This window comes from Dermacentor variabilis, unplaced genomic scaffold (genome assembly GCF_050947875.1).
Source record: "Dermacentor variabilis isolate Ectoservices unplaced genomic scaffold, ASM5094787v1 scaffold_21, whole genome shotgun sequence".
Taxonomy (NCBI): domain Eukaryota; kingdom Metazoa; phylum Arthropoda; class Arachnida; order Ixodida; family Ixodidae; genus Dermacentor; species Dermacentor variabilis.
Window position 1 is genome coordinate 2,099,838 of NW_027460379.1, and position 144,179 is coordinate 2,244,016.

General features: G+C 45.8%; 1 long non-coding RNA gene across 1 annotated transcript; it reads right to left on the reverse strand.

The window, feature by feature from the left end:
• Positions 1-14,283: 14,283 nt before the first annotated feature.
• Positions 14,284-91,625, reverse strand: LOC142568573 (uncharacterized). The gene is made up of 5 exons (XR_012825464.1): positions 91,518-91,625; positions 28,123-28,192; positions 17,219-17,320; positions 15,681-15,718; positions 14,284-15,580 (listed from the first exon to the last, which is right to left on the reverse strand). It is a non-coding gene; the product is annotated as an uncharacterized LOC142568573 (long non-coding RNA).
• Positions 91,626-144,179: the final 52,554 nt, after the last annotated feature.

Below are 144,179 nucleotides of genomic sequence, written 5' to 3' on the forward strand. Positions count from 1 at the left end.
TGATAACATGTTGGTAAGGGTTCGATTCGTCCGCTCCGTGAGGCCATTGGTTTGCCGGTGGTAAGGAGTGGAATGCCGATATGCACAACCACAAAGCCGTAAAAGTTCTTCAACGACGTCGGCGGTGAATTGCCGTCCACGGTCACTGATCACAACCCGGGGAGCGCCGTGAGAAAGTATGACGTGATGCAACAAAAATGAAGAGACATCGGCTGCAGTGGCGGATGGAAGTGCCGCCGCTTCCGTGTAGCGAGTAAGATAATCTACGCACACTATAATCCAGCGGTAGCCAGCTGACGTCTTTGGGAGCGGGCCAAGCAAGTCGACGCCGACTTTTTCAAAGGGTTGCGTCGGTGGCCTAACTGGTTGTAAATAGCCTTCTGGGGCCGTCGTCGTTTGCTTGTGGCGCTGGCAAACAGTACAGCTGGCGACATACTGTTTCGTTGTTTTCCAGAGCTTGGGCCAGAAGAATCTCTGTCTAAGTCGGTGTAGTGTGCGTGCAACGCCAAGGTGCCCGGACGTGATATCGTCATGCATGGAACGAAGGACAGCATGGCGCAGCTTTTTGGGCACAACTAGAAGCAATGGGGGACCATCCTCCGAGTAATTTTTTTGTACAGCAAACCATTACGAAAAGTAAACAGTGTTGTTCCTACTGGCTCACGTGCAGCTTCCCGTAGGGATTTCAAGGTAGGGTCGCAACGTTGCTCGCTCTCGATGGTACGCAGGTCTGGAAAGTCGGAAGAGATGGAAACTAGGTAGTCATCGAAGTCATCATCCTCAGCTTTAGTGTGAGGAGAAGGGAGATGGGATAGGCAATCAGCATCCGTGTGACAGCGCCCGCTCTTGTAGTTCACGGAAAAGCTGTACTCTTGAAGGCGCAAAGCCAAGCGGGCCAGCCGACCAGACGGGTCACGCAGCCCAACCAGCCAACAGAGTGAATGATGGCCAGTCACTATCGTGAATGCGCGGCCATGTAGATACGGACGGAACTTCTGAATGGTGAATACGACTGCTAGGCACTCGAGTTCAGTAACGGTGTAGTTTGGCTCCGCTTTTGTAAGTGTCCGACTAGCGTAGGCAATTACATGCTCACGGCCATCGCAGAGTTGAACAAGCACAGCGCCAACAACCGCACCGCTGGCGTCAGTGTGCAGCTCAGTTGACGCCTCCTGATCAAAATGCCGCAGTACCGGTCCAGAAGTCAACAAAAATTTCAGCTATTGATAGGCCGACTCGCCGTCAGCAGTCCACGAGTATGGGGTGTCTTTGTGAAGGAGAGACACGGAGGGGAGAGGGAAGCTGTGCGAAATTCTTGATAAAGCGCCGGAAATATGAGCAAAGGCCCAAAAAGCTTCGCAGATCTTTCACCGTTTGTGGCTGTTGGAAGTCGCGAACCACTGCTATCTTTTCAGGGTCTGGTCGTATGCCGTCTTTGTCGACCAGAAAGCCTAGTACGAGGGCTTGACGCTCACCGAAATGACATTTCTTTGAGTTTAAAATAAGGCCAGCTTGCTGGATACAGTCAAGAACGATCGACAGGCGCTGATTGTGGTCGGGAAATGTCCGGCCGTAGATAATGACGTCGTCTAAGTAGCACATGCAAATTTCTCATTTGAGTCCGCGGAGCACAGTATCCATAAATCGCTCGAATGTCGCTGGAGCGTTGCATAAGCCAAAGGGCATAACGTTGAACTCAAAGAGACCGTCAGGAATCACGAAGGCTGTGTTCTCCTTGTCTGAGGGGTGCATGGGGATTAGCCAATATCCTGACCGTAAATCAACAGAAGAGAAATACGACGCGGAGTGGAGGCAGTCGACGGCGTCATCTATTCGTGGTAGGGGGTACACGTCTTTCTTTGTGACGGTGTTTAGGCGGCGATAGTCCACACAGAATCTCCATGAGTTGTCTTTTTTTCTTCACTAGCATCACAGGAGCAGCCCAAGGGCTACATGATTCCTGGATCACTCCTTTCTGTAACATTTCATCGACCTGCTCGGCGATGACTTTTCTCTCTGAAGGTGAAACGCGGTAGGGCTTCTGACGAATTGGCGTTGCTTGCCCTGTATGGATGCGGTGTTGCATACGAGACGCCGGTCGTGTATGGGACGCTCGTTGGCCTTGAGCAAAATCAAACACTGTGGCGTAGCGAGCGAGCACAGCTTCCAGCAGACATTGCTCACTAGAAGACAGCGACTTCTTAATCATGCGCTTAAAGTCAGCAGAATTATCATGGTTGGAATTGGGGTTGAATTTCTTTTCGGCAGTTGACAATTCGACCGTTCCGACGCTGACAATGGCTTGTTCATCAAAACTTGCCAGTTTAAGTCCTAGCGGCAATGTTATGGATTGGGTTGAAACGTTCACTGTCCACAAACGAGTACAACCATCAGTGGTGGCAACGAGGGAGCGAGGGACTATCGCATTTTTCTTGAGCGCATTTTTATAGTCGGGCTCGGCTAAACCACAGCAAGAACCTGTACGAGGGCATATAGTATTCACAGGTACAAACATTGCAATCTGAGGGGGTAAAGTCACATCTTGTGACACGGAGAGAACGTCCGCGGCATCACTGGTGCTATCTGTCATTGAAGTTCGTGCGTCGCGGCGAAGAGAAATCGCGTCACTTCCACAATCCAAAGTTGCCCTCCACTCACGCAAGAAATCAGTTCCTAAAATAATGTCATGCGTTGTACGTTCAAGCACAGTAAATTCACTTCGAAATGTCTGGTCCCCTATCCCAACTGAAACAGAACAGACACCAAGTGGGCGTGACATTTCCCCACCAACTCCACGAAAGGTAGCGTTCCGGTCCCAAGAAAACATGTTTTTGTCCAAGACGATTTTTGAAGGACAGGCTCATAACAGAAACTGCATGCCCGGTGTCAACTAAACCAAAGGTACTCCCATTGTCAGCTAAAACGCATACTTTTTTTAAACAATTTTACACAAGGGGGTCTTTATGAAGATGAACATATTGCGGCCTCACCCCCGTCGGTCGCACCAGATAGTTTCCCAGAGGCGGCGGTGATAACGAGCGACGACGAGGTGATGGAGAGCGTCGTTGTCGTGTCGGTGGTGGTGTCAGGCTGCGATCGGAAACGGGGGAGTCACTGCGGTTCGCGCGTCCCTGCTGCAGCCGCTGGAAGGAACTGGGATACGGCCAGGGGTCGCCAGTGGGCACGCGGGGTGTGTAAGAATTAAACCGTGGAGCACGCTGCTGGTGGCGGTGGCAATACCTAGCAATGTGTCCAGGCACACCGCAGCTGTAGCAAATGCGGGAGTCGCGGCTTGTCGCGGGTGACACCGGTGACATGGGTGTCATGGGTGGAAACGTACTCTCAGGCTGGTTGTAGGAGGGACGAGCCCGCGGAACAAATCGTTGTGGTGCATCTTGTAGGCGTCCCAGACTTGTCGGTTGCGGTTGCAAGTTGCTGCTCTCCGTACGATCAGCATAGCTACTGCGAGGTTCTCGGTAACTCTGAGGTGCCCAGGTGGCCGGTGGCACACGAGAGCGATGATCAAACGCACACTGATGGCACACATGAGCGTGGTCAACAACTTTAAGGCGTTCAAGCTCTTCTTTAACCCCTTGCCGAATCACCGAGGAGTTGTCGTCGTGGGTTGGGACGGACACACTTGCAATAGTAGTAACGTTGTCCAAGCGTCCAAACTTCGGCCCAATCCTTCTCATTTTCAGCGCTTCAAACGCCCGGCAGTGTTTCCTCAGATCAGACGGAGTACTAAGATCTTCCTTCGTTATAAGAAAATTATAAAGATCTTCAGCGATTCCTTTAAGCAGGTGTCCTACTTTGTCTTCGTCTGTCATGGTAGCGCTGACGATTCCGCATAATTTCAGAACAGCCTCTATGTACGTTGTACACGTTTCGCCAGGTAATTGAGCTCGTCGGGAAAGCGTCTGCTCAGCCTTCTTTTTCTTAGAGATCGGGTCCCCGAAGCACTTGGTGAATTCTTCTACAAAATTGTCCCAGCTGGTCAGAACGGTCTCGTGGTTCTCAAACCAGAGGAGCGCGGTTACAGCGAGAAAAAAAAACGACGTTATCGAGCTGCTTCGTAGTGCTCCAGTGGATGTGGCGACTCACTCTGTTGTAGTGTTTAAGCCAGTCGTCGACGTCTTCGTTCGCCTTCCCCGAAAAGGTGGGTGGCTCTCGCAGCGGTGTCCAGCAGCCAGCCTGACCTGCGTGGTTGCTTTGTCCCAAGCATGCTCATAGTGTAATAATTATTAGCTGTGTATAAGTATATGGGTGTAATTGTCATGTATATTTTGTTGCAGTGAAACCTTCCCTTCACAGATGAGACCGTAGCATGGAAGGTAGGTTCTTCCATTTACCAATCAAGTTGAAAGACTAAAGCCTGCATTCCTTATCAGATATACACTCTAAATATTTTAACGCGTAGTAAGCTTGAAACGCACTCCTCGGCGTGGCAATCTTCATTTTTAGCACCACGTGACTCAAAATACGTGTTGTTTTCTGCACCCAAGCATGACGCGGGCCGAGAAAGCCGTCCTGAGCTGCATTGAGATGAACGGGCCGGAATCCTTTCAGAATACCGCAGGAATTTCTCTGGATAACTTCATAGCACTCTTGGAGTTCTATTTGTGCTCAACAGATGTGTGTTTTCAAGGCGCGTTTTATGTGCAAAAGAAAGGAATTTGTATCGGCTCCTGCGTGGCTCCCGTACTTTGCAGCATTTTCCTTGCGGGCATCGACAGAGCGCTATCGGAGGTGTTTGACGGAGGCAAAGTGCTCGAGGTTTTTAGGTATATTGGACGATTCTTTAATTTTACTGACGGAACGATCTCGCCTGACTTACTCACATACTGTGCAGGGCATTTTATCTGACCTTAAACAGTAAGGAAAAGGCTGAGATATTTCTTTTGAATTAGCCAAGCATAACAGCTTGCAGTTGTTAGATCTTGACATAACCCATACTGACGAAGGTTCCTGCTGGATGTACCGACCCCGTGCCCGCAAGGAATTGTTGCCCTATGAGTCCACAAACTCCAAGACTGTTAAACGAGCAATTGCCACTATGTGCCTGGAATCCACCCTGAAAAAATCGTGCTGTCATAAGGCACAAGCAAGCTTTGACGACCAGATTATGAAGTTGAGGAAGGCTGGCTTGCCTTGCTTAGTTTTCAGCGCAGTTTCGGAGGCGGTATTGAAAAAGCTGAAAAAAGAAAGAAAAAAAAGTGAAGAAGGTCAAACAGTCGAAAAGAAAGCTAAAGCGGGTGGCGATACCGTATTCTCATAAAGTGGCGCATAATCTTAAACACGTCGCCGTGGAATACGAAATTCCTGTGGTTTTTTCCGCGCCGCGAAACTCGCTACTTTGTGCCGCCTGATTGGCCCGGATGACTGTAAAAAATAGGGTGTTTCATTAAACATGCGAACCCTTTTGTTAAGTGTGAAGAAGGAGTCGTATACCGCATACCACTGAAGTGTGGAAAAAAGTATATCGGCCAAACTGGCCGATGTATTAATGAACGCCTGAACGCCTATATATATATGAACGCCTATATATAATGAACGCCTATATATATATATATATATATATATATATATATACACACATATATATATCTTCAGTGTTCTCGCACGTGCGCATTCACATATTCAGTGTCCCTCTTTTTTTGTTCCCCTCTCCTTATGGCTATATAATCAGCCACCTGTGACTTCAATAAACAGTTACAAATAGCGCCTTGTCCTGTCTGTATTTCTTCTTGTGTGCCGTCACTATTGGCGCTTCACCTATTGAAACTTTCAAAGACTGTCGAAGATAATGTAAAACGCCCCAGGAGAATTTTACCGGCAGCGGCGACACTGCCATCCCTACTAGAGCCACCATACACAGGCGTCGACTTGTACTTGCTGCCAAGGATCGCAAAAGGCACCCTAATTTCAGCGCTGAGTAAAATATTTTGTCACAACCGATGTTTCAGAGGCAACAAAAAATGCCTTCAGTCTGCTAACACTACTGTGTATAGATAATGCCGTGTATAAATAATGAAGCTTTACCGCTGCATTCGCAATGTGAGGCATGTCGATAAAATAATTTTGAGGAATTTGTAGTTTTTCAGGCAGTGAAACTTGTCAGTGGTTCATTCCGTCATGTTCCAGTTTATTTTGATAATTTTATCTTTGCCAGGTTCCACGCGCGGACATCGTCGGCCCGTGCATTGTATGTGGCGACGTGAAGCAGCTGGTATGCGGCAAAGAACCCAGAGAAATCATGAAACTGCAACCGGACAAATAACTGGAAATAGGCTTGGTGCCTTGTTTGTGTGCGTATTAAGGGAAGGACTTTATGTATCCGGCTGCTTTCGGGCAGTTGCTAGGCTTTGTTCAAGCAGCCGTGAGATGTGCCGGCATCGACGAAATTCTATGGGCGCTAAAAGGGCTACGCAATTTGTTGACGAAGCTACTCTTCGTTTGAGTGAAATACACAGCAAAGTTTGCGTTCCGCTTCAAAGCGACATCAAGCGTTCTTCTGGAGGCTATTTTATAGTGTCTTTTCTTGTATAGTTCTTCTATATAAGGAAGTGTGGGATGTCGTGTCTGCCGAAGGACGAATCCCAACATAAAAACGTAACGCTTTTTTATTCGACTAACGATGGCAACGGACGGGCATACCGACGCTACGTTCGTCCCAGTAGCGGAAGGCAGAAGGCGGACTTTCTCAGCCAGGCAGCCTGTTTTTATAGCCACCGTCGGTGACGCATACCTCGGGTGACGTGGCGGTGGCGCTATGTATTATCGACCATGCAGTCCAGCGTGCAGCTGTGTTATGCCGGGCCAGATGATAAGAAGACGGAGGGTGCGCAGAAGTATGCGCGGAGTGTGTCGCCACAGAAGCATTTTTTGTACGTTATTGTGAATAAAGTATGTATCACGCAATTTAAAATTCGTTTATATTCCTCGTTCTATTTTGCTCACCAGCTTTGATTCAAAATGTAAAGCCTCACGGGAATCCTCACAAAATTCCTCACTTAATTTTCTTGACAAAAGTGTAGGTGATGGCGCCGAAAGAATGCACATCACAGGCTTGATTATAAGATTCGCTAGGTGCACTTGTGCAAGATCCTTCGCGAAAGATTGTCTTGCACTGCTTTCAACGGCGCTTGGGCTTGTCATAACCGAAGTTTCAGAGGTAATTTGAAACGCCTTCATTCCGTTAACACTACTCAGTTTTGAGCCCTGTATAACGAAGCTTTAACGCCATAATCCCAATGTGAGTCTTGTTGATCCGTGAGTGGCGACCTTCCTAACCCTAAGTGAAGGTTAAAGATAGGATTTTTACTTATTTGATGCGGCATTCTCCTCCTCTGTAAAGTACCTTTCTGACCATCAGAAATCATTTAAAAACAAAGGTGAAAGAAGATAATAGTAGTTGTGCCGCAATTATGGGTGTGGCGGCTGCTTTGAGAGTATATTGATGCCCTGCATTAAATAGGTAATTACAAAAGTGGACTTTCAATTTTCACTTTGCACATGTGCAAACTAGAATACTGCACTGCGACAGCATAACATGAACTTGCTAGCTGTACTATAAATATGGAATGTGGTACAGGTATTAAGCAAGAAATAAGAGACAAGCTTTCATTAATTCACTGGCTAATCTCCATGTTGTACCTAACCACACATATTGCGTGCTTACGCACAGTTCAAGATCGGCAATGAGTCATTAGACAATTTTAGTGCGCCTGCTATTTCGGCAAGCCCGGGGGGTTTGCCGGTTGAGCAGGGGCGTGAGCGGCCAGAGCGCCGTCTGGTGGTGCAAAAATCAACCACATAAACACAGAGCGTATGTTCTTAGCTGCTGGTGTAAATATTCGACAGCGATGTAATCGTGTTCACAATTACGCAGCTGCCGAAAATTTGCACCATCAGGGAAGAAGCATATAGTGGGTTACTGCAATTTTAACTGTGTGTTTGTCTGGTTGAACTGTTCGCCCTCAGGCGGCTGCACCGCTCCGGCCGCTTACGTTTACGGCCCCGCAAATCTGGCAATCAGCCCCCGTTTGCCGGAATAGCGGACATGTTAAAGCCTCTATTGTACCTATGGACTTAACGGAATCAGTGGTCTCCTAAACTCCTAAACGATGTTAAAGTGAGTTGATCATCTCTACCACTGTTTTTGTTACGTAGGTAGTGCATATATGACGTTAATGTGAAATTGCAACGTTTTAACGAAAACAAATGAATAACTTTTTATTACAACCTTCGAGCCCATGCTAAGATTGTAAAGGCGAGAACAATCGAAAAGCATAGAAAGGCCACTTTTTCAGCTTTTGCAAACCTACTTGTTCTTCAACCCACGCGAGAAAACATATTCTTGTGAAGGGATGGTCGCTCCTGGCAAGATACCATACAATGACGCAATGACGCTTGATATGTGCGTAAGCACGCAATATGTGCCGTTAGGTACAACATGCAGAGAGTAGCCATGAATTAATTAATGCGTGTCTATTATTTTATACTTACTACCTGTACTATAAACTGGATTCCGCATTTATAGTGCAGCTAGCAAGCTCATGTTATGCTGTGACAGTGCAGTGGTTTTACACATGTGCAAGAGGAGAATTGAAAGTTTGAATTGAATTGATTTTTCTATTAGCTATTTCATGGTGGGCATCAGTTCACTCCCCAAGCAGCCGCCACGACCATAAATGCGGCACAGCAAATATTATCTTCTTTCAGTTTTCTTTTGAGATGATTTCCGACGGCCAGAAAGGCACTTACAGAGGAGCATAATGCCGCATCAAGTAAGTAAAAATCATATATCTTTCATCTTCGCTATGCGTTAGGAAGGTCGCCAGTCACGCATGGCAAGCGTGAGCGCTTAGTGTGAAAGCGCACCACGCCTAAAACAAGCGTGCAAAAAATATCCTTCACTCACGCTTCGCAAGCGTTACGCATACCGCGGGTCATGCTTAGGAAGTGTGATTTTTCAGCGTGAAAGCACACCGCGCTTCGAACAAGCGTGCAAAAAATCGTCGACACTCACGCTGGCTAAGCGCGATCAATTTTAGAGTGGACACCATATTGCTGACTTGTTTTACTAGTTTTGGTGATCAGATGTGTGTGCAGTGTTATGCCAATATTTAAACCCCTGGAAGGCATTCATGCCAAAGGGGTCATCATGCCAAAGGCCGTGGCAGGAAAGGTGAGCTGTTTCATTTCCTTTATACTTCTGAAACCATTTCAGGAGTACTTATATCATTTCTAAGCGACTGTGCTTTCTTTAAAGTGTTTTACTAAGTGTTTTATTGTACTTCATTCGAGAACAAGCCATTTGTACCAGGAAAGGTTAATACATAGACAGCTGTGGTTTGGCAGAAAATATCGTTTTCTTTTTGGTTGAATATTTCCTTATTTACAGGGCAGATAAACGTTTTATAATGACCTAAAGTTTTAACCACAATGATGAATGTACTTTTCTGCAGAAGGCAAGTCATTTCAGTTCCTCTCAAATTAAGCTAAAATAATTTTTCGGTAGATGGATTTTCAGCACACTAGTTGCAGAAATTTGTATGTGGGTCATATGGGCACATTTAACTACATTGAGTCAAGAGCCTTTGAAAAATCATTCTGAAGTGAGGTAGAGAACATACTATTAAACATATCACCCGCTGCGGAGGTTCAGTGGCTATGGAATTATGCTGCGGAGCACGAGCTCACAGGTTCGACTACCGGCCTTAGTGGTGGCATTCTACATCGAAAACACTTGTCTACCGTGCTTCGGGGGCACGCTAAATAGCCACTATTGTTAAGAAAGGCCCGCTGAGGAGCATATTTGCCAACCAGTTGCGACAGCAGCATCAACTTTTTTTGGAAAGTCGCCGTTACGCTCTAGCTAAACGGCCTCACTAAATCTACATTGTGCGGAGGACAATGCCGCGCCCTCGCCTCTCCGTTCGGGGAGCCGAGATGAGTTCGACGAACCAGGCTTTATGAGTGAACACGCCACCGCTGATCTGGTCTGCTGTGAGCTGGGGAGTGCCCAAGGCAACGTAGTTGGAGCCCCCTTCCCACGTGCCGTTCAAGGCGCAAGACAATGGACAACCGGTGGCCACGCTGCGGGATTCAGCTCGGGGAATAAAAGGCGCCTTTACTGACGTAAGGCCCGAGCTCTGCGAAGACCGTCTGACGTAGGTGGGGGCCGTGAACCTGTGCGGAAATGTGTGTGTGTGCCTCCGGCGGAGAGGCGGCTCGTCTACTGGTCGAACGTTTCCCTCACCTAGGGATCGAGGGAGGACCGAGTGTTTATAGACCGCGGTTGTGCGGCTGCTCAGTGGACTCTCTCACGCAGTCAGGCTAGACTGATGAACTGCAACGTCCTTATGTAGATACTGTAAATAAACCCATATTCCTCGTTCTCTATGAGAAGCAGTCCTTCCCTTCAACAACTTCCTCAGCGTGCATAAGTTGGACAACGGCATGGGCCAGCTACCATCTAATTCATGCCCGCCTCCAATCTTGACAACTGATTACGAGCGATGGGATTGACCTCCCAATCCTTACACCATGTGGCGAAAATTGATGCGGACCCCCCGCCAGCATCCCTCATGACCCGCCGTTTTCGGGCGTTAAAGAGTTTCAGTTTAGGGGCCCTAACGCCTGCGTCCCCCTAATCTAAATCTCTATATTGTAGCCTGCAATTTAAAAAAAATTTGAACACATTTATTTATTTATTTATTTATTTCAACATGTTGTCAACCCTGTGACCGGGCTATAACAGGAGCGGGTTACAGAAAGAAACAGTAATAATAGTAATTATAAGGGTAGATATGCTAAACAAGTACAAATAAGAAGGAAACATATACGTACCACAGTAAGTATGAATACTAGTATTTAAAAGCATGCCAATAGAAAGAACAAATAATCATATGGAGAATACAAATAAATGACATCAGGTTGATCAGTCTGTATTAAGTGAGTTACGCAACATCTCAAGGAAATCATCAATTCTTTGCTGTTCGACCGCAAGTCAGTCAAGGGCATTCCATTCCCGAATGCATCTAGGAAGAAAAGAATAATAGAATGTATTGCTGTTGCATGCATATTCTTGGAGTGTGAGATCATGTGTATGACGTAGTTGCCTTGTTTGCTTAGTTTCGACGTATCTTGTGTAGTCTACCTTAAAATAGTTGTGCAGTAGCATATATAAGAACTTCAGGCGGTGAATTTTAGCTCGACTTTGGAATGAGGGCAAACCTGCACGGCGTAGCAATTCTATCGGGGAATCAGGGCATCGATAGCGGTTAAAAAAATCTAATCGCTTTGCGCTGCACGTTTTCAAGCATGCTGATACCGCTACTCTAATAACGGCGTGATTACTCCCATAAGTTTAATGGCGTGATTATTATTTAACCAGCATGCACTCTGAGACTACAGATAATGACTGGCGTTCTGATCACGGCAACACCCTGGCGGGTGACACTCCTGGCATACTGAATACGTTCTCTTTTATTCCCATTTTCTGTGAACAATGCATTCGTGAATGCGAAAATATGTTTTAGACATTTCTAGCTCGCTCCAGCTACTACTTGCTGTGAGACAAGTACATTTGTTTTACTCTTGCCTGAGTGCTCACATGCATTCTGTATCTACCAAATAAATGTAAATTGATGACTGACCATGCCACTAATCATAAAGCAACTGATAAAATTTTTCATTTTTATGCCTAAGTAATTTGGAGTATTTTTTTTTCTCTGCTCTCTAAATCTTGTATAGCCCAGCTTGCCTCTTATAGCAGCAATGCCATTTACTTGTTTTGAATGTAATGCAAGTGTGTCTAGTTAGCATTATTTCAATGCTGCGCTTGTTTGAAAACATTTATTTTCACACATAGAGCTGCATTAAAGTGTCACAAAGATTTGACTGTTTTTGTTACTATCTAGTACCGGAGGAAGCTATTGTGCACACCACTGATGGATTAGTGCGCGCCATTGCACATTATTTTTACATTCATTTTCATCTTTAATGGTTCAAATGTTATTGGCGTGCTCGCCTTTCAAACAGCCGATAAAGTTGTCACTATGATAACAAGATATGAAAAATGAACTTTGCCTAAACCGTATTCGCCCATTTTGTATGGCAGTAGTTTTCATTTTACTTATCATTATACTTAATTTTATTCCCTCGTGTTTGAACCACTGAAGCAACCCGCCGTGGTTGCTTGTTGGCTACGGTGTTTGGTGGCTAAGCGCGAGGTCACGGGATTGAATCTCGCCCATGGCGGCCGCATGTCAATGGGGTCCAGATGCGACAACACCCGTGTACTTAGATTTAGGTGCAAGTTAAAGAACCTCTGGTGGTCCAAACTACAGCGTGCCTCCTAATGAAATGGTGGTTTTGGCATGTAAAACCGCATAATCTAATTTTTTAGCGACTGAAACAGAAGGCTGTGGGCATATAGAAGAACATAAATTCTGATGAGCAAACCCTGCTTTTTTTATAGCAACGAAAGCACACAGAGCCCAGCTGCATTTCACATACTTCCTTTCAGAATTTCTATTTTGTTTGTTACCTCAGTGCTCTAAACACTACAAATTTAACTTAATTTAAATTGAACATATTTAGATAAGAAAGGTGTCTGCACAATTCCCCCATTTATGTATAACTTTCTATTCTTTACAAATATTTTATTCGAACAATGTGAATATAGATGTTTTTTGCCCTTTCAGTTGCATCTGCCCCAACGTGTGATCATATCCGGAAGCCAAGCGGCAAACATTTTCAATAACAAGAAACCTGCGCTTGTTTGCAAAGATGCTGCCCAGGCAATATGGGGCACGGGATGGCCTTGCAAACAGGCATTGCTGCACACAAGATAAGAGCAGCTGAGGAGCGGCTGAAGCAACCACTTACACCCAAAGAAATGAACATTCTGACAGGTAGGACGTAGTAGTTCTGCGGAAGCCCGCAGGGTGGAGAGAAGTAATTAATAAAGGGAAAATCGGGAATTTCCTTTGTAGCAATTGCTACGAACGGGTGGATGTCCGATATTCCCTTTATTCTGACAGGTATGGTACGAAAAAAAATGTTTATATTGACACGTTTACTTGTAAATCTTTTTCATGTGGCCGTTTTTGACCGTCTAAGAAATGAAATGACTCAGCGCAGGACGCCCCCGCATAGATCGGAAGTTTCCTGAATGTTATCGAACGTTCTTTCTGCTGTCTGTTGTCACCAAAGCTCACGCAATCTGATTGCATGTGTGACGCGAATTGTGTACAACTTTCTGCAAGACACGTGGGCACCAGCGATTACTCTGCAACCTTCGATAGCCCATGCATAGAGAAATAAATGTAACAAGAGGGGACACTCGGCAAAAACTGGCAACAAGAAATACGTCACCCTAGCATTAACGCCGACTATTTGCTGCCGCGAGTATCGAAAAAAAAGAGAATGTGAAATGAGATGAAGTTAACAGAAATGGTTCCATTTTTATTTTTCTTTCCCGGCAAAAGTAAAAACATCAGCGCATAAATGAAATTAAACTTTGTGGCTTACATCCGTTACCTAGGGACAGGCGAATCGGCGAATGACGAGCCATGCGCATGCGTCATTCGTCAGACACGTCGCCGAAGCGAGCGAGACCGGCCGTGCATCTCAGCGTTGGCCTGTTCGGTCACCCGACTGCCTGTTTTTCTATTTTTGGATTTAGCCTGGCTCCCGGCGAATTCTTGCGTTCCTTCTGATCTTCGACATGGCACCACTGCACAATTCGACTATGGCAAGGTGAGAAATTTTCAACAGTCTGCGAAGCAATTAGGCTTACAGCACGGCACCTAGGCTATGCTGGTGACGCAGTTAACGAAATACAGCGCGACCGTCGTGGCGCAGTTAATTTGAATGAATTAGTCGTACTGGGAGATGTTTGCGACGCGTTCTCTGAGCCCCAATATTATTTTAACTTATTTCGGTAGTTTTTGGGCACGCTAGTCTCACAGGGTGCCGTGACGCAGCTTCGCGAGTACTGAATCTTACTGCGAAAAGTTTGTGACAATTTTTATGGCCCCTCAACAATTTAAGCCTTCTTTCGGTACTAACGCTTGTCGAAACCGCGACCAGCAATTCCAAATAGTCATAACATGGGAGCGTGTTGCTTGCGCCGGTAGAACGCACAAAAGATCAGGCCAAGGAGCTCAAAAGCCAGGAACTTGTAACTCGAAAATTCTTTATTCTGAACGACTGAACACAGGTTTTGCACCTACGCATGTATCTTGAGTCTGAGTAGAAGGAATTCTGCGAGCGTCCAGCATGGTCTGGCTGACAGCATGTGTTTTGGCCACCTCTGTGTATTCCCCCGCAGGGGCGTCTGCGTCAGCAGGCGTTTGGTGTGTTGCGACACCACGTACCCGAGCACACGAGGGTTGGATCCTCCCGCGTGTAGCCGTGCGCGGCTTATACCCCTGTCAAACGGCCGCGGCTAAAGTCCTTTTAACTCACTTCAACCAAGGACATCTTTATCTCGAGGGAGATGCGCGCCGTGTCACACGGCAGTCCTTTACAAAGGAAGCTTAAGGAAGTTCCTAGCGAAAGGAGATGGAAGATCTCCCTTGCACACTGAAGGGAGTACTCTTGTTCCCAGCGTGCTTGATTTTCGCGTCAAGAAATCACCCTCACTTTTATTAATTTCACTTTTACCAGCAATTATAACGGTTTTTATTGCATATAATGTAGTATTTGAGCACTGACAAAGATATTTGAGTTGAGCAGCTACATTCTACTCTCGAACCGGGCGTTCTCGGAATGGCTGCTGCGTTTGCCCTGACTGCGCCATATTTTGTTGTTTTGGTCAACGCGATTTTGTAAGAAAAGAGAAGTAACCAAAACTTTTTAGCAATATATAACGTGTTTCATGACTGCGTACGAGGTGAGCAGCGCCAAATGGGCCCCCAGCGGCCGCTTTCAAAAGTTCGCTTATAGGCCGTGAGACACGGAGCTGACTCCTCTGAGGTGAAATTCCCTTGCGGTCCTTTAAGGGAAGGAAGTTTGAAGGAGATCCGAGTTGCCCGTGTGACACGGGTATTAGCCACTGTCCGGGAAAAGGGGGATCCTGGGGGTTGAGCCGATGCCGGGTGTTCGGGCCTTTAAGGCCCCCCGGCGGAGGCAACACACCTCTTTGGCCTCTGTTACCTGGCTCTTGCGCCAATAAAGACCACGCATTCATTCATTCATTCATTCTTTGGCCTCTGCTTCTCGTAGATGGCACCCCCGGACTGACCCACCAGGGGGAAATTGGCAGTCGCCTCTTCCTGTACTCACTCCTCGAATCTTCGTCTTTTACTCTCACTTTCTGGCCTTTCCTGTCTTCTTCTCTCTTCTATTACCTCCTTTCTCCTTGGCGGCAAGGGTTAACCTTGTGGGGCTATCCTGTCTTGGGTGCACCATGTTTGGTTACAGTGACGGCGTACGACTGGCGTCATGCAGACTCTTACGCAAGCTCTGCCGCGTCCCCTCTTTAGGCTCCGTGTTGGACGGTGGGCGCTGTTGCCGAACAAAACATTTTCTTATGGCAGCGCAAACTTCTGTCTGCGGGTGGGGTCTGAAAAGATGCCACACCGAAGCACCATTCTAGTTCTCCTTTCAGAGCAATGCCCAATCATTTCCGAATTATTATGTAGTGCACAGTGAAAACAGCTTACCGGTAAGGAAGCTCTCTCCATTCCTGGCGGCCAAGTGTCTGAAAGACAAAATCGGACCGACATGTTGTTAACGGTCAGCGACTTCTGTACACATCGTAGTACTGCGTTGCTTTGTGCTTACTGTTGTTCCCCTCTATGTAATGCCTGCCGGGCCTTTAGGGTATTCGAATAATTTGAATAAATGAATAAACATACAAAACATCAAAAATGTCTAGCGGGGACCTCCTCCTAGAACTAAATGACAAAGATCAAAAGCAAAAGCTCTCCGAACTTACCAGTATTGGTGACGCGACAGTGACAATTTCACCACACAGAACCCTAAACACAAGCCCGGGTGTGATATCAGAGGAAGATTTTATTGGCCTGAGCGATGAGGAACTCCTTGAGGGTTTCCAGGAACAAAACGTGACAAAAGTACAAAGAATTGTCATCCGCAGAAATGACCAAGAAATCCCGACAGAACATGTCATACTTCCCTTTGGAACAAGCATAATGCCTACCTCGCTAGGTGCAGGGTATGTAAAGGTAAACATCAGATCATATATCCCGAACCCAAGACGGTGTTTGAAGTGTCAAAGGTACGGACATGCTTCACATGCATGATGAGGCCAAACAACCTGTGCGAAATGCAGCTCCAGTGATCATCAATCTAACAACTGCACTTATTTATTTATTTATTTATTTATTTATTTATTTATTTATTTATTTATTTATTTAATACATACTGCTAGCCTTATATATAAGGCTGTAGCAGGGTCGGGACACAAGTACAAGTGTGAAAGTGGTATCAAACATGGTTAACAGTTTCTGTTAATAGCAATTCCAAATATTGTAGAGAAAGACTAAAGGGCAGTACATGCTCTGTCCTGCAAGTGATGCCAATGTATGCAATTCGTATACACAAAGGTATTAATAGCACTATAAACCTATTTAAAAGAAAGAAAACTTACCACGAACATTTACTGACATGGAAAAACACCGACGCATACATTTAATTTTTCAAGCTAAGGCAGCAGAGAAGTATAATTAGTCTTGAGACAAACATATCAGTTGAACTACTACCAACGACGTGTTCTGGTAGTTCTTTCCATTCTGCTATTGTCCGTGGGGAAAATGAGAACTTAAATGTATCATTGTGGAATCTATACTCTTTCAAGTGTCTGCTATGTTTTGTTCTAGTGGGCCTGGTGTCTGAGGACCATAGGAGTCGTCGGCTATTTCCGTTTACCTATTATTTAAGCGTTGAAATACGAACATGAGACGTAGAAGCATTGCACGTTTGTTTATTGCGAAAAGACCTGCTATCGCAAGGAGTTCAGAAGGCGAATCACGGCGTCTATACTTGTTGTACAGAAATCTTATTGCTTTCCTTTGTACTGCTTCTAATTTATCAATACATCTTTTCGTGTGCGGAAGCCAACCTATAATACAATATTCAAGAATTGAGCGAACTAATTATGTATATACTAACAGTTTCGTACTTGATGAAGCAGTCCGAAGTGACTGTTTTAGCGAGCAAAGAGCGGAAAAGGCCTTACCTGAAATATCTTCTTCCCCACACTGCATTAACTGCAAAGGAGACCATCCAGCTTATTCGCGGTCTTGCCCTTGTTGGTAAAAGGAAAAAGTAGTGGCACTACCTGCGAAAGAAAAAAATGTTCTATGAAGCCAGAAATTGACTATCGCACCTTCCGCGAAGTAGTTAGCCCAATGTGACGCAGATGGGGGCAGCGTCACAGAGGCCTCCGGAGTCCTCCGAGCCAACGCACAGTGGTGCCGCAGTGACCCCTCCCGCCCCTACAGTAGAAGCAGCCAGTGCTGCTCCATCCTCTTCGAAGGGCCTGCAGACACCAGTCCCGCAGGGCCCTAAGATCAAGCGAACCCCAGGGTCCGAGACACGTGCCTCGGCGCCCAACTCTGTCCTCCAGCGCTTCAGAGAGAGCGACGGAGGTCGACTCAAGAACCGGATACGGACAAGAAATGGTAAACAGAATGCTGCCGTATTTGCTAAATTTCTGCCATAACAACGGTTTCACTCCCGAAACAGCATCGAACCAGAAACTGAAATTGTTGTTCTGTGGCAAAGCTCCTTTCCCATGACAGAATTTCATATGGAATTTCATATCTCTGCGCATGTACGCTATACGCATTGCAATATACCAATGTACTGTTTCATACTACACAAATGTGTGCCGTTTTCCGTCTTTTCCATCATTATGTAGCTGTCTTGCAGTTTTTTTATGTTTGTACGTTTCCTTTAAGATTGGTCTATCCCGCAGTTAACAAACTTTTTATTTCTTTAGTTACTTATTCTCACTGTTGTCGACAAGTTATTGCTGCATTGCTATTACTATTACTATTTGTTTATGGTTTTTATGTTGCCGTGCCGAAAGTGTTCTGTTTCTTCTATTTTGTACTCCGGGGAGCTGGGAATTAGTCCAGCTTACTTGTCAGCTTTCTTTCCCGCACTCCCTTAATTCATGAGTGAAATAAAGATTGTTATTATTATTATTATTATTATTATTATCCCGATGTCATCGACGCCGAAGGACAAGCACTCTTGAGCGCGGAAAGGGGGATAAAGTCTCAATGACCACTGTGAATAAAAAAGCGATAACCTGAAGGTTATCGCTCCTTTGTATCAGCCTTCTTTAGACATCTTTCTTATCTCCTATTGACTTGTAATGCCAATTCTTACCTTTCAATTTCATAATGGCTTTTATTATCCATTGGAATTGTAGAGGTCTCTTACATAACTTAGGTGAAATCAAAGACCTGTTATTTAACTTCTCTCCTATGGCCTTATGCCTACAGGAAACACACCTAGGCAAAAACACAAAAATAATTTAAAAGGTTTCACTGTTGTACGGCGCGACCGTAATCAGACGAACCGGCTTTCGGGTGATGTAGCCATTGTTGTGCAGGGCGGTATATCAGCTAGAGAAGTTCCCATTACCAGTCACATAGAAGCCATTTCTGTCACCATTATCGCTCACAAAACCATCACCATTTGCTCGCTGTATATCCCACCCCACACCCATTTTACTACTAAACACTGAGAAAATATAACAGGTCAATTACGGAGCCATTTGTTTTAATCAGAGATTTTAGTGCTCACTGTACTTTTTGGGGCAGTATCAAAACTGACCAAAGAGGGCAACTAGTTGAAGATTTTATTCTGTCAAATGACATCTGTCTTTTAAATTCAGGTGCACCGACTTCCCGCACTCTTAGTTGTTTAGATTTAGCTTTTTGCTCACCATCTCTTTTTAATTATCATAAGTGGGAAGCTCTCGACAGGTTATATGGTAGTGTTCACTTGCCCGCAATCATCAAACTTTTATCATCACCACCAACTTTAGCCACGAGTCTACGCCATTGGAAGTTACACCTCACTGATGGGCCTGTTCTTATGGAAAATGCGAAACTGGAAGTTGTCTTCTCAAAAGAACTAAGCATTGATGAACTTAACGAAAAAAATCATCATCACCAGCCTGGCTACGCTCACTGCAAGGCAAAGGCCTCTCCCAAACTACCCCGGCCATGTGCTAATTGTGGCCATGTTGTCCCTGCAAACTACTTAAGCTCATCCGCCCACCTAACTTTCTGCCGCCCTCTGCTATGCTTCCCTTCTCCTGGAATCCAGTCCGTAACCTTTAATGACCGTCGGTTATCTTCCCTCCTCATTACATGTCCTTTCCATGCCCATTTCGTTTTCTTGATTTCAACTAACATGTCATTAACTCGCGTTTGTTCCCTCGCCGAATCTGCTCTTTTCTTATCTCTTAACGTTACACTCATCATCCTTCTTTCCATAGCTCGTTGAGTCGCGAAACGAAAAATAATTGCTGCCATAATCGTAGCAGCAGAAAAAGCACTACCCCAGTCATCCTGTATTGTGCGTAAAAGGCTAAATCCCTGGTGGGCGAACGAGTGTACCGAAGCCAAAAAGAAACAAAATAATGCCTGGGGAAGCCTACGGAGGTACCCCACTTATAGAAACCTTTTAAATTTCAAACAGGCCAAAGCTAAAGCACGATTTATTCGAAGACAGGCAGAGAAATCGCCATGGCAAAAGTACATATCTTCTGTTAATAATACGGTCACGTCAAAACGAATGCGGGACCAGGTGAGGAAATTTAAAGGAGAGTACACATCATACACAGTATCACTACTCACGTGTCTAGGCACACAAACAACGCTACAGGATCAGGCCAACTTATTAGGCAAACACTTTTACAAGGTCTCCGGCTCAGCAAATTGCTCAAATGTTTTCTCAAAATATAAAGTCAGCGGAGAAACAGAGACTGCCCACTACTGGGGCTTCAAATGGACTTTATAATAACGTCCTCACAATGGAAGAATTGACCAGAGTTCTCTCTGTGGGTAAAAAAAGCGGCAACAGGTCTTGAGCGAGTCCACTACAGAATGCTCGTAGACCTATCTCAAGCATCAGTAGAAACACTTCTTAAATTTTTCAACAAGATATGGGAATCTGGAGTAATGCCTACAGGCTGGAAAATTGCAGTAGTAGTGCCTTTTTTGAAACCAGTTAAACCCGCTACGTCCTCAAACAGCTACAGGCCCATTGCATTAACAAGCTGTCTAGCCAAATGCTACGACAGTATCATAAGCATAAGGATCTGCTGCATAAGATATGCAGCAGTTCGGATACAGAAAGGGCTGCTCGACAACTGACCACCTCCCTCCGTACGACTAGAACATGAAATCCCTAACGCGTTTCTACACAAACAGCACTGTCTTGCAGTTTTCTTTGATTTAGAAAAAGCGTATGATACCACATCGAGGTATGGAATTTTAAGAGACCTGTCTGACTTGGGTGTGCGTGGCAGAATACTAAACTGTCGATCAAATTTTTTGGCAAATAGAACATTTCAGGTGCGTCTCGGCACGATACTTTCACGCACATTTACACAGTAAAATGGCGTTCCACATGGTTGCATTCTGAGCACGACACTCATCATAGTGAAAATGAACTCTTTTAATAAGATCATCCCATCCTGTGATATTCACTCAATATATGTTGACGATTTGCAAGTGGCTTGCCGCGCATCAAATCTACCCACTTGCGAAAGACAACAACAAATAACTATAAATAATCTTACACAATGGGCTGAAAATATGAATTCCGTTATTCAACAGACAATTCTATTAGTTTTGTTCCCCAGAAACGAGGATTACACTGCAATCCAGTTGTCACATTGGATGGTACAACGCTGCCGGTCAAAGAAAACCACCGATTTTTAGGCGTAACTTTTGACACAAAACTGAACTTCCTGGCCCACATTACCACAACTAAAATAAAAGGAAATAAAGCACTAAATATCCTCAAGGCTTTATTGCGCAAGCACTGGGGATCTGACCGAACATGTCTACTACGTATATACCGGTCCCTTGTACGTAGCATCCTCGACTACGGTAGTGTAGTTTATAGTGCAGCTAGGCAGTCGTGCATCAACCGATTTGATCCAGTTCATATTCTCGGCCTACGACTTGCGAGCGTTGCCTACAGAACATCGCCTGTCCAAAGTTTATATGTTTACTACAATGAGCCTTCCTTACAGCAACGCAGAGCACTACTTACACTTTCCTAAGTACTGAGAATTCGGTCATCACCACAACATATATGCTGCAGCATCGTAACGCAGTGCAAATCACGGATACACTGCACAAACAAACCGAACATGATTCGGCCACTAATCTTATGAGACGAAAAATACTGTCAGACTTATGATGTCCCTCATGAGGCCCTGCAGGTTGCTGAAAGGCCACCAAGATTGCCACCATGGTACAACTTTTCGCAGCTATGGGACTGGACACTAACACATCTAAAAGAAGACACTCCACAAGAACACATAATACAAGCGTTCCGAGCTATTCAAGAAAAGTGTAAAAACTACACTGAATTTTACACAGACGGCTCTATAACACAAGAATACGTAGGTGTCGGTATCATAAAGAAAAATGGGTATATTGCATTTTGATAAATAATTTTTTTAGCCTTTACCGCCGAAGTTAATGCTATTTGGACGGCAGTAAAGAAAATCACCACCAACAAGCAGATGAATGCTATAATATATACGGATTCGTTGAGCGCACTCAGAACTCTAAACCTTAACTCAGCGTCTGAACTCCTGCTTAGTGATATCCTAAACATGGTGGCTTATAATAAATACGGGAGAACCATACGATTCTGCTGGGTCCCAAGCCACGTTGGGATACCAGGGAATGAATCAGCAGATACATGCGCGTTCATAGCAGCGCACGAAGGCATAACAAACAACACTTCCATACAGAAACAGTATCCGAGCGATTCATAAGGCCCTGGAATCAAAGTGGCAACTAGAATGGGACTCTTGTATAAATAACAAGTTACACACAATAAAACCCCTGCTTACGAGGGGAAGTCGTGCAGTCACCAGCAACGCTTCTATGAGGTGATCCTGTGTAGACTCTGAATTGGGCATACACAACTGACACATAATTTTCTACTTCAAAACGAAAACCTGCCAACTTGCCAGAAGTGCCAGGAACCACTCACAGTAATGCACATTATAATGACACGTCCACATACTGAAACACGGAGACGGAAGCTTTTACACAATCTCTATAACTTACACATACATTTACACCCCGCTTCAATACTCGAAGGTACTGACGAGCTTTATAGAGGAAAGCGGTGTTTTGCACAGACTATAAAGTAACGCAGCTTTCGCCTGCTTTAACATTCTATCTCTTAATATCTTCTGGGTGGCGCAGCATGGCCTTAGTCGCTTTTGCGCCATTAAACTCAAATTAACTAACCAACATCTGTGTATTCGTAGCGTACTATCGCATCGGTTGTAGCCAAGTTGTGAAAACGCGCAGTAACCCGTGTATTCGTGCTAATAAAGTGCAGGAAGTAAGGCTCGAGAAGAGGGGAATGCTTGAAAATAGAACGTTTTTGTGGTGTGTACGGTATTCTTCAGGATGAATCAGGTATTTCCTACGCCGCGTATGTAAAAGCGAACTGCTTTTGGTTGTAGTGCCGCCCATTCGCCACTTTCGCACGCTTCGCCTCTACACGCATTATTCCTGCATGTTATTAACAAAGTGACACTTGCTTTTAATTTAGTGCTTTGAGCTGACGTCGTCTGGTGCAGCTTCCTACAGGAACTACTGCTGCTTACCTGCTGCCACAACGTTGGATGAACGCACAAAAAGCCCGTGACTAGAATTTATATAGAATAAAATAACCATTCCCTCATTTCAGAAGAGGTCTTGCGTCTTTATGAAATTTCACGTGGCAGATATTCGATGGAGGCTTGTAAAGAACGTTCGTAATCAATTTTAATACCAGAACGATTACGCACGAAGACTGTGCGCGGTTGAGCTGCAGAAGCAAAAAAAAAAAGACCAGCGCAGCCGGCGTGACGCGTACCAGCTAGCGTATAAAACGCGCGCGCGCAAAGCCGAAACCGGAAGTGTGGTTCAGGTATTAACACCGGCGCTTGGTGCGCTGCAGTAAATTCGGCCGCTTGGTTCTATGGGAGTGTCCACTCTTGTTGTATTTCTTTCTCTATGGATCATGCATAGAAGCTGATGCGCTTGACCCGCTGATCAGACTTTAAAGGAACGGCAATCTGTTGGCCGTTATTGTTCTTCTTTGAGCGTATCTTCCTTTGGAGGGCACAAGTTCGCCCAATAAAACGCTAGTTTCATCAATCACAGTTTTGCTGCCTTCTTCACCGTTGCTACCACGTGACATCTGGTGGAGGTGCTTTGGTTCATGTACCAAACGCCCCCGCAAAGCCGCGATCCAAGCCCGAAACCCGAAGACAGCATCAAGGTCGCCCAAGATCAGCGAGCTAGCCGCAGACTGCAAGGACTGCCCTCGGAGCATGGACTGCCTGATACGACCAAGAAGACCGTGGCCAGCTCAGCAACCACAATGGCAGCCCCAGTGTTTCCCATCGTGCTTCAACAACCCAGGGAGCCCTCTACCATCCGTGGAGCTTCGTCGGAGTATCCGGAAACCTGGTTCCAAACCTTCGAAATGATCTCAACCTTCAATAACTGGACTTCTGAGGTTAAGCTACGCCATGGGTACTTCTCCTTGGAAGATGCCGCAAGGACTAGGTTCGAGAACCGGGAGTCCACCCTTAAAACGTTGGACCTGTTCCGCAGTAACTTCCTGAGAACCTTCACGAGCGTTGTCCGAAAAGAAATATGCCCAAGTAAAACTCTTGTTTGTGCTAGTTGGTTCATGCTTGAATTAGTAAAGGCAAGGCGCAGAAGACTAGGACTCAAGAAGAACACAAATGACAGGACCGGCGCCACTCACAACTAAGTTTATTTCCGTAACAAGCCTGGCTTATGTAGGCTAATCAAGCCGACTCACACACGAAACTTTAGAAGTAAAATACAGCAATCTAATGACCACTCAGGAATCATATCTGGCACAAAATATCAAATGAGCAAACGAGAACCACACGTGTAGCAGCACGGCAAGCAATTTATCGAGCATACTGTTTTCCAAGCCAACGGGGAGAAAAAAGGAGACATAAAAAGTACCGTCTGCGCTTCACCATCAAACTATCCGCAACATAACGCACTTCAAACACCTAAAGCCCAGTCAGTGATAAAACCCGCACGACTATGGGAATGACCAACGAATAACACGGAAAAACCATGAATAAAGGCTTCTAAGTACAGCGTCTGCGTCAAAACTAAAATGCCTAATAGTCACTCACCTAACAAACTGATAAAACACGTTACCGCACGAAAAATGACCCATGTGACGAACAATGAATAGACAGAACAGTTCAACGATAAAGGGTCTAAAGAACAGGCTCTGCGTCAAAAAAAAAACGCAACAAAAGCTTTAGAGGCACTAGAAAATCGTCAACAATATAAAAACTAGTTAAATAAAAGGAAGACAGACGGAAAAAACCTAAATTAAATCGCTCTAACATGAGGCCTAAATGAAACCTAAAAATGTAGTCTCCTTGTCACTAAGCGCAATGGACGGCCTGCCGACGCATTTGCTTCCCTCTTTCTTGACGAAATAGGCTTCCAGAATTTCCCGCTCGAACCTGTCTTTTCCAAACTTCAAAAATTTAGTTTTGTCGAACTGAGGGCGGCAATTAGTGGAGTCTCTGCAATGCTGTGCAAGGAAACTCCCTTCATTGTTGCGCAGATTACGACAATGTTCCATTGTACGCTCATTGAAACATGGACCTGTTTGTCCGATATAGCTGCGACCACAGCTTAGAGTGATTTGGTAGACGACACGTGTCCTGCATTCAGTGAACTTCTTCTGATTCTGGATTGAACAAGCCGGGGGTTTCTCTCGGTTCATGGCACAAAGGTTAGACAACTTGCAAGGCGCCGAGAAGACAACCTGAACATTATGCCTGCTCGCCACTTTCTTAATGTTCTGCGATACCTTATGAAGGTTCGGAATTACCGTAACAGAACTGCGTGGAACTGGCTCCCTGATAAGAGGCGGGTGCTTGAGTTTTTGGAGCATCGTTTCGCATACAGCTGAAATCAGACAGGACGGGAAGCCTGCCTGTTGTAGTCATTGCACTTGAGCGCTAAAGCTACTTGACACAAAATGGATACAAAACTTAGTTAAAGCAGTTTGCAGAGAATTGGTAGCAATTGCACGCTTTACAATCTTGGAATGGGCGCTCACAAACGGTAGCAGGCCTTTCAAATAACGCGGATTGTAGATCCAACAGATGCCTTCCTTTGGAAAGACTAGCCTGATATCCAAAAAAGTGGAGTTGACCACTGTTCGGAACTTCCTTGGTAAACCTGAGACCCTGACTGGGGTTCGAGAAGATAGTCCTGGTTCTCTCAACGGTAGAATCTAATTCGTGCTCAGAGACATCCTTCCCAATGACCAAGAAATCATCAACATATCTGTAAATGGACACTACATGAGGATCACAAAGATTATTACTGGTCTCAGCTCCTACAGCAAATAGGAAGATAACGCAAAGGACAGGGGCTACAGAAGAACCGATGCATATCCCTTTCTTCTACACATAAAACTTTCCTTCAAACAAAATGGCGGTTGAGTTTAAGTAGAACTCTAAGAAGGAAATGAAATTGTCCGCGCTTACACCTGCAGCATTCCGGAAGCGGACTTCACCAGTTGATTGGATCTTGTCCCTGACCGCTGCTAAGAGACCTGTTGTTGGTTTGGAAAAGACTATGCTCGATGAATTGCTTGCCGTGCTGCTCCATGTGTGGTTCTTGTTTGCTCATTTGATATTTTGTGCCAGGTATGATTCCTGAGTGGTCGATACATTGCTGTATTTTATTCCTAAAGTTTCGTGTGTGACTCGGCTTGATTAGCCCACATAAGGCAGGCTTGTTGCGGAAATAAACTTAGTTGTGAGTGGCGCCGGTCCTGTCGTTTGTGTTCTTCTTGAGTCCTGGTCTTCTGCGCCTTGGCTTTACTAATCCGAAAAGAAAGGGCCGAAGTTCTGCTGAAAGCCCAAAGGCATGAGACCATCGCCATCTTCACGGAAGAAATGGCCCGTCTTTTCCGGCACGCCAACCCGGAAATGTCCGAGGAGAAAAATTATGCAGATCCCACGCACTGTGGGAATGGGTGGTAGCGAAGTTTTCCGTGCTGGATGCTTTGATTGACGATAATTAGCGCTGATGTTGACGGCTAAAGCCTAATTTCTTCAACGTTTAGGCTAACACGAGAGTGGTCAGTCGATGTTAAACGTTACCTTGCGTGCATCAATGATGCTGTTTGTTTGAGTTGTACACAGAACACACAGGGAGGGGTGTTCGCTTGAGGCGTTGTTGTGCGCCATATTTTATAACCTCTGAGAGGGTTGAGCATTTTGATTTCCTCACATGGTACATCGCATTGTGGCAGAAGCATTAAACTTGAATTGGATCATGGGGCTGTACGTGCCAAAACCATACTCGGATTATGAGGCAAGCTGTAGTGGTGAACTCCGGATTAACTTTGACACCGTGATGTTCTTTAACGTGTCTAATGGTAGCGCATCCTGTGGACTTAGCAGCCTGAAGAAATCTCTTGTATAAGCCTGTAGAACTAAAAAGGAAGATAAGAAGCAACTATCTGTAAAAGAGTCTCTTCCAGAAAAGATCGACAATGGTAACCTTTGCAGACGTGCCATGCGTCAATCAGATGGTCCACCTTAGGCTTCCCAGACTTGAACTACCTGCATCAGTGTTGCAGACTTTGTTATTTAACAAACACCTGCGTTACAGACTGTACCACAATCATTTGTATGTGGCCTAGACAAAGAGGCATGTTACTGCCGCGCATATATTTCTCACTTCTGGTGAATACAGAGGAAAAATATACAGCAGTGGCCTTGCAGTGGTTTCTTTGTGCTTGATGGTTCCCACAGTATTCCTCAACTGTTTTCATATACTTGAATGCAGATTTAAGACGTTAGTCGTATTATTTATTGCCACTGAGAATTTCTCTTGTGCCAAATATCATGCTTCTTTTACTTTTATGAATGCTACAATAATTACAGCACAATGCGGAATAATAAGGCTGCTTTCTGGGTACGTTTGGGGGAACTTTCAACTAGCGAGCGCTCTATGATTTTGATTTAGCGGCACTGACCAGCGCACTTTTGGATGCCGATCCACAACCATTTCAGGGACATGGATACCACTTTCATCAAGGGCGGTGAGAACCCTCTTCAGGCCCCGAACCTTCGTGTGTGTGCGTGAGGATACCTCGTTGCACTGGAAACTAAAAAAAATGTATCATGAGATTCTAAAAATGCGGCTACTAGATGGAACCAGTACCCGAAGAAGGACGGTTGGCTGGTGGTGAAGAGGAGGGCCTGCTAGTTACTACTTAACTATTCAGCATGCAAATAGCACTTAAACATTGACTAGGAGTAGTGAAAAGCAATAAAAAAGGCGTAAAGCACGCCGGAAGGAAGATAAATTTGAGGCTCTGAAGGTGGAAACTGCGCATAAAACGTTCGTTCTGCTCTGCCAGGAAGCAGAAGTCAACAAGCAGTGCATGTAGCAACCAAATGGAATTCTGTGCTCTTTAAATACAGCCCTTGCAACCCTCCTTTTTCGCTGTAGAGTACTAATAAGTCAACATCATTCTAAAATATAAAGAAAGAATGACTCTTGGTGAATAGAAATTTCTGGTTAGTAGCGAGTACAGTGAATGCTAGTATTTCCCCATGTAAGAACATGGCAATACATGAAAAAAAAATTTGTAAATCAATGCCCAACGGATCATAACAGCAAAGAAATAGTTATTACAACCTTAACTATATACCTATCCGTAGAAATAAATGCTTTACCTGCACAAGCTCTACATCACTGATGCGATTCAGGCTTATCTCGAACGTTGAGTAAGTGCCATACTTGGCATTGTAGCCATAAGAATCAGCGTGGTTGTCACCTGCTACTTTTGCTGCTCCTCCACGCGACACAATCGCTTGCACGAGCCGCCTCTTTTGATCCTGCCATACCTGGAAAACGCACAAAAAACATTCATTGAAACCTATTCCTTTGACTATACAAGGCAGACTATGTATGGCGTGTCATGAAATGTGCATATCAAAGACCCTCACAGACCTTCCAGTGCTGTTACAGTGTGAAGTGTATATGATTTTGACCAATTATTTTTATCACTATGCAAACACCCAAGCGCCAAGAGTTTGTGGTCATTTCAATTTCTGTAATACAAAAATTCCATTACCTCATCGTTCACTGCTGGAAGCAATAACTTGCTTTGCAAGTGATCGTGCGACCTCTCGATGAAGCATCCTACGCCCGCGTTCTTCAGGAAATGCAAGAAATTAGTGATGCTCGTAAAAATAACCGCAGCAGCCAGTGCGATGTCACCCGAGGCACGCTTCCCTTTCTTCGGCTGACTGAGCCAGATGTTGGCGTGCTTGTCCTGGCGTATTGCAGAAACTCTGACAATAGAACATTTAACCTGCAAGCAGGATAATATAATACACAACGTATTTGGATACACACTCGAGGCAACCCTACACTGTGTTATTGAAAAGCACAACATCTGCTGTCACATGAGTAAAGATTGGAGACGCGCATACACGCAGGCAGGTGGAAGCCTCAGGGCCGTGGATATCTATGGCTTCCTGAGGGTGGCTGTAAACTGGCTACAAAAACGCGCCGGAGTAGAAGAAGCAAGCAATTCAGCTCAGTGCCTTTCTTAAGCAGTGTCCCACCGAGTACTAGCCCAATGCTGCTCAGTTTATGCAATCTCGTGATAACCGGTGCGTTCGTGCAGCGTTACATAGCGGTGAACTAGTCGTGCACAGTCACATTATTTTAGTTACGATGATACATTTCATGCGTTCATAGACGTATGCTTTCTGCAAAACGCACCGGATACTTTTTTCTGATCAACTGATTTACAACACCTGTCGGATATGTTTGCAGCCATTGTTGGCAGTGATAATGGATTCACAACATCAGAACGGATGCAGGAAAGTCAAGAACAAGACGGTGTGCTGGAACTTTGCCCTATAAGTTCCAATGTTTTCTCCCTTTGAATATAGAGACCACACCAGAATTTTACGCAATGATTGATGTGCCAAGGCACATGTGCCACATGAACACGGGATGAAGCTCCAAGCTGGAGCTTCACCGCAGATACTCTAAATGGCACCGCTAATGCTGTTCGAAAAGAGTAAAAAAAGAAATGACAGTTAATCTTGGAAATTTGGGAATCCACACACGTAAGTACAAAATAAACTTGCTGATTGTATAATTTTATATCTCTGCACATTTTTTTAGTCATGCATCTCTGAGAACCTGATAGCTTTTATTGACACAATCCTGATATACTATTAGACACATCACGGTATCCGCAACGCTGTTAATAATTACAGCATTTATTTGTGCGTGAAAGAGATATGCACACCTGTAGTGAAAGTTCAGCACGAAGGCCACAGGTCTTGCAAATCGGGAATAGGCTCACCAGGCATTCCTCATACACGATGAAATTCCTAGTTGCAGGAAGTTCACCTAAGGATCTCTTAAGGGCAATATTCATTGATGCTAATGTAAATATCAATTGGCTGTGATGTCTGTGGGCTTTGGATTGCGGACAAGTTTATAACAGCTTTTATTTTGATGTAACAGCCATGCACTGGAATTGCAATAGCCTGCCAAGAGGAACTGGTGAAACTAATCACACAAATTGTGAAGTGCATGAAATTTCACTGCATTAACATGAGCGCGCACACATACACACAAAACAAAGGCATGAGAAAATGAGTGATTAGATGCTTTATGTGGCAGCAACAAACCACTCGTAAAAATAACACGGTAATATACAAAGTTACATTTCGGGCATTGCAACCCTATCTGGAGTTCAGTGTTTGACGGACGTCCGTCTGGTCGGGATGGAACATGGTGAAAAGGTAGACAAAATCCGGGACACTACGCCAACCAAAGTAAAATTTGACAGAAAATAGCAAGTTCCGGCTCAAAACATGGGAGCCTTGTTCACGGGTAAAAGAAACAAAGGTGTTCGAGCAGCTCGTTTAAATAGTCTTGAACACATGACGCAGGCAGCGCGCATACACTGACGGCCGATTGCCATCGCCCCTGTTCAGCCTGTGTGGCGTAGTCTGAATCATGAGCGACTCAAGATAAAGGAGTCGAGATAGCCCGTTTTCCCCTGCCAAGGACACGTGCCACGTGTCCAGCCAAGGACACGTGCACCTCAGTCGATTGCGCGGTGGCTTGAAGGGGCATGCTCAGCCAAAGCACTGGATTTAACATTTTTGGTTCTCACGTCCTAATTGTGCTCTTTAAGTCGCCTTTCAAAGTCACCGCTTCTCCAATACACTCGTAGTCACAATCCGCGCATAGGACAACGTACACTACACCTAGGGATTTATATTTTGGTAATTTGCTCTTAACATTGACCAGCGAATGTCGTAGTTTCTGGTTTGAAATGTGTGCCACTTGGACATTGTGAGAACGCAGAACACTGCTTAGAGCTTCACTTGTGGACGGGATATACGGTGTTGCGGCGCGCTTTTTACCAGAGGCAGCAGAGAGTGACTGTGCACGTGCCATTTGCCGTTCAGCAGCATTCAAGAAAGAACACGGGTAAGCGCAGGCCGATAGTTCCCACCGTACCACGCTTTAGTCGGCTGCGTAGTCTTCCTGTCTTGTGCAGATTTTCTCCGGGCTTCGTAGAAGCGTGGAAACCACGGCCCTCTTATGAGAAGCAGGTTGCATAGAGCCGAAATACCGAAGTGCAAGTAACGTCCTGTGTAAGTTAGCTTTCTGAAAACTCCGAACGACGAAGTAGAAGTAGAAGTAGACCCCTTTCTTTAAATCAGCATAACTAGGAACGGGAGGTTGCCGTCGACTTCCTATTCCACCGTGAACTGGATCGCTGCTTCGATGCTGTTCAGATGCGAAATGAACGATTGAACTGCTTCTTTGGGAATGATGCAAGAATAGTCCTCCACCTAGTGAAAAATTCCTTCGCGGCAGGGTTAAACGAAGAAAATGCTCGACTGTCAAGTGCTTCCATTGTCAAATTACCAGCGGTTACCGATGTAGAAGCTCCCATAGCCGTTCCATGGACCTGTTCGTAGAAACTCTTTTGGAACATAAACTACCTGTTTGACAAACAGAACTGTAACAGCCGAGCCAGGTCCAGTGCACCGGCAAGCGATCTTTCGGGCAGAGTTGCATCCGTATCCAGCGCGGTCTTGCATACATCCACGGCCAGTTCCGTTGGCACACTAGTGAAAAGCAATTTCACGTCAAAAGAAACCAAGATGTCGTTTTTATCCAATCCGACGTCACGGACTTTGTCCATCAAGTCATAGGAGTAGCGGATGTGAATGACACGTTGTCTGACAAGGGACGAAATGACATTATGTAAAAATCGCGATAGCGTGTGGAGGAGGGAGCGTGTAATATCTACACTTGGACGCATGGGGACGGCTGGCTTGTGAACCTTGGGAAGGCCACAAAGAGCTGGTGCCGAACCATTATGGCAAAGTAATGTGAAATACAGTGACTTGCGTTCAGGGGGGACCACGGGGAAGACATTGGCCACTAGCTTCTGGTAGTCTCTTTACACCTTGGGTGTTGGATCTCGCTGAAGTTGAACGTACGTGTTCGTATCTTCTAACAGCGCCAACATTTTCTGGAGTAGTCAGCTTTCTCCAACATAACAGTCGCATTGCCCTTCTCTGCAGGAAGGATCAGGACCTTAGAGTTGCCGCGAAGCATCTTTAGCGCTTGACTCTCTTCTGAAGACAGGGACGAAGAAGGGAGACCCCGAAGTCTCGAGACAAGACACAACACGAGTGCGGGCCTCATCACGGTGCGCGGGATCAACTTGACTGACGGCGTTCTCCACGGCACATACAAACTTCTTTTTATCCGTTGAAACTCCGGCGTTGAAATTAAGCCCAAGGCTGAGGACCGAAAGCTCAGTTTCATCTGGCTTATACCAGGACATGTTGAGAACCGTGCACTTCGCTGCTTTGCGCTGAACCTCGCTTCGGTGTACTTGAAGTTTGCGAATGCTGTTGTCGTGCGACATATGTTAAAGAGCACAATTATGACGTGACAAAAAATGTGAAATCCAGTGGTTTGGCTGAGCATCCTGCTTCAAGCGACCACGCAATAGACTGGGGGAAGGCACGTGTCCTTGCCAGGCAAAAAAGGCTATCTCGACAACTTTACCTTGAGTCGTTCATGATTCAGACTATGCCACACACTCTGAACAGGAGCGATTGCAATCTGCCATCAGTGTACGCGCGCTGCCTGCGTCACGTGTTCAGGACTATTTAAACGAGCTGCTCGAACGCCTTTGTTTCTTTTACCTGTGAAAAAGGCTCCCGTGTGGGAGACTAAACATCTTTAAAATTTTACCTTGGTCGGTATAGTGCCCCTGGTTTTGCCCACCTTTCCGCAACAAACCTATTTGCTGTGCACATTTCCTGAGCACATAATCGAGAAGTATACAGCTTGTACCCTATTAATAGAGTTTTCGCATTACTATCAAAAACGTACGCCCATTGTAAATGAAAAGAAAGTTGTTTTGTTTTGCAGGTCAGGACCACTATCTCATTTAATTTCATTTCATTTATTATCACCTTGAAGGGCCGAAGGCAGTGCACAAGGGGGGAATTCTGATTATGAAACACGACGTAGAGAGGTACTCCAGATTAATTTCAACTACCTGAGGTTCCTAGATGGGCAGCCAATGCACAGTGCACCGGCGTTTTTGCAATTAGCCCCCATCAAAGTGTGGCCGCCGTGGTCAAGGTTTGATACGACAACTTCAAGCTTAGCAGCCCAAGGCCACAAGACCACTAAACAACAACGGCGGGTACATGGCCATGATGCTGGAAATTGCAAACAGGGTGATGGTCACCGTTTCCGGACTTTATCTGAATATCGCAGTCAGTACTTGGTCAAGCAGTACAGCGGCGGGAAGAAACCATTGCCCTGAACCTTCGCAACGACGTGTACAGTTAATGCACCTTGATTGAAGCTCCGACAGTAGAACTACTGAACTGTTTGAATGCTTGTGGCATGAGGAAAGCATTAAGTTATGTTACAAGGTATACTGCAAGGCCACTTACTTTATTGCGCTTTCTATTTCAGGTTCAAACAAGAAAACGAAATGTCATATCACTTAAGCCACTGAGCTGTCCACCGTAGGCTTGTATGTTTTTTCATGAGTGTCTTCCTCATGCGTTATAGATGCCTCTGAAAATAAGGGTGTAAAACGCAGTTGCCACATGTTGTTCATCAACAGGATGTCCGACAATTCCAAATCAGTCTGGCATGCTGGAAATGCAATCAGGCATGACTATGCTAAGGGTACACCGTTGAGAGCAGCACAAAAAGGGTTTCATAATAGCTTCAAATTTCAAGACCACCAATGCAAGTCCATATTACAATGACGTGACAGGCCCTCACCAACTTCCTTCACAGTTTGGCTTGTTTGCACCTTTGCAGATGTTGTCGTAGCCGTCAGAGCTGCCTGAGTAGCCTTGGACAAAACTTAAACAAAGCACTGGGTTTATGCATACACCCAGTTACTTGACCTGTAGAAATCAGTTGTCAGGTGTTTGCCTTAAATCAACTTTTAATTTATTCTTTTATTGCCGTTATTTCATGAATTAAAAAAATACATATTACCTGCTCTTTGCTATATGTACTTCACGGTATTTATGCACCTTGCCTTCAGTAGTCTCGTGGAGGTTTTATTGCTCTGAAACTGACAAATTGTCTTAGGACACGTTTTCGTCAAGACTACACTCATTGCAATTCGTGAAAGATCAGTGTAGTGTGCAGCGTTTCAGAAAAACAGGGATATATAGACCAAGCTACACAGTAAAGTATTTTTGCGCGCACAATTGACAAGGACACAGTGAAGGGGGGACACACAAGCGCTCGTGTCCCCCCCCCCTTCACTGTGTCCTTGTCAATTGCGCGCGCAAAAATACTTTACTATGAATTCGTACCAACTCGCCCAACTATCAGTTCTGCTATAGACAAAGATAATTGAAATCTCCACTGCAATAGCAACAACTTTCAAATCTTAACTGCGAGTTGGCCTAGTTGGAACAGATTCATCTTAAAACTTTTTGTGCGCAAACAAACAGGGACGAAGAATAAGAGCAACACAAGGACGAGCGCTTTCCAAGAACACAAGGAAAGCACTCGTCCTTGTGTTGCTCCTATTATTCGTCCCTGTTTGCGCACAAAAAGTTTCAAAGCTTTGTTATTTGTGTGTCCGAAATGTAGTGTGATGTTACCTATTTCTGTCGCGATTCTCGTTTAGTCGAGCAGTGCGGCCTAGTCTTTCACTCAGAAAAGCCGAAACATATCCCAATTTTCCAAACGCCACTTATTTGTAATTTGCACGGTTACAGAACTAAGACGCAACTTTGAACAACAGCCAAAACGGTAATAGTCTACGTTTACTACTAGTCATCGCCTCGGTACAATAAACAACCACCTGCTTCATTTGTGGCGTCGTTCATCTCGTAGTCAGCGCTGCGGTCCATGGACACCGGATGGGGGGCAGCCCTCTAGCTCCGTGCCCGAGCTTGACTGCGGGATATGAAGCATAGTCACATATGACGCTATCCATATGCGTACGCAGCGCTGCAAGTAGTTCGAACCCCGGTGGTACGAGCCTGTAGTCGAGGACGCTTGGTCAATGAAGCATAGTCCGGAGCAGTTCACAAGACGGCGTAAATATTCACCACAGCACCAGGCTTGAGGGCATCTAGTGTTGATGGAAGATGAACTGCGCTAAGTTCAGCGGGTTTTATTCATATCATGGACACTCGAGATGAACGAAGCCAATCTGGCTTTACTTCACCGGGGTACACTCTAATCGTCCACTGGCGCGTACGAACTCGGTCCACTTCTGCCACTGAAGGCTATCGCTGGGAAAAGTATGCAACACTATATTCAGCCCTGAATGTGTTGGGCAGAAGTCAACGACGCAGTATGCATGCGGCATTGTGCTGTTCTCGCTCTTCGTGGATGACCAGAGCACAGTCAAACATATTGAATGGGAGACCATCCGACGGACACGACAAAAACTGCCACCCAATTCTGCAATTGCAGCGACACGGGAGAGCATCCCACTAAGAGCAGCAGCTGTGAAGACCACGGTGCAACCAGCATGGCAGCAGCAAACTGGTAGCATCACTCACCCAATCTGGTCGACAATTTGGAACAAAAAGACGGTCTAAGAAAGGAGACCGTCTTGTACAAAATTATTGTCCGATTTCTATAATATCGTCTTACTCAAAATTAATTGAAAATATCATCACTAAACAAATTAACCAGGGGGAAACTCAAGTTTAAGACGTCACCAACATGGTTTCAGAAACGGATGCTCTATGGTAAGCCAGCTAATTACGGTGATTCCCTCACTCGCCTCTTGTCTTGACACTGACGGATAAGTAGACATGATTTTTTTTCTATTTTAGCAAAGTGTTAGACCATGCACCTCTTGATACACTACTAATGAAATCGAAACAATACCCTTCGACTACCTATTATTATAGATTGCATTGCGGAATAATTGAGCAATCGTAAACCGTATTCTGCGAACGACGGGCAACAGTCCGACTGCTTCCTGATAACACGGGAGTACCATACCGTAGTGTACTCGGACCGTTACTTTTCCTTATGTACATTATTGACCTTGTAAATGCAGTTCCTTCAAACATTCATATCAGACTATTTGCTGGCGATTGCGTTTTGTAGAGACGACTTTCCATAACGATCCACGTGAACTTAGCAACATTTTAAACAATATTTCGGATTGGTGCAACATCTGGGGGATGCTTCTGAACATGGAAAATGATTATTTTACGAAATACACGTAATATAAACCCACTAATGCACACTATAAGCTAGGTTCGTCAAATCTACAGCAGGTTACTAAATACAAATGCTTGGAACTCACAATTACTAACAATCTATCATGGAACATTCGTATTGACAACGTATGCACATCAGGCTTTGGTAAACTCTGTCTACTCCAACACAAATTATGAAACGTCCCGGCTTGTGCATTAGTTCACTGCTACACATCCTCCATTCTTCACTTCACTTCACTTTATTTTCTTAAACACCTTCATGTGAGGGTATTAAAAAAGGGGTGGGACACATATAGATTAACAACAGAATACAGAACGAATTTTGAACGAGTTTACAAAAGAAATGATTATTGTGATGCCAGCGCACGCGCAGTTTGGTTAAGGAACATAGATGGGCAAGCAATGGCAGCAAGTTTTTGGGGAAGTCCGTTCCCGTCGCTAGCAGTCCGGGGAAAGAATGATGACGAAACATTTGTTGTGCGTGCTCGTGGTCGAGATACTTGCTTCTGATTTCCGGTTCGAAGAGAGAAGCGTGGTGGGGGAGGGCAGATGAAGGGCAGATGGAGTGACAGCTCGGAATAAAATAATTTATGAAATAAGCATAAACTATCGATGTGGCGACGAAGTGCAAGAGTAGGTAAGTTAGACTGCGATTTCAGAGATGATATATATGCTGATATCAAAAGAATACGAGGAAAGAATGAATCTAGTTGCCCTGTTTTGAACTGATTCAAGTGAATTAGCAAGGTATGCTTGTTTAGAAGTCCAGATGGGCGATGTGAATTATAATTTTGATCGAACTAGGGATTTGTATGCGAGTAGCTTAACATGCTGTGGGGCAGAGGGGAGATGACGCTTTAAGAAGCTAAGCGTTTTGTTCCCAGATGAAATAATGTTCGCTATATGGCTATTTCACGTAAGATCATGACTACGTGGGCACGACACCACTGCTAGGATGGCCAGCTCACGTCCACTGTTTTTGCAGATTCCGCTTACATGGTTCATCTGCTCCGAGGTGTGGGATCGCTGCCTGCTGAACGCCGAGGATCGGCCACCCGTCTGGCCGATAATTCCAAACCCGATGCCAACTCTGGACACGATCAGCACATGCGCCTGGCAACACGGACCATAAGTTACTTCACCTACCACTGAGCCCGCCACCGGCGGGGCCAGATATAAACACCGACCATCGACGATCCCAGTCGGGCACGACACCACTGCTAGGATGGCCAGCTCACGTCCATTGTTTTTGCTGGTTAGTTATTTGAAGGGCGCTGCGTCTTTCAAGACCAGCAACTACTGCTTATTTCAGGTGTCGTGCCCGACGGATTTCGTTGATGTACTTAAACGAATGCTAGCGTTTTCGGGGGATGTGTTTTCCACATGAACTGTACTTTTGCTTGTACTTTCTGGTGATGTTGAGCCAAACCCGGGCCCAATGTCCAAGGCGGAGGCGGATTCCTTTGCTACTATGTTGGAAACAATACACAGGCTAGAGGCAGCTGATGTCGCTACTACGGAAAAAATACTTAAACTTGAGGAAGGGCAGGCTACTTTAGTTGCGGAACTAAACTACGTCAAAAATGACCGTGCAGCTGCTTCAGAAACGGTGAGTCGACTTCAAGAAGCAAATGCGACTTTGCGGGCCGATCTAAAGTCGGCCCACGACAGGCAGTCTGCCGCAGATGGCGAGGTCAAGCTGCTGAGTACGAAGCTTTCTGCAATGGAGTCGAGGACTTCACTTGAATGCCCAGGTGGCGCGGACCCAGGCTCTCATTCATTGAGTAAATTTTATGAGCAGATTGAAAAAATTTCTTCGAGGTGTGATGAAAACGAAAATAGAATGAGACGCTCAAACTTTCTGTTCTTTGGCATAGAAGATGATGCTCCAGAAGACTGGGCTGCATCGGAGCGGAAGATAATTTCTTTCTGCTCAGAGAAACTTGGTATCGCTGTAACGGGCGCCCAATTTGACAGAGTGCACAGAATACGCAAGTTCGCTGATGAAAAGTGCAGACCTATAATTGCTGACAGATTTTAAAGATAAAGGATGCATCTTGGCTGCTGCGCACAAACTAAAAGGTTCTGGTTTCTACGTTCGAGAGTACTTTTCATTTTCGACACGACAAGCCAGAAAAAAATTGATCGATCACGCAAAAACAATAAATAAACCATTCAAACTTTCAGTTGACCGATGGCGCATTGATAACAAATCTGATGCATATGATGCCACAAAGCGTTCAGTAATAGAAATCAGCAGATAGCTAGACCAAGACACATGTGAAGCGCCGCTAACTCATCGCAATGCTACATCGTTAACAATATCATTCACTAATATTAGAAGCCTGATGTCGAAGCGCGAACTCGTTTCATATTATCTTGAAGGCTGCGACTGCACTATTCTTGCTCTCGCCGAAACCTGGCTTTCCCCCAAGTTAGGCGATCCCGAAATTCTTCCTGTTCAGCTAACCTATATTATTTATCGCTGCGATCGCTCCAATAGAAGAGGTGGTGGCGTCCTCCTCGCTATTAAAAAGACTATCGCATCGTACATTATTGACACATCTTCAGGTCTGGAGATTGTCTAGGCCGCATGCCGCTGCCACTCTGCTAAAGTTTTAGTAGGCGTTTGTTACCGCCCTCCAAATTATAGTCATTGCTTCGTTGATGAACAGCACAACAGCATTGCTAAAGCCACCCAGCTCTGTCCAACTGAGTTCACGTACCTTATTGGCGACTTTAATCTTCCTCTCATTGATTGGCCAAACTTGTCGTCATCCTGCAGTTTTTCATCAGAATTCATTAGCCTAACATTGGGTTATAATCTGTTCCAGATCATTAAAGAACCTACCCGTGGCTCTAACATCTTAGATCTTATACTAAATAACGCCCCAGAAAAAATAGAACAAGTAACATGCTCGGATGGTCTCAATGACCACTGTTTACTGAATGTATCCATCAGTATCCTATTACCATTTACAGGTATCTTAAGTAAGACAATTCGTGACTACAACAAGAGAAATTACTAAGTAATCATCATTGAGCTAGAATCATTTCCTGAACATCATTTTCTCGTTCCCTCGTTCCACACTAGGTCTGTTAATGATAACTGGGTCATGTTCAGATATAAGTTATTCGCATTGGTTGAGCAGAACATTCCTTTAGTCAGAATAACTGAAGACAAAAACAAACCGTGGTTCACTAAGTCCCTTCATCTACTCAGAAACAAAAAGAAACGTTCATACAGAACTTCAAAACGAACCGGCACCCCGTCAGCTTGGGAAAGGTATCTAAACTGTTTAAATTCTTACTGCTCCGCTCTCAATGTAGCCAAAAATAAATATTTTTCCGAAGACCTTCCGTCACTACTCAAATCTAATCCCAGAAAATTCAGGCAAATTTTATCTCCTGAACGCAATACTAATAACATCTCGTTATACAATAAAGAAAACAACATTCCTATTCCTAACAGTGAGTGCGCTCAAGTTTTTGATAAATTTTTCTTATCCGTATTCACGAACGAAAGTATTACTAATTTGCCCATTCTTGTAGACCTAAATTACCGGTACATGCAACCCATTACTATTGATGGTATTGTTAAGCTTAGTAATAACTGGAAAGTACCCGCCGTGGTTGCTCAGTGGCTATGGTGTTAGGCTGCTGAGCACGAGGTCGCGGGATCGAATCCCGGCCACGGCGGCCGCATTTCGATGGGGGTGAAATGCGCAAACACCCGTGTACTTAGATTTAGGTGCACGTTAAAGAACCCCAGGTGGTCGAAATTTCCGGAGTCCTGCACTACGGCGTGCCTCATAATCAGAAAGTGGTTCTGGCTCGTAAAACCCCATAATTTTTTTTAATAACTGGAAAGTTTCGTCTTCAGCAGGTATTCACAATATTAATTCTAAATTACTAAAAAAACATACGGTATCAGTATCTAGCAAGTTTCACATTTCACATTTTCACATTTTTCACCAATCTTTAATGACAGGTCAGATACCCCAAGAATGGAAAACAGCCAAAGTCATACCCATCTTCAAGGACGCTGACAAGAACTTAGTTGAGAACTACCGACCGATATCGCTAACGTGCATATGCTGTAAAATGATGCAACATATTATTGCATCTCATGTTTACCAACATCTAGAGTCGAACAACTTCTTTTTTCATAATCAACATGGTTTCAGGAGAGGTTTGTCGTGTGAAACGCAACTGCTTGAATTTGCGACAGATTTACATTTTAACATGTACTCAAACCTTCAAACTGACAGCATCTTTCTGGATTTTTCTAAAGCTTTTGACCGCATAGCTCAGTGTCGCCTCTTTTTGAAGTTATCATCATTAAAACTTGATTCACTAACTGTATCCTGGCTTCGAAATTTTCTTTCTAACAGACAGCAGTTTACTTTCGCTAACAGCTTCTCCTCGCCCCTTTCAGATGTTTCATCAGGTGTACCACAAGGAAGCGTTCTTGGTCCCTTACTCTTTCTGATATATATTAATGACATACCCAATAACTTATCATCAGGCATGCGCATTTACGCTGACGACTGCATTATCTATCGTCCTATTCACACCTCCGATGACCACCTGACCCTCCAAAATGATCTTAACCAAATTATTAATTGGTATGACACCTGGCTAATGACTTTAAATTCATCAAAATGTAAAGTGAGGTCCTTCACCCGCAAACGCACTAACTTGGACTATTCTTACTGTATTAAAAATGTCCCATTATCTTGGACCTCATCATTTAAATATCTAGGCGTAAATCTTTCAACAAACCTCTCCTGGACTTTTCACATTACCACCATCTGTACCAGTGCTTCTCGATCACTGGGTTACCTGCGACGTAACCTTCGGAACTCACCTCCACTTATCCGCAAACTGGCATTTCAAACATTTGTTCGCCCTCGACTTGAGTTCGCCGCTCCAGTCACTCCAAAATTACTTAATTACTATGTCGGAATCAGTCCAAAATACAGCCGCACGTTTCATTTCCCGAAATTATGACTACCGTTCTAGCGTAACTGCAATAAATATTCACCTTTCACTTCAGCTGCTAAGTAATCGTCGCGACATAGCGCTTTTCTCATTATTTCATAAGTACGCCCGCCACACTAACAAACGTTACCTACACCTAGAAACGTCATCGCACACGTCGCACAGATTATACAATCATCATAGCTTCACGCGCATCTATGGTAAAACAGAAGCATTTAAGTGGTCTGCAATCCCACGTGCCATTCGGCTCTGGAACAACCTTCCCAACAACATAGTTGCGGAAACTGACCGCAAAAAATTCAAGCACTGACTGAACTCGCTTAACCCTTGTTACCCATTAACCTTTCTACCTTTTCTACATTTTTCTACCTTTTTCTTGCGCTGTTATGTGTTTGTAACAAACTTATAGAGTTCCTTTTCATTGTACTCATTTGCAGCTTTATGTAGCTAATGTTTCTCTGACTCTTAGGCTGTGCACTTGGCTGCTGTTTTTTTTTTATTGTATGTACTTGATTGTACGCCCCCCTTACTCAATCCCCATGTAGGGGCCTTGTAAGGTATTTTACAAATAAAAAATAAGATGAACACCGAGATATTTATATGATCGGACAGGGTCGATAGGAACGTTATAGATAGTGTAGGGAAACAGGATAGGATTACTGTGACAGTGGAAATATAAATATATATATTTGCATTTGTTTATATTATGTATCATTAGCCAGTCGTTGCACCAGTTTTGTATCAGATTTAGATTATCTTGTAGGGATTGCTGGTTAAAGGTGTCACTAACTGTTTCGTAAATAACGCCACCGTCGGCAAACATCCGAATATGGCAATCAAATTTCTGAGGTAGGCCGTTATTAAAAATTCAAAACAGAGGCCCTAGAACGGATCCTTGGGGTACCCCTGAGGAAACTGGTAGTAAGTTAGACATTTGTTTGTTAATGACGACTGATTGGGAGTGGTGAGTCAAGAATTCTTTTATCCATGCTAGTATGTCACAATGCAAGTTTAGGCTGGAAAGTTTCAGAAATAGGCGGTTATGGGGTGCCTTGTCAAATGCCTTAGCAAAGTCGAGGAAGATTGTGTCGGTTTTGAGATTAGCGTCAAGGTTGGCATGCAGGTCGTGAACGAAAATGGCTAGTTGAGTCTCACAGGAGTAACCTTTACGAAATCCATGCTGTGATGAATGAAAGAAATTATTTGAGTCCAGAAACTGCATTGTTAAAGAGTAAATGACGTGTTCCATGAGCTTGCAGGGTATGCTGGTAAGTGATATGGGGCGGTAGTTACGTGGTGAATCTTTTTTACCCGACTTGTGGACTGGGACGACCTTCCCCACTTTCCAGTCGTGGGGTATGATACCTGTAGAAATGGACTGCAAGAACAGCAAGCATAAAAACTTGGCAGACGTATGGCCTGTGTTTTTAAAAGCCATTGCGTTGATTTTCTCAATGCCGGCAGATGCAGAAAGCTTTAACGTATCTATAAGAAGGGATATGCCGGTTTCTTGGAACCTAACAGCTGGCATTGCATTTGTGGGGTCACTCGCTGTCATGAGGGGTGGTGGTTTTTGTTATTTAGTGAATACAGATGCGAAGAGAGAATAAGATGTGTTAGCGCACTCTACGTCCGAAATAACACGTCCAGAATCGTCAGTCTGGGTAACAACGCGCGAAGATTGCGGGTTTAAAAGCTGCCAGAATTTGGTCGGGTTATCTGTAAGTATGTTCGGCAAGTCGATAAGATAAAAGGAACGTTTGACGTTTTTTACTGCAACCACATACGCTTTTTCAGCAGTGTAATATTTTCCCCATGCGCAGTCTGTTCTGCTCAGTTTAGCACCATGGAAAAGGCGTTTCTTTCTATTTTCTAATCTTCCCAGAGTCTTCGTGAACCATGGCTTGCGGTGGTTAGCGCGGAAGCTGCATTTGGGAATATATTTATTAGTCAATTCACTCATTTTATGTGTAAACATTGACCGGTTTGTGAGGATGTCTTGTTCGTCAAATCACTCCTGATATGATGGAAAAAAGGCCTGCCATTCCACGTTGAAAGCCTCATAGTTTCTTTTGTTGTAAAGAGAAATTGTTTTTAGGGAAGTTGATTTTGTTATTGGGGTGAAGCAACAATTGCATGCATGAATGACTTGATGATCGCTGGTTTCACGGAGATAAGTAATAGAGTTGTGGCTGTCCGGGTGGCTAGAGAGTATGAGGTGAAGAATGTTAGCAGTATCTCTGGCGATGCGTGTAGGCTGGGTTACTAGTTGGGCTAGGTTAAAATTTAAGCAGACATCCACAAATTCACGGGATTCATCCTGTCTAAAAATAGGTCGATGAGAGGCACACCAGTTTATGCCAGGATAGTTGAAATCTCCAAAAAGAAGGATGTGTGCCTTAGGCTGTCTAGTTTTAAGTTCGTTTAAAATGTTGTGCAGTTTACGGGGGGATTCGGGGCTATTATGAGGGGGTCTATAACAAACACCAATTAATATAGATACTGGGGTGCCGCGACAAAGGAGCCGCAATATTTCGAAGTCTGATGAGATGTTGATGTGGGAACACTGTACCCGATTGCTTGTAGCAATAAGGACACCACCCCCTCGAGAGTTAGTGCGATCAGCACGTAAAAGATTAAAGTTTTGTAGGTTGTAAAGAACTTCAGCGTCGCTTATATTATCAGTCAGCCAGGTCTCTGTCAAGACAAGCAGAGTGCTGCCCCGTTGAAGACACGAGGCTGAATACAAGAGCGCTCTTTGAAAGCAGGCAGCGTATGTTGGTATAGATAACTGAGAGCAAACTATTCTCTCGAGGGGCGGTATCGCAACGATTAGGTTTGTGACGATGGCGAGGTTAGCGTTATGCTATTTCTGTGACCGTTTCTGCGGCACCATCAAAGGTGCAGCGTTTCTTTTCGAGCAATGAAGTCTTGTACCGCAGGGAGAACGGTCCGGTTTATTGCTTTAGCGAAGGCGACAAGGTGTTTGCGGGCTTTATGAACAGCAAGGGAAAAGTCTTCTCCGATTCTAAAAGCAGTGCCCTTTAACTTGAGCCCGTTTGAGATGACAGTTTCTTTTGTTTTAGAAGAAAAAAATTTCACTATAATCGGCCGCTGACGGCCTTCTTCGTAGCGGCCCAAACGATGTGCACGTTCAATTTCACATGGGCCCAAGGTTATCCGTAATTTGTAACGACGATGGCGGATTCGGAGTTCTTCCGATTCAACGAACGTTTCGCGCGAATTAGAATCCGACAGGCCACAGGATATCAAATTGTTGCAGCGTGACTTGTTTTCGGCGTCATATGACCGAGCTTCAAGGCTTGTAACAAGAGCAGCAGCCTTAGCGGATGCAGATTGGGCAGACTGTAGATCTGTTTTGAGAGTAGAGACACCCTGGAAAACACTTTCTAGGTCTGCTACGCGCTTGCTCAGGTAAAAAATGGTTATGTCAATAGAACGCATCTGACGTTTAAGGTCCTGTACATCGGTGATTATTTGGTCCTGACCGGTTGACAACGTCTCCACCTTAGCAAGAATACAGTCCAATTTCTCATGACCAGGGTTCGTCTCTATATCGCCCGACAAGAGCAGCAGGGATATTATAACACCAATACGTTCCCGAGCGACAAAAATACAACACTGCAGACTCGGAGGCTGTACCAGACAGTAGTTATTAGTTTTTTTACGGAGATGCAGCATGGTTTACTGACCTGCATTGCGAAAGTCAGTGGATGAGGAGGCTGTGTCATGGCACAGCTACCGAGCCCACATAGCGCAGGCGGGAGGCGGTGCTCTTTATACGCTGGCAGGAACGATGTTGTCGCTGCCGCTTGCGCTTTCCATCCGGTGTCGAGGATCCAGTGAGGGAGCGCGGATTTCATCGACGCTTCCGCGGCGCTAAAAACAAAGGCTCCGTTTTTCACGGCATTTCCAGCTGTGGTAGGCCGACCCATGAAACGTTGAAGAGCGTTGGCATGACGTAGGCGAAGGTAGGCACGAGTACCTCCATTGCGAAAGTCAGTGGATGAGGAGGCTGTGTCATGGCACAGGTACCGAGCCCACTTGAGCATAGGTGTGACACAAAAAAAAACGAGACTTGTCCAATAACTTATTGTACTTACTGAATCAGTTCTCTGTGACATTATCACCTTCAAAGTAGTACCCTTCAGCATTCACACAATTCTGCATTCGGTGCTGCCATTGCTGGTAACAGTCCTGGAACGAGGTTTTTGGAAGGCCCTTCAGGAGATTCTCCGTTTTTGCCTGAACCTCTTCAACTGAGGTAAAATGGGTTCCCTTTAAGCAAGATTTAACTTCAGGAAATAAAATAGTCGCATGGAGCCAAGTCTGGCGAATAAGGAGGATGCCCCATCACAGTAATGTTTTTTCTGGTCAGAAACTGCTTGACATTTAGGGCCGTGTGAGCGGGTGCATTGTCCTGGTGCAACAGCCATCCATCACTCCACAACTGTGACCTCTTTTTCCTAATTTTTTAACGAAGTCTTTTTTGTACTTCAATGTAGTAGTGTTGATTAACAGTCTGACCTCTGGGAACCCATTCAATCATTAGAATTCCATTAATGTCAAAGAAGACAATTAACATTGCCTTGAATTTTGATTTTGACATGCGTGCTTTTTTGGGTCTTGGGGATCCTGGAGACTTCCACTGCATTGACTGGCGCTTACTTTCTGGGTCATAGGTAAAAATCCATGTCTCATCACATGTTACAACAGATTCCAACAAATTTGGCTCGTTTGCAATGCGTTCTAACATGTCCACACACATGTCTTTACGGCACTGTTTTTGATCATCGGACAGAACTTTTGGAACAACCTTCGCACAAATCTTCCTCATGTCTAATTCGTCCTTTAAAATGCGCCGAACAGCTTCCCTATCCAAGTTAACCAACTGCGCCACTGCACGAACACTTAATCTTCGGGCGCCACGGATCGCATCACGAACTTTGGCAATGTTTTGGTCTGTAATCGCTGACATTAGGCGCCCAGCACGTTCATCATCTTCCATACTGTCCCTTCCTCCTGAAAACCGCTTATGCCATTCAAACACACGGGCACGAGACAAAGTTTCATCTCCATAAGCCTCGGTTAACATTTGAAATGTTTCCGTGGTTAATTTCTTAAGTTTCACAAGAAACTTGATGTTGATTCGCTGTTCGGTTTTTCCATCGGACATTTTTCCGGTAGAAGGGAGTTGCACGAGTTCACTCAATGACGCAGCACTTCCAACTAGCGTGACTGGTTCCGTCGAAACTGGCCGTATGAAAAGAGGAGGGGTGTGGGATGACGTCAGCAAAACAGTTGTTGCCAACTCCAATCTTTTTTCAAGCTCCACACTTAGTCTCGTTTCTTTTGTGTCACACCTCTATATGTATAGTTTTGGCCCACTCAAGTACACACTTAATTATTCAGCCGACACTTGACTACATATGTATAGTTTTAGATCCCTATACCGAAGTTAACATTAAAAAATTCCCGCCCAAGAACTCCGTACAGATGGTAAACCAGCGAAGCTGAAACATGCGTCCCCTGTGTTTATGACTGGCTTAATTCCGACGATTTATTAAACGACGCCGATGTAAGCTGTGGAATCCTCGGTACGCAGTTGCTGCCTGCGCTCGGCTGCACGAGCCTGTTCTTATGCCCGGGCTAGGACACCGGCACGGCGTATACAAGCTCGTTACCGCGTCCGCTCACGGCGTCACTGATCGAAAGCTGCCTGTTCCTCAGGAATTCGTATGACGCGTGGCCTGTCTATCAATCTTGGAGCAGGAGAGAAACTGCTGCGCGTGCACTCGGTTGCGACGGAGAGCAACGACGTCACTACTGGCGCAGCCAATCGCGTGCCTCTTTCTCTTTCTGTTTCGGTGCATGTGCATGGGGTCGCTCCGTAGGAGTTTTCGGGGTACAGGCGACAAACACATGGACGGACGGACTAATCGGCTAGCCCCCCCCCCCTCATATACAGCTTCGCTGTAAAACTCCAAAGAATACAATGAAAGGCAGTTTGATTTATGTTCTCTAAATTTTTGCAGTATGATTCTCCTACGGAACTCATGGTAACAAATGGTCTACAATTACTAGCTTTACGAAGAAAAATAGCGCCTTTACTTTCTTTCAGCGCTTATTAGTATTAAAATAATCATTGAGCCATCAATATATATATATATATATATATATATATATATATATACATATATATATATAAACTAACACGTAGAAACTAGGCACACTCGGCACGACTAACCTCACACTTTAACTCCATATTTTGCACGTACTTGAGTGTTCAAGAATTGCTTTTCTCCACGAACTATTAACGACTGGAACTCGATGCCGTACCCAATTATTCCTACTACTGATTGACATATGTTACTTTTTTGTGTGCCTATTCAAACGCTTTTGACGCACCCTGCTTGGACCTTTTGCAGTCCGCAGTATTGTATAAATAAAAATAAAGACAAAGCCGTCAATTGTACAGAACTGTTTTTCAGAAGCCTTTCATGAGGGAAGAACTTTGTTGGATGGTGCAACAATTTCCTTGGAAAGGTGGCAGTCCTAAATACAAGTCCCGATTCAGGATTATGTCTTCCTCAACTTCTAAGTGGGATAAAGGAACGGTCGCAGCAGTCTCATTTTATTGTTCATTTAATTGAAGGTAGGAATAAAGGCAATATACAAGACAAGTGTGCGAAAGTCACAAACAAAACCTTCGGTTAATAATAAAAATGTGGAAACGCTTGAGAAGCAGTAAACTACAACAGAAACTTAGCGTAATGTAATGCCTGCTTTCACTGAATGCTGCTGCGGCCAATTTTGAAATTTGTTTACTGCTGCTAGCATTGCATTCAGCTGTGCTTAGCCTTCGTTGCAACATTTGGAATGTTTTTATTAGGCGTGTGCGAGTACCAATTTTTGAGAACGAACCGAATCGAACAGCGCCAGAAGCAAATCGAATCGAATATTGAGTAGTTATCAAATAATGAGCAGACATTTTCACAATTGCTGTTAAAAGGTATTCATATCTTAGTACCCATAAGCTTTGCAACGTTCTGTCATCACATTGCCTATCATCAAGCCTTGTTTGTCACAATGCGCGAATGGAGCACCAGGAGCAATTAAGCAGTTTGTTTGCAAATGCACGACTTTTCAAAGAGTGCTAACCATTCCTATAACGCGGCCTGTTGCGCTACGTACATTCTCAGGTGTTATTGGCATTTTATGAACTCGGGAATGAAAATTGTAGTTCATTTGCTCAATTTTTTTTTGCGCAATGTTGTCAGTTTACCATAACTGAAAAGTATTCGTATTTACAAATAGTGATGATTCGATTTGAAGATCGAACCGAATGGGTCACTATTCCATTATTTTTTTTGGCACACCCTTGTTCGCACACCCTTGTTTTAATTTGCGAACAAAAAGCCGGTCCAAATATATGGCAGTAAGTAAAGATTTCATCAAACATACATTACGAATAAATTTTACTGCACTTGCTCGTGGTGAAGCCAATGCAAATAAATTGCCAAATCGCACCACGTAATCCTCAACGTATCTTGTACGAAGCTAGTGCTTCGCTTCAGCAGCAACTAGATAAATGGCAGCGTGCAACCAAATCGCAGTTGCGTACGTTGACATCCAAGGATCAATGTTTTTGACATAATTTACTCTTGGCAAAATGCAAAAATGCTTCGAACAAACCAACTGCTCGACAAATTTAACTTGGAAATAGAGATCAATGGCAATGCAAAGTGCTAACAAGACCTTAAATGACAATTCGCTAGCCCGAATGCTAAAGAAGAAAACTTGCGCGAATTTAAAGACTGTTTGACTGGTAAAACAAAACTAAGCTTGAGGTACATCTGCCCTTGTGTTCAACGCATCGTAGATGCATGTGCACTTTTTGCATTCTTCCGAAGAACTTGCAGATAAAAGTCCTATAAAAACTAAGTCCCTGTGGCGTGTGTCATGAGTAATTCAAGGAAATTCAGAGCCAATTCAAAATAGCAAACTCAGAGAATTTCACTCGCATGTCCACTTACGTTGCACCTTGTAAAAAGCTGAGTCTTGGAGACTCTACCGGGCGTCCCAGCTCACTTGGAGCGAGAAAAAATGAACTCTATAGAAATCATAACAATTGTACATTAGCGGTAGTCGTGTGTACTTACAACGATTATTTATTTCATCACTCAATATTACCTATTTAAGTGTTGTTTTTTGGTCAACTTTTTTAATATTATTTGAATCTCCAACATGTCAATCATACTTACTTGGCTATACATCTGCCTCTGTGTTTTAATAAACGTGAGTTGAAAGTTAGCGTGGTCCTGTGTCTTTGTCACGTCCCTGTATTTTTGAATGGCGCTAAAGGCTTCGCTATTATGAGCAATTATAAAGCTTTGGGTCACCTCTGGTAACCTCGGGTTCAATATTTCTTTTTTTTCGTGCTGAAATTTGCTTGGTTGTTTTGCAAAGAAAAAAACAGAAACCTGCGAAATACGAAAACAAGCACACGTGCGCGCTTGCTGTCGCGCCGCGCTCGAGCGTGCAATGGGCGGGCGCGAGCGCAGTTGGACGGCGAGACATGTGCTCCCCTGTCGGACGAGCGTTGCCCGGCGAGGTGGTGCGCGGAATTCTCCCTTGGTTCTCTTTCGCAGCCTCGGCGTGCGCCGGCCGCGCGAGCGCAGCACGGGTTTGGCGGACGCTTTTTTCTCAGCTAAAACAACCAGGCAGATTTTAGCACTAAGAAAACGCTCGAATATACCCGAGGTTATTTGAGGCGATCTACAACTTTATCACTGACGTGTTAGATATTCAAGCAAAAATTAAAAAGTTGACAAAATAAAAATGATTAATTAATATTTCGTGATTAAAAATACGGCTTTAAGTACACGCGACTACCGGTAGTATGCAGTTGATAAGGTTTCTCTACAAGTGTTTTTTTTTTAATCTTGGCCACCGTCAGCTGGGACACCCGGTATATTGGAACACGCAAAACTTTTGAGTTAACGTGTGTACGCGAGTGTTGATGGTACAGCGTCATATGTGCCTTCGAAAGATTTATGGAAACGGCGCATTATCGATGTCATGCAGGGATTTGGGCTTGTCTGTAAGACATGGTGAGACTTATAGCGAGTGAATAAAATAAATAATAAATAAATATAAATAATTAATAAACAAATAAATAAAAAAGACCAGGAAGAAAGGAAGACGTGACACGCACAGGCGCTAACTTGCAACAATCTTTATTTCGAGCAAGGGACCCATACCTATATACAACTTTTTCGCGTACATCATACACGCGCTGATTGCAAAAATTCCTTACACACCATTGCGCAGATAACTCTTTGCGGGAAAGGGCAATTGATGGTTTTGACACACATTTATCCCCTGTGTTCCTTGACGCTCACTGCAGGCGCTGCAAGCGCGCAGTAGCCGGGGTGGATGACGGTGAGCCCTCGACGTGTGCTCCAGCAGAGGGCTCCATTGTTGGAAGAGTCCGAGGTAGGATAACTCGCGAAATTATAGAAGCAAAAATGATTGCTTGGGGACAACTGTGTGTCAAGATCATCGATTGCCCTTTCCTGCAAAGAGTTATATAACCTGCGCAATTGTGTGTAAAAATTCATAAAATGCGACAGCGCGTTGCGTGTCAATCCGTTACGAAGGCTGGTCTAGACAGTTTTAAAAACGAATCACTGCAGTCTGACTTTAAATGGCTTCTGGAAATAGAAAATGCTGATGACGCATACAGCAGGTTTATAAATGAAATAACGGAGATTCATAAGAAACATTTCCCGCTAAAAACGTGTACTTTGCGTAGAAATATTCGTAAGCCCTGGGTTACACTCGAACTGCACAGCAAAATTAACTATAAGAATTCGATTTACCATAGATCCGCATCTTCTCAAGAAATATGAAACATATCGAAATAAGCTAAGCACATTGCGTTGGCGCGCTAGTTGGTGCGAATCCACGAATACTTTGTTTAGCGCAAAACAAGAAAGACGACAGGACTAGGCGCTAAGCAAAGCTAAGCAAAGAGATTAAAACAAGCACATTTCGTTACCTTTACTCTGAATTCGAGAGTTCTTTATACAGAAGTGATCAACTGTGGAAAAAACTAAATTCCTTTATGAGGCCTAGAAAATCGACACCAGGTATCTGGAAATTCTCATTCGATTGCAGAGAAGTCAGCGGCAGCGCACTTGCCAATTCCTTTAATGATCACTTCCTTCAGTATTCTGATTGTGGAGTACTTAGTGAGTTCATCGACTGCATGCCCGCTCACAACCAATGTTGCGCTTTTTCTTTGTCCAGTATCCGGATGCGAGGTGATGTCAGTTTTTTCCTCTCTTAAAAATAGTCCAAGCTGTGACGCAGAACTTATGCAAATTCGTCCAATTAAGTATGTTCTTGACATTCTGTGTCGCTATATAACTTACATTTTTAACATTTGCTTGTCGAGCGCCTCATTTCCGAAAAGAATGCAAATTGCAAAAGTGACTGTACTGTTCAAAAAGGGTGATGCGACCGACATGGGTAATTATCGACCAATTCCTCTACTACCCATATTCTTCCAAGGGATTAGAAAAAGTTATCGATATTCGAATGTCCAACTTCCTTGATAAACACAATTTAATCTCATCTGTACAGTTTGGATTCAGCAGAAAAAAATCTACGGAAATGGCGCTACTTGAACAGAAAAAATTTATTTTATCACATTTTGAAAAACAAATGCATGTACTGGGTATTTATGTGGATTTCTCTAAAGCCTTTGACTGTATTCATCACTGTACACTACTTAAAAACGTCAAATATATAGAATCCGCGGACATTTCCTGCAACTAATTCAGTCATACCTTAGTCACCGGCAACAGTTTGTAAATATTGAATCATATCAATCTGATTCAAAATCTATTATTAGAAGTGTTCCCCAAGGGAGCATTCTGGGTCGACTGCTCTTTAATATTTACATGAACGACCATACAAATATATGTACAAAACTAAAATATATTTTATATCCTGATGATGCCAGTATTTTTATAACAGCTCCCGATTGTAATCAACTGGTAAGTGCAGCGAACTCTCCTTATGAACCTGAAAAAATGGTCAATAGCAAACCAGCTGAAAATAAATGTTAATAAAACAAAAGCTGTTATATTTAGGCCGAAATCGAAGCAGTTAAACGCTCCAGTAAAGTTAACGTATGGGGGCGAACCACTAGAAATAACTGATCACATTAAAATCCTTCGCGTAACTTTTTCCAATAATATGCTTTGGGATAACCACACTGACACTCTTTTGACAAAGTTAACTCGTGTAGTTGGCGTTTTATCTCGCCTAAGAACATATCTGACATTCAAGATTCGCTTTTTTACTCTCATCTAAATTACTGTTTATTGGTTTGGGGCACAACTAATCAAACTAACTTACAGAAACATTTTGACCTCCAGAAAAAAATTGTCAGACTGCTTTATGACTTACCATATAACAGCCATACACACAGTTTTTTTTTAAAAAACAAACATTATACGAGTAAAAAAATCTTTGACTATAAGCCAACACTAGCCTTCAAACACGAAGTATTTGAATATAGAACGTTTCTACGCGACTTATCATCACTAAAAGGGAACATTTCCATACACATTACCCGTCACAAAGAAAAATGGAATGTTATAACCCCTCGGGCTAACTACTCCACAGAAAAACTGTCCTTCACCTTGCCCACTCTCCTGAATAATTACGACAAAAGTACCGCTGACATTTTGAAAGAAACTAATGCTGCAGTACGGCAACACTATGTATAAGGTATCTAGTCTTTCTCATTGAATTATTTTTGTGTTCATTCCAAGTGTCCATTTCGGTGCCTATGTATGCTTTCGATGTTCCTTCATGTAACCTTTTTACTGCCGCCTTGTAGACGGGGCTGCGGGCTCCTATCAAGCTTCCGTTTGTTCGTGCAGCTTTTACCTGCAGCCTCCTCCATCTTTCTTCATGGGAAATAAACTATATTATTATTATTTTCCTTTTGTTTGCACAATGTTTTGTCGGCACTAGGGTAACGCCTGTATGTACATACACTGACCTCACTGCTGTTGCCTGCGCTGCCGGGCCTAGTCACACAAGCCCTTTAGGCTTCGACAGGCCCGCTTACTTTGTATTTGTTCTTGAGGTGCATAAATTGTTATTATTATTATTATTATTATTATTATTATTATTATTATTATTATTATTATTATTATTATTATTAGTCGGCGGCAGATTTTTGCCACAGCTTGACGTTTATTTTCTGCACAGGCACTTCAAGGGAATGCAGACAAGGAGCACGCGTAGTACAGCCCGGGTGATCTAGCGATCGTCTGTCAGCAACCAAGAGTGATAACCGAAAGATCTTAACGCGGCGATTTTCAAGCCGGCACAAGCAAGATCGCCTCCCCTTCGATCAGCCAGAGCACCAGAGGGCTCCTGTTCGTCTCAGCGCTGCCTTTAAAAGACTGGACGAATTCCCGGCCTTCTGTAGTCGGCGGCAGATTTTTACCACAGCCTGACGTTTATTTTCTGCACAGGTAGAGTGCTTTTCTGTACCTTGTTTTTAGTTTTAGTTTTTGTTTTGCTGCTGACTGCCGAGTGTTAGTGTGTATTGTTGCACTATTATGGGTGACGGTGATGAATGTATTCTGTGTCTGAAGGCGTTGCTCGACGATGGCCGTTATATTAGATGTATGGATTGCAAAGAACCGTATCATTTGGTGTAGAACTGCTCTGGCATTGCTTCAAACACGCTCAATACGATGGGACCGCAAAAACGAGAAGTATGGGTGTGCAAAACCGGCCATACTAACAAAAAACGTACTGGCTCAAGTTCGCAACAGGTGCCACAACCTACGGACAGATCCGATGCGCTAGCAGCACTTTTAGCAGAGATAAAAGTCATCTATCGAAATGTGGAATCGCCGCCAGAGCTACACGCGAAGGTGCATTCCCTGCTTCTGTTAAAGACAGAATTCACAAGGCTTTGTACAGTGGTTAATGTCGTAGAGGAATCCGTGAAGTTCCTATCTGCACAATACGATGATGCGGTCGAACAACATAAAGCTGGTGAAGAGGAAGTCTCGGCTGGCAGGAAAGAAGTGCACCAACTACAAGAAAAGGTGCTCGCCCAAGAATCATTGATTCATCACCTGCAGCAAGGCCTAAATGATTCCGAACAACAACAACAGAAATTCATGGCTTGAAATCGAGAACAGATGAAAACCTGACTGAGTTCCTTGATGAGCTGGCCGAGAAATTCGAGCTAGAGAAGCCTCGTAAGGGAGAAGTGGTGGCTATACACCGTCTTCCAAGCAAGAACCCATCTCCGCCGATCTTGGTACGACTCGCTTCAATTGCTGTTCGGGAACGCTGGTACGCAGCGCGAGGAAAGCTGCAGAGCCTTTGTGAATCGGAATCATTGGACCAGCTCTATTTCAATGGAAATTTGTCGCAGTTGAACAGAAGGTTATATTGGTTAGCAAGGACCACAGGAAAGAAAGCAGGCTACAAATTCATATGGGTAAGAGGCGGCAAAATCTTCCCAAACAAAGACGAAGCCGCAACACTAGTTCGAACTAGGTGCGACGCGGACATCGAGAAGATAAAATGACTGATCGATCATTACCTAGTGCACTAGAATTTCCAGACTTTGCCACGTTTAAGGCAAACTTTGGCCGAAACGAAGATCATGAATTCACGTTGATAAACTCTAATATTCGTACTCTCCGCAAATATCGGGAAAAATTCAAGGTTTTAGCAGAACAATCGGCGGGTATTGTGGATATATTTGTTCTCACCGAGATAAATGCACCAGAGTCCTGTCTAGATACGTTCACAGTGAACGGTTATCGTGCCAGTTTTATTGTACGCCCGGCACGCCGTAGAGCAGGGATCGCGGCCTTTGTGAGTGAAAAATACGATGTTTCAGTTGACATTACACTTATGCATGCGGGATGTTTGGCTCTAAACGTGAATTTAATACACGCGGCTTTTACATTGCTCGCCGTATACAGGCCACACCATCTGGTAGCGTAACAAGATTTGTAATTGAACTCGAGGAAATACTTCTCAGGTACAAAGACGCTGAGCTGTTCTGCCTAACAGGTGACTTGTACACTGATATCTTCAGCGCAAACAAAATTTCTATTTCAGATTACCTATCCTCACTTTCAGCCTATGGGATAGAAAACACAATTACTGCCCCCACACGTGAAGACTTCTTGAGCGGTCGTCAAGCTAAGTCATGCCTTGACCACATAGCTGTTCGTGCGCCGAATCACACCTTGACCTCATGTATCATTTCTCAGCGGCTGGCTGATCATTATTTAACCTCCTGTCGTTTTTCTCCTCAGTCTGGAACTGTTTCATCAAGTTTCAGTGATGTTAACAAGATACCCGTGTCAATAACAGATGGAAGAAAGTTGGATGCATTAGTGGCATCTTGTCACTGGACAAGTTTAATTGCGGACGATTCAGCAAAGGTAGTTTACTTAAAGATGTGCCGTAAACTTGACGAGCTCAAAAATACTTGTACGCGATACATTACGCGTAAAAAAGGCGGAATCATGATTGGCTTAGTCCTGAAATTTTAAGGACAATCGCGAACAGAGACTGGCTTTGGAGACGTTCTAAGCAGGCTCCTAAAAACGCAGACCTTCGCTCAGATTACAGAGCCGCCAGAAACAAAGTTGTAGCACTTATTCGATCAGCTCGACGCCTGTACTTTCAACAGCAGTTCAAACGAGCATTTATAAATCCTGCAAACATGTGGTCCCTGATTAACCATCTTCGTAGGAAAGACGGGTATGCGCCTAGTTTGGATATTTCAGTAGAACAGCCTGTTTCAAAAAATGATAGTTTCAATAAGCATTTCACGCTCGCAGCAGAAATGGCAGCAGCTCGACAAGGCCTAAAATGCACTTTAAAAGAGTCTTAGTCAGCTTCCGCATATCTACCTAAGTTATCAAAGAAGATCTTGCCAGATCAGTGTTTAGCTTCAAGCGGAGTAAGGCCGCTGGAATAGATGGCATATCGGCGGCACTGTTGCAACGAAATTTTGACGCTCTTTCGGACATTATGCTCTTTCTGTTTAACGACTTCTTAGAACATGCCCTCTTGCCAGAAAAGTTGAAGACCACTATTGTAAGACCACTGTTCAAGGGAGGTCAGAAGAACGCAGTTCAGAACTATTCACCGGTCTCTGTTTTGCCGATCCTTTCCCAAATACTGGAGAAATTTCTATTTGAACGCATGACGTCCTTCTTAAACAAATTTGCTGTCCTTTGAATTCGTCAATATGTTTTTATCCCAGGTAGGGGCACCATACATCTTCTGAAGGAATTTGCAGAATAATTGTAGGCAGCATTTGAGGGAAACTCGTTTAGCTGCGCCCTCTTTCTAGACGTAAAGAAAGCTTTTGATACTCTTAACCATACTATTCTTTTAGAAAAACTGCCTTTTCATACTATTGTTTTTAGAAAAACTAGGCTTTCGAGGTCCCTTTTGTGCCATTCTCAAGAGTTTTCTGAGTGGTCGTTCTGAAATTGTTAGTTTAAACAACCAATCAAAATATAGTAGCAAGCTGCCTGTGAAGACTGGTGTACCACAAGGATCCATTCTGTCCCCACTACTCTTTAATATATTTACAAATGACTTGAGCTTAATAACTTTTAAGTGTTTAATATTTCAGTACGCGGACGACACTTTTTTGCTAACAAGACATAAACTACGAGACAAAAGTTAATATCTTGCAGGAAAACGTTATTCATGTAATGAAATGGTTCGCTGATAACGGAATTACAGTTAACACACAGAAAACCAAAATAATATGTATTAGATATCCGCTAAAGACAGCCCTTATAGACAACCAAGCATTTATACATGATCAATATTTTCTCTCTTGTCGTTGCGAACTCGTTGAATATTGACACGTGTACTTATCTTTATCGGGCAACCACGTTTTGCCGCCTAACAAATGTGATCGCACAGCGTGGGACGCGCCTGCATGTATCCGAAGTTTCTGGAAAGTTATCGATGCTTCTATCCGCTGTCTCTTGTCGCCGAACCTTATGTTATCTGATTTCATCACCTGACGCGAATGGTGTAGAAAGTTGTGGAAGGCACGCGGGTCCGAACAATTAGTCTGGAACATTCGACGACTATTTGCACGCCTCACTTCTATTTTGCATAATGAATCCTTACCAACTAGCTCAGCTTTCTGTCGTTCTATTCGACGACTGTTGTATAAAATCGGACGCGCTTGACCCGCTGATCAGATTTCCGACGATCGCTGAACGTGTTCGCCGCTATCGTTGTGCTATAAGTGTAGCCTGCTCTTGTGGGCACAGGTTCGCCCAATAAAAGCTTGTTTTGCATTCGACCGTATTGCTGTTTTCTTCACCGTCACTACCACGTGACATCTGGTGGAGGCGCTTGTGCGTTCATGTACCCAACGCCCCCGCAAAGCCGCGATCCAAGCCCGAAGTCCGAGGACAGAACCAACATCGCCCAAGGCCAGCGTGCTAGCCGCAGACTGGAAGGACTGCCCCCAGAGCATGGACTTCTACCTGAGACGAGCAGGAAGATTGCCACCAAGTCCACCCCAATGGCAGCCCCAGCATCCCCCGTCGTGCTGCAGCAGCCCAGGGAGCCCCCCACGTTCCGCGGTTCAACATTCGAGGACCCGGAAACCTGGCTCGAGACGTACGAGAGGGTCGCTGCATCTAACAGCTGGAACAGCGACGACAAACTGCGACATGTCTTCTTCGCATTGGAAGACGCTGCCAGGACGTGGTCCGAGAACAGAGAAGCCACCTTAACGACCTGGGACCTTTTCCGAAGCGGCTTCCTGCAGACATTCGCAAGCGTCGTGCGCCGAGAACGAGCCCCAGCACTACTAGAAACCCGAGTGCAGCTGCTTAACGAGACCACCGCGATTTTTACAGAAGAAATGAGCCGCCTATTCCGCCACGCCGACCCGGAAATGTCCGAGGAAAAGAAAGTCCGGCTACTAATGCGTGGTGTAAAGGAGGAACTTTTCGCCGGTATGGTGCGAAAGCCACCGAAGACCGTCGACGAGTTTCTTCGCGAGGCCACTAGCATCGAGAAGACACTCGGGATGTGAAACCAGCAATTCGACCGCCGCACCAACTCTACAAACTATGCCGGAGTTCAGTCACTGGCCTCCGACGACCTGCGCGACGCTAACAGGGCAGTCGTACGAGAGGAGCTTCAGAAGATCTTTCCGTTGTCGCAGCCTCAAGTGGCCTCAATCGCTGACATCGTCAAAGATGAGGTTCAGCGGTCGCTTGGAGTTCCGCAGGTGCAACCTCAATTACCGCAACCCCAGCCCGAAGCGACGACCTACGCCACTGTCGTACGCCGTCAAGGTCCTCCTCCGCGACCGCGCCAGGGCCCTGTAACGCCGCAATTCCCTCGACCACCGCCGCCGCCAGCACGCCCACCCGTCGCCCAGCGCAGCTACCCGAGGAAGACCGACGTTTGGCGCGCTCCTGACCACCGCCCGCTCTCCTACCACTGCGGGGAATCGGGTCACGTCTACCGACGATGTCCATACGGCGAAATGGGACTGCGAGGTTTCGCCGTCAACGCACCGTGCCCGCAGCAAGGTGAACGCCCTCGCGATAACGCTGACTACATCGCGTCTACTCAGTGGAGCTCTCGACGACCGTCGCGTTCGCCCTCACCAGGCCGCAACCTGTCGCCGCAGCGCCGACCATACACTGGCCCAGCCCGGGGCCGGTCAGCGAGCCCATATACGGAAAACTAAAAGCAGCAATCGATGGAGGTGCGGTTGCTGTCTGTCGAACTGACGAAGATCCTCCGCCGGCGACGAAGACGCCAAAGAAACTACCTCGACGACATAACGACACGCCGCCATCCCGACGAAGTGTAAAAGCAAAGAATACGACGACGAAAGCCGACCTGACGACGTCACATACCAGCCACGGGTCAACGCGACGCAGTCGTGATCCGACGCCAAGACCGAACTGTAATGCAAGACAAAGAACACCGGCCTCGACCTGCTTCTCGACGGCCACGCAGTCACCGCCTTCGTCGACACGGGGGCTGATTACTCAGTCATGAGTGGAGACATCGCCGCGCAGTTGAAGAAAGTTGGGACTACGTGGGAAGCCCCTCAAATTCGGACCCCTGGAGGACACCTCATAACGCCGACTGGAATGTGCACGGCAAGAATTACCATTCACGAACGGACTTACCCTGTCACCTTCGTTATCCTCCAACAGTGTTCATCAGATGTCATTCTCGGCATGGACTTCCTCAACCAACACGGCGCAGTCATCGACCTGAAGTCGAAGTCAATAACTCTCTCGGAAGACCATGCGATAACGTAGGACAGCCCTGGTAGTCACCACGCCTTGAGTGTGCTCGAAGATCAAGTGAGCATCCCGCCTCGCTACAGCATTGTTATTTCGGTCGGCACCGAAACACCCGCTGACGTAGAAGGCGTCATCGAAGGCGACCAACGTCTACTGCTAGACCGTGAAATTTGAGTCGCAAGAGGGATCGCTCGACTGCACGGAGGAAACACGAAAGTGTTGCTGACAAACTTCAGCCAGGAGTTCAAGCACATCAACAAGGGCACGACGATCGCATACATCGAGGAAATTCTGGAAAACAGCAACGCGTTTGTCCTCTCGGATTCCGCCGCATCTACCCCGACGACCATAGTTCCCGAACCAGACTACGACATTAATCCAAGTCTCGCCGTGATTAAGCAAGAGCAGCTCAGAAGTCCGCTGCGACGATACAAAGGCTGCTTTTCGAGGTCATCGAGGATTCGACAAACACCAGTCGCCAAGCATCGCATAATCACCGAGGAGTGCGCTCAACCACTCCGCCATCGCCCTTACAGAGTTTCGCCGCGAGAACGCGAAGCTATAAGAGAACAAGTCGACGAAATGCTGCGCGACTACATCATCCAGCCGTCGAAAAGCCCATGGGCATCCCCTGTTGTCCTGGTGAAGAAAAAGGACTGAACCCTACGTTTCTGCATCGATTATCGTCGTCTGAACAAGATCACGAAGAAAGACGTATATCCCCTCCCACGCATAGACGACGCATTGGATCGGCTCTGCAACGCTAAATACTTCTCGTCAATGGACCTCAAGTCTGGCTATTGGCAAATAGAAGTAGACGAAAGAGATCGCTAAAAGACGGCCTTCATCACCCCAGACGGCCTCTACCAGTTCAAGGTTATGCCATTCGGACTGTGCTCGGCCCCTGCAACATTCCAGCGCGTGATGAACACGGTTTTAGCAGGATTGAAATGGCAGACCTGTCTCGTTTATTTGGATGACGTCGTCGCCTTCGCCGGAAATTTACCGATCACCTGAGGCGGCTTGCGACAGTACTAGAGGCCATCAAATCATCAGGGCTCACTCTGAAGCCGGAAAAGTGCCGCTTTCTTACGATGAGCTTCTGTTCCTAGGCCACGTAATCAGCAAATCTGGTGTCCGCCCAGACCCGCAAAAGACAGCTGCCATCGCACAGGTCCCGCAACCCATCTACAAGAAGGCAGTGCGTAGATTCCTTGGCATGTGTGCCTACTATAGGCGCTTTGTCAAGGACTTTTCACGCATCGCTGAGCCATTGACGCGTCTAACTAAATGTGATTTTGAGTTCAAGTGGGAAACGCCGCAGTCCGACGCCTTTGAAGAACTCAAACGACGCATGCAGTCGCCGCCGGTACTTGCGCACTTCGACGAGTACGCAGATACAGAAATCCATACTGACGCCAGTAGCCTAGGCCTGGTGCCGTTCTAGTCCGGAGGAAAAACGGAGTCGAACAGGTGATAGCTTATGCTAGCCGGTTGCTGTCAAAAGCGGAAGGCAACTATTCTACGACCGAAAAGGAATGCCTCGCCATCGTTTGGGCTACAGCTACATTTCGCCCTTATCTATATGACAGGCCATTCAAAGTCGTCAGCGACCATCACGCGTTGTGTTGGCTAGCGAATATAAAGGATCCTTCAGGGCGATTGGCGCGGTGGAGCCTCAGACTACTAGAATACGACATCACTGTAACCAACAAGTCCGGACGAAAACACTCCGATGGCGATTGCCTATCACGCGCCCCCATTGACCCGCCACCGCAAGATGACGAGAATGACGACGCATTCCTTGGAATGATAAGCGCGGAAGATTTCGCTGAACAGCAACGGGCAAACTCGGAGCTAAAAGGCCTCGTCGAATATTTGGGAGAGCACACCGACGTTGTCCCCAGGGCATTTAAGCGCGGATTCTCTTCCTTCATGCTTGAAAACAATCTACTCGTGAAGAAGAACTTCTCACCAGTTTGCGCCAACTACCTTCTTGCTGTTCCGTCGGCGCTGCGTCCAGAAGTACTGCGCGCCCTACATGACGATCCGACCGCTGGACACCTCGGATTTTCCCGGACACTATCGAGGATACAAGAAAAGTATTATTGGCCGCGCCTGACCGCCGACGTCGCCCGTTATGTCAGAACATAACGGGCGACGCAAGACACCGCAAGCGACGCAAGACACCGCCGACAAGGCCAGTCGGATTACTACAGCCAATCGAGCCTCCTTACCGACCATTCCAGCAGAAAGGGATGTACTTGCTGGGACCCTTTCCCACGTCAACAACCGGAAATAAGTGGATCGTCGTAGCGACGGACTACCTACCTCACCCGCTTCGCTGAAACTAAAGCACAGCCGATAAGTAGCGCAGCCGAAGTGGTGAAATTTTTCGTCGAGAACATCCTGCTGCGACAGGGTGCTCCAGAAGTCCTCATCACCGACAGAGGAACGGCTTTTACAGCAGAGCTCATGCAAGCCATTCTGCAATATAGCCAGACAAGTCACAGGAGGACAACTGCCTACCATCCGCAGACGAATGGTCTTAAGGAGCGCCTGAATAAAACCCTCGCCGACATGCTAGCAATGTACGTCGAACACAAGACCTGGGATGCGGTCCTTCCATACGTAACATTCGCTTACAACACGGCGGTGCAAGAAACAACACAGATCACGCCATTCAAGCTAGTGTACGGCGGGAACCCGACGACGACGCTCGACGCCATGCTGCCGCACGTCTCTGACGAGGAGAATCTTTACGTTGCTACCTATCTCCAGCGCGCCGAAGAAGCCCGACAGCTAGCCCGCCTGCGGATCAAGAACCAGCAGAGGACCGACTGCCGACACTACAACCTCCGACGACGCTTCGTCGAGTACCAGCCCGGCGACCGTGTTTGGGTATGGACCCCTATACGCCGACGAGGACTGAGCGAAAAGCTTTTGCGTCGCTATTTCGGACCGTACAAGATCATCCGACGTATTGGCGCGCTGGACTGTGAGGTCGTGCCAGACGGCATTTCGCTATCACAGCGGCGCCGTTCACGACCTGAAATAGTCCACGTTGTGCGACTCAAGCCGTATTACCAGCGTTAATGAACTTTGGGGCTTCGCGTAACTGACCTTTGGACTTTGTTTATTTTCATTGTTTTGTTACTTATGTTTATTAAGTGTCCTTTTGTGTTTCGCTCTCTTATATTTGTAGCATCGGGACGATACTTATTAAGAGGGGGGTATTGACACGTGTACTTATCTTTATCGGGCAACCACGTTTCGCCGCCTAACAAATGCAATCGCACAGCGTGGGACGCGCCTGCATGTATCCGAAGTTTCTGGAAAGTTATCGATGCTTCTATCCGCTGTCTGTTGTCGCCGAACCTTATGTTATCTGATTTCATCACCTGACGCAAAAGGTGTAGAAATTTGTGGAAGGCACGCGGGTCCGAACGATTAGTCTGGAACATTCGACGACTGCTGTATAAAAGCGGACGCGCTTGGCCCGCTGATCAGATTTCCGACGATCGCCGAACGTGTTCGCCGCTATGTTGTGCTTTAAGGGTAGCCTGCTTTTGTGGCCACAGGTTCGCCCAATAAAAGCTAGTTTTGTATTCGACCGTATTGCTGTTTTCTTCACCGTCTCTACCACGTGACAATATGTAAATTCATTCAAATATCTCGGGGTGATTTTCGATAGCAGTTTATCATGGCAAGACCACTTGGCTTGCGTTTGTACCAGGCGGCGGAAGGTTTCATGGTTACCCTTTAATAGCAGATCTTTGGCTCCAATGTATGTGAAGAAAACTGTAATTTATGCACTTGCGTATAGTGTTCTTAGATACGGTATCACCTTATTTGCGTCATGCCCTTCCCGTTGGCATTGCCGAATTGATAGCATCTTAAAGAACATGTTAAAGAGCATCGCATATATTTGTCATATCCCTTCCGAGGCCGACATTTTCAGCTTCTTACGTCTTCCTTCATTCCATTCTCTTTTTGTACAAACAGTTGTTCATCGCCACTTTTGCAATTCAGAATTTTTAATTAAATATGATCCTAACCGGAAGTTGCGAAAAACCATTCGATATTTTGTACCACGGAGTGTAACAAGGTATGGAAAGGCAAGACCGTCTGCATATGTGCCGGACATTTTTTAATGGTTTACCAAAAGAACTTTTTCCTCTAAACTCTATGCGGAACCTAAAAACTAACTTGAGAACATTGTGTTGATTCTTATATTCTTTTACAGTTGTGCTTAGATGTATGAGATTATGTATTATAGTTCGTTATATTGCGCTCAGTTTTACAAACACGATATTAAGGAAGGACAGGACGTGGACGGACGCAGCGCAATATCGTGTTAGCGCAATATCCTTAATATCGTGTTTGTAAAACTGTGCGCAATATCACCATGAACGTTCACCAACTAGCCCCCTTCATTGCTTTAGTATATGTATTATAAGTTTTGTTTTCTTTGAGTTAGTACGGATGTCATTGGTACTGGTTTTATGATTGCCTTGTTTTTCTATTTCTTCAGCTGAACCTATTGTTCCTTTCAATGTTCTGGTTGTTGTTGCCATTTTGTAACTTCTGCCGTAAACTGCCGGGCCCAGTCCTTCAAGCCTCCTGTTGGCTTTCACGGGCCGGAACCTCTCTGTATCCTCTACAAAGTGGCAATAATAATAATAATAATAATAATAATGATAATAATGATAATAATGATAATAATGATAATAATGATAATAATGATAATAATGATAATAATGATAATAATGATAATAATGATAATAATGATAATAATAATAATATTTATTGCCACTTTGTAGAGGATACAGAAAGGTTCAGGCCCGTCAAAGCCAACAGGAGGCTTGAAGGACTGGGCCCGGCAGTTTGCGGCAGAGGTTACAAAATGGCAACAACAAGCAAAACATTGAAAGGAACAATAGGTTCAGCTGAAGAAATAGAAAAACAAGGCAATCACAAAGCCAGTATCAAGGACATCCGTACTAACTTCAATGAAGCAAAGCTTATAATACATAATCTCATACGTCTAAGCATCAACTGTAGAACAAAAGAATCAACTCAGTGTTCTCAAATGGGTTTTTAGGTTCCGCATAGAGTTTATAGGAAAAAGTTCTTCTGGTAGCCCATTAAAAATGTCCGGCACATAAGCACACCGTCGTGCCTTTCCATACCTTGTTACACTCCGTTGTACAACATATCGAACGGTATTTCGCAACTTCCGGTTAGGTTCATATTTAATTAAAAATTCTGAATTCCAAAAGTGGCGATTAACAACTGTTTGTACAAAAAGAGAATGGAATGAAGGAAGACGTAAGAAGCTGAAAATGTCGGCCCCGGAAGGGATATGACAATTATATGCAATGCTCTTTGACATGTTTTTTAAGATGCTATCAATTCGGCAATGCCAACGGGAAGGACATGACGCAAATAAGGTAATTCCGTATCTAAGAACACTATACGCAAGTCCATAAATTACAGTTTTTTTTACATACATTGGAGCCAAAGATCTGATATTAAAGAGTAACCATGAAACCTTCCGCAGCCTGGTACAAACGTAAGCCAAGTGATCATGCCATGATAAACTGCTATCGAAAATCACCCCGAGGTATTTGAACGAATTTACATATTCAACGGGTTCGCAACGACAAGAGAGAGAATCATGATCATGTAAAAACACTTGTTTGTCTATAAGGGCTGTCTTTAGCGGATTTCTGAAACATATTATTTTGGTTTTCTGTGTGTTAACTGAAATTCCGTTATGAGCGAACCATTTCATTACATGAATCACGTTTTCCTGCAACGTATTAACTGCAGTCTCGTAGTTTATATGTCTTGTGAGCAAAACAGTGTCGTCTGCGTACTGAAATATGGAACACTTGGAAGTTATTAAGCTCAAGTCATTAGTGAATAAATTAAAGAGTAGTGGGGACAGAATGGATCCTTGTGGTACACCAGCCTTCACAGGCAGCTTGCTACTATATTCTGATTGGTTGTTTAAACTAACAATTTGAGAACGACCACTCAAAAAATTCTTGAGAATGGCATAAAAGGGACCTCGAAAGCCTAGTAAGTACAGTTTTTCTAAAAGAATAGTATGGTTAACAGTATCAAAAGCTTTCTTTACGTCTAGAAAGAGGGCGCAGCTAAATGAGTTTTCCTCAAATGCTGCGTACAATTGGTCTGCAAATTCCTCTAGAAGATGTATGGTGCCCCTTCCTGGGATAAAACCATATTGACGGTTTGAAAGGACAGCAAATTTGTTTAAGAAGGACATCATGCGTTCAAATAGAAATTTCTCCAGTATTTGGGAAAGGATCGGCAAAACAGAGATCGGTCGATAGTTCTCAACTGCGTTCTTTTGACCTCCCTTGAATAGTGGTCTTACAATAGCGGACTTCAGCTTTTCTGGCAAGACGGCATGTTCTAAGAAGTCGTTAAACAGAAAGAGCATAATGTCCGAAAGAGCGTCAAAATTTCGTTGCAATAGTGCCGCCGATATGCCATCTATTCCAGCAGCCTTACTCCGCTTGAAGCTAAACACTAATCTGGCAAGATCTTCCTTTGATAACTGAGGAAGATATGCAGAAGCTGGCAAAGATTCTTTTAAAGTGCATTTAACGCCTTGTCGAGCTGCTGCCGTTTCTGCTGCGAGCGTGAAATACTTATTGAAAGTATCAGCTTTTGAGACAGGCTCTTCTACTGAAATATTAAAACTAGGCGCATTCCCGTCTTGCCCACGAAGATGGTTAATCAGAGACCACATCTTTGCAGGATTTTTAAATGCTCGTTTGAATTGCTGTTGAAAGTACAGGCGTCGAGCTGATCGAATAAGTGCTACAACTTTGTTTCTGGCGGCTCTGTAATCTGAGCGAAGGTCTGCGTTTTTAGGAGCCTGCTTGGAACGTCTCCAAAGCCAGTCTCTGTTCGCGATGGCCCATAAAATTTCAGGACTAAGCCAATCATGATTCCGCCTTTTTTTACGCGTAATTTGTCGCGTACAAGTATTTTTGAGCTCATCTAGTTTACGGCACATCTTTAAGTAAACTACCTCTGCTGAATCGTCCGCAATTAAACTTGTCCAGTGAAAAGATGCCACTAATGCATCCAACTTTCTTTCATCTGTTATTAACACGGGTATCTTATTAACATCACTGAACCTTGATGAAACAGTTCCAGACTGAGGAGAAAAACGACAGGCGGTTAAATAATGATCAGCCAGTCGCTGAGAAATGATACATGAGGTCAAGGTGTGATTCGGCGCACGAACAGCGATGTGGTCAAGACATGACTTAACTTGACGACCGCACAAGAAATCTTCACGCGTGGGGGCAGTGATTGTGTTTTCTATTCCATAGGCTGAAAGAGAGGATAGGTAATCTGAAATAGAAATTTTGTTTGAGCTCAAGATATCAATGTTCAAATCCCCTGTTAGGCAGAACAACTCAGCATCTTTGTACCTGAGAAGTATTTCCTCGAGTTCCATTACAAATCTTGTCATGCTACCAGATGGTGGCCTGTATACCGCGAGTAATGTGAAAGCGGCGTGTAATAAATTCACGTTTAGAGCCAAACATTCCGCATGCATAAATGTAATGTCAATAGATGAAACATCGTATTTTTCACTCACAAAGGCCGCGATCCCTCCTCCACGGCGTGCCGGGCGTACAATAAAACTGGCACGATAACCGTTCACTGTGAACGTATCTAGACAGGACTCTGGTGCATTTATCTCGGTGAGAACAAATATATCCACAAAACCCGCCGAGTCTTCTGCTAAAATCTTGAATTGTTCCCAATATTTGCGGAGACTACGAATATTCAAGTTTATCAACGTGAATTCATGATTTTTGTTTCGGCCAAAGTTTGCTTTAAACGTGGCAAAATCTGGAAATTCTTGTGTACTAAGTAATGATCGGTCGGTCATTTTATCCTATCGATGTCCGTGTCGCAAGTAATTCGAATGAGTGTTGCGGCTTCGTCTTTCTTTGCGAAGATTTTGCCGCCCCTTACCCATATGAATTTGTAGCCTGCTTTCTTTCCTGTGATCCTTGCTAACCAAAATAACCTTCTGTTGAACTGCGACAAGTTTTCATTGAAATACAGCCGGTCCAATGATTCAGATTCACAAAGGCTCTGTAGCTTGCCTCGCGCTGCGTACCAGCGTTCCCGAACAGCAATTGAAGCGAATCGCACCAAGATCGGCGGAGATGGCTTCTTGCTTGGAAGACGGTGTATAGCCACCACTTCTCCATTACGAGGCTTCTCTAGCTCGAGTTTCTCGGCCAGCTCATCAAGGAATTCAGTCAGGTTTTCATCTGTTCTCGATTTCAAGCCATGAATTTCTATGTTGGCGTTCCTGCTATGTTGTTCGGAATCATTAAGGCCTTGCTGCAGTTGATGAATCAATGATTCTTGGGCGAGCACTTTTTCTTGTAGTTGCTGCACTTCTTTCCTGCGAGCCGAGACTTCCTCTTTATCAGCTTTAAGTTGTACGACCGCATCATCGTATTGTGCAGATAGGAACTTCACGGATTCCTCTACGACATTAACCGCTGTACAAAGCCTTGTGAATTCTGTCTTTAACAGAAGCAGGGAATCCACCTTCGCGTGGAGCTCTGGCAGAGATTCCACATTTCGATTGATGACCTTTATCTCTGCTAAAAGTGCTGCTAGCGCATCGGAGTTATCCGTAGGTTGTGGCACCTGTTGCGAACTGGAGCCAGTACGTTTTTTGTTGGTACGGCAGGTTTTGCACACCCAGACTTATCGTTTTTGTGGTCCCATCGTATTGAACGTATTTGGAGCAATGCCAGAGCAGTTCTGCCCCAAATGGTACGATTCTTTGCAATCCATACATCTAATATAACGGCCATCGTCGGGCAACGCCTTCTGACACACAATACATTCATCACCGTCACCCATAACAGTGCAACAATACACACTAACACTCGGCAGTCAGCAGTCGGCGGCAAAAAGGAAAAGAACTAGGAAACTAAAAGCAAGGTACAGAAAAGCACTCTACCTGTGTAGAAAAAAAACGTCAGGCTGTGGCAAAATCTGCCGCCGACTGCAGAAGGCCGGGAATTCGTGCAGTCTTTTAAAGGCAGCGCTGAGACGAAACAGGAGCCCTCTGGTGTTCTGGCTGGTCGAAGGGGAGGCGATCTTCCTTGTAGCGGCTTGAGAATCGTCGCGTGAAGATCTTTCGGTTATCACTCTTGGTTGCCGGCAGACGATCGTTAGATGACCCGGGCTGTACTACGCATGCTCCTTGTCTGCATTCCCTGTGTAGAAAATAAACGTCAGGCTGTGGCAAAATCTAATAATAATAATAATAATAATAATAATAATAATAATAATTATTATTATTATTATTATTATTATTATTATAATAATATTGCACTTGGGCTGAACCAGGCAGGCATAACTTAGCGGGGTCTACCATTCGTCGGCATATATTTATAATATTTGCCGACGGCACTAGTTGATTTCTATCCAGAAACTCATCGAATGGACACCTGCTTGAAGCAAACGTCATATTAGAAAGCCTCCATAACTGGTCACATGTAAACAGCTTAAATATTGTTTATAATAAAACAAAGGCGGTTATTTTTGGTTCGATAAATCGGAGTGTTACGATATCAATCCCACTGCTTGTTGGACTACGCCACCGAAATCGTAAGTAAATATAAATCTCTTGGCGTAATATGTCACGAACATCTTGAATGGGCTGATCACTTCCTTTATCTTTCTTTAAGCTTGTCAAAATCTGTAGGAGCTCTTTCACGAGTTCGCGACTTGTTTCCCGTGAAAGTTAAAAAATTAATATATGATTCATAATTTCATTCTCAAATACGCTACTGTCATCTTGTGTGGGGAACTGCGGCTCGCGTGCATCTAAACCAACTACTACTTCTGCAAAAAAAGCTATCCGCGTGGTTTCTGGCTCAGATTACCTAGCTCATACCAGACCATTGTTTATTAAACATAGACTGCCTCCCATCCATCATCTAGTGTCAATTACCATTCTTCGCGCCTTGAATAACTTGAGCTTACCCTCGAGCTAAGTTCATAACCCAACTTTCATCGGTGACACAAACGCACACTCATGCAAGCACCAGACGCAAATAAATACAGCATCTACACCGACTTCGCACAACGTAAGGCTCCCAAATGTTGCATTTCCTGGTTCCGAACACCGTTAACACAAACAAATGGTACACAGAAAATAGGAACCTAAACAAAAAAAATGTTGCGCAATTTTTTTAGCATGTTGTGGGATCCAAACCAAATTAGGGTATTCTTTTGATATTTTTTGCCACGGTATAAAAGGAAAAAATACTGCTATGTATCGTGTTTGAACTTGATTTACTATATCGTAGTGTTAAACTGCAATTTTGTTTTAAAGCTTGTTTCTGCTATACCGTTGTTTTATGCTTTTTCTTTCTCCCTTTTTTCCTTCTCAGTGCATATATATTTGAATTTTACTTTTGTCTTACATTAAGTTTAATTGTAATTCTGCATTGTATACGGTTCCTTGACTGGTGATGTATGTGTAATTGTAATTTTTTTTCCTTCACTGTTGCCAGTTTGTAAATGGGCCTCGGACCCCGTCAAGGTGCTTCAAGGCAGCTTTTTATGCCGCGCCTTTTTCTCTTGGAGAAATAAATGAACCTTGAATCACGAATCTTGAATTTCGTTCTGTTCCTTCTTTACATAATTTAAAGGTTCTGTTGTACGCTGATATTATTTGTACATTTTGTTAGTATTACTGTACATTGTAATCATAATCACTGTTCTGTTGTTGCACTAGAGCTCTTCGTTTCTCTTAGTGTACATTCTATAAATTTTATTTCTGTCCTGCCAGCTATGTAATTTTTTTTCTTATAATTACCCACCGAGGGTCCCGGTTACAGACTTCGACTTTGGGACCCTCGTCTGTAAGACAAAGATGTAACCGTTTATTTATTTGTAATGAATAAACTTAATTTCATTTGATTATCGTCCAGTCATGATCAACCGATCGTGAAAACGTGCATAGCAGAGTTGAGACCACTGACGGTGCGCGAATAAGAAAATAATCGTTGGAAAGTGTACCTGCCCTGCTTTACTTGTACTGTGGGAACAGTTAAAAATGTTTTTACTACACGGCAGGCCACTGCTGACAGCTCAGTCTTAAATCCAGTCAGTGAATTCCTTATAGGCACTGTGCACTGAGGGCGCTACGATCTTTTCATTTTTCGTCACAGTATCACCGACCCCGGCCGCTAGACAGGCTATAAATATGATGCGCCATTCCGAACGACACTAGCTCACTTTTCATCGCTCTTCTGAGTGTTATGCACTGTGATTTGACGACCTCACGCCAACTATTTTTCGCGCTTCTCATGTCGACAGCGAACTTATGCAGTCATATGCAGAGCATGCGCACTTGGAGATCTTCTCAACTCGGACAGTCTTTCCTCCTGATAAGCGAGTCACGGCTAACGTACACTGCTCCTCTCGCGATTGGTTGGTTTTGACGTTGGCGGTCACAGAGTTTCACTTTTAGATGGCGCAGATGTCGCACTGCCGGGTGCACGGGGTGAAGCCCGCAATGGCGGGTCTGGTGTCGATCGTGCACGCGTCGCCACTTTCGGCGGCGCTTTTCGCCATGTCGTCGCTCTAAGAAGGGCGGTCACGCAGGCTCCCTTGTTCGCCGCACCGTCGCACAATTTCTCCCCACGCCTCAGCAGGAGAGCCCATTCACGCTTATTTTCTATCAGTATGGCGAGTCATGTGATGTCTACAGTCGTTGGCCCAGAGGCGATTCCCCGACAACGCGCCTGCTCCGCCCTCAGGGAATCGCGCACAATGGTATCCCGACGACGTTCACCGTCACAGGTCGCTTCACCGCAACCGGTCCGTTTGCCCTTATTCGGAAAGCAGCAGCCGATCAATCAACGGACTTCCTCAAACAACACGGCGTAGTCGTCGACCTAAGATTCAAGCCGATTACACTGTCCGCGGACTATGCCGTATAAGGCAATTGGTTATCGTGCCTTGAATGTCATCGGAAAGCAAGTGAGCATCCCGCTTCCCTCCATCGTCATTTCCGTCTGTACCAAGACATCTGCAGACGTAGAAGGCGTCGTCGATAGCGACAAGCATCTACAGCTCAATCATCACGTTTGCATCGCAAGAGGAATCGCTTGACTGGATGGGGGGAAGGCGAAAGTGATGCTGACAAACATGAGCCAGGAGTACAAACACCTCAACAAGAGCTGGGCGATCGCATACATCGAAAAAATTGGGAAAAGCAACAATGCACTTCTCCTATCAGATTATGCCGCATATTCATCCATGGCTATAGTTCCCAAACCAGCTTTCAATATCAATCCAAGCTTTGCAATGTGTAAACAGCAACAGCTCAAAAGTGGTCCGCTAGAATACAAGAACTACTTTTCGTCGTCATCAAAGACTCAACAAAGACCAGTTGCCAAGTAATAGCGGAATCGATTTCTGGGGTTTTACGTGCCGAAACCGAGTATTGCCCTCAGCCACTTCAAGTCCAGTACCACGTTTTCACGCAAGTCATAAAGCAGCAAGTGAATTACATGCTGCACGACGAAATTATCCGGCTTTCTAGCAGTTCGTGAGTCTCTAGTGGTAATAGTGAAGAACCAGTATGACACTCTGCGCTTCTGCATCGATTATCGCCTCCTGGACAAAATCACGAAAATCTCACAAAGAAAGACGACCCACCTGCTACGCAATGCGAACTCCTTCTCATCGATAGATATCAAGACTGGTTACTGATAAACTGAAGTCGGAAAGAAAGCTCGAGACAAGGTCGTCTGCGTCATGCCCCACGGGCGGTACGAGTTCCCGGCCACGCCATAGAGAAAGACCTTCAACAAAAGGGCACACTCGGCGAAAATTGGCAACAGGAAACACGTCACGCCTAGTGTTAAATTAATCCGTTAATTGATGCGAGCATCGGAAAAAGACTGTGAAATGAACTTAGACAAACGTTTTATTTTTTTAATTCTTTCCCGCTAAAGCTAAATGTTTTGCTTATAAATGAAGTTATATTTTGTGACTTATGGTGTTGGCTGCTGAGCACGAGGTCGCGGGATCGAATCCCGGCCACGGCGGCCGCATTTCGATGGGGGCGAAATGCGAAAACACCGGAGTACTTAGATTCAGATGCACGTTAAAGAACCCCAGGTGGTCCAAATTTCCGGGGTCCTCCACTACAGCGTGCCTCATAATCAGAAAGTGGTTTTGGCACGTTAAACACTATAATTTTAATTATGCGACTTATTTCGTTTGCGTCACCCACCAACAAGCTAGCGGTGCGACCGATGCGCGCTCCAGACGGGCCAGCGAGGCCGTTTGCGCCTTTCGCCTGTTCGGCGATCCGCGTCTTTTGAATGTGGCGCGTTTCTTGGGCTCCCGGCGTATCCTGGCGTTCCTTCTGCACTTAGACACGGCCCCACTGCACAAGGAAATCCATATTAAAATTGTTCAAAGCATAACTTATTGCGTGGCGCAGTTCGCGAACCGTAGCACGACCTAAATCAATTCCACATTTATTCAGATTATCAAGAAGTTTAGGCAAAATATACGATAGTGTACCCATAGAATAGTTAGCACGGGGAGTGAACACCTTCCAGTATTAAGATTCACGTATAGTATAGGATGTGGGCTTTATTTCCACCTTGGCTAGGTTGTGAAAAAAATTGCGATTTTCTTTTAATTCGCGCTCAAAGGCAACAATTAGTCTATAGCTGTATAATTTCCAGATAGGCATTATATCTGCTTTAATGAACACAGTATGTGTATGAGCATTGTAGGGGACATCAAAAAGAAGCCTAGCTACCTTTTTTTGTAGGATGTACACGTTCGTTAAGTTAATTACTGTGGTAGAATCCCATACTAAAAAGCAGTAAGAGAGGTGAGAGTAAAAACGAGAATTATATATCGAGCTTCTTTACGCTGAACGGTAATATTGACCTACATCTGGATAAAATACCAACGACAGAATCTACATGAATATCCCATAGCATATTTTGCGAAAACGGGACCCCAAGAATTTTAATACTTACTATTTCTATTTTTCTGGTACAGTAGATAAGATCTATGTTCATATTTACCTCTTTTGATTTCGGTCTAAATCGCACAGCCTTAGTTTTGTTGGTGTTAACCCCTAACTGATTTGCTACAGACCATTCCAGAAGTTTTACAGGAGCGGGGTTTGCTATGTAGCTGATTTGCTCAGAGTCTGTAGCGGAAAAAAATATGCTGGAATCGTCGGCGTACAATATATATTTGGCTTCAGCGCATGTATTTACATGATCAGTTTTATAGATATTCAAAACGTCCAAGAATGCTGCGTTGAGGCACTCCTCTTGCAATCGGTTTTTGGTCGGAACAGGGCTCACCTGTTTGAACATACTGCCGCCGATAGCCAAAGTAACATTTCATGAGATTCCAGCTATGGCCACGCACTCTATACAATTCAATCTGCTGGAACATCTTACAGGGACAAGTTCTTGACGCATTCTCTGACCCCCAAAGTTATTGTAATTGATTTCGTTGCTTTTTGGGATACGTTTGAGGCACGCTCGCCGCGCGTGGGGGTTGTGACACAGCAAAAAAAGCAAGAAGCCGTAGTGACAGTAAGTTTGGTGTGTACTGAATCTTAACAAGACACGTTTGGGACGCTTTCTATGGCCCCGCAACATATACCGTCTTTCCGTACTTACGCTTGTCAGACAGGAGGTGCAGGAAATAATATCCGGGAATGCGGTAATGCTTAGAAATCAGATGTTTTCTTCATAAATGATAGTACGGCTTGGAATGAGTAGCGTATTTTCCGCGCCATGTATGTAAAAGCGAACTGCTTTTGTTTGTAATGTCGCCCATTCACCACTTCAGCGCGTTTCCCTTCTACACGCACTATTCCTATCAGGTCTAAATATGAAAATGGGATGTGCTTGTAATATACTTTTTTCGGCTGATGCGGTCCAGTGGCCCTTCATACGAGAACTACTGCAGCTTACCTGGCTCCGCAACGTTGGATGGACGCACAAAAGGCCGGAACGAGCAGTTTTATAGAGCGAAATAAACATTTCCGTTTTTAGAAGGCGTTTTGCGTCTACATTATGTAATTGCACGAGGCACAGATTCGATGGAGGCTTGTAAAGACCATCCACAATCATTTTAATTAAATGAACGATTTCCCAGTAAGACCGCGCGCGATTGAGCAGCAGAAGCGCAAGAAAAGAAAGGCACCGAGAAACGCAGCCGGCGTAGCGTTTTCCAGCTAGCGTTCAAAACGCGCACGCACGAAACCGAAACCGGAAGAAGTTAATCCCATCAGCTTGGTGTGCTAAAGTCATTTCGGCCGCTGGGCTCTATTAGCCCTGAGAACGACCTAGAGGAGCGCTGCGAGCGCCGCTCGCGTGACGTCAGCGCACGGAGTTGCGCCTGTCGTCTGCTACAGTTTGGGCGGTGTCCGGGCGCTTTCTGTGGTGTTTCCGTTTGTTCGCTCTCGTTTCCAATGCTTGTATACTTATGATGGGCCTCTCACATATATATTATACGATGTCTTCGTACGCAAAAATGTTATCAAACAGCTTATTTCCTAGGCGACAATACATTTCTCGAAAGCAACGCTATAGTGCCACCCTAGGGAGCTGAGACCAGCCCATTACGGGCTTTTCATGCGCGGATGTACACTTTCCAGTGGTAGCTCACGTGAATAATAAAAGCATTGACGCAAAAGCACAGCACATAAGAGTCTAGTTAAGATTCCATACCCACCATGGTGCAATATGCGTGTCACAATTAAACGCTGACTATATATGACTTCTACAACATTTATCTTGATTTTAACCCGCTAAAACATGTTTGCTCACGACGAATAGTTCACGGTATAATATCAATTTTTTTTTTATTTCTTCACCCAAACCCTCGGCAGTAACACGATGACTTAACTACCACAGCAGTTTAGATTCGGCCAGCACCACTTCCGTTTTAAACTGGTTCTCAAAATTAGGCTGTTCTTCGACGGTTAAATTTAAGTGGCGGAAACTTGAAGCAAAGCTGATTGACGTTCACAGCTTTTTGCAGCACACAGACAGGAATGTACTATTATTAATTCCCTTTCCGTGCTACATGTTCAACTCACTTGAGCAGTTTACTGGTGCTTCTTGCTTGAGAAACAGACATTATGAATGTATTTGGAGAACTGACACAGGCTGCTGCGGTCAAATATTTGAGTGAAATATGCCTTCTGGACCGGTTCGCTGCAGCCAGCATGAAGCCGAAGGCCCATTCATAAGTAGTGTTGCACACATTCAAGATATCATTGTTCCCCAGTGGAGGTCAAGCGTTCATGTGAGACTTGTGGTGTCTTCTTTAAGAGGCGGGTACGCGAGGTTTTCGTTTACGCACTGATGAAGCAAATAGTTTTCAGTCTGTGTAATTAAACAACGCAGGCTCAAGACATGTTGAGGCAGAATGTGTTTGCATTTCCCATTTCAACGCAGCCTAAGCTGCACTGTAGTACCTCGAGTATGCTATAGGCACTCTAATTGGAGCTGTAAAGAGCTACTTCATGGTTTCAATTCGAAGTTGTAGTGAACTGCTGGGTTTCGCGAACAATGCGCGCCTCGCCATAACGACAGTCGGTTGCTTCCGTTGCGGGAGGGGTGTGCCATATCGTCGATAAAAGCTACTGAGGGTCACTATGACACATTCATCGCTTCCATTTGGTTGCTTCCCGATCTTAAACACTAAATTTTCTTTCATGTGATTGCTGTTATGGTATTCGTGAAATAGATGCATACTATACACGATGCGCCGTCGTGTTCACAGCCAATGCGTTTCTGGGTGCCTATTTCAGAGAACGCTGAAAGTAATCCAAACCTTTTTCACACAAAATGCGCGCCTATCTCTTCCATTTAGGACTTAATACAGTTGTCACATTTGATTAAACAACTCACCAGAGGGATAATAATTATTATGAATGCTTCGCTTGGCAGTATCCTTCTAACACGGATTTATAATGTTGACACCAAATATCAAGGTATTTTTTCATGTAAAATGTCATGTCTCTAAAACTTAAGTAATAAGGGAATGTTAAGTGTTTAGAGGCGCATCGTAAATGACTTCGCGTGTTGAACTTGCAGACGTTATCTTTAAGCAAAATTTATGAACATACGGGGTGCATATATGTATTGCAAGACCAGTAGACCCCTTCAGCGCTACATAGCTTGCGATATCCAAGCCGCAAATTTTCATGGCTCACGCGCTTTCAAAGAAGAAACTGCGGTCCACGTATGGCAAGAGAAATAATCCGAAATAACCTTCTGTGTGTACGGCTCAAGCCCCCAATACATCAAGCACGCACCAAGAAAACGAGCGCGCGCTGCAGCCGAGCGAGCAGGAGCGAGCGGCGTCCTGGCCGTGACGTCACTCGCGAGAGGGCGCCACTCCAAATTCTCGCCGCTATTGGTAGTGTCCGCTCTTGTTGAACTGCTTTCTCTATGGGCATGTCATTCGGATTTTGCTCGTCACCTGCAACGTTCTAGCTCCATATTGATACGGTCTTGGCAGGCTTGGAGTAACAGACGGTCTCGTCGAGTGGGGGGATATCGTCGTCATTTCCGCAAATATTGACGATACCTTAATCGGCTTCAGACAGTGCTAGAAACGATTCAGTCGTTTGGACTTAAGCCATAAAAGTGCCACTTCGAAAACGAAGGCCTTCCTTTTCTGGACTATGTCATCAGGAAATCCGTCCACACCCGCGTTAGACAGATGTTATCACTACGTTACCACAGCCCGTCGACAAGGCAGTGCGCAGATTTTTTCGCTTGTGTGCCTACTAAAGCCGCTTTGTCTACACGCCAAGTGCACCCCCTATAGAGGCGCCACTGATAGTCACCTAGCGGGCGCTTCCAACAGTTCGCGCGGGAGCAGTAGCAGACGACAACCCTTTTGCAGCAAGGATGGCTGAAGTTCGCGGCTGCGATTACTGCTTCTTCTGCAGTGACAGCTGTAGCGAAGACGCTGGCCTCTGTGGGAGCGGGTACGAACACGATGTTACCGGTGTTTGGGGCAACATGGTCCACATACGTGCTAGGTGCGTCCCGCAGACAAACGACATGAACCTCATTTACATGAAGTGGAGCGCACGTTAACTAGCCGATAAATTGAGTAATGCGATGTCTCTATTGTTCTTTTTTTAATTCTACCCTTGCCCTAATGCTGCTTCTCTACCTCAATAATAAGATTCGTCGTTAGTGCAGACTTATATCAAACAAATCCGCACAGTGCGATGTCTGCTTATGCCGTTGTGATTTCTGCCGATGACATCGATGACATGTGACATCGCCGAATAAGAGCAGTCAAGGTCGCATCAAGGAGAGTAATTGCGAATTTATTGATGGAAACGCGTACACTAGTCAACGAAGTCACCAAACGCACAGGTTAATAAAAGCACATGTTAGCGCTGTGCCGGCGATGCAATTCTGCTACATACGCCAATAAACTGACGTTCCCGCTGCAGTTCTTGCAATTTTAAATTCCTTAAGGGAGCTGCTTGGAAACGTACAAAGCTAAAGTCTGACTAACTTTCAATACTTTTTCTTAAATTTTACTAGAGAGGTGCCGCATGATGTATTTAAAGGCAGAGCAGCGCCAGTCAAAGTAGATGAGCGTTGTTGGCAAGCCGAGTCTAGTCCTCTGCAGCGTAAGCCTAATAATAAATAATTCAGTTGAGCACAAAATTAATATGCAAGAAGGAACTACGTTGTGAAATAAACAAATCACGCGACGTGTTAAGTCTGCTCAGACAGCATCGAGGTGTGATGACTTCCCAAATGTGACGCGAACTTTCCAGCGAAAAATTTAAGAAAAATACCATATGCAGCAACTATTAGCAATTCTCGCCCTGAACTACCTATATTCTAAACACATTTCCCAAACAACCACGATATCTAGATATTATGGTTTATCTAAGATATATATATAAGAATATCTCGAGCAAAAAGAATACAGCTGTTAATGAAGCACTTGCTTGGTATTATTCCGATAAGACACATCGTGATTTCTACCCTTTACAAACGAGGCAGGGGGGAAGCCTCGCAGCTCAAAACAATCAACAAGAGTTACGTATGAAGCAACTAGCAACAGTTAAACACGTGCGAAGCCACGCATAAAATATATGTAAAAAACATGTACTTCGCGACAGCTGGAGCAAGGATTTACCGCGCCACATAAAAGTAACAATTTCAGTTCTTGGAAACTTCAGCAGCTTTAACATACAATGCCCTCGTGCAGTCTTGCTGCCTAGCTAGCGCAACGCGGTAAAGAAGCGGAAAAGAATATGGGCGGCAAACGGCATCCCGAACTTTATCGAAATGCCTTTGAACCACTTTCTGCATTGCAGACGAACTTGGTCGGTTAAGCGTCTGTGATCGAGTGAAAAAAAAATACATCGACGCGACAAAGGAAAGGATGAGAACAAAAAATTTCCCGCCCAAGCGACGATCCATTGCTACCGTTGCTCCCGCTGATGAGGCTTTCAGGGAATGATTAGAACCGTATCGCCGGCAGGTTTTCGCCGCTATTTGAGGCCCCCAACCTGCAAATACTCTTCTTCGACATTCCTTGAAGCATTGGCCACCCCGCACATGCGAAGGGTGTTGCCTATTTTGCTCTAAAAACGCGAATAAGACATAGAAGCACGATCGACGACACAACAAACTGCGGCGCGCGGCTCTCCCGCGTGTTCTGCGCAAGACCACCAGTGGCGCGTCCATCCGCGCGCACGACACGCGCAGCTGACTGCAGATGTTCTGACGAAAACATATAACGAGTTTCAGTGGGAAACGCCGCATGTCGGATAACTTGAAAGACAAGCGATGCCGGTAATCGCCAATGGTACGCGCACATTTCAGCGAAGCAACCAAAATTCACACCGACGCAAGTACCGCAGGACTCGGTGCCGTGCTTGTCCAGATAAAAGGCACATTTGAAAGGCTTACGTTAGCCGGTCGCTCTCGAAAGCGGAAGCGAATTATTCTGCGACTGAAAAGTAGCGTCTCGCTATCGTCTGAGGTATTGGCAGTTTCTGGTGCCATAACAGCAGCGAGAGAGCGACTCCAAGAAACTTCCGGTGACGGGCCTTACCATTCTCCTGCGCCGGAATACAAAGCGTGTTTTTACGTTCCTCCACTATGCAAGAAGTCTATTTTTAAGATAAAAGACGTACGCATTACTCTATAAAATTAATACATAAAATTTCTCGTATAACTTATGGCAACCTTGACTTGTAGAATTGTCGTTATGTACAGAGTAAAAGGGTTGAAAATCTGGGGCTTAGATTTTAACGCACTGCTGATACTCAATTTTCCGTCAATGCATTTTTTCGCTCGCTAGATTTAGCAAACTACGTCAGTGAGCAAAACTAGAAGCCGTCAAGGGTCTATACGTCAAAAGTTCGGCCTCATCTATAGAGACCGTTTCGCTACTTGCAAACATATAATCCCCGGACGGCTTCTGGTTTCGCTCATTGACGTAGCCTGCGAATGCAGCGAGCAAAAATACGTATTTGCGGCAATATCGACTACCAGTAGTGCGCTAAAATGTGAGCCCGCAGATTTTCAACGCTATTCCTCTCTGCATAACGACACTTTTACTAGTCTTGGTTGCCATAAATCATACGATAAATTATAAGTATTAGTCCTCAGACCTATCGCACATGTCTTTTATCTCAAAGCTTGAACAACTGACAAACTCACTGTGCTCTGGTGCAGTAGAGTGATAAGGCCCGTGACCGGAAGTTTCTTTGGGCCGCAGACCCGCTGCTGCTATCGCGCGAGCGATACCTTCGATACGATATGCCCACAGAGAAAGAAATTCAAGAGCATATGGTATGAATAACTTTGTTTAGGTTCCGAGGGATCAGTCTGGAACTGATGCGGGCCGCTCCCACGTCGGAACAGAGAGGCCGAGCCCCTCTGCCCTCACACGGACCCTCTGCACTGCCCTGAGTTGGTCCGCCAGCACTTCACTATGCAGCATCAGCTGCCACCCCTGTTCCCCTCGAGAACCATCACCGGCCAACGCCAAGCAGCGCCAAAGCATGTGTTCTAAATCGAGCAAACCCCCACACTTACTACAGTAGACTGAAACCCCGCAGTCCGGATTAATTTTATTCATGACGACCGGATTAGGGTACGTTCGTGTCTGCAGAAGCCTTAATACAACCACATGTGGCCTATTTAATTTAGAATATGGCAAGGGGAATGCCCTGCGCCCTAAATAATAGTGCTTGGTGATCTCGTTGTAGGTTAACAGTTGTCCCTGTACTCAGGAGCGGGAGATCCAGCCCCTTCGGGGAGTACGCAGCACACTGATCCTCGTACCTCCCTGTGCGCCACCTCGGTGCGGTTACGCGGGGCTCCCTCTACTGTCCCCATGTGCGCCGGGGACCAAGTAACTGTATGCGAAGTGATATCCCTACCCTGCAGCAGTCTGTTAGCAGGTTCCGCAACAAGTCCTCTCGAGAAGGCTTTAATCGCAGATCGCGAGTAATTAAACACCAAAACTCTTCTTGAATCAATTAGTGTTACAGCAATAGCCACCTGCTCGGCGACCCCCGGATCTTTGGTATAAATAGAAGCGGCATTTCTAACGCTCCCTTTGCTATCTACCGCCACCACCCAGTAAGCATTTTTTCCCTTAATTCATGCTGCATCAACAAAAGCAGACTCCTGCCTCTCGCAACAAAGCCCTAGCTTTCGCGACCCGCCTTCCTACATTGGCACGGGGTGCACATTCCGCGGAAACGGACGAACCATGATATTGGCCCGAAGTTAGTTAAATGGGGTTTAATGGCGCAAAAGCGGCTAAGGCTATGCTGCGCCAAACACGAGGAGTCTTAAAATCCAGTTTATGAAGTAAAAGGCTGTGTTAATAATTTATATTTTATTTAAGAAGCCAGTGTCATCTAGAAATTTTCGGTGGTTACATAATGGGACTAGCGGATCATCACCTAAAATTAGAGCAGGGTGTAAAGGTATGTGTAGTTGATGTAATTTGTGCAGACGTGCTTGTCTGTGTGTTTCAGTATGCGTACATGTCAGTAATATTGAAAGACAATGAAGCGCGTCAGCTGCCCGTTCTTCTCCAGGCCAGCCATTAAACAGAAGCGTCGATTTTTATAAGACTCCGTCTTCAATCTACGTTACATTTTTGTGGTGGAGGTGCTGGGTACATGCTACCACTCCCAGATCGAACACCACCTACAAGCCCACTACGAAGTTCGGTCGAGCTGACTCCACTTCACGTACGGACAAGCCGTCGACTTCAAGCACTGCCACCTGAGCACGAGCCTCTACCCAATGACTCATAAGGATGAGTACCTCAGTTCCGTCTTCTTCCTCAACCGCACCGACCGAGTTCGTCCTTAACCAGCCGGGAGTCCCCACATCCTTCCATGGAGACACCTTCGAAGATGTTGAGGACTGGCTCGATCACTTTGAGCATGTCGCAGAATTCAACGGCTGGACTCCATTGCGCAAGCTACGCAACGCCTACTTTGCCCTCGAGGACTATGCGCGGACATGGTTTGACAACCGCGAGGCGGCCCTGTTGACATGGGACGAACTTCGACGGCAGCTAATCAGCACATACGCCAGCCTCTTTCGCAAGGAGCGAGCTGAAACTGCAATTCAGGCGAGAGTGCAGCGGCCGAACGAAAGCGTCGCAATGTTTGTGGAAGATATGTGCCGACTTTTCCGACGCGCGGATCCATCCATGCCGGAAGAAAAGAAGCTCAGGAACTCGATGCGCGGCGTCAAGCAAGAGTTATTCGGTGGACTAATACGCAACCCACCAAAGACCGTTACAGAGTTTCTCGCGAAAGCCATATCAATGGAAAAGGCACTGCAGCAGCGAACAAGGCAGTACAACCGCGACGTGTCGACCCTATCGTGTGACCCTCTCGCTATACCCTTGGACAATACGGACGCCTTGCGGGAGCTCATTAGGCTGGTTGTCCGAGAAGAGCTTCAAAAGCTTCAGGTGGCTCCGGCATCGGTACCGCGACTCGCTCTGGCTGAGGTCATCCGGGAGGAAATCAGGCAGGCAGTACAATCCCGAAGCGAAGCGAGACACCACAGCACGAGGTACGGCAGCCACATCCTCGAATGTCGTATGCGGAAGCTGCGAAAAATTCATTGTCTCCGACTTTTTACGATGTGTGCGACGTCCCGGATTTTCATGGTGTGCGCGCCGTTGAACAAGCAACTGGTGACTTCAGGACTCGCCGCACGCCATTCATGTCTGAAACACGACCACCCCGCAAGAGCGACGCATGGCGCACTGCAGACCGGAGACCCTTGTGTTTTCATTGCGGTGAAGCCGATCACCTCTACAGGGCGTGTCCTTACCGCCGAGCTGGGCTCCCTGGATTTTCAAAGAATGCGCCGTGCTCGCGCAGTGTTGAACGCCCCCTGCGACGTACCAGTTACCATAGATGGCCACGAAGTCAGGGCGTTAATCGGCAGAGGTGCGGACACGTCTGTTGTGAGACAGAATCTCGCGCGTATCCTGAACAAAGTTTCGACGCAATGGACCGGGGCTCAGATTCGTACTGCAGGAGGGCACCTCATAAGTCCAATGGGGCGGTGCACGGCACGAGTCAACATTCGGGGCTTCACGTACGTCGGCGACTTCGTGATTCTTCCTGAATGTTCGAAGGACCTTATACTCGGCATGGATTTCCTTCAGGCGAACGGTGCCATCATCGACTTCAAAAAGCCTAGAGTCGTCTTCGCTACTACGCAAGCCATGACGAACAGCAGTGGCAACGACCGTGACATCGCGCTTCACGTAGCTGACGATCACGTCACGTTACCACCCAAGAGCAGCGTGCTTACTCTTGTCCGATGCGACATGGAGGACGACGCCGAAGGAATTGCGGAGGCAAACCTCCCTCTGCTTCTTGAGCGCCACATTTGCATAGCCAGAGGGCTTCTTCAGGTGCGCAACAAACGTTCAGGCGTCTTGCTATCAAACTTCAGCAATGAATATTGGCATGTAGCGCGAGGAACGACAATCGCATTTCTTCGCGAAATCATTGATGTTACTGACATTGCAACATTGGAAATCGAATCGTCTCAGCAATCTGAGATACCAAGCCTAAAAGAAAGGATTCACGTTAACGCTGCGCTGCTAGACCATCAGAAAGACCGTCTCTGAGTCTAGTGGATGAATTTGCGGACTGTTTTTCAACGTCGTCCAAAGTATGGCGCACGTCCATCACAAAGCGCCGCATTATAACGGAGGAGTGCGCACGTCCTGTTCTTCAGCATCCTTACAGAGTGTCTCCAAAGGAAACGGAAGCGATCAAGCATTAGGTGAAAGAGATGCTCCAAAACGACGTGATCCAGCCGTCCACAAGCCCGTGGGCCTCCCCTGCAGTGTTAGTCAGAAAGAAAGACAACACACTACGCTTCTGTGTAGATTATATAAAGTTGAACCGTGTCACCAAGCGCGATGTTTATCCATTGCCACGCCTCGACGACGCATTGGATCGTCTACAACATGCCAATTTTTTTCTTCGTTGGATCTTAAATCAGGGTATTGGCAAATCGAAGTCGATGAACAGGATCGTGAAAAAATAGCGTTTGTTACGCCTGACGGGCTTTATGAGTTCAAAGTTCTCCCCTTCGGTCTCTGTTCCGCACCTGCCACCTTTCAGCGGATGATGGATACCGTGCTTGCTGAACTCAAATGGGAAATCTGCCTCGTATACTTAGACGACGTCGTTGTGTTCTCGTGCATGTTTGACGAACATCTCGCACGACTCGAGAGTGTCCTCGCGGCGATCCGTACTGCCGGCCTCACCATCAAGCTTGAAAAATGCTATTTCGGGTTCCAAGAGCTGAAATTTCTTGGCCATGTCGTTGGTCCTAAAGGCGTCCGACCAGACCACGACAAGTTATTGTCCGTAGCCGAGTTTTCGCCACCCACAGATAAGAAAGCTGTCCAACGCTTCCTAGGTTTGTGCGCATATTATAGGCGCTTCGTCGAGGGATTCTCGAGCATTGCTGAGCCTCTGACGCGGCTCACACGCGACGATGTGCCTTTCATTTGGTCGGACGAGCCGCAGCAGTCGTTCAATGAATTGCGCAAGCGCTTGCAAGCCGCCCCAATACTTGCTCATTTCGACGAAGACGCTGACACTGAAATTCATACTGACGCCAGGAATACCGGTCTTGGCGCAGTTCTTGTGCAGTGGCAAGCTGGTGAGGAATGCCCCATTGCTTATGCAAGCCGCAGTCTCACCAAGGCTGAGAAAAACTACTCAATCACTGAAAAAGAATGCTTAGCGGTTGTGTGGGCAATTGCTGAGTTCCGACCCTACTTGTACGATAGACCCTTTAAGGCTGTCAACAATCACCATGCCCTGTGCTGGCTTGCCAACCTCAAAGGTCTTTCAGAAAGACTAGCCCGTTGGAACCTGCGCTTACAAGAGTACGACATTACAGTTGTCTACCGATCTGCAAGGAAGCACAGCGACGCCGACTGTTTGTCACGCGCACCACTCCCTACGACGTCCTTGGACCCTGACCATGACTTGCCATTTGTCGGCGTTATCGACGCCATAAAGATGGCTGAACACCAGTGCGCTGACCCTGAGTTGCTGCCGCTGATCGAACACCTTCAAGGAGCTGAAGGTGTCTTACCTCGGTCGCTCGTGCGCGGATTATCATCGCACTCTTTGAACAACAACGTCCTTTACAGGAATAACTACGGAAGCGGTCCAAATACGTACCTCCTGGTCGTGCCGTCGGCGCAGCGCCAAGACATTTTGCAAGCCTGCCACGATAAGCAATGTGCGACACAACTGGGATTCGCTAAGACATTAGCAAGGATACGCCAGAAGTATTACTGGCCCCGGATTTTTTCTTCTGTGCCACGGTACGTCAAGACGTGCCGTGATTGTCAGCGCCGCAAGAAACCACCAGTTAAACCAGCTGGCTTTCTCCACCCTGTGGACCCTCCTCATGCGCCGTTCCAACAAATATGAATGGATCTACTTGGGCCATTCCCAGTGACCTCTTCGCGCAACAAATGGATACTCGTCGCTACCGACCACTTAACCCGGTGCGCCGAAACCTAAGCTATTCCGCAAGCAAACTCGTATGAAAAGGCCAAGTTCATTGTACGCCACATCGTCCTACGGCATGGTGCACCGTCTGTTCTCATCACCGACAGCGGTGCAGCATTCACAGCCGAACTTATGGAGGACGTTCTCCAACTGACCCTTAAGAAAATATCAGATGAATTTCATATGAAAGTATTACGAGTTTTTACATCACAGCCATTAGACTTTCTGATGAGTTTCTTTGGAATTTCCCGATGTACTCCTAATGTCATTCGAAAACATATTGGCCGCCGTCTTTCTGTTAAATTTTTGATGAGTGTTTTTCTAGTGAGTAGGAAATGTCTTCCTAATGTACGCTTCAAAGCAGTTTTCTGGTGACTTTTTCATGTCTTCCTAATAAATCTCTAATGGGCTTATACATTAGACTACTGGTGCTCATAGCAGAGCTATAACGCAACTGGCCACCACGTGCGGTAACAATTTCTGATGTGTTCCAATGGCAGTAAGACCTTATTTAAAGATGTTACCTGTGCGTCACTGTCTTTGGTGCTTGATACATGCAGCCGTATGCATGCATGTATGTCCAGTGAAGATGCAGCACTTTTGACATGTACGTGGGCCCGTACATATGCTGCATCTTAGACATTACTCAACGAAAGAAATTTAACAAGAACATTTATTGGGCATATGAATGCTACCTTACATGCAGAAGAAGGTTAAATGAAAGGAAAACGCAATATCAGTCCAGTTACGGACGTGATATTTTCCTTTCATTTAATCTCGCTACTTATCATTGAGGAGAGACTGTTCTTGAGGTGGAGGATAGTCGTCTTGAAGTGAGTGCACGTGTACCCTGCATGGCAGAAAGGACATAAAATTATCCAAACTTGGCAATCAACCACAGCAATACACGCTGTATCAGTTGCTGCAGGACGATCTGGAGATGTTATAGCTAGTTCTGCGAAAAATTTGTGTCATGTAGTTTCACCAGTCCCACCAATCACCAATCTAGCTGGTTCAACAATCCTGCTCACCAGAGCAGGATTGGCCACCCTGGTGCAGTACTTGGCCACAACCTCCTATATGAATACAACAATCAAACCCCGGCCCTCAGTCCCCAGCAGCCGCGAAGCAACTAACCACGGCGGCGGTCAGATCTGTGACGCAGCAGAGGGTGCTAAGAATCCCTGGCTCCGGACAGGCCGCCATTGGAATTTGAACCTGGCAACGTTTAACGTTAGAACGTTATCTAGTGAGGCGAGTCTAGCAGTGTTATGGGAGGAATCAGAGGGTAGTAAATGGAATATGATAGGGCTCAGTGAGGTTAGGAGGGCAAAAGAAGCATACACAGTGCTAAAAAGCGGGCACGTACTGTGCGACCGGGGCTTAGCGCAGAGACGAGAACTAGGAGTCGAATTCCTGATTAATAAGGATATAGCTGGTAACATACAGGAATTCCATAGCATTAACGAGAGGGTTGAAGGTCTTGCTGTGAAAATTAATAAGAGGTACAACTTGAAGTTCGTATGGGTCTACGCCCCTACATGCAGTCATGATGACCTGGAAGTCGAAAGCTTTTATGAAGACGTGTAATCGGCGATGGGTAAAGTCAAAACAAAATACACTATACTGATGGGCGACTTCAATGCCAAGGTAGGCAAGACGCTGGCTGGAGACAAGTCAGTCGGGGAATATGGCATAGGCTCTAGGAATAGCAGGGGAGAGTTATTAGTACAAATTGCAGAACAGATTAATATGCGGATAATGAATACCTCCTTCCTCAAGCGGGTTAGCCGAAAGTGGACGTGGAGGAGCCCAAATGGCGAGACTAGAAATTAAATAGACTTCATACTCTGCGCTAAGCTTGGCGTCATACAAGATGTGGACGTGCTCGGCAAGGTGCGCTGCAGTGACCATAGGATGGCAAGAAATCGAATTAGCCTAGACTTGATGAGGAAACGGAAGAACCTGGTACATCACAAGCCAATCAATGAGTTAGCGGTAGGAGGGAAACTAGAGGAATTCCGGATCAAGCTACAGAACAGGTACTCGGCTTCACCTCAGGAAGAGGACCTTAGTGTTGAAGCAATGAACGACAACCTTGTGGGCATCATTAAGGAGTGTGCAATAGAAGAGGGCGGTAACTCCGTTAGACAGGATACCAGTAAGCTATCGCAGGAGACGAAAGATCTGATCAAGAAACGCTAATGTATGAAAGCCTCTAACCCTACAGCTAGAATAGAACTGGCACAACTTTCTAAGTTAATCAACAAGCGTAAGACAGCTGACATAAGGAACTATAATATGGATAGAATTGAACATGCTCTCAGGAGCGGAGGAAGCTTAAAAGCAGTCAAGAAGAAACTAGGAATAGGCAAGAATCAGATGTATGCGTTAAGAGACAAAGCCGGCAATATCGTTATCAATATGGATGAGGTAGTTCAAGTGCCTGAGGAGTTCTATAGAGATTTATACAGTACCAGTAGCACCCACGACGATAATGTTAGAGAGAAAAGTCTAGAGGAGTTTGAAATCCCACAAGTAACGCCGGAAGAAGTAAAGAACGCCTTGGGAGCTATGCAAAGGGGGAAGTCAGCTGGGGAGGATCAGGTAACAGCAGATGTGTTGGAGGATGGTGGGAAAATTGTTCTAGAATGACTGGCCACCCTATATACACAATGCCTCAATACCTCGAGCGTGCCGGAATCTTGAAAGAACGCTAACATAATCAGCTTAGTTATCCCCTTCCCTGTCAATGTGATATGCCTCACAAATCTGTGTCAGCACGGCTTCACTTGCCTTGTCCAAAAAAGAAAAAAAATTTACTTACAGAACAGTCTGCCACATTTTGATTAGAATGTGCTTGTACTGTTTTAACTCTGTGTGGGCATGCACCAACGAAATGTATATATGTACCTTCGCTCGCAGTAAAAACCTCAGTTGATGTTTAGCGCTCGTCCTGCCATCTTCTCTGTCTGTGTCCCTGCTATTTTGCGCTAGTCTTTTGAATAATGACGATAACAGGGACCCCTTCAACAAAGCAAACCTTCGTACACGCACGCAGCAGCAGCAGCGCATTACATGAATGTTTGTTTACATAACAATTCTAGATTTTCTTTCATGACTTTAAGCAACTTTCCCCAGTAACGTTTAGTTAAGTCAAAGTTATGGCAACACCCCTAGAAAACAACCTGTACCAGTACCACGCTGTGATTGCTTAGATTTTTTCCCCTTATACTGCTCGTAAACCGAAAACCTTGTAAGCAGAGATTATTTACAACGTCGAATCATTTATAAGCGAGGATACGTCATTGCAGTAAAAATCGGTCGAGAGGCAGATGAGCCGTTATCATGCGACTTCAGCAGAAGAGCGGGAGCTCGCGCACAAGCACGCCCGATCAACACGATTATTTCCGAACGTAATCTTTCTCATCGGAAGAAAACGCTTATCAAGGTTTTCGATTCCGCATTATGGCAATAAATTTGTGCAACTAAACTCTTACACCCAGCAAGCATCGGCATAAGCTTCACTGTTGTCGTGGGAGTTCTCTCCTACGTTCGCAAGGCACTCTATGCCCCCATGAGAAGCACGCAAAACACGTGTGTAGTTAGCAAGCACGGTTACTCACCTTTTTACTGGTAAGACGCGGTCGAAAAGCGCCCTCCAAGTTGCCGGTCCTGCGATGTTACTCCCAGTATACATGCCGGTGCATAGTGGACGAGCAATGGCACGCTAACAATACGCATTATTTCTTTGCGACGTCCACCCAACTTTGCACGACAACCACAGACGAAGGGAACGCACCCCGCCACACGAACATCGTTGGTCCACATTTGGCTGGCGCGTCACTCATACGGCGTGTTTGCAGCGAGACACAAGCTGTCTGTGGCACTTACGCGCAAGCGAATTAAGTCACATTTCATTACAGCAAACACACAACACACGATCAAACAAGCAAATCGTTGCAGCTCGCACACCCGACCGAATCACCGAGTCGTTGTAAACAGAGCGCAGTGATGCCAACTCAGGTCAACGTTTTATCCCTAAAATGGACCCCCAGAAATCCCTAGATCAAAGGAAAATCCCTAGATTTTCTTTGTTTAGAACTTGTTGTTGGGCGAGTTGGTAGATATTAGCGAACATTGTTTAACTGCGCGAACAAACGAACCACAAAGACAGCGAGGGGCAAGGACTGGCGCAGACTTGCAACTAAAGTTTTTTCCACAACGTCCACATATCAGTACACCCCCGACATACACCACTGCGCGTGCGCGAGAAAAGGCAAGATAAAAGAAAAGTAAAACCTTGCATAAGCAAAACGCGACCTACCTACGCTCGTCAACAAACCTCATCTCAGTCTTATGTAAATAAACTGAGGTGTCACTGACACATTCTTGTCCCTTCTTTCTAATATGGTACGCCTCGAGTAGCTCTCTCGCTCGGCTATCTCGGCAGCGGCACAAAATCTTTACTTCTTTCATGATCGGCTTGCACGTGCACGCCAGGCATTGCACAGGCAAGTGCCCATCCGTTTCATTTCTTATAGACAATTCATGCTCACGCAAGCGCACATTCACACACATTCCTGTTTGGCCTATGTAAACTTTGCCGCATGATAGAGGTATCTGATATACTACTCCAACACTGCAATCTACGTGGGAAATGGAGTGCTTTGTTCCGCACCCTTGGAAGTTATTTTTACTTCTTCCTATGCGCGAGCATAGCCCAGCGAGCTTGCTGGGAGCCGAGAACGCTATCTCAACTCCATACCGTTTCACAACCTTCTTTAAGTTGTGGGAAGTCTTGTGAACATAAGGCACAACTGTACGTTTCTTATTTTTGCGCTCCCTTGCGTCTTCAGCAACATTGCCTTCCGTCTTTATCTTCTTAAGCACTGCCTCCACTACTGCTGAAATGACTGATTGCGGGAAACCGGCTTCTTCCAGCCTTACAATCTGCCTGTCAAAGCTTTCCTGTATATTGTGCGTGCAGGACTTTCTTAAGGCTGATATGATACACTGGATGGCTATTGCCCGCTTTACCGTTTTCGAATGAGCCGAATCGTAGGGCAACAATTTCTTTTGGGATCTTCGGTTATATTTCCAGCACACATGGTCGTCACAGAAGCTTATAGCGTTTTCTAAAAACTGATTATTATCCTTTGTTAGTTCATGGGTGAATGTTAAACCTTTGCCAAGGCGCTGAAAAATGTGTAGTACGCCTGCTATGGCGTCGTCATATGTGTAACTGGCTTGCTTTTTTAAAAGTACAAGAAAATCGTCAACATAACGGCACACTGTAACAACGTGGTCACGATCGATCCCTTCGTTTACTGCTGTGTCAAATTCCGATAAGTAACATTGCACAAGATAGAAGCAACGCAAGATCCTATACATATACCTTGTTTCTGCACGCAATAGTCTTCTTTAAACTGGATGAAGGCAGACTTGAGGTAAAACTCAAGCAACGCTAAAAACATATTAACAGTCAACCCGGTAGAATTCTGAAAAGACACTTCGCCATTAACTTCAATACACTTCTGAACAGCCTCCAACAATGCAGCGGGAGGAATAGAATGAAACAAATCTTCTATGTCAATGGAAAAAGCATGGCCAATATCGTCATTCGACTCTATAAAGCTAGTAACAGCTTCCGAGTTCTTTGTTTCAAACGGGTCGTCGACTTTCAGGTGCGATAAACATTTCTGCAAAAACTTGCTTACTTCGTTCTGCCAAGTTCCTCTTTCACTCACGATAGACCGGAAAGGTATATCTTCTTTGTGCGTCTTGGCCGTAAAAAACACGATCAAGCCATCACCTTTGCTTTTGTTGACTGAGGTAGCCAGTTTGTGCAGTTCCATCTCCTTGCACATAGAAACGACCTTCGCCTTTATCCTTGCGGCTTTCACTGACACAGGCTTGAAGTTCTTTTTCACAGCAGCCGTCGCCTTCTCGTCGAAAAGCCTAGACGGCATTACCACAAACCCTCCTTCTTTTCCGCAGCACTGAACACCGCCTTTCAGCTAGTGTAGAGAGAGCTGGCAGTCGCATCACTGACTGGTACTAAGTCAAAAAACGCATCCATTATGCCGCCGTCGGCGTTCATTATTCGGGCGACAAGTGACAGATGCTTCACCGTAGCCTTGTCAGTGGATTCGTCCACCAGAAGGGAGAACTTCTGTGTGCGCAAAAGCTCACAGAGCTCTTCGCGACTTTCCTCTCCAAGCACATTCTTTATGATTGCAGCGTACTTTGTCTGGCGGCAACTTAAGTTCTTTCCAATCTGCGAGTCGTCACACGACGCCTTGACAACATCAACTAAATACCCCATGGCATTAAAAGGTACATTGTGTTCCGTGACAAACGCGTCAAGTCTGATTTCAGCCTCTTTGACCGATTTGTCTACTTGAGTTTGCCCACTTATTGAAGGCATGAATGTTAGTGCGCGGGTCGATTGCAAGCTTGCAGCGCTTTTCTTGTGCTTGGAGCTTGCAAGGTGGCGGTCGATTTCTGATTTTCCACCTTTACAATCGGATCTGCATGCTTTGCAGGAAAAGTACAAGGGCTCTTTTTTACTGGCTGACAACCACCCTCTGTACTTCGGATCCGCTTCCCATTTGGTCAAATATTTTTGGTCGTAGGCTTTCGCTTTCTTTTTGCTCGGTACACCATCATCCAAGTCTCCTGGTCCAGAAGTTGCCATCTCGCATGCAGCACGTTTGAACGGTGAAGGTACGCGGTGAGCGTAAACGTAGCGCGTTGATGCTGACACTACAAATCAAAATTCCACTTTTTCTTTCGTAGAGCAGCAGTCACTCGTAGCGCCGGAGATCACACGCACGATTAAACAGTTTGAAAGTCATATGGTTTCGTTTTACCTCACTGTGCAGCAGCCGATTTTTTCGCGTTGCAGAACTGCTGTCGCCACATATCGGCTTGGCAGAACACCAAAAATAGATCAGCAGTAACTAGCATTTTTCATAGTATTTTCTGTTTGGAAGGCAATATAATCAGATACGCCTGCGTTGAGGCCGCTTAAAGTAACAATTATACGGCCTCTTAAAATCCCTAGATTTCACAAAAAGACGCTAGATCCCTAAAGCAAAGAAAAAAATCTCTAGATCTCGAGATAAATCCCTAGGGTTGGCATCACTGACAGAGCGGCAGCCTAATTGGATGGATGCTATGAGCGCCCCTGTTGAAACGGGATGGTGGTGGCGCCACCAATAGGTTGCACGGGGCCAGCCAATGCCTCGGCCAGCGTCATCTGAGGACTTGTGTGGCTGCCTAACTGCGCATAGCTGTTGCAAGACAAACAGAACCACAGATTAGTCTATATTGTAAGCTATAGCTTAGCATAGAAAGACATTATATGGCGCATTTTCAATGTTGAGTCGCTTCTGCTATCTGCAGCCAGCAAAAGCATGGAAATTCGGAAGTAAGAAGAAGTGAAACCACATGTCTGGGCAGGGTACATTTGTCTCATGTGGTATGTGCCAGGAATGTGCGCTGGCGTACAATGTGCTTGCAAACAAGTACTATAGTGCGTTCCAGCAAATATACGCTGCCGCTTACGCGCAGTTTTCTTTGCCATGATCATGTCAATCTGCACAGTTGTTGGTCGCCACTTAAAGACAAGTAACACACCCGAGAAATCAAACAACGCAGAAAGAAATTAAATTATGGGGTTTTACGTGCCAAAACCACTTTCTGATTATGAGGCACGTCGTAGTGGAGGACTCCGGAAATTTCGACCACCTGGGGTTCTTTAACGTGCACCTAAATCTTAGTACACGCGTGTTTTCGCATTTCGCCCCCATCGAAATGCGGCCGCCGTGGCCGGGATTCGATCCCGCGACCTTGTGCTCAGCAGTCTAACACCATAGCCACTGAGCACAAACTACGCAGAACGAGGCATACGCCATATGTTTGCACTGTTTACCAAATGTGATAACGGGGTAACACGAACTAACCGTGCTCTTTAAAAACAAAGGAAAATGACGTCGCTGTTTTGTGCCTAGCCCTGATAAATCGGAAGCGTTTCTAGACTACTCGGCGCTCCCGCTGTGTTATATCGTTTTCTACATTTTTGTCTCTTAGAATGACCCCAACGATGAATCTGAACCACTCCCACCAAAGGCCAAGCGTCCGAGTGCCTTAATTAACTTTATACTAATTAACGGAAGTTCAACTAACATCGTATTCATTAACACCAGTGGTCATAGGTTCGACTCCCACCTATATTCATGGGTCCGAGTGCTTTAAGTATATCTTAATTAATTGCACATTAATTAATAACGCCTTCATTAACACCAACGTTCGTGGGTACGACTTTAACACAAGACAATGGGCTCAAGTGCTTTAACTATATATTAACTGTGCCTTAATTAACATCACCTTTAACAACAAATGTCGTGGGCCGAGTGTCTTAATTGACTATATGTTAATCATCAATACCTTAATTAGCATCGCCTTCATTAATAACAAAGGTGGTGGGTTCGATTGCAACCCAAGATGATGAGCTCGAGGGACTTAATTGATATATCTAATTTAGCTGTGCCGTAATTATCATTGCATTCATTAACAAAGGTCGTGGGTTAGGGTGCCTTAAGTGACTATCCTAACTGGTTCTTAACATCGTCTTCATTACCACAAAAGGTCATGGGTTCGAGTGCCTTAATTAACTATATAATAATTAACTGCTCCTTAAATTAACATCGCCTTCAATAACACGAAAGGTCAAGGGTTCGACTTACACTAAGGGTCGTGGGTTCGAGTGGATTAATTAGCTATATCTTAAATAACTGTCCTAATTAACTGTGCCTTAATCAACACCAAAGGTCGTGTGTGCGTAACCTTAATTACCACCATAGGTAGTGGGTTCGACTTCCATGAAAGATTGGCAGTTTGTAACCTCTTTGTAGATCGTGTGCTCAAAGCGACAATGCCGGAATTTCCGCCACATGAGCCATTTAATGCTATCGCATTACAAAGAATTTTTCACGACTTGGCATCGTACACATTCATGAATTATGTACTTTGACATTACACATCACACAAAAAAGCTGTATACTCTTCTCATCAGAAATCATAAGGTGCATTGTCACTTGAGTCTCTGATGTACTTGTGATGCGAAATAACATTAGACGATGCATTTCTTATGAATGTCTGATGTCACATTAGGAACACATAACGTTCCCTAAAGAAACTAATGGTTCCTTTTCGTAATGGGACGCATTGCTTTCACCACAAGAGCACTGCGTATCACCCTCTAACCAATGAATTAACTGACCGTCTCAACAGAACGCTGGCTGATATGGTCTCCATGTATATCGACGTAGAGCGCAAGAAGTGCGATGAGATTTTACCCTATGTAACCTTCACGTATAACACTGCTGTACAGGAGATTACATAGTTTACGCCGTTCGAACTTGTATACGGGCGCCACGTCACGTCAATACTTGACGCCATGCTACCTCTGGTTGATAATAACTCGTCCAGCGAACACGTGGAAGTATTCGTACAAAGAGCCGAAGTTTCACTCCACCTTGCTCGGCATCGTATCCCTTGCCAACAGCATACCGACACCCGCCCCGCAGGGGCGTCTGCGTCAGCAGGCGTTTGGTGTGTTGCGACAGCACGTACCCGAGCACACGAGGGTTGGACCCTCCCGCGTTAAACCGTGCGCGGCTTAGCCGTGTCCGGGGAAAAGGGGATCCTGGGGGTTGAGCCAATGCCGGGTGTTTGGACCTTTACGGCCCCCTGGCGGCGGCAACACACCTCTTTGGCGTCGGCTTCAAGTAGACGGCACCCCCGGACTGACCCACCCGGGGGAAATCGGTAGTTGCCGTTTCCTGTGTCTCTCTCCCTCGACCCTTCGTCTTTCTCTCACTTTCCAGCTTTCCTGTCTTCTTCTCACTTCTGAATTTCTGATCCTTCTGGCAGCTAGGGTTAACCTTGTGTGAAATAACCATGCTTGGTTATATCATATTTGGTTATAGTGGTTGTGTACAGCTGGCGATGGCAGGCCTCGTTTATTTACAAGGCCTGTCACGTCCCCTTGTTGGGCTCCATGGTGGGTGGCTGACACCACTGCTGAAATTACTCCAATTTTTATGGCTTCTTCTTTCCCCAGGCTTCCTGATCGCCCTCTCACAAAAAGAGGGCGCACCGAAGAATGTTTCAACTTTTTTAAGAATCCCACTGAAATTTCTCCTCGCTTCCACGTGATTCACAGCGAAACCGCCGACAAGACCGTAAGAACTGTATCACCTTTCGTTGTCGCGAAATGCCTAACTGAGACCCTAGGTGCAGGATAAAAAGTCACGAAAATGGCCAGTGGTGACATTCGCCTTGATGTCCGTGATAAAGCTCAGCATGAAAATCTGCAAAAACTCATCTCGCTTGGCGACATCCAAATATCTGTAAGTCCTCATCGTTCATTGAATAGTACATGAGGGGTAGTATCTGATCAGGACCTGCTAGAACTGACTGAGACAAAGCTCCTAGAAGGCTGGAAAGAGCAACATGTTACGAATGTACAGCGAATTAAGATCCGACGTGACGACAAGGAAATTGTGACAAAACACCTCATACTTACCTTTTGTACGAGCACACTCCCTGAACACATCGAAACCGGCTACATGAAAATAAATGTAAGGCCGTACATTCCAAACCCCCGACGCCGGTTTAAGTGCCAAAGATTCGGTCACGGCTCTCAGAGCTGCAGGGGCCGTACCACCTGTGCAAAGTGCGCATCACATGAGCACCCTGCAGATAACTGCAATGATCCACCCCACTGTGCAAATTGTTACGGTGAACACCCGGCATACTCTCGCTCTTGTCCCTCATGGAAGAAAGAAAAAGAAATTATCACGCTCAAAGTAAAAGAAAATATTTCCTTCAAAGAAGCTAGAAAACGCCTCTCATTTGTGGGGCCTTCTTTCTCCGACGTGGCACGGCAGGGGGCAGTGCCACAACGGTTCTCGGAGGCCGTTAGGACCACGCAAAGTGGACCGACGGTAGCGCCACTCGCCCCCACTGCGGGATCAGCTAGTGCTGTTCCGCAACCCAGCAAGAGCCAGCAGTCCACCGGACTTGCACCCTCCACGACTTCTAGGGCCTCTGCTCGCACAGAGAAGCCCGAAACACCCGCGAACGTACACCGCGAGCGGGCATCCAGCGTCTCTATGGAGGCGATCAATACATCAAGTGTATCGGCGTCTCAGACGCCGAAGGATCGGGGAAGCTCCCAGGAGCTGCCCAAAAAAGGCAAATCCCGCATCACAGGGCCTGGCAAGGTTCCTGTGCGATAACATAGTTTTCCTCTCTTGAACACACATCACCATACATTTCGCTATGGATACACAAATATTATATTGGAATGTCAGGGGTCTTCTTCACAATCTAGATGATGTCAAGGAACTCCTACATAAACATAATCCAAAGGTGCTGTGTGTTCAAGAGACTCATCTGAAAAGCACACAAACAAACTTTCTTCGTAACTACGCCATCTTCAGAAAAGACCGTGACGAGGCTAACGCGTCGTGCGGTCGCGTAGCAATCGTCGTAGACAAGTCTATAGTTTGTGATCATGTAGCCCTACAGACACCCCTCGAAGCAGTATCAGTGCGAGGAGTTCTTTTTAATAAGTTGGTTACTGTTTGCTCCATTTACATACCCCCAAACTATCACCTTCACAAATCAGATTTCTACAATCTCATAAATCGGCTTCCGGAACCCTACATACTCGTGGGTGATTTTAATGCCCACAACACCCTGTGGGGAGATTCCCGTTGTGACGCGAGAGGTCGGCTGATAGAACATTTTCTTTTGACATCCGGTGCATGCCTATTTAATAAGAAGGAGCCGACCTATTACAGTGTGCATCACAACACATACTTATCTATAGACTTAGCAATTGGTACTGCTTGTCTTCTGTCTGACCTGAAATGGAATGTCATCAAGAATCCTTTTGGAAGCGATCACTTCCCAGTCACTCCAAACTTAACAACCGAATATGATTCTCCACCGCATGTCCCTCGATGGAAATTAGCCTCAGCCGAGTGGAAAAGTTTTCAAGAATGTACTTATTTACCGCGGGACTTTTTAGAATATTATAATATAGATGATGCCGTATCATATTTTACTCATTTTATTATCGACGCAGCGCAAAAGTGCATACCACAAACAAATGGTCTTTCACCCAAAAGACGTGTCCCGTGGTGGAATGAAGATTGTAAAGAAGCGCGAAAGCGGCCGAATAGGGCATGGGGCAGGCTTCGTCGATCACCAAACGCGGAGAATCTAATTGAGTTCAAGCGTACCAAGTCGCAAGGGAGGCGCACACGACGACAGGCAAAAAGAGAAAGCTGGGTTAGATTTCTATCAGATATCACTTCTTGCACACAAGAGAAAAAGTATGGGATGGTGTAAGAAGGCTAAAGGGGCACCAAATTCATCCATTACCCCTGGTAAATGATAAAGGATATAGCCTGGAAGAGCAGGCCGATGCTCTCGGAGAGCATTTCGAACGAGTGTCCAGCGCCACCCATTATTCGAAGTTATTCCTAAAACACAAACAAATAGCAGAAAGTAAGCCACTTGATCGTAAATGTTCACAGAACGAGACATATAACCGCCCTTTTAGTATTGCCGAGCTGAGAGCTGCCTTAATCACATGCAAGAGCTCTGCACCAGGACCAGAAATAATTATGTACGACATGATTAAGAACGCATACACTGATACACAACTGACTTTACTTGCACTTTTCAACACTATTTGGGCTGCTGGATATCTTCCACTTGCATGGAGAGAAGCGATTGTGATTCCCATTCTGAAGCAAGGTAAAGATCCTTCAGCGGCGTCAAGTTACCGCCCGATAGCCCTCACAAGTTGCATATGTAAGCTGTTTCAGAAAATGATTAATCGGCGACTCATACATTTCCTGGAATTAAACCAAATGCTTGATCCCTTTCAGTGTGGATTTAGAGAAGGGCGGTCCACAACCGATCACGTTGTGCGCATTGAGGGGAACATTCGCGACGCCTTTCTGCATAAACAATATTTCCTATCCGTATTCCTCGATATGGAGAAGGCGTACGACACAACGTGGCACTACGGAATCTTGAGAGACGTGTCAGGAATGGGCATCCGTGGCAATATGCTCACCGTAATAGAAAGCTATTTGTCCAACCGTACATTCCGCGTGAAAGTCGGGAATGTACTTTCACGTCCATTTATACAGGAAACTGGTGTACCCCAAGGAGGTGTGCTCAGCTGCACCCTCTTTATAGTTAAGATGAACACACTCCGCGCTTCATTACCACCAGCTATATTTTATTCCGTTTACGTAGATGACATACAAATAGGTTTTAAATCCTGTAACCTTGCAGTATGCGAAAGACAAGTACAGCAGGGATTGAACAAGATATCTAAGTGGGCGGATGAAAATGGGTTTAAAATTAACCCCCACGAAAGTTCTTGCGTTCTTTTTACAAGAAAGAGCAGCCTGGTTCCAGACTCGAGCGTGGAACTATGTGGACAGCAAATACCTGTCAAAAAAGAGCACAAATTTCTAGGTGTAATACTTGACTGTAAGCTTACTTTCATCTCGCACATAAAATACCTGAAGTATAGATGTCTAAAAACAATGAACTTGCTGAAAATGCTATCTCACACAACATGGGGTAGCGACAGGAAATGTCTAATGAATATTTACAAGAGCCTCGTTCAATCACGGCTAGACTGCGGTGCCATAGTATACAACTCTGCCGCCCCGAGCGCACTAAAGATGCTGGATCCCGTCCACCACCTCGGTATCCGTCTGGCGACAGGCGCGTTCAGAACTAGCCCGATCGAAAGCTTATACGTAGAATCGAATGAGTGGTCACTCCATATGCAGAGATCATATATCAGCTTCACATATTTTCTTAAAATGCACGGTAATCTTGATCATCCATGTTCTAAAACCATTAGTGATTTGACGTACACTGGCCTTTTTCGCTGCGCGTAAGGGAGCTAAGCGTTGAAATGGGTGTCCCACTCTTCGAACACCGCTGTATGCCTCCAGCGAAGTATCTACCTCCGTGGGAGTGGCAGATGATTGAATGTGATATATCTTTTGTAAGGCTTACGAAACATGCACCAGAACTCGAACTTCGGATGCATTTCCATGAACTCCAATCGAAGTATTCTTGTCCTGGATTTTACACCGATGCATCAAAATCGCATGTCGGCGTGTCTTATGCGGCTGTTGGCTCCTCTTTTTCTGAATCAGGTGTTTTGAACCCCCATACCAGTATATTTACCGCAGAAGCCTATGCAGTGTTGTCTGCGGTCGAACACATAAAGAAATTAGGACTAGAAAAAGCAATTATATTTACGGACTCGTTAAGTGTCCTAAGAGCGCTCATGTCCTTAAGAAAACACAAAAATCCTGTTCTTATTCAGCTTTACTCGTATTTGTGCAATATTTATTCAGCTCGTAGACATGTAATAATATGCTGGGTACCTGGCCATAGATGCATCGAAGGTAATGTGCTGGTTGACCAAATGGCCACATCAATTACATCTCAAGCTATAAATCATACCACTGCTATACCTACCACAGATCTCAAGCCTTTTTTGCGAACTAAACTCAGAAGACACTGGCAACGCTCGTGGGACAGCGAAACTAATAATAAGCTCCATCTGATTAAACCAAAGTTAGGTTTCTGGCCCTCCTTTACTAAATCACGAAGAGTAGACGTCCTATTCTGCCGACTCAGAATAGGACATACATATGGTACTCACAATTTTCTATTGACTGGCAATGAATCTCCAACCTGTGGTAGATGTGGTGAGCGGCTCACCGTCCTCCACGTCCTTGTGGAGTGTCGGGAAACCGAAAGAAGGGAACATTTTCCTCTAGCGTACCGCTAGTCTCCCTCTCCATCCTGCTATGTTTATTGGTAAAGAACCCCTTTTTACCACCCAAGCTCTCCTAGGTTTTTTAAAAGATGTGGTCGTGCACGTTAATAGCCCAAAGGTTTCGTAGCGCATCCTCTCTACAGAGGATGCCGCTGTGATATTTGTTTTATATAGCACATGCCTCCAGGCCCTTGCGTCTCAAGGGCTCTAAGAGACCATGGTGCTCTAGTGAATTTTAGAAACTTGTGCATTTTATTTTATCGTATCAATATTTTGCAATACACGTAAATGCTCATAGAACTCATAAGTTGTCATAGCCATAATTTTATTACACGGACATTTTACGCCCTTTACAGTGACTATATTCTAGGCCCGTTTACAGCCACGTAACATCAACTTCATAGAACCCATCACTCCATTAAGAAATCAATAACACTTGCATGGCACTCTTTGGCCATGCCTGGCCCTTGCGCCAATAAAAACCACACATTCATTCATACCGACACCCTCCGCTACAACCAGAGTCGACGCGACGTACATTACAATACCGGCGCCTTCGTGTGGACCTGGACGCCAATCCATATCCGTGGACTCTCCGAAAAGTTGCTCCGCCGGTATTTTGGTCCCTACAAGGTTACACGCCGCCTCGGTGACGTGACCTACGAAGTCGTCCCTTGCAGTTCTGACCCCAGTTCGCTCAGTCATCGTCCTCGTGCGGAAGTTGTTCATGTAGTGCGCATGAAACTATGCGCGCATGAGAACGCCGAGATGCACCAGAGGAGCTCCATTTCTTGTCGCCGCAAGAACGTTTTGACGCGACGGTCGCTTTTCGCATGGGGGCAATTGACACAATGATGTGGGGCTCCCGCACCACGGACCGGCGCGCGCAAAGGCCGGCGCCATGAAAGACGATGAAGCGCGTGAGCTGCACGTTCTTCTCCTGGGCCGCTATTAAACAGAAGCGTCTATTTTTGTAAGACTCCGTCTTCAATCTACGTTACAATATGTGGATAACTGTTAGTGGCTCTTGACATTTCTCGCATGTTGGTGTGTCTTCTTTCGTAAGTAAATAATTGTGTGTGAGGTGCGTGTGCCCAATGCGTAGTCGGCATAAAAGTACTTCGATGAACCGCTCCTGATGATAACATGACTTCCGCTCGCCAACTATGGGTTTAGTGAGATGTATCTTGCTGTCGGCAGAACGGTTCCATCCATTCGCGTTGCCATTTTGCCGTTAAGACTTTTCTAATCGCACGGATGCTATCTTTGCATGGAAGTGTTGTGTTTGTTATCTCTTTGTACGCTGCCATCAATGCACATCACGTGCTTCGTTACCCGGTATCCCAACCTGGCTTGGAAGTACGGAGTAAGACATTTAGGAGGTGAAACTCCCGTCAGCGCGAGCGAGCGCGGGCGACCAGATAAGGTCACAATTGTATGCGCCGACGGGGCCGTATGCAGTGGCGGCGCCATGCGGCGCGCCGTAGAAGCCGTAGCGAAAAAAAAATGCAGCGCCCGGGCAGGCGGCTCCGGCGCGCTCTCCGGCCACTTCCTCCGTACCCTCAATAGACGTCAGGCGCGCGCGGCCGAACGGGAGCAACACGCTCGACCGGTCGCCCTGGCAACCGAAACGGCGGTAATTGCTTTCCAGGCCGCCAGGCGCCGCCAGGATGATAATGGCTCCGCGGGCTTGTGACCTTTTCTGGTCGCCGCAAACAGCGGAGTTTCCACTCCTAAATGTTTCTTGCTTCGTGCTTGGAAGCCAGCAGAAACGAATTGACCTCCCGTATTTGTTAAGCGCCACCATGTTGAAAATGTCTCCTATGTCTCAGGGGTTCGCACTTAGAATTCAGCTGTAGAGCCTTCATTGTGCTTAAAGAGTCAGTGTATATGAGTGCATGTTTGTGTTTATCAGTGATAATCTCTTTAACAACAACCCATATAGCGTAAACTTCGGCCGTGAAAACAGAGGCGTGTAATGGCAATCGAACACTTGTTTCCCAATTTTCTGTTATGGCCCCCACACCCACGTGATCTTTTGTTTTAGAGCCATCAGTGTAATATTGCATGTTATTTTGATATTTGTCCTGAAGTGCACGGAATTCTTGTATAATGTGTTCGTACCCGCCGCGGTTGCTCAGTGACTATGGTGTTGGGCTGCTAAGCACGAGGTCGCGGGATCGAATCCTGGCCACGGTGGCCGCATTTGGATGGGGGCGAAATTCGAAAACACCCGTGTACTTAGATTTAGGTGCACGTAAAGGAACCCCAGGTGGTCGAACTTTCCGGAGTCCTCCACTACGGCCTGCCTCATAATCAGAAACTGGTTTTGGCACGTAAAACCCCATAATTTATTCAATAATGTGTTCGTGTGGGTTGTCTCTTTTCTTTAGATGTGTTAACGTCCAATCACATAAGTGTGTGAAATCGTACCAAGGGGCCAACCATTATGGTTTTTTGGCTACCTGGAGGACTTCGTGGTGAATGTCATAATCCCAACAGTATTGCTCATACCGCAGGACAAGTGGCCTAATCATGTTCGGTTTATTTGTATAGTGTAAGCGTGAGTTGCATTGTGTGAGGATGTGGTAGCATATGTGTTGCGGTGATGACTGAATTCTGAGTACGTAAAAAAATAAGTAATGCTCTGCGCTGCTGTAGCAGCGGCATTGCATGACCCACATCTGAAGCCTGAATCCTTTGTTTGCGCAGTTCACCTTGTCGGCCGCTGCTTCTTCGGTGACCATCTTGGTGGTGCCATCCCGCCGCCTTGCTTCCGTGGACGGCGCAGAATCATCCGGACTTGGTGAATCTGCGACTGCGTAGCCACCTGGCATCGGTGTGCTGCTGGCATCGGCAAAATCACCACTGGAGATCGCTGCTATCGCTGCGCGCCCTATAAACAAGCCGACATCGACGCCTGCTCTTCACTGGCAGCGGCGGCATTTCATGAGCCACATCTGAAGCCTGAATCATCTGTTTGCGCAGGTATTCCGAAGTTTTCCTTGTATTCCTTTTTTTCCCTGCCACTGCTGCTGCTGCCATGAACATTTCTTTCTGTTTTTTTTTCTATCCGAGTCTCTGTTTACTACTCATAACATGCCAACGAATGCAGAACTATCGAAGAAAATTGAGCTGGAAGTTAAGATGAACAACATAGCTAAAAGCACGCATTAACTAGTCTTTGGTAAGATCTTGCTAAGAATGAAGGAGTCTGGGATTGACGTTGTCGAGCTAGAAAAAGAAGTTGATTCTTTGAATACAAGTGCCGAGCACTTGAACGGACTTGTAGAAGAACTACGTAGCCAAAATACTGCCCTAATTGCAGAGAACAAACATTTGAAATCTGAAAACCAGTCATTGACTCGTAAGATGGAGGAGCTTGACCAGTACTCTCGGCTTGGTAATGTCGAGATCAAGGGCCTACCCGGCTCCCAAGGAGAGGACTGTATCGCAACAATGACAACAGTGGCAGACAAAACTGGCTGTCCCGTATCGCCTAGCGATCTGGACATTGTTTATCGCGTACTCACCAGAGCTAGCGACAAGAAAAATATCGTTGCTCGGCTCTGCTCCAGAAATAATAAAGCTGATTTTGTGAGCGAAGCGCGTAAAGCCAAACTCTGTCTTAGTGACATTGGATTTTCTGGCTCATTTAATGTTCACGTCTTTGTAAACGAGCATCTAACGCCGTACAACAAGGCTCTCTTTTCCAAAGCCCTAACTTTGAAGAAAGAAACGAAATGGAATTTCCTTTGGACGGACAACTTCCAAATCAAGGCTAGGAAAACCACTAACCGCAAAGTTCTCCGCATTCGAGACTAATCTAACCTATCAAAATAAATTAGAGCTCATTGTTTACCCATTGACATAAGAATTATGCCTTCCCTACTGAAACCCCATCAAGTGAATTCCTTTTTAAGCGGATTTCATTCCATCATTCATTTTAACGCGAGGAGTCTTCGTAAGCACTTCGACTCAAGCGATAATGTCCTCACATCGCTAACTAGTTTGTTTTCGCTAATTGCCTTTACTGAAACTTGGTTATCTGACGTCGACAAAAATTTGTATTGCTTCCCTAACTATAAATCGGAATACTACAATAGATTAACGAGTTGTCACGGTGGTGTGCCCATATTTGTTTCTCCTAATATTGCTTATCGAAGAAGACATGACCTATTTTTAACCATTACTAATTGCGAATCTGTTTGGATTGAATTCAGTAACTGCTTTCTTGCTCAGGACATCAAGGATTTCACATTTGGCTGCATTTACTGTTCTCCTTCACCATCAGTTATTGATTTCTGTACCAATCTTGATGATATCTTACCCACTATATCACTAGAAAATAGGAATGCAGTTATAATGGGTGATTTAAATATTAATTTACTCGATGAAACATCACCCATATGTATTCACTATACTAGTTTGTCCCATAGCTACGGATATGATTGTTTAATTTACGTCCCCACACGTGAAATTTCTAACGGCACAGGTACACTTATTGATCATGCTCTTTCTAACCTCCTTCATTCACTAGAGGCAAAAGTTTTGCACGTCGACAACACTGATCATTATCCCCTGCTCTTACGCTTCAACTCCAACGTACGAACTTGCCCACCTTCACATACTAAAAATATTCTGGACAAAGTGGGCTTAATACAAATTGGTCTGAAATTAAATTCCTAAACGACCCACAGAAAGCATTTTCCACATTTTTTTCACCTAAAACTTCTGTAACACTGTTACCTGTAAACTAAAGTCAGCTAAACGATTGTATTTCGAACAAAAAATTTTACAGGCGGCTAATAACAGCAAAAAGAAATGGGAGATCGTCAACTCTTTCTTAAACAGGAACACACGACTAAACCAAGTATCCAGAATTTTAAATGATGGAGTCGAGCTCAATTCCCCTGCCGATATGGCGGAAGCTTTTAGTAGTTTTTTCTTTCCTAACAATTTACCTTCCCCTACACAGACCATCAGCATGAACTGTCTACCTCATTCATTCTTTTAATTTCCTACAACGTTAGAAGAAATAACTGCAGCTATAAATAATCTAAAAGTGACAAGAGCTGGAATTGATGAGGTCCACCCTGCTAACATTAAATTAATTGTGCACATAATTTCAGATATACTTTCATTTATTGTTAATTTATTATTTAAGACTGCTTTATTTCTTTCTGAACTCAAGCGTGGCAAAATCATCCCAGTTTTAATAAAAGGCGATAGCTCATTAATAAATAATTACAGACCTATTTGCATTCTACCATTTTTTGAGAATGTTATTGAGAAACTAATTGAAATACGGCTAACCAAATACCTTTCCAAATTTAATATTCTCTCTTCATGCCAGCTTGGTTTTCGCCACGGATAGCCCACAGAGCTGGAACACATTCATCTTACTGATCAACTAAAAAAATTAGTTGACGAAGGATTTCTCGCCGCCTCAGTTTTTATCGATCTAACGCAAGCATTTCATAGCATAAATCATAATATCCTTTTTTCGAAGATCGAAGCAATTGGCATTTGTGGGCCTGCTCTCTCACCACTAAAAAGCTACTTATATAACAGGGTTGAAGTTGTTTCCATTTCCAACGCATATTCTGGACAGCTAATGACTAACGTTGGTGTGCCCCAAGGATGTATCCTCGGGCCACTTCTGTTTTTGGTTTATATTAATGATTTACCTGTCTTTCTTCCACAAAATGCATTCTGTACGCAGATGACATCACTATATTCACCTTTCATAAAGATATCTCATCTCTCGTTAATAAGTTAAATGCTGACTTAGAAAATATCCTAAGGTGGTGTAATGTTATCATGTTACCAATTAATGCAACTAAGACTAAATTTGTTGCATTCACTTCTCATCAGCGAAACATACCATCCATTCCACCTATCACTTTCGGTTCTCACCACCTTCCTCCTAGTTAATGTTCATCTTTCCTTATGATAGCTTATGATATACGCATCATAATCAAAACACGTCCTTACTTCACACGTGCTACATTATTCTCACTTTACCACTCTTTTGTCCACTATCACATTACATATTGCATAATATGTTGGGTAACACCTACGACACTCATACTGCATCTCTCCAGACAATTAAGAACCGAGCCTTAAGAATAATTACTTACAGCCCACGCTTTTCTAATGCCAATTCCCTACTACACGAGAATAACATCCTCACCATATCTGGACTCACTAAATACAACCTAGGTATTTTTTTCTACAGATTTGTGAATAATGAGCTACCATCGATCCCATTTTCGCCTTCTAACCTGATGATTCGCAGTACCACCAGTTTTGCGTTGGATAACAGTTTTCTTTTACCAAGAATTCGCACTAACTATGGTAAACAGACTAGAATTCACTTCCATATCAATATGGAACACCCTTCCTTTCACAATGAAAAACGCAAGATCTTTATCACATTTTAAAAGAGAACTAAAAATGCATTTTTATTGACAGATTAACGACAAGGATTACTGTAGTCGGTCTTTGCTCGCTTTTCTTTCTCTTTTTTTTTCTCTTTTTTCTCTTCTCTCTTTTTCTTCTTCTGTTGTTGTAAATAAACTGTTGGTATTTTGTTCCCGCACTATTTCGCTGCTACCATGAGATATGCTAAACCTTGTTAATTTTGTAATCAATCCTGTTCTGTAAACGTTCTTTTTGTTTATATACTTCTTTATTATATTGTCACCCAGCTATTTCAACTAAAACAGTTTACCACCGACAGATTGGCAAAAAAACGTCTGCCTTTAGCGATGGCTGGTCGTCGGAAAGCGCGCGCGCAACCACGAACTTCGTCGTTCTCGCCTTAAGAGTCCCGTGTCATCACGTGCAAACTTATTTCGCGTCATTGCTCCCCTCTCAAAAGCGAGCGGCCCGGTCGCTTCAAGGGCAGCGGGCGCGTACTATGGGCAAGAGTGCCAACATGAAAAGACAAAAAAAAACATACAGGAATGTACACAATGCTGAAGCGCTTTGTAAGGGTTGCTTATCCCTCGCGTGCTCATCCGTACTACGTGGACGACTTCAGCACGGGGACGGCGTCGGTTCGAACCAGCATCAGAGCTTTGAGGCACCACCTCGTAGTTCACATCACTGAGGCGGTATACAACTTCATAGGGGCCGAAATAGCGGCGCAACAATTTCTCTGAGAGCCCACGGTGTCGGATAGATGTCCACACCCACACTCGGTCGCCTGGTAAGTACTGGACATTCCGTCGGGTCCGGTTGTAACGGTAGGGCGTCGGTATTCTGCTGGGTGCGGATGTGATTCCGAGCAAGCTGGCGAGCTTCCTCGGCTTTCTCGACGAAATCTTCAGTGGTGTCATTCCTGGTGTTTCCGTGGTCTACCGGGAGCTTGCCGTCTAAGGGGGTTGTAACGCGACGTCCGTAAACAAGCTCGAATGGTGTAAACTCGGTGGTCTCCTGCATAGCGGTACTGTAAGTAAACGTGACGTATGGCAAAATTTCATCCCATGTTCTGTGTTCGACATCAATGTACATGTAGAGCATGTCGGCTAATGTTCTGTTTAGGCGCTCTGTTAAGCCGTTACTTTGGGGATGATAGGCTGTGGTCTTTCGATGGTCGGTGTGCGTCAGTGTGACGACTTGTTGCAATAACTCCGCTGTAAATGCTGCACCGCGGTCAGTAATGAGTACAGCGGGTGCACCGTGGCGAACCATAATGTTGTGAACGAAGAAATTGGTGACTTCAGCAGCAGTTCCCCGCGGCACAGCTTTCGTCTTCGCATAGCGAGTTAAATTGTCAGTTGCCACGATTATCCACTTATTTTGCAAGGATTACGTGGGGACCGGCCCAAGAAGGTCCATTCCCACTTGCTGGAACGGCGCCGGAGGCAGATCCAAGGGCTGAAGAAGACCGGCAGGCTTGACGGGTGGAACCTTGCGCCTCTGAAAGTCACGGCGCGTTCGCACATAGCGTTGAATCGACGAAAATAGGTGTGGCCAATAGTATTTTTGCCGTATGCGCGCTAATGTCCTCGCGAAGCCTAAGTGGCCGGCACAGGGATCGTCGTTACACGCCTCTAAACTTCCTCGAGCAGTGCCGTCGGAACGACGAGAAGGAACGTTTCCTGGCTGTGCTCGAAATTCTTCTTGCACAGGACATTGTTTCGCAGGCAGTACGACGTCAATCCTCGTGAAAGTGGGCGTGGGACAACAACGTCAGCTCCCTCGAGATATCGGATGACTGGAAGCAGCTCAGAGTCTGCACGTTGATAGACAGCCATGGGCACCACGTAGACGACACCAAGAAACGGCAAATCTAGCTCCAAGTCGGAGGATGTCAAGGGAATAGGAGAATGTGACAAGCAGTCAGCGTCGCTATGCTTTTGGCCGGATCTGTAGACAACAGTTATGTCGTATTCCTGGAGGCAGAGGCTCCAACGAGCGAGGTGACCTGACGGGCCTCGTAGATTGGCAAGCCAGCAGAGCGAGTGGTGATCGCTGATCGCTCGAAATGGCCGGCCTATAAGTAGGGTCGGAATTTGCTGATGGCCCACACGACTGCTAATCATTCTTTTTCCGCCGTTGAATAATTAGCTTCCGCTTTTGTCAGACTACGACTCGCGTACGCAATTACACTTACTGCGCCATCTTGCCATTGAACCAGAATGGCCCAGAGTCCTACGTTGCGGGCGTCGGTGTGTACTTCAGTTGCCGCGGTGTCATCAAAATGCGCCAGCACTGAAGCGGATTGAAGGCGTTTACGCAATTCGGTGAAGGCCTGCTCTTGGTCTTCCATCCACGCAAAGGGCACATCTTGTCGCGTCAGTCTCGTGAGCGGTTCAGCAATCCTTGAGAAGCCTTCAACGAAACGACAGTAGTAAGGGCAGAGGCCCAGGTACCGCTGAACGGCCTTTTTGTCTTTAGGACGAGGAAACTGGGCAGCGGCTACGAGTTTTTCTGGGTCTGGTCGTACTTCTTGGGAGCTGACCACGTGGCCTAGAAACTTGAGTTCCTGGAAGCCAAAGCAACATTTTTCAGGCTTGATGGTTAGGTTGGCCTTGAGTATTGTGGTAAGGACACTTCGTAGCCGGGCGAGATGTTCATCGAACGTGCTGGAAAGCACAACAACGTCGTCTAGGTACACTAGACATGTCTGCCACTTTAGTCCAACGAGAACAGTGTCCATCATTTGTTGGAACGTAGCAGGAGCGGAACAGAGACCGAAAGGCAGCACTTTAAATTCGTACAGCCCATCGGGAGTCACGAAGGCGGTTTTTTTCACGGTCACGCTCGTCCACTTCGATTTGGCAGTAGCCTGACTTTAGGTCTAACGAAGTAAAGAACTGAGTATGACGCAGACGGCCCGAAGCGTCATCGATCCGTGATAGGCGATAAACGTCACGTTTGGTGACTCGGTTAAGCCGTCTGTAGTCAACGCAGAAGCGGAGTGTGTTGTCTTTCTTTTTTACTAGTACGACAGGCGATGCCCACGGACTTGTCGATGGCTGGATGACGTCATCATTTAGTATTTCTTGAACATGACGCTTAATTGCCTCCCGCTCCATAGGTGACACGCGATACGGATGCTGACGAACAGGCCACGCCGACTCCTCTGTAACGATCCGGTGTTGCGTAACGGAAGTGCGCTGGACTTTGGATTCCGTGGAAAAACAGACGGAGAATTCTGTCAGTAGGCCCAGCAGCTGATCCTTCTGCACATCTGCTAAGTCAGCGTTACTGTGGACGCGGGTATGGACGCGGGACGCGGGGACGCGGGCGTGAGTTGTTGCATCCGGTGAAGTCACTTGTAACGTGCCGATGTCGGAGAAGTCAGCAATGTCGTTCAGGAATGCCACAGCTGTAACTTGAGGGACGTGCTGATACTCATGACTGAAGTTTGTCAACAAAACTTGCGAGCACTTATACTGTATTGGAACAGGGCCCCGGGCGAAGCAGGTGTGTCTTTCGAGCAGCAGCGGGCTATTTACCTCTGCAATACCCTCATAGCTGTCGAATGCGTCGCAGGTGACGAGGGTCACTACGCTGCTCCTTGGCGGCACCATGATGTTCTCGTCAACAATCCTCAAGGCGTTGACATACGTGTCGTCGGTGCTGCTGCATGCTAAGGCCTGCGCCATAGAAAACGTTACCCGCGACTTTTGTAAGTTAATCACAGCTCCATTAGCCTGCAGAAAGTCCATTCCCAGAATTAGGTCCCTCGAACAGCTTGGGAGGATAACGAAATCTCCGAGGTACGTAAACACACGAATGCTCGCTCGCGCTGTGCATCTTCCTACCGGGGTTAGCAGAAGGCCTCCTGCAGTGCGAATCTGCGACCCAGTCGACTCGGTAGAAACTTTATTCAGCTTGCAGGCAAAGTCCATGCTTATAACTGAGGTGTCCGGTCCAGTGTCGATTAACACCGTTATTTCGTCGTCGTCTATGGTGACGGGAATGTTAGACGTTACTACCTCTCGTAAGGTGTTTGACTCCGTCTGTACGTATGCGTCGTTCTGTTTTCGTCGTAGTCGTCGTAGTGGAGGATCTTGCGTACGGTCGTCGTCAGCGGCCTCACCTCCGGAGGTCGCTGAACTCCAATTTTCCGACCCACCGGGCTAGGCGAGCGGCGTCTCAGAGCGCCGCGAGGAAAGGCTTGGCTTGGTGATGGTGACCTGTAACGAGCAGGAGACGACGAACGGGGCTCCTGCCATCGCTGATGAAAATTTCGACGATTCGCGACGACACTCTCTATTTCCGGCGGCCGCTCACCAGGTCGTGGACGAGGTGCATTCGGCGAGAATCCACGCAGCCCCACATGACGATAAGGACACATTCTGTAGATGTGCCCGGCTTGGCCACAATTAAAACAAAGGGGCTTGTACTCTGTGGTGCGCCAGACGTCGCTCTTCCTAGTCCTTGCTTCGGCGATGTGCAATGGGCTGCGAGGCGGCCTGAAGCTTACGTCCATTTATTAAGTGGGGTGTACTATGCTGCATGTATTCGAGGGTGGCGGACGGCGTACTGCTTCAGCGTAACTCATTTCGGCGTGCGGTCCCTGCTGTGGTGCCTCGTACTGTCCAGGAATATGGACGGCCTGTCGGACCTCGGCGCGCACCATTTCCGCAATGGAAAGCTGTCCCACAGGGGCAGTGGTAGTCTGCATCTTCTGCAGTTCCTCCTTGACGACAGCCCTGATGAGTTCTCGCAAGGCACCAACGTCGCTACCGAGGGTAACGGCAGAGAGCTCCCTCGAAATCATGGCGTCGCGGTTGTTTTGCCTGGCCCGCTGTTGAAGGGCCTTTTCCATTGTAGTGGCTCCGTCATGGAACTCTGCAAGTGTCGTCGGCGGATTTCGAATGAGGCCAGCAAAGATTTTCTCTTTGACGCCGTGCATGAGATGGCGCACCTTCTTTGTTTCAGTCATAGAAGGGTCCGCACGTCTGAAAAGCCGATTTATGTCTTCTACGTACGCCGTCACTCGCTCATTCGGGCCTTGAATTCTTGCGTCCAACGCTAACTCCGCCCTCTCCTTCCTGTCCGCCCTGGCGAAGGCATTGAGGAACTGCCTACGAAATTCTTCCCATGACGTCAGTGTCGCCTCGTGGTTCTCAAACCATGTTTTCGCGGTATCCTCCAGAGTGAAGTACACGTAGCGTAGCTTACGCTCGTGGATCCAGTCGTTGAGGTTGGCAACCCGGTCAAAATGGTCAAGCCAGTCGTCGGCGTCCTCTGAAGCACTTCCGTGGAACAGATTCGGCGTCCGAATGTGATTGACGACAACGTGCGATGCTGCAGGAGCGGCAGGAGGTGGTTGGTTCGTCATTCTAGTTCGTTCGGGTAGCAGACCGTGCTGTGGCTGGAGTCCCTGGAGACGTCGGCTGGCACGCACTTGCACAGGGGTAAGCTCGGCTGAACTAATCGCCGGGCTGAGGTCTGGGGTCTGCTCCGGAGATCTTAACATCGACCGTACCCAGCACCTCCACCAGAAATGTCACCCAGCTATTTCAACTAAAACAGTTTACCACCGACAGATTGCCAAAAAAACGTCTGCCTTTAGCGATGGCTGGTCCTCGGAGAGCGCGCGCGCAACCACCAACTTCGTCGTTCTCGCCTTAAGGGTCCCATGTCATCACGTGCAAACTTATTTCGCGTCAATAAGATGTTGTTGCTTTTAGGTGTTAACTACAATAACTGTTCTTGTACAGGAGGTCCCGATACAGTCTTTGACTATGGGACCTCCTTCTGCATACTAAATACTTGTAATGTGACCCAACTTCTAGTAATAGAATTCTGATTCTGGTTCAAGGAGGGTTCATTACACTCGACGTATAAACTTTGAATACGTGAAGTTCTGTAGGCACCCCTTGCCAGGCGCAGACCAAGGTTATGTACTGGATCAAGTCGTTGGATGTAGGACTGTCTGGCTGAGCCGTAAACCACGCAGCCGTAGTCTAAAAGGCTACGCACAAGAGACCTGTAAACACGTAAAAGGCACGTTCGGTCGGAACCCCAGTGCTTATGAGACAAAACTTAAAGGATATTTAGAGCTTTATTTGCTTTAATCTTTAGTGCTTTTATGTGAATTAGGAAGTTAAGTTTGGTGTCAATGGTTACTCCTAAAAACTTATTGTCTTGTTTCCCCGGCAGTATGGTGTCGTTCATTATTAGGACTGGATCGCTGTGTAGCCCTCGTTTCTGAGAGAACAAAACAGTAACTGCTTTCTGTGTGGAGAAACGGAAACCATTTTTGTTAGCCCATTGTGTAATTTTATTTATTGTCATTTGAAGTTGAAGTTGAAGTTTATTTTCAGCACCAACAGTACAGTGTGTTTTACACAGAACGGTTGTGGCATGGAAAGTGGGAAAAAAGCTGCGCTGATGCAGCTTGGCTAGCCCCACCTCCCATCCGTACAAGGCACCAGAACGACAGCAGAGCAAACTTCATACAGTCTTAACGTATCATAGAAAAATAAAAATAAATAAATAAAACGTGTACAATAATTGTCAAGTATACATAATTATATGCGCCCTTGGGTACCAAAAAGTACATCAATCATTCACGCACAAAAAACCAGAACCAACGACAAGAAAATTATTGCAAGGTAACATAACAGTAAGACATACTGTAAACAGAAAGGAGTGCTTTATTTAGACAGACTTTTTCTAGGCTTGTAGCGGATTATGTAAACATGATGAATAGCTCCCTGCCTGAAAGGACATGCAAGTGATCTTCTGTAAGCTTGAACGTATTGTGTACGTGTGGAATGGTGAATTTTAACATTCGGAGACCGTTGTTCGTTCGTGTTCGGGGAACCTGCCAGTGTTCGGAATTTCTGATGGGACGCAATGAAATGTTCTGCTATAAATGCGCTAAAACGCTTAAGTCTACGCTATTTCTACGAATTTCAGACCTTAACGACAACAACATTTGATGTTCATAGGCAACACTGAATTTTAAAACCTTAAACTTCATAAATAAATGAGATGTATGATCTCTATAGCCTAAATTTGCAACAGCCCGCAAAGCACAGTTCTGAAGTGTATATATCTTTTTCTTTAATGTTTGAGTTCTAGATGCCCATACCAACTGGCAGCAGCGTAGGTGGGAACTAAAAAGCGCATTAAAAATATGAAGTTTCTGGGGAACCGGCAGAAACGACTGATACCTCCTTAGCATACCTAGGGCTTTTCTTAGTTTAATACATAATTCTTCAATGTGAGAATCCAACAGCATATGTTGATCAAAGATAATACCTAATGTTTTGAGAGTCTCTGAAAGTTAAAGTTCAAAGTTATTTTGCAGCAGTTTATGCGAGTACTTGCAAGCCGTTCCTTTCGCGCGGAAAAGAACGGCCTTGGTTTTAGAGCTGTAGATATGTAACGAATTACGACAAGACCATTCGGATAATTTATGTGAAGTTTCAATAGCTGCTTGAACCAACTCATCTAGGTGTGCTCCCGTAAAAAATAGGCTCGTGTTATCTGCATAGATAATGTATGTTATTGATCGATCTATGTTTACAATATCATTAATATAAAGGTTAAATAAAAGAGGGCCTTATATACTTCCCTGCGGTACACCACGTTTGATTTTTTTGGGCATAGATATTTCCCTATTTATTAACACGCACTGGTACCGATCGCTAAGATAGCTCCTTATTAAGTCAAGTGTAAGGCATCTGGTGCCATAACAGGGCAATTTTTCTAACAATGTTTGGTGATCAATCCTATCAAACACTTTTGTAAAATCTACGAATACGCCTAGTGTGAGCTTTCTTGCTTCCAACGTTGCCTCGTATGACCTCTTTCTGATGTAGAAGTGCTGTCTCTGTCGATACACCTGACCTGAAACCGTATTGTGCCGCTGTAATTGCAGAATGCATGTCCAAAAATTTCGAAAGTGTAGTGAAAATAACTTTTTCCAGAGCCTTTGAAAATACTGGCAATACCGTTATTGGTCTGTAATTACTCATTTCGTTTTTGTCGCCACTTTTGTGAAGAGGCGCGACATTGGACTTTTTCATACGCTGAGGGAACAGACCTTTGTTTAAAACAAGATTATATATATATGGGTCAAACAAGGTACTAATAAATCGATGATAAAAATAACCGGTTCGATTTTTATGCCGTCAAATGTCTTCGCTTTTGCTTTTTTTAAGTTTCATAATAACATTAGTTACCTCAGGCTGTTCTGTGGGGCAAATAAATATCGAGGGTGTTGTTGGCGTGGGTAAATAACTTAACGCATCCCCATCGTGAGTACTGTCCGATAAAGAACTAAAGTAGTCATTAAATTTATTGGCCAACCCTTTTCCCTTAAATACATGTTTGTCAATTTTAGTTTCGTTGACGCGGGGCACTTGTTTACGTGAAAATATGATTGTGTTTAGGGTTTTCCACATTTGTTTGCTGTCTATGATGCCCTAGAAAATAGGAAAGTAATAATTACGTTTGGCTTGCCTTAATATTTTGGCAAGATTGTTTCTGTAAGTTTTAAACATTTTTAGTGCATCCAAATCGCGATTTTTCAAGAACACCTCGTACAGATTGTTTTTTGTACGTATCATTTTTAAGTGACTTATGGTTATCCAAGGTTTACGTGCACGCTTTGGCTTCGTTATTTCTTTCTAAGGGAAGCATCGTTTATAGAGAGAGGAAAAATTTCAATGAAACGCTCATATGCGGTATCAGCCGAAGAGCACGTAAGAACCTCGATCTAATCAGCCATGACGAGTTAATAATAATAATATTTGGGGTTTTACGTGCCAAAACCACTTTCTGATTATGAGGCACGCCGTAGTGGAGGACTCCGGAAATTTTGACCACCTGGGGTTCTTTAACGTGCACCTAAATCTACGCACACGGGTGTTCTCGCATTTTCGCCCCCATCGAAATGCGGCCGCAGTGGCCGGGATTCCATCCCGCGACTTCGTGCTCAGCAGCCCAACACCATAGCCACTGAGCAACCACGGCGGCTCATGACGAGTTCATCTCGGAACTGAGACAGTGCAACCGTATTGATGTCCTGATATATTATTTTCACAGTGATGTCTTCTGCCATATGAGATGTGTCAGTGAATGGGCAAATGGTCACTAAGGGTCACATCAATGGTACCAGAAAATAGGGCATCAAGTGATAGGTTGGTAATGAAAAGGTCTATGAGTGTTGCGCTGTTTGCAGTAATACGTGTAGGGGCGGTTATTATATTAGACAAAAAAATGAGAATCAAGGATTTCAGATAATTCACTTTGCTTAGTAGATTTAACCAACATATCGATGTTTAAGTCATCTCCTAAAATTAAAGTGTATTGATTTGCATTAACATACGAAAAAACAGCATCTACACTCTTGAAAAACTCGCTCAAATTACCATCAGGTGGTCTGTACACCACAGCAAGCAGAAATTTGTCGCATTTTAAACAAATAATTTTAACATCAGCTGTGGACCATGACAGATCATCTAAGTAGTCGCAGCTAATACACAAGTTTACAAACATGCAAACACCGCCACCCCTTTTTGATTTCCTATTCAAATAAACAGCCCTGTATCTGTCCAAATGTATAGTGTCATGATCATTATACTATGTCTCAGTTAGCATTATAACTGAGAAAGAAAACCCAAATTCGTGTAAAAACATATAAAAGTCGTCTTAATTTCGACGTGCTGACTGCATATTCAAATGCATAAAAGTTAGAGGCGATATACATCTTTTCACAATATCGGACATCAGAGTGGTCGGACAGATACAGGATACACTCATTGATGATTTGTATGGGTCAGCATATCAGTACATACAGTTTTATTTACACGCAATATTATGTATACATGACACTGCAATAAAGACCTGTATTTATAAGTAACATACTGCGAAGTTGGGAACAGACAAACGAAGGATATGGCTTTTACAACTAGTTTCATCAGTAGTGACAGACAATGAAACCATGATCTATCCTGACGCATGTCATGATACAAGTAGACACACAAAGCATCCAGAGAAAAGAAAATGGGCCAACTAAAGAATAGTAGTTCAAAAGTTAGAATATAGAACATAAAGAAATAAAAAAAAGTAGACAGCAACTTCTGCGAAGAGGTCAAATGCATGGCGAGCAACGCATGCGCATATTGCCTTTACTCCCGCTAGACTATCGGAAAATGAACAGCTATGTGTCCCCTTGACACATTTGACCGGCCTGATAAGATGTGGCGTAGTACCACCCCTAACCGTTCTCTCAATGCGCAGAACAGTGGTCTGATCTTGCAGCCTTCCTAATGGGTTGCGCATTTTATGAACGTCCTCACTGCACGAAATTTTAATTTTTGGTGCGTTGTCCATCCGCCGGGCGAAAATCTTGCCATTTTGTACCCATATGTATTTCCAACCGATCTCACGATTACATGCAGTAGCCTGGCCTAGCCGACGTTTCAGCTCTGGGCACAAATTTTCGTTAGCAAAGAATGGTGTCTGCGAGTCCAAACCTAGGTCAGAACACTTCAGCCGAGCAGCACGCGCTTTCTCGAGAAACCAATTCCGTTTGTGCCTCCGCACGAACTGGACTACCACATTCTTTTTTCTTGGATCGTTGGCAGTCGGGACTCTGTGCACAGACTCGATATCAGCCGCAACAAGCGCAACACCTATTTTTTCTCCAATTTTGATTACTGTTTCAGCGAGGTTTTCGCTGTCGTTGTACGGGATGCCTTTGAGCTCTACATTTGCATTGAGGGAGTATTGTTCAAGGTGTAGGATTCTGCTCTCGTGATTTTTCACCTGTTGAACAAGATCAGCGCACTGTGCCGCTAGTTTTGCATTCGTCGCCTTAAGTTCCTTGTTGGGAGCCTTTATTTCTTCACAATCAGCATTTATGGAAACCAACGCGACCTTAATTTCCCTCTGTTCTTTTCGAATATCCCACTCGATTGTGTCTCTGAAGTCTTTGAATTCAGCGGGATTTCACGCCTTAGTTCATCAAAAAGGGCTCTGATCCCTTTGGCCATGCTTCAACAACAGAAATAGGCAGTAACACACTTGTGGCAGCAACAGCAGCAGCAAAAAGGCAAAAAATGCAGAAAACACGCAGGAATTGGGCACAAACCTGTGTGAAAAAGGTGTGCAGCGTTTGAGTCCCGTGTACTTCGCTGCCACTACCGCCGCCAAGTGAAGAGCGGAGAAGGTGTTCGGTCAATTTGTAGACTCAGCTTGCGGGGTTGGACCAATGCGAGGCGATGATCCAGGCAGCGTCACAATCATACGAGGGCTGACGTATGATGGCCTTGCTCGACGCAGTAGAAGATTGCTTGACCGATATCAGGGCATCGGAGCCGCCACACCAAGCCGGAAACGAAAGATTCCAGTAGCCCTGCGTGAAAAAGGTGTGCAGCGTTTGAGTCCCGTGAACTTCGCTGCCGCCACCGCTGCCATTTGAAGCGGCCTTTCCCAGGTTGGTAAATTTGAGGCGCGGCAAGCAACTTCGAGATCGTCTACGTGAACAGAGTGCATAAGAGACGACGGTATAATCTTATTGACTGAGTTCAATTTTATTATAAACAGTTTCGTGCTAAGACCACAGCCTTGCGGAACGCCATTTTCCTGCGTAAATATATGAGAATGTATTGTACCCAGACGTACCTGAAATGTTCTATTAGACGTTAAATCAGCTAGGCAATTCAGCATTTTACCACGGATGCCGAGGTCAGCCAGGTGTCTTAAAATTCCATATCTCCATGTGGTATCATGGGCTTTTTCTAAATCGAAGAAAACTGCAAGACAGTGTTGTTTGTGTAAAAATGCAAATCGAATTTCATCTTCTAGACAGACAAAATGATCAGTAGTTGAGCAACCCTTTTTATATGCCCGTTCAAATTGATTAGAACGAAAAACCGCCTTTATCATAATTTTCTTCGTTCTCGTTCCGAAGCCGCACTGAAGGAACTTAAGAAAACGAGGAATCAAGTAAACCCGGAGATTAAACGTGCGAAGACTGCATATTGCCAGAAACTGTTTGCAGATATAAATAGGCAACGACCTGGTGCTGCATGGAAAGTTATAAACAATGTCCTTGGACGGGATGAGTCGCGTTCAATTCCGAGAAAGGTAACTATTAATGGCCGTGAACTTGGAGACCGCGACATAGCTGAATACTTCAATCATTATTTTGTAAACGCTGCAAGACCGATTAGTACTCCCTTGGATACAGTTACCCTAGCTTATATCTGTGCTGAAAGCCTATATTTTGCTCCTACAGATGACAATGAAATATACAGCACATTCATGAACCTAAAAACATTAAATCATTGGATACAAACGATATTCAAATTAAACCTGTTAAGTATGTATTAGAATTGTTAACGTCTGCCCTTGCTCATATTTTTAATCTTGTCCTTGAGACAGGTATATTTTCAACTTCCATGAAATATGCAGGGGTATCCGGATTGTACAAAGGCGGTGATCACAACCTTGCGTCCAATTACCGTCCCATTTCCGTCCTCCCAGTTTTTTCAAAGGGATTGGAAAAAATTATTCTTTCTCGTATTACAAACTTTTGTGATAAGCACAGTATTTTGACAAACTCAGTGTGATTTTAGGAAGGGGCGGTCGATTGAAGCCGCCTTGTTAGCCCTGAAGGAAATAATTTTGAAAAATATTAATAATAATTTACTGACAGCCGGAATTTCCCTCCATTTTCGTAAGGCATTTGACTCCATTGATCACAGTATTCTCATTGGTAAGCTTTCATCATATGGAATTCGTGGTACAGCTTTGGCGTTAGTGAAATCCTACTTAGAAAATAGGTACCTGTGCGTGTATATTAACAATCAAAGATCATCATTCTTACCGATTGCATATGGCGTGCCACAAGGAAGTATATTGGGGCCACTTTTATTTAAAACTTTTATCAATGATATCGTAAATATCGACACCACAGTAAAATTCGTAATTTATGCTGATGATAGCACCTTACTTATTTCTGGGAGTAATATTAGAACACTAGAGCCAAAATGCAATGATATCCTTACTAAACTATCGGCATGGACTAGAGTAAATAAAATCAAAGTAAACCCAACTAAATCCAAAGCAGTTATTTTTCGTGCTCAGAATAAAGCAGTTCCTCCAGTGAATTCATTCATTCTTCAAGACCCGCATATAGAAATGGTCAGCGCGCACAAGGTTCTCGGTGTGTATTTTTCTTCCCATCTAGAATGGGACGCTCATGCTGTTTACATCTCCAGAAAACTGTCTTCAGTTACAGGTGTAATCTCACGCTGCCGCACATTTCTTCCCACAAGCGCTAAACTACAAATATCATCATCATCAACCATCCATCATCAGCCTGGTTACGCCCACTGCAGGGCAAAGGCCTCTGCCATACTTCTACAACAACCCCGGTCGTGTACCAATTGTGCCCATGTCGTCCCTGCAAACTTCTTAATCTCATCCGCCCACCTAACTTTCTGCCGCCCCCTGCTACGCTTCGCTTCCCTTGGAATCCAGTCCGTAACCCTTAATCACCATCTGTTATCTTCCCTCCTCATTACATGTCCTGCCCATGCCCCCCCATTTCTTTTCTTAATTTCAACTAAAATTTCATTACCTCCCGTTTGTTCCCTCACCCAATCTGCTCTTTTCTTATCCCTTAACGTTGCATCCATCATTCTTCTTTCCATAGCTCGTTGCGTCGTCCTCAATATAAGTAGAACCCTTTTCGTAAGCCTCCAGGTTTCTGTCCGGCAGGTGAGTACTGGTAAGACACAGATATTATACACGTTTCTCTTGAGGGATAATGGCAACCTGCTGTTCATGATCTGAGAATGCCTGCCAAACGCATCCCAGCCCATTCTTATTCTTCAGATTATTTCCGTCTCATGATCCGGATCCGCCGTCACTACCTGCCCTAAGTAGATGTATTCCCTTACCACTTCCAGTGCCTCGCTACCTATCGTAAGCTGCTGTTCTCTTCCGAGACTGTTAAACATTATTTTAGTTTTATGCAGATTAATTTTTAGACCCACCCTTCGGCTTTGCCTGTCCAGGTCAGTGAGCATGCATTGCAATTGGTCCCCTGAGTTACTAAGCAAGGCAATATCATAAGCGAATTGCAAGTTACTAAGGTATTCTCCATTAACTCTTATCCCCAATTCTTCCCAATCCACGTCTCTGAATACCTCCTGTAAACACGCTGTGAATAGCATTGGAGAGATCGTATCTCTCTGTCTGACGCCTTTCTTTATTGGGATTTCGTTGCTTTCTATGTGGAGGACTACGGTGGCTGTGGAGCCGCTATAGATATCTTCCAGTATTTTTACATATGGCTCATCTACATTGCTTAAATGATATTGCGCGACATAAAAACGACACGGACGTGAAAGAAGACGACACACGTCCGTGTCGTTTTTATGTCGCGCAATATCATTTAAGCAATGGATTACCAACTTGCCCGGAATGCTGCTCTCATTAGGCTCATCTACACCCTGATTCCGTAACGCCATCATGACTGTTGAGGTTTCGGCTGAATCAAACGCTTTCTCGTAATCAATGAAAGCTAAATATAAGGGTTGATTATATTCCGCACATTTCTCTATCACTTGATTCATAGCATGAATATGGTCTATTGTTGAGTAGCCTTTACGGAATCCTGCCTGATCCTTTGGTTAACGGAATTCTAAGGTGCTCCTGATTCTATTTGCAATTACCTTAGTAAATAGTTTGTAGGCAACTGACAGTAAGCTGACTGGTCTATAATCTTTCAAGTCTTTGGCGTCCCCTTTCTTATGGATTAGGATTATGTTAGTGTTCTTCCAAGATTCCGGTACGCTCGAGGACATGAGGCATTGCGTATACAGAGTGGCCAGTTTATCTAGAACAATCTGCCCACAATCCTTCAACAAATCTGCTGTTGCCTGATCCTCCCCAGCTGCCTTCCACTTTTGTATAGCTCGCAAGGCTTTCTTTACTTCTTCCCGCTTTACCTATGGGATTTCGAATTCCTCTGGGATATTCTCTCTTCCATTATTGTCGTGGGTGCTACTGGTACTGTATAAATCTCTATAGAACTCCTCAGCCACTTCAACTGTCTCATCCATATTAGTAATGATATCACTACAAATATCACTACATATATATTGTTACGAGGAGTTGCGGAGGAATGGTTTTATATACAGGAGAATTGGACGATGATGGTAGCGTGATCGTAGCGCAGCCCGGCCTCTCAAACTCCTCGTTCTCTTCGTCTTCTCTTCCTTCTCTTCTTGTCCGTGCATTTCGTATCTGCTACATATCCCCGCAAGCAGACGAAGCCCGTGGGGCGAGTCAGGATGGACAAGGAGGGTAGAAAGGCTTCAGGCGAGCAATATGAGTCAGCTGAGTTCTGCTTGATCGCCGACCATTGCACAGTAGGCGAGCTATGACATAAGTGAGTTCGCTCAGGCGGTCCACAACGACATGTGGGCCTGAATATTGTGACAGGAACTTTTGGCACAATCCACGCTTGCGTTGCGGTGTCCTAAGAAGGACTAAGTCACCTTTTTGCAGCGATACTTGTACGTGACGGTTGTCGTATCGCTCTTTCGAACGACTTTGCGAGGCCAGAGTACGAATACGAGCTATTCGACGCGCTTCTTCGGCGAGACACAAAGTCTCCGATACAGAATCATCACTGTGCAGAACGAAGGGTAAGAAAGTGTCCAGAGGGCTTCGCGGTAACCTTACATACAGGAGGTAAAATGGGCTATAGTTTGTGGTTTCGTGCTTCGCCGTGTTGTACGCATAGGTGATGAAAGGCAGCACGTCGTCCCAGTTCTTACGATTGGAGGAGACGTACATGGCAAGCATGTTAGTCAGAGTTCTGTTTGTCCTTTCAACGAGGCCATTGGTCTGTGGATGATACGGCGTGGAATGACGAAACTGTGGAGTGCACAAACGAAGCAACTCTTCAATGGCATCAGCCGTGAACTGGCGACCACGGTCGCTGATGATGACACGTGGTGGGCCATGACGAAGGACCACGGAACGGAGCAGGAACACCGCCACGCAAGCAGCAGTGGAAGACGGTATGGCTGCAGTTTCTGCATACCGTGTAAGATGGTCTACACGGTATGTGTAGACCATCTCAATTATCTCAAGACAATTATCCAGCGGTTCTTGTTGTTGGATAACGGGAATGGACCCAAAAGGTCAATGCCTACTTGCTCGAACGGCGTACTGGGCGGTGTCAATGGCCGAAGGGGACCCGGGGCTGCGGTGGTCGGTCGCTTGTGACGTTGGCACGTTTCACAACTAGCGACATAGCGCTTGGTTGTTTCGTACATCTTGGGCCAGTAAAAGCGCTCCTGCGTGCGGTGGAGCGTTCGTACGAAGCCGAAATGGCCGGATGTCACATCGTCATGCATGGCGCGTAGAACATCGGAACGGAGAATCTCGGGGACAACCAGCAGAAAACGCGCTCCATGCCCGGAGTAATTAGTTTTGTACAGCAATTTATCACGGACAGTAAAGCGACCGCTGCCTTTAGAAGTACGGGCGGCGACAAAAAGCGGATCAAGGGTAACATCATCCCGTTGTTCTCGCTCAAAGTCTGCCGCGTCAGGGAACGTAGGAGTAACAGCCGTCAGCAACGTAGGAGACAGTCGTCAAAATTCTCAGCATCGCAGTCGGTAGTCGCAAGAGGAATCCGAGAGAGGCAGTCTGCGTCAGCGTGACGACGGCCACTCTTGTACGATACCACAAAGTCGTATTCCTGGAGGCGCAGTGCCCAACGTGCGAGGCGACCAGAGGAATCATGCAAACCGACCAGCCAGCATAAAGAATGATGGTCGGTGATAATCTTGAATGGTCTACCGTAGAGATAACATCGAAACTTTTGTACGGCGAAAACGGCTGCCAGGCATTCCTGTTCCGTGACCGTATAATTGCGTTCAGATTTGCTCAGACAACGGCTGGCATATGCGACAACATGTTCGGCGCCACTGTGACGTTGTACAAGCACCGCTCCTATCCTAATTCCACTAGCATCAGTGTGAACTTCAGTCGGGCAAGATGGATCGAAGTGACGCAAGAGGGGTGCTGACGTTAGTATAAACTTCAGTTGAGAGAATGATGCGTCACAGTCTGGTGTCCAATTGAAGGATGCATTTTGTCGCAAAATACTTGTCAACGGATAAACGATGTCGGCAAACCGGGGAACAAAACGACGAAAATACGAACATAGGCCAATGAATGAGTGGAGTTCTCGTGCTGACTGCGGTGGCTTGAAGGAGCTAACTGCTTCAATCTTACGAGGATCGGGTCTGACGCCATCCTTGTCGACTAAGTGTCCCAGGACCAGTGTTTGACGTTCGCCGAACCGACACTTCTTTGAGTTTAGGACCAGTCCAGCTTTCTCAATGCAGTCGAGAACGACGCTGAGGCGTTCGTTATGTTCTCCAAACGTGCGGCCAAAGATTACAACATCATCTAGGTAACACAGGCATATCTCCCACTTTAGGCCACGTAGTACTGTGTCCATGAATCTTTCAAAGGTGGCAGGAGCATTGCAAAGGCCAAAAGGCATAACATTAAATTCGAATAGGCCATCTGGAGTGACGAAAGCGGTCTTTTCCTTGTCGGCAGGGTCCATAGGTATTTGCCAATACCCCGATCGCAAATCAAGTGTTGAGAAGTAAGAAGCAGCGTGTAAGCAATCAATGACGTCATCTATTCGCGGTAGTGGATAGACATCCTTCTTCGTCACTGCGTTTAGATGTCTGTAATCCACGCAGAATCTCCAGGAGCCATCTTTTTTTCGGACCAGGATTACTGGGGCTGCCCATGGAATAGATGATTCTTGAATGACACCTTTGTTCATCATCTCCTTGACTTGCTCGGCAATAACTTTGCGTTCGGACGATGACACTCGGTAGGGCTTCTGGCGGATGGGGTGTGCTGAGCCGGTATCTATTCTGTGACGAGCGCGGGACGACGGTAAATGAAGGGGTGCATCTCCATGCGTGAAGTCAAATGCAGCCATATGCCTGGCAAGGACTTGTACCAGTGCTTTCCGTTCCGATGTACCGAGACCCTTGCTGATCATGTCAAGCATTAGCTCTTCAGAATGGCGATTATCGCAAGGAGAGCAAGCTGTAGAGACGTCCGTAGTTAGTGCCGCTATTGAGCTACATGCGGCTTCATCGAAAAGAGCGATTTTCATACCGCGAGGAAGGACAACCGGGGTGGCGGAACAGTTCAGCGCCCACAATGTGGCGACTCCTTTCGTCATGCACACGACAGAGCAGGGCACAAGTATATCTTTTTTAGCACAGTTTATGCGGAGAGGTCTAACTACAAGGTCAACACAATCAGCATCAACAGTAGTTGCCGAAACACGAACGGGCGTCAGGCACCACGATGGTGCAATCACTTCAGCAAGCACACTGAGTGTGTCTGCGTCCCTGTCTTCACCACCCGAGCTTTGTTCAGAATGTGCTGATATTAATAACTTGTTCAATGATATTTCGCCACAACCACAGTCCACGGAAGCGCCACACTGTCCAAGAAAATCGATACCAAGAATAACATCATGCGAACAATGAGAAAGAACAAGGAATTCCGACACAAACACTTTCCCAGCCAACGAAACACTCACAGCACAAACACCAAGGGGATGAAGCCACTCACCGCCTACTCCACGAAAGGTAGTACCGTCGTTCCAAGAAAACATAACTTTGTGGCCTAGACGGTTTTTGAAAGCGAGGCTCATCACAGACACAGTCGCCCCAGTATCCACTAACGCCATGGTCGGTATTCCGTCAATCGAGACATTCACTTTGTTTTTGTACATCACAACAGGCAGAGGTATTTCTTGCAAAGACCGTCCGGCGACCACACCTCCATTGGCCGCGGATGCTAGTTTCCCGGCGGCGGTGAGGCAAAATGGCGCCGAAGGGACGGAGAGCGACGGAGACGGCTATTTGGTGGCGTCAGACTCCGGTCAGATGCTGGCGAATCGCTGCGTCTTGTCTCCTGTGAGAAGTGATCCCTTGGAAGCAAATCGGTCGTCCGCAGGTCATATGAAGTACGGGTTCTGGGTGGCGAGAACATCGATGGTGTCCTACGTGATTGACGGGCTTGGCGACAATACCGAGCTATATGGCCTGTGGAACCGCAGTTGTAGCACACGGGAGGGTCGCGGTTCACAGCGTCTTCCTCGAAACGAATGGTTGACGGCTGCGGGCGGCGAGAAGGTTCGTGGTTATGTGGATAACGTGTCTCTGCTGCTTGCTGAAATCCGGTATATCTTTCATAAGTCGCGTCGTGGTAGTAGGGTCGGTGCTGTTCTTGTCGCGGCCTGACAGAAGACGCAGGGCCTCGGGGGTAAAAACGCGGCGGCTCTCGTTGTGGCCGAGCGTCATAAGTAGGGCCTCTGTCGTAGAGACGTGGCTGCTGTCGGGGCGCGAGTTCATAATCCTCAGTGCCCCTTGCCGCAGGATACGGGGAGAAGGATGCCACGTTTGGCTCAAAATCTGGTGGTACGCGGAAGCTAGGAGTGCTTGGATGTGTCACTTGCGCGTGCAGGCTCAGCTCTTCCCGAACTATTTGTCGTATCGTTGATGCCAGATCGAGGGGCAGGTTGCTGTCCACGCTTGCAACTGTGGTCACATTGGCTAGCCTGCCAAACTTCGGCGTGATGCGCCTCGTCTTCAGTTGCTCGAAAGTACGACAGTGCCGAATGATGTCAGCGACGGAAGCCAGGCTGTCTTTTGCAATGAGGAAATTGTAAACATCCTCGGCAATTCCTTTTAGGATGTGCCCGACTTTGTCCTCCTCGGACATTACGGAGTCCACCATCCTACACAGTTTGATTACTGCCTCAATGTAGGTCGTGCAGGTTTCGCCTGGTACTTGCGCACGTTGCAGTAGCGTCTGTTCTGCCCTTTTCTTTTTCGTCGCGGAGTCGCCGAATCGCTCTTTGATTTCCGAAACAAATCTTCCACATGTTGTGAATGTTTCCTCGTGGTTGTCGAACCATACCAACGCAGTATCCGTTAGAAAGAACACGACGTTAGAAAGCTGAGAAGCGCTTTTCCACCTGTTGGCGGCACTCACCCGGTGATAATGGATGAGCCATTCCTCGACGTCTTCGTCCGCTCTTCCGGCGAAGGGACGCGCATCTCTCAGTTGCAGAACAGAACTTGCCGGGGCAGCAGTTGGAATGGGCCGTTGTTCGTCTGCGTCGTGGGACATGTTCAGCTCCGGTGAATTCGGTGGGAGTCCAGCAAGGCGACGGCTCCGTCGAAGAACTTGTGGTTCAGCCTCCGTCTTCGGGTGTCGATTACCCCGCACCTCCACCATAACTCTTACGAGGAGTTGCGGAGGAATGGTTTTATTTACAGGAGAATTGGACGATGATGGTAGCGTGATCGTAGCGCAGCCCGGCCTCTCAAACTCCTCGTTGTCTTCTTCTTCTCTTCCTTCTCTTCTTGTCCGTGCCTTTCGTATCTGTTACAATATTACGCCCTATTTCTTTCTCACATTAACTACTGTACACTGGTATGGGCTAAGAGAACTAAAAGAAATGTGAAAAAGCTTCTTGTATTGCAGAGGAAAATTATTCGCCTTATCGTTAACATTGAACCAACGTCGAGTGTGAATCCCGCAATAGCATCATTCAATTTGATCCGTGTAGATAATATTGTCACGTGGTGGTGGTGACGTTGAAGAACACAGTCGCAAATATTGTGAAAGACAAAACTAACTTTTATTGGGCGAACCTGTGCCCACAAAAACAGGCTACACTTATAGCACAACAATAGCGGCGAACACCGTCGGCGATCGTCGAAAATTGATCAGCGGGTCAAGCGCGCCGGCTTTTATACAGCAATCGTCGTATGTTCCAGACTAATCGTTCGGGCCCGCGTGCCTTTCACAAAGTTCTACAGCATTCGCGTCACGCGATGAAATCAGATAACACAAGGTTCGGCGACAAGACAGCCGGGTAGAAGCATCGATAACTTTCCAGAAACTTTGGCTAAACGCAGGCGCGTCCCGCGCTGTGCGATAACATTTGTTAGGCGGCGAAACGTGGTCGCCCGATAAAGATAAGTACATGTGTCAATACCCCCCCGCCCTTAAAAAGCATCGACCCGATGCTGGAAACAAACGAAAGTAATAAACAAAAGCACTCGCAGCAGAGAATAAAAAAATAAGGAAGTCAGTCAGCGTCCGTAAACGGGTTTAAGGCGCACCACGTAGACCACTTCAGATCGTGCGCGGCGCCGCTGTGAATGCGAAATGCCGTCTGGCACGACCTCATAGTCCAGTGCGCCAATACGTCGGATGACCTTGTAGGGTCCGAAATAGCGTCGCAGTAGTTTCTCAGTGAGTCCTCGTCGGTGTATCGGGGTCCATACCCAAACACGGTCGCCGGGCTGGTACTCCACGAAGCGTCGTCGGAGGCTGTAGTGTCGGCTGTCGGTCCTCTGCTGGTTCTTGATCCGCAGGCGGGCGAGCTATCGGGCTTCTTCGGCGCGCTGGAGATATGTAGCGAGGTCAAGATTCTCCTCGTCCGTGACGTGCGGCAGCATGGCGTCGAGCGTCGTCGTCGGGTTCCTGCCGTAAACCAACTTAAATGGCGTGAGCTGTTTTGTTTCTTGCACCGCCCTGTTATAAGCGAATGTTACGTACGGCAGGATGGCATCCCAGGTCTTGTGTCCGACGTGGATGTACATCGCTAGCATGTCGGCGAGGGTCTTATTCAGCCACTCCGTAAGACCATTCGTCTGCGGGTGGTAGGCCGTTGTCCTCCTGTGCCTTGTCTGACTGTATTTCAGAATGGCTTGGGTGAGGTCCACTGTTAAGGCCGTTCCTCTGTCGGTGATAACGACTTCTGGGGCGCCATGTCGCCGCTGGATGTTTTCGACAAAGAATTTCGCCACTTCGGCTGCGCTACCTTTCGGCAGTGCTTTTGTTTCAGCGAAGCGGGTGAGGTAGTCCGTCGCCACGACGATCCACTTATTTCCGGTTATTGACGTCGGAAAGGGTCCCAGCAAGTCCATCCCTATCTGCTGGAATGGTCGGCAAGGAGGCTCGATTGGCTGTAGTAATCCGGCTGGCCTTTTCGGAGGTGTCTTGCGTCGCTGACAGTCTTGGCATGTTCTGACATAACGGTCGACGTCGGCGGACAGGCGCGGCCAATAATACTTTTCTTGTATCCTCGATAGTGTCCGGGAAAATCCGAGGTGTCCAGCGGTCGGATCGTCATGTAGGGCGTGCAATGCTTCTGGACGAAGTCCTGACGGGACAACAAGAAGGTAATTGGCGCGGACTGGTGAGAAGCTCTTCTTCACGAGTAGATTGTTTTGAAGCGTGAAGGAAGATAATCCGCGCTTAAATGCCCTGGAGACAACGTCGGCGTGCCCTTCCAAATATTCGATGAGGCCTTTTAGCTTCAGGTCGGCCCGTTGATGTTCAGCGAAGTCTTCCGCGCTTATCATTCCAAGGAAGGCGTCGTCATTCTCGTCATCTTACGGTGGCGGGTCAATGGGTGCGCGTGATAGGCAATCGGCATCGGTATGTTTTCGTATTCTTGCAGTCTGAGGCTCCACCGCGCCAGTCGTCCTGAAGGAACCTTTATATTCGCTAGCCAACACAACGCGTGATGGTCACTGACGACTTTGAATGGCCTGCCAGAAAGATAAGGGCGAAATTTATCTGTAGCCCAAACGATGGCGAGGCATTCCTTTTCGGTCGTAGAATAGTTGCCTTCCGCTTTTGACAGCAACCGGCTAGCATAAGCTATCACCTGTTCGACTCCGTTTCTTCTCTGGACTAGAACGGCACCGAGGCCTAGGCTACTGGCGTCAGTATGTATTTCTGTATCGGCGCACTCGTCGAAGTGCGCATGTACCGGCGGCGACTGCATGCGTCGTTTGAGCTCTTCAAATGCGTCGGCCTGTGGTGTTTCCCACTTGAACTCAACATCGCATTTAGTTAGACGTGTCAACGACTCGGCGATGCGTGAAAATCCTTGACAAAGCGCCTGTAGTAGGCACACATGCCAAGGAATCTACGCACTGCCTTCTTGTTGATGGGTTGCGGGAACTGTGCGATGGCAGCTGTCTTTTGCAGGTCTGGACGGACACCAGATTTGCTGATTACGTGGCCTAGGAACAGAAGCTCATCGTTAGCGAAGCGGCATTTTTCCGGCTTCAGAGTAAGCCCTGACGGCTTGATGGCATCTAGTACTGTCGCAAGCCGCCTGAGGTGATCGTCGAAATTTCCGGCGAAGACGACGACGTCATCCAAATAAACTACACAGGTCTGCCACTTCAATCCTTCTAACACCGTGTCCATGACGCGCTGGAACGTTGCAGGCGCCGAGCACAGTCCGAATAGCATAACCTTGTACTCGTAGATGCCGCCTGGGTTGATGAAGGCCGTCTTTTCGCGATCTCTTTCGCGGACTTCTATTTGCCAATAGCCAGACTTGAGGTCCATGGACGAGAAGTATTTAGCGTTGCAGAGTCAATCCAATGCGTCGTGTATTCGTGGGAGGGGTATACGTCCTTCTTCGTGATCTTGTTCAGACGACGATAATCGTCGCAGAAACGTAGGGTTCCGTCCTTTTTCTGTACCAGGACCACAGGGGATGCCCACGGGCTTTTCGACGGCTGGATGATGTCGTTGCGCAGCATTTCGTCGACCTGTTCTCTTATAGCTGCACGTTCTGGCGGCGAAACTCGGTAAGGGCTCTGGCGGAGTGGTCGAGCGCACTCCTCGGTGATTATGCGATGCTTGGCGACTGGTGTTTGTCGAATCCTCGATGACGTCGAAAAGCAGCCTTTGTATGGTCGGAGCAGACTTCTGAGCTGCTGCTGCTTAATCACGGGGACACTTGGATTAATGTCGTAGTCTGGTTCCGGAACCATCGTCGTCGGGGTAGATGCGGCGGAATCCGAGAGGACAAACGCATTGCTGGTTTCCAGAATTTCCTCGATGTACGCTATCGTCGTGCCCTTGGTGATGTGCTTGAACTCTTGGCTGAAGTTTGTCAGCAACACTTCAGTTTTCCCTCCATGCAGTAGAGCGATCCCTCTTGCGTTAGAAATTTCACAGTCTAGCAGTAGACGTTGGACGCCTTCTACGTCAGCGAGTGTTTCGGTGCCGACCGAAATAACAATGCTCGAGCGAGGCGGGATGCTCACTTGATCTTCGAGAACACTCAAGGCGTGGTGACTACGAAAGCTCACCGGCGGTATCGCTTGATCTTCGGACAGCGTTATCGATTTTGACTTCAGGTCTATGATTGCTCCTTGTTGGTTCAGGAAGTCCATCAGAGCTTTTTGTTGGGCTAGTTGGTGCATGTTACTCAAGTACTATACCGCCAAACAGATGACACAAGAAGAGACGCGGATGAGCACTCGTCCGTGTCTCTTCTTGTGTCGTCTGTTTGGCGCTATAGTACTTCAGTAACAGGAAGTCCATGCCGAGAATGACATCTCGTGAACACTGTTGGACGATAACGAAGGTGGCAGGGTAAATCCGGTCATGAACGGTTATTCTTGCCGTGCAGATTCCAGTCGGCCTCATGAGGTGTCCTCCCGCGGTCCGAATTTGGCGGCCCTCCCATGCAGTCTTAACCTTCTTCAACTGGGCGGCGATGTGTCGACTCATTACGGAGTGATCGGCCCCTGTGTCGACTAAGGCAGTGACTGCGTGGCCGTAGAGAAGTACGTCGAGGTCGGTGGTTCTTTGTCTGGCGTTGCAGTTGGGTCTTGGCGTCGGATCACGGCTGCGTCGCGTTGAACTGAAGCTGGAACGTCGCGTCGTCAAGCCATCTTTCGTCGGTGTAGTTTTGGCTTCCTAACTTCGTCGTGACGGCGGCATGTCGTCATTAGGTCATCGAGATGGTTTCTTCGTCGTCTTCGTCGGTGGCGGAGGATCTTCGTCAGTTCGACGAACAGCAACCGCACCTCCATCGGTTGCTGCTTTTAGTTTTCCGGTTATGGGCTCGCTGACCGGCCCCGGGCTGGGCCAGTGTATGGTCAGCGCTGCGGCGAGAGGTAGCGGCCTGGTGATGGCGAACGTGATGGTCGTCAAGAGCTCCACTGAGTAGCGGCGAGGTAGTCGGAGATATCGCGAGAGCGTTCACCTTGCTGCGGGCGCGGAGCGTTGACGGCAAACCTTCGCAGTCCCATCTCCCGGTATGGGCATCGGCGATACACATGGCCGGCTTCTCCGCAGTGATAGCAGAGCGGGCGGTGTCGGGGGCTCGCCAAATGTCCGTCTTCCTCGGGTAGGTGCGCTGGGCGACGGGTGGGCGTCGTGCCGGCGGCGGCGGACGACGGAATTGCGTCGTTGCAGGGCCCTGGCGTGTTCGCGGAGGGGGACCTTGACGGCGTGCGACGGCGGCGTATGTCATCGCTTCTGGCTGGGGCTGCGGTAATTGTGGTTGCAGCTCGGGAAGCCCAAGCGATCGGTGCACCTCTTCTTTCACGATGTCGGCGATCGAAGCCACTTGGGGCTGCGACGAAGGCAGGACCTTGCGCAGTTCTTCGCGCACAATGGCCCTGATGGTCTCCTGAAGGTCGTTGGAATCCAGTCCTTGGATGGCCTACTGCGGCGTGAGCCCCTGGTGGTTATATTGCCGGGTGCGCATCTCCAGAGTTTTCTCGATCGTCGATGCCTCTGCAGAAAACTCAGCTACGGTCTTCGGCGGGTTACGAATAAGTCGTGCGAAAAGTTCTTGCTTGACGCCCCGCATCGGGAATCGGACTTTTTTCTCCTCTGACATTTCCGGGTTGGCGTGCCGGAAAAGACGGGCCATCTCCTCCGTGAAGATCGCGATCGTCTCGTTTGGCAGGTGCACTCTGGTTTCTAGTAGTGCTTGGGCTCGCTCTTTTCGCACGACGTTTGTAAATGTTTGCTAGAATCCGCTTCGGAACAGGTCTCACGTCGTTAAGGTGGCTTCTCGATTCTCGAACCAGATCCTGGCGGCGTCTTCCAGTGCGAAATAGACATGCCGCAGCTTGTCGTCGCTGTCCCAACTGTTAAACGTAGCGACCCTCTCATACGTCTCGAGCCAGGTTTCCGGGTCCTCGAATGTTGATCCGCGGAACGTCGGAGGTTCCCTGGGCTGCTACAGCACGATGGGGGACGCTGGGGCTGTCATTGGGGTTTGCCGTGGCCACAATCTTCTTGGTCTTCTCAGGTAGAAGTCCGTGCTCCGGAGGCAGTTGTTGAAAACGGCGGCTTGCTCGATGGTCCGGGACTAGGTTGGTGTTCTCTTTGCGGTCCGGGCTTCGATCTCGGCTTGTCGGGGGCGTCCGGTACATGAACGAAAAGCACCTCCACCAGATGTCACGTGGTGGTGACGTTGAAGAACACAGTCGCAAATATTGTGAAAGACAAAACTAACTTTTATTGGGCGAACCTGTGCCCACAAAAACAGGCTACACTTATAGCACAACGATAGCGGCGAACACGGTCGGCGATCGTCGAAAATCTGATCAGCGGCTCAAGCGCGTCGGCTTTTATACAGCAGTCGTCGAATGTTCCAGACTAATCGTTCGGGCCCGCGTGCCTTCCAGAAAGTTCTACAGCATTCGCGTCACGCGATGAAATCAGATAACACAAGGTTCGGCGACAACAGACAGCCGGGTAGAAGCATCGATAACTTTCCAGAAGATTCGGATACATGCAGGCGCGTCCCGCGCTGTGCGATTACATTTCTTAAGCGGCGAAACGTGGTCGCCCGATAAAGATAAGTACATGTGTCAATATATATGAATTTTGTTTGTTACAAATACCATACTTTTCTTCCACAGGTATGAGTAATTTCCTCACCCAACTTGCTTCCCTTGAATATCGTACACCAATAGTTAACACTCGTTGTACTGACACTTGGTCCTTACCACTGTTTAGAACCGATTACAAGCTGCAATCCTTGGCTCACAATCTGCCATTTTTCTCAATAAACATAAAGATACTGCTTGTTTTAGTCGAAAACAACTGCGAACATACTTTGTTCACATGTAATCCGTATTTCTTAATATGTCGTTTAAGAAAACTTCTGTGTTATTGCTGTACTTGATTTGATGCTGTACTTGATTGCTGTGCTTGATTTGATTTGATGACTACTTCTGGATTGCTATTGTTATTTCGTTCAGTCTGCTGCTGCCATGTAATGGTTTCCTGGGCCTTCGTCAAGCTGTTGGTACAGCTTTGAGCCCAGGTGACCATCCAGATACTTGCTGGAGAATAAAATATGATTTGATTTGATTTGATTTATATCCACAATGGTGGGGGTGTATGAGGTTTCTTGATTCTAAAATAAATGAGAGTCTTATATTGATAATGCTTTCGTATGATTTTGCCAAACAGCTTGTGAGGGTAATGGGTCTGTAGCTGCTTGTGGATGTTGGGCATTTACAGGCCTTTAGAAATGGAACTATTATTGCTTTTTTGCACTCTTCGGGCATTATACAAGATTCCCAGATTAGGGTGAAAAATTTAAGGATAGCATCTGCAGATGCCTGAGATAGATGAGCCAGCATGGCGTAGTGAATACAGTCGTGATCTGGCGCTGTATTTTTCCCTGCAGAAAGGACTCTGTTTATTTCTTGTTGTGTGACGGGGGAATTGTACGGTTCATTTGACGCGCCAGTAGTGGGCAGCTTCTGTTTTTCAGCAGATTGTTTGTACTGTAAAAATTCCTTTGTATAATTCACTGAACTGGATACATCACGGAAATATTCGCCAAGTATATCTGCCTGCTCTTGTATTGTTGTTTGTGTGTCTGGACTTGTAAGTAACGGTATTGTGTAAGATGAGTAATCTCCCCGAAACTTTCCAACATGTTCCTACGTGCGTTTAGACGTGACTGAACTGTTTATGAAAGATACGTATTTCATCCACGATTACTTTTCTGCCTGCCTTCTGATAAATCGTGCCTTGCCTTTGGCCTTTTTAAAGTATAAAAGGTTGTTATAGGGGGGGGGGGGTGTCTTCATAACATTCCCCAGGTCCTATATTGAAGCTTTTTTGTTTCTGTGCACTCAGGAGTCCACCAGGGGAAATTTTTTGCGCACAAGGCTGGATGTTTAAGGTGTTGACTTTTCTGCCGCTGAAATTAAAACCGCAGTGATCTTCTCCTTAATTTCATTTACGCTGAGTTAATTTAAGAACACTTCTTCGAGTTTTTTATGTTTCATAAAAAGTGGCCAGTCGGCAAAATGTGTTTTCCAGCGACGTGGCTTAGAGTTTATGGCAGGTAATGTGGATGATAGCTTGATAAATGCCGGCAAATGATCGCTTCCATATGAAGTGTTGAGGACTTCCCAATTAAAATCGCTAAAGACAGACGGTGAGTAGAAGGCTAAATTTAGACAGCTAAATTTGCGTGCGCTCGGTGAAAAATATGTTGGTGAACCCGAGTTTAAAAGACATATGCTGTTAGACAAAATAAAATCTTCGATTACTTGCCCTCTTTTGTCTGTTCTATCGCTGCCCCAGAGGCTACAATGGGCATTAAAATCTCCTGCTAAAATAAAAGGCTCCGGCAACTGGTGTATTAAATTTTCCAGTTGTCTAGTAGTAAAATGAGTATGGGGTGGGATGTAAAGTGAAGAGATGGCGATGGTTTTATATGATAGAACGGTGATGGCGACAGCCTCGAAAGAAGTATTCCCCTGAACATTTCAACTTCAACTTCAACTTTATTAATTCTTCTAGTACAGAAGAATTAATAGAAGTTAATCATTAATTAACATAAGTTCCGTGTAGGGGCGCCGGCCTGAACGACTATGGCGACTCCAACTGACAAACGGCTAGAGTGTTCGCGATCCCTCGGACAACGGTGAAACCTTTGAGAACGTTACTATTTTTGGACCAAGATTCGTTTCTTGAAGACACACTGCAACTAGCGAAAAAGTGTTCATAATGTCTTTGATGTCACCTATATCGTGTATAAAACCTCTGCAATTCCAGTGTACAATGGTTGTAAGATGAGAAATGTACTGATGTTTGCGAAGTTAAAAATTAAAGGTGACATGCCATATGGGACAGTACACATTTAATTGGCGGTTACCGTTCCGGTTGCCTGTCCCTTTTTCTGTAGAGTTATAAGGACCTTGTCCTTCTCAGGGCGCTCAGAAGAGCGCTGTTCTTTTGGCGTCAATGACGCCGGGGTTTTAGTGTCGACCTCCATTGCCTTCTCTGAGGCACTGAATGATCGAGAGCCAGGGGCCGAGACACGCGCCTCGGGCCTTGGCGTTCTGTTTACTCTTGGGACCTGCGGAACACCTGTCTGCAGGGCCGTCTTGGATGATGTTGGAGCAGCACTAGCTGCCGCCACCAATGGGGGTGGATGGAGTTGCTACAGGACCACTGACTGTGACCTCTATAGACCCCCGCGACCGATGTGGTGCTGCCCCCTGCCGTGCCACATTGGCATAGCTTATCTGAGGTAAGAGAGAAAGCCTCTTCCTTGTTTCGAAAAATGAAATCTTCTCTTTTATTGTAAGAGCAAGCACTTCCTTCTCCTTCTTCCAACAGGGATATGATCGTGAATACGCTGGATGATCCCCTTTGCAGTTTACACAGCGTGGGGGAGCGTTACAGTTTTCAGATGGGTGATCGTTTGCACTGCATTTTGCGGATGCTTCTTCGCCTCTACATGATTGTGATGCGCGACCGAACCTCTGTCACTTAAAACGCCGCCTTAGGTTCGGTATGTATGGCCTGACATTTATCTTTATGTATCTTGCGTCGAGAGAGGTGGGGAGAATACTAGTACCAAAAGTGAGGATCACATGTTTGGTGGGGAGTTGTTCATTGTTTCTTCGGATTGTAATTCTTTGCACTTTGATCCCATTTTGTTCTTGGAACCCCTCGAGGAGTTCGTCGTCACTCAAGCTGAGAAAGTCTTCCTCAGAGATAACGCCCCTGCAAGTGTTTAATGAGCGATTGGGAGAAATTGTCACTCTGATTTCACAAATACTGGCGAGTTCGGACAGCTTTTTCACTTGCTCTTTCTTCTTCAATTCACTTATCAGGTCACCGCTGGTCATTTTCGAGGCTTTGTAGTCTTTTACAATGTTTTATATGAGGCATTTCACCACCAAGAAAGGGGATAGCTTGCGCATACTTAGTGTTCCTTCACTATGCAAGACATGGTAATGTGGAAAGTTGCCTAGGTTGGTTCGGAGGGCACATTGAAAAGGTGCATCGGGGCGGCCTCTTTTCAGAGGCCGATCTGGAAGTCGCGGGAAAGCTTCTGCCATAACATGGTTTCAAAATTCGGCGGCGGTGGTAGCCACCCACGACCGACCCCAACAAGGGGATGCTACAGGTTCTGAGCAACCTGCACGCGCCAGATATGCACTGCCACTATAACTTAATGCATATAACCGTTGCTGAGTGGGCAAGGGACCAAGCAAAGGATGCAGACGCGGCAAACCTGGCTCGTCTTTTTCGCGCGGGTTTTTGCTGCATGAAACGAACCGGTGCCCCTTCAGGAATGCGACATCGGCAAGACCAGGACCATTCGCAGGATCCACGCGTAAGTGGAAGTTGTGCCGCTTGACAACTTTGATATCTTGCGGACTGAAAGAATTGCCTCGAATTTCGTACCTTTTCATATTCTGCAAAGAAACGTCGGAGCAACATCGTCATCAACCGATCTGACCAGCACCGCCCCTCAAGTTTCCTTCAGTGGGCAAGGGACCAAGCAAAGGATGGAGACTCGGCTAACCTGGCTAGTTTTTTCGCGCAGGTTAGTAGAAAATCGAGTAGCCACGAGTTTAAGAGCGATTCCTTGGGGCTGGTTGCGGTCCCTTGCCCAGGGGTGTTGTATGAATCTGTCGCGGGCTGTTTTGACTCTTCCTGCTTTATTGTTCTTCTTTTAAGTGGGGACATAGAAATGATCCCTGGCGCTACGGTTCCTGAGTAACTGGCAGCGATTCTAGATAATCATGATGATGTATGGTGTTTTATGGCGCAAGGGCCAGGTTTGGCCAAAGAGAGCCAGATTCTAGATAATCAAAAGGCATCTTCAAATGAACTTAAGTCTATCCGGGAAAGCTTAGAATGTCACGTTGTTGAAACTACGAAAAGGCTGGCTTCAATTGAGCAGAAATTGGTGTCATTGCCAGAGACCGTACTTAGGGTACAAGAGTGCGAACGTCTTGTTTCACACTTAACTGGCCAAACTGACTTCCTCCTAAAAAAATTGATGACCTTGAAAACAGACACCGGCGCAATAAGTTGATTTTATGTGGAGTCGAGGAGTTAGACACCGAGACAGACGATTCGCCCAGGGATGCTGTTTTAGCAGAAATATTTGAAAGGAAATTCGGAATAAAAGTAAGTAGCCGTGAGCGCATACACCGCCTGGGCAGAAAGCGAACAAATCGAACGCGCACAGTGATAATTCGCTTTTTTTTATTTGAACTAAAAAATGGTGCTTCTGAAAAACGCAAAGAAACTAAAGAACACTGAGTATTCGCTATCGGAGGACTATTCACTCAGAATCCAGAAAATAAGGAAGCAGCTATGGTCGTCTGTTAAAGACTGTCGCACGCCTGAAGATAAAGTGCATCTGAAATACGATAAGCTAGTTTTCAACAAGGTGACGTACGTGTGGGATGAGGATAAGAATGAAAGACGCAGGCTTGTGAGGTCCGGCACAGATTTGAGCGGCGGCACAACACAGGACAATGGAAGTGAGGCTGCACCCAGCAGTGATCGAAAGATCACCCGGCGAAGAGCCGCAAATGGGGCATCGAAGTGACATGAAAATAAAACTTGTCCTTTGCGGTTGCTATCTCTTAATGTGCACAGCATCGTGAATAAAACAGCCGAATTTGAAGCGCTCCTTTATGACCTCGACCGACACGTTACGTTGCTGACAGAGACCTGGTTACATGCTGGACTGTTCGATAATGAAATTGTTCCGCCGTCATACAAAATATATAGGCGTAACAGACAATCCCGAGGGGGGGGAGTTGCTATTGTAGTTAAGGTGAGCATAAACGTGACAACTTTGCCGGCTATTCCAGAACACGAAATCCCCTTCTGTAAAATTGATTTTATGGCAATTCTATTGTTATCGGTATTGTATACTGTCCTCCGACGGCCGTTATCGGTGTTGTATACTGTCCTCCGACGGCCGATCCTGGATTTCTTGAGCAACTCCACGATTATGTACAGCGTTTCCGAGGTGAGAACGTAAGATTTCTCTTAGCCGGTGATTTTAATTTACCGTATATTGATTGGTCAACCATGACGACAATGCGCATGAATGCTAGGCACTCCGAGATTCTTATGAACATTGCATTTTCATGTGGTCTAGCTCAAATTGTTACTGCCCCTACTAGAATCACTACTAGTGCAGGACATATGCTTCATTTATTGTTTGTAAGCTCTACTATTGCATGCGGTTCTCTTGATGTCATGCATGGGCTGTCTAATCACGAGTTGATATTTGCCACCTTTTCCTTTCAAAAGTTTTCTGACAAAACCAATACTGAGATTGTTGTAAAAGACTTCAACAGGGCAAAAGATGAGAGTATATTAGACTACTTGGAATTGAATCTGGACGGTTTCAATGCTGAAGACAACGTGAATGTTTTGTGGGGCAAATTCAAACAGATTTGTCTTCATGGCATTGCCATGTTTGTTCCCGACAAGGTTAAGAAGAAAAAACAGAACCCCTGGGTTACGAGACATATGTCTCGTAACCCAGGGGTTCACATAATAATTCACACATATAATTGACATGAAAAGAAAGCTTAAGAGATCGAGACGCTCAGGAAGGCCTCGAGACTCCGCTATTAACGCGCTAAGTCGAGCACTGAAAACTGAGGTTAAAAAAGCTAAGGCCAATTTCTTCACTGCCACCTTAGGCAATTTTCCCAAGGAAGCACCGGGGAAATTTTGGAGGTATATAGAGGGCAACAAATCCAGTAGTATATCATTAATGATCAACGGCTCACCAGTCTCGGATGCAAAAGCAATAGCCGATGAATTTAATATACTTTCAATCCGTATGCGCCCGTAAAGATGCTGATCTTGTTGCCGAGCCAGAAGGGTTTCTTTCTTCTATGTCCGACGTCGTTGTTAGTCGAGAAGGTATTCTTAACTTGCTTGATCCCAAAAAATGCCGGCGGCCCAGACAGCATTCCTACAGTTTTTTTTTTTTAACCGTTGCGTAGAATGGATTTCGCACTACTTGTTTGTCATTTATAACGCGTCCCTAGCTCAGTGTTTTCTTCCGTCAGACTGGAGAGGAGCTCGCATCATTCCCATAATCAAGTCAACTGATCGCTTGTGCGCATCAAATTACCGCTCGATTTCCCTGACCTCAACAAGCTGCCAAATATTAAAGCATATAATCTGCCGACACCTGACCGCATTTGTCGAAGATTACAAACTGTTATCAGATAACCAGCACGGGTTTAAGCGCGGTTTGTCGACGGTGACGCAGCTGCTTGGCACGTGTCATGATTTTGCCCTCGCGATTAATAATAAAGAACAGATCGATGCTATATGTTTAGACTATGCGAAAGCATTTGATAAAGTGCCCCATAATATATTATTACAGAAACTCTACGCCATCGGATTAAATAACAGGCTTATTGAATTCATTAGGCTTATCTACAAAATAGGTATCAGTAGGTCCAAGTTGACAAGTACCGCTCGGAGACTTTACAGGTGACATTGTGATGTCCAAATATCGGGGACAAAGGTTCGTGTACTCAAAGGTTTTAACGGTTCTCTTAGGCGGCGCCTCCGAGAACCTCATTGAGGACAAAGCCGCTGGTTTCGAAAACACACACAAACTTTTAATGGAACTAAATAGAGGCTAAAATAAATAGAAGAAAATAGAAAACGTAAAAGAAACGCACGAATAGACATCACGGCAGTAAGAAACACACTTTGGGCTAGTACGAAGTTAACTAGTGTGCGAGTCCGGCCTTGCCACGACGGCAGGGACGCATAACTCTCGACGCGGAGACGCGGCGGCAAGTTGACGAAGGGAATTGCCCCAGTCTCAGCAAAGGTCGGGGTGTAGGATGGTTGACCGGGCCACCGGAGTGCGCCAGCTCTGACTTGGAGAGGTAAGGCAGGCGGCTTGGCGGCACGAAAAGACGGCGGCGGCGTTCTGGCCGCGCTGTTGGCCGTAGAGCTCGGGCCCGTAGCCCGACTGGCCTCGTCCTGCCCACGGGTGCAGGAGCTCACCGGCCTTGACAGCTGGCGGCACGCTCGAGTAGACTGGCGACGCACAGGAACGGGTTGGCAGGAGGCCCCGGTCGAATGAAGTCCTGGTGGCTCGGGTCCGGAACCCGACGGCCCGTCTTCAACTCCCGGTCGGGTGGCCGGCGTTCTCCTGGCGTCGCTTCCTGGAACTCTCCCGGCGTCTCCCCCTTCTGCCAGCGCGCCTCGCCTTTTCTTCCGCCCTGGCAGATTAGTCATTTTCCGATTGGCTGCCTGACGCCCCATGGTCTTTCCGAATTGGTTGGCTTTTCTTCTTTTAGTTCCTTTTCTTGCGCCGCGCGTTCACGTGCCGGACGCTCTTCGGCGTCGTCGTTTTCCTCCAGCACGGAATTCGCCTCAGCGCGCGCACTCCTTGTCGTCTGATCCTGTCCATCCCGACCACCGCACCATGTCGCGCACCACACATCACAGACATCACGGGTACCGCAAGGGTCAGTTCTGGGACCGATCTTGTTCCTCATTTATGTTAACGACATTGTGAAAGTCATACGCAGTGGTATTAAGATAAAGCTTTTCGCGGACGACTGCGTTCTTTATAGCTTGGTTAAATCTGTAGACGACCAAGCTACGCTTAATAAAACACTCGCAGAAGTTTCTGGCTGGTGCAAGAAATGGGACATGTTCTTAAACGCTGACAAGTGCATAGTCCTCCGTGTATGCAGGAATAAAACCGTTTTACAACATTCTTATTCTGTGGATGGCATTGTGCTTAAGGAATCGCCTGTTAAGTATCTCGGGATCACTATTACAGAAAATCTAAGTTGGGACCTTCATGTTGACGCAGTCTGCACTAAAGCTTATAAATCTCTCTGGTTCATTCGACGAAAGCTTTCAAAAGCCCCTATAAACGTAAAATTAGCAGCATACAAAGCGTTGGTCCGGCCATGTCTTGAGTATGCTTCGTCTATATGGGACCCTTAACAGAAAAACACGTTGCCAAATTAGAAAGAGTTCTGAGAACCGCGGCTAGATTCATTTGCAACCGATATAACCGCACTGACAGCGTGACAGAAATGATTGCTTATCTTGGTATCGATACACTTAGACGTACCGAATGCAGATCAAAATAATTGTGTTTAATGTAGAACAGCATATTACAAATCAACAATTCCAATTTCATTACTTCTCATACTCTGCGCACAAGCTCGCGTTTTGATAATGGGAAAATGTTACAGGAATACAATACTCGAAACGATACTTTTAAATATTCATTTTTTCCGAAAACCATACGCACCGGGAATAAATTACCGAAAGATATTGTAGACAGTAAAAGTGTAGAAGGGTTTTTTATAAAGTTGAATATGCATGGGTAAAGGGTACTTACATTATGTTATATATGCAGGGTTTCATGTCTTGATTTATTGTATTTGCTTTTCATTGCTGTTGTGGATTTCTTATGTATTTCTATTTGTGCCAGCTGCATTGTGTTATGCAGTGTTTTATACCTTGATTTATTGTATTTGTTTTTTATCGCTTCTGTTCGGGATTTCTGATGTATTTCCATTTGCGCCTACTGCATTGTGTTATATGCACTGTTTCATGTCTTGATTTATTGTAATTGGTTTCTATTGCTGTTGTGTATTTCGGATGTATTTCTATTTTGTCTTCTCCTGCTTGGAGTCAAGGGACTCTGCAGTATTTTTAAATAAAAAATAAAATAACCAAGACTGGATATACGACACACGGTTAACCCTTGCCGCCAGGAAATTCAGAAGTACGAAGAAGTGAAAAGAAGACAGGAAAGATGAAAAGGCTACAGAGAAAGACGAAGATTGAAGAGGAGGACAGGAAAAGGCGACTGCCCATTTCCTCCAGGTGGGTCAGTCTGGAGGGGCCGTCTATGTGAAGCCGAGGCCGAAGAGTTGTGTTGCCTCCGCCGAGGGGCCTTAAAGGTCCAAACACCCGGCATCGGCTCAACCCGCAGGATCATGCTCTCCCCAGACACGGCTAAGCCGCGCATGGCTACACGCGGGAGGGTCCAACCCTCGTGAGCCCGGGTACGTGGTGTCGCAACACACCAAACATCTGCTCACGCAGACGCCCCTGCGGGGGATATTGGCCCAAAGATTCACGTTCAACTCGTGTAAGGGTGCCGCATCGTGCGACAGAGCCACCGATTCAATTGACTCTAAAATATACCTACCCGCTGACGTACCTAGCAACTGCTCCCTCTGTGCCGTACGCTGAGCCTCGGCAATTTCACCTAAAGTGTTATGCAAACCCAGTCGTAACAATATATCGTTTGACGTAATCACATACAGACCAAACGCTGCCTTAACGGCTTTTCTGATTAAATCTTCCAATTTATTTTTGTCCCCCCTATTCTAATCTAGCATAGCTGCCATATACGAGAAATGACACATAATAAATGCCTGAACTAACCGCATCGCGCCTTCTTCTCCTAAACCCCTGTGTCGATTAGAGATCATTCTTATAAGTCTTATGGCCTCCTCCGTCTTCTTGGTAATGCGTGGAATGGTTTTAATATTCGATCCATTCGCTTCAAGTACAAAACCCAGAACCCTGATTGCTTCAACTTTATGTATTGACGACCCTTCCCTAGTAGGATTTTAATCCAAGGCTCAACTTCCGGTACCCAACCCTTCGGCCTACGACTTATCTTCTTAGATTTGAAAATCAACAACTCCGACTTTTTAGTGGAGCGCTTGAGCCCCATAAGACCTAAATACTCTTCCGTAAGCGTTATCACCTTCTGAAGCCTAGCCTCAAGCTCTCCATCACTACCACCAGCACTCCATATAGTAACGTCATCCGCGTAGATAGAATAGCGAATACCCTGGACAGTGTCCAGTGTATTAGCCAACTTCGACATCGCCA